The sequence below is a fragment of the Martes martes genome (genome assembly GCF_963455335.1).
Source record: "Martes martes genome assembly, chromosome: 16".
NCBI lineage: Eukaryota > Metazoa > Chordata > Mammalia > Carnivora > Mustelidae > Martes > Martes martes.
This window is the reverse complement of record NC_137904.1, coordinates 9,639,871-9,784,049: the sequence shown is the minus strand read 5'-3', so window position 1 is coordinate 9,784,049 and position 144,179 is coordinate 9,639,871. Positions and strand designations below refer to the sequence as shown.

Here is a 144,179-nt window from a genome sequence, read left to right as displayed (position 1 = left end):
CAAAGCAGTTAACATCAGTGGGGATGCGTCTGGCCACCCACTTGTCTTAGAGGAAGAGTCTCGAGGTGCAGGTCATAAGAGCCACTAGTCCCCGGTAGGATGGCCAAGTTCATCTTGCGTCCTTGGATCCTGCTGTGCTTCCCTCCCCTCTCTCCTTCCTGGTCCTCCCCCTCCCCGTCCCTCACCCCTCCTTCCTGGGCTCACCTGCCCAAATGAGTCCTCAGGCTATCCTTTTTGGGGAACCCAGGCTAAGAATGAGGACCCCAAGCATGGCCGTGGGAAGTGGGTCCCCAGGATGGGCCCCCACGACTGACTGCCAAGGAGAGGTGACAGCTGTGACAGACAGTGACAGAACAGTCATGAAGACCCCACCTGTGGCTGGCAGGAGCAGAGTTCAGGAAAAGACTTGAGGAAGCTGCAGCCGTGGTGCTGGAATGGTCTGGAGGCAGTGATAATGGCCATGATTATAACCTTGGATGGATGCTGTTACCTGCTTTGGAGACCCTCAAGAAGCATGGCAGGCCCAGGTCAGCCACTCGTCAAGGAAGCTGTGCCATCGTGGAAGCCGTGAGCCTCCAGGGCGGTGCGTGAGGAGGCCTGGTTTCCCACAGTCCGGACCAGGACTTGACGGCAGAGTGACAGGAGCTGCAGAAGAGACAGAATGTCAACCTCAGGGGGGTCTCCCGGGGGTTGGGGCGGGGGAAGGCAGGGTTCTGGTGGGAACAGAGCGCACCTCTGAATCCTGGGAGGGAGATGTCTGGGGCAAGCCTGGGAATCTTGGAAATCTCCCGTATCTCTCTGAACCCTCCCATGGCAGCAGCCCCTCTGTCTTTTTGGAAGGGAGCAGCCAGCCTCCCACAGTCCGGAGGCCCTGCACAGACTCTACCCGAGGCAGGTGTCTCACAAGACGGACACGTCCTCCTCGACACTCAGTCCTGCCACCTTTTATTTGGTCCCTGCTCACAACCGGGGCCAGGTGCCAGCGCGGTATAAGGGGACGCGGACCCCGCTCCAGGAGGAAAGATCCCCCATGCTGATGGGATCGGGGACTGAGCAGCGTGACCAGCAGGGACTTGGGGAACAGAGGTGGGGTTGGGTCAGCTGGAGAGGAGAGGTTGAGTGACACAGAGATACACATCTGTGACTGGGGATCCCTGTTACGAGAAAGTCCTTTGGAGCCCGTTCTCCTACCCTGCCGGGATGTCCCTAGTTATAGCCTACAGGAAATAAAGCCCAGATGCCGGAACCACTTTGGCTAAGGACTGAGGAAGGTCTTTGAAGGTCAGGGTCATGGGTTTATGAATATGGATATATTCGGTGAGACCAGAGCTCCCATCCCCTGACTATGGTCCTCAGGAGGAACCAAGGGACACCACCTTCACTAATGCAAAAGGGTGATTTTCAAAGATTTTATTTGTTTATTTATTTGACAGAGAGATAGAGAGAGAGCGAGCGAGCATAGGCAGGCAGATTCGCAGGCAGAGGGAGAGGGAGAAGCAGACTCCCTGCTGAGCAGGCAACCAGACGTGGATCCCAGAATCCTGGGATCATGACCTGAGCCGAAGGCAGAGACGCTTAACCAACTGAGCCCCCCAGGTGCCCGGGCACTGCATTGATGAGAAGCTCGTGACAGCTGTCCTCTCTAAGCCGGGGCTGATGTGGTGAGTTGCTGCTGTGAACTTGGGCTTCCTGGTATCGACGGGGATCATGGGGTAGCGACCAGGAGGCAGCCCTTCCCTGTCAGGCAAGGAGGATGTCATTCTACAGTCAGTTACAAGGCTGGAATGGCGATGGCAGGGTATGTGATGGAGGCCTCTTGAGCGGGGTTCTCCAAGGACAAGGTTGAGGGAAGCCGCACAGGTGTTACTTGACTTGTATAATTAAAAAATAAATGAATAATTAAAACAAGAAGAAAGAGGAGCGCCTGGGGGGCTCAGTTGGTTAAGTCTCTGCCTTCGGCTCAGGTCATGATCCGGGGAGACTTGGGTGGAGCCCCAAGTCGGGTTCCCTGCTCAGCGGGGAGCCTGCTTCTCCCTCTCCCCTGTCCCACCCATCCCCCACTTGTGCTCTAGCTCTCTTTTACTCTTTCTCAAATAAATAAAATCTTTAAAGATTTCTTAATAAGAAAGGATAATGGTTGTGAGGGATGGGGGGTGGCAACTTTAAAGCAGTGAGTTTTTTTTTTTTCAATTATCAAAAACATTAAAGCAGTGAGTTCCTATGTGAAAAGGATTTCATTGGTAGATGCTCATGCTAACTGAAATCTAGATAAAATAATTTAATAGAACCCCAAACAGATGTGATTTAAATGAGAGGACAGGAAATTCCTTGAGCTAATTTATGCCAGGGGACGGCACAGAAGGAAAAGTTATTTCTAATTCCAAAGCAATTTACGTAAATTTCTCTTTGGTGGTTCCATGCGATAAGAGAACATAGAATGTTTAGAGTAAATCTTTGAACTTTGTGAGTGCAAGTTGAAAAGACTCGCTTGGAAATTATCTTAATAATATATTTGTATTATTTTAGAGTTCGTGGCAAGCTTCTATTAACCCGTATTGGCCCATGTGTACTTGTCTCATGATTCCTCCCTTTCTCTCTCTGACAATGATTTCTGTCCAGCCCATACACTCTCTTCTGTCCCGTGGTACTGAGCTCAGGTTTGCATACAGGGTGGGCAGAGTGCCTGAGTAACTTTCACTGAACAAATGATACTGTCTTTTCGTAGACAGCTGCGCTCTCGCACAAAAATTTTTATTTTTTTCCCCTTCAAGTATCACATATACACAGAAAGGTGGTAAGACCTGAGGTGTACAGCTTGATCGGTTTTCACATGGCGAACACACCCATGTACCTGACACCTCGATCAAGAAACAGAACTTGGCGAGCATCTGAAAAGCCTCTCACGTCTCCGTCCAGTCGTTCTTGTCCCCATCCTCCTGACCTCTGGAACCATCCTAGATCAGTTTTGTCTGCTTCTGAACTTTAAATAAATGGAATCCTACAGCAGGCACTTTTTTCTAGCTTTTTTGGCTACATTTTGTTTGTGAGAAGTACCCCTTATTGGGACAAGTGGTTATAAGTTTCATTGATGTAAAGTAACCTATTACGTGAATATCTAGTCATTCTACTGGGATGGACATTTAGGAAGTTTTAAGGTTTGGGGCTAGGGAATGCTACTGTGAACCTTCTTACAGATGGCTTTGGGTGCCCATTTGTAGGCCTGGGAATGTGGTCCCCGGGCCCCCCAGTTTGCACGTGCTCAGTATTTGTAGATACGGCCAAACAACTTCCCAGTTTGGTTATTCCAACTTAACATGTCAGCCATGTATGAGAGTTCCAACTACTCCATATCATCGCCAGCACTCGACATGGCCTGTGTTTCTCATGCTAGCCGTTTTGGGGGTATGTATTTTGCGTCGCCTTCCACAACCTTTTACAAGACAAATTGGGTAAGAAGAGAAAGGTGTTATGATAGTCGGTGATTTCCGAACATGGTTGCCACAATCTCTTTTGTCCCAGAGTTGTTATCGTGACTTTGACCCTCCTCCCATCAAGAGATGAGATCTGTGCTCCCTCCTGTAAGTCTGGGTGGGCTCGGGGTTCTGGCTTACATGACACTGTGTAGCCTCTCAGACTGTTGTAAATGTGAGACAGCCCTCATCTATGTTGTCACATGGTCTTGGATAGGGTGACAAGACCATTAAAATGGAAAAAGAGGGTCTCTTCAGCACATGGTATTAGGAAAATTGGATATTCACATGCAAAGAATGAAGTTGAACCCTCTTCTTACAGCATCTACAAAAAAAACCTCCAAAAGGAGTAAAGACCTACACATAAGACCTACGACTATGGAAGGAATTTGGAAGAAAACATATAGGAAAACTTCCTGACCTTGGATTTGGCATAACTTCTTGAATAGGACACCAGATGCACAGGCAGCAAACACAAAAACAGACAAATAGGACTATGCCAAACTTAAATTTTTGTGCATTGATTTTTGCACTATGTGCAAAGGACACAATCGACAGAATGAAACATCCATAAAAAACGAAAAATAGTTGCATATCTTATGTCAGATTTGGGTTTAATATCTAGAATACATAAAGAGCTTGTATAAATCAACAACAAATAAGTCGATTAACTAATAGACAAAGGGCTCAAATACACATTTCTCCAAAGATAATATGCAAACGGCCAATAAGCATATGAAATAATGTTCTGCATCGCCAGTCATCAGAGGAATGCAAAATAAAACACCCACTAGGACGAGTATTGCTTTTTTAAAAACTTGAGGGCATTTGGGTGGCTCAGTTGGTTAAGCGTCTGCCTTTGGGTCAGGTGATTATCTCGGGGTCCTGGCATCAAGGCCCATGTTGGGCTCCCTGCTCAGTGGGGAGCCTGCTTCTTGCTCTGCCTCTGTCCACCCCCCGTCCCCGCCACTTGTGGTCTCTCTTTCTCAAATGAATAAATAAAGTCTTTAGTGGCGCCTAGGTGACTCAGTGGGTTAAGCCTCTGCCTTTGGCTCAGGTCATGATCTCTGGGTCCTGGGATCAAGCCCCGCATTGGGCTCTCTGCTCAGTGGGGAGCCTGCTTTTCCCCCTCTCTTTCTCTGCCTGCTGCTCTGCCTACTTGTGATCTCTCTCTCTCTGTCAAATAGATAAATAAAATCTTTTAAAAAAGAATAAATAAAGTCTTTTAAAAAAATTGAAAGTAAGAGTTGGCAAGGATGTAGAGAAATTGGAACCCCTGTGTGCTGTGGGTGGGATTGTAAAATTGGGCAGCTGCTATGGAAAACAGTACCATACGAGGCTACTTGAAAAAAAAATTAGAAATTGAACTACCATATGACCCAGCAATTATACTTATGGGTATATATCCAAAATAATTGAAAACAGAGTCTTGAAGAAATATTTGCCCACCTCTGTTTATCATTATTATTATTATTATCATTATTATTATAGCTGCATTATTCAAAATAGTCAAGAGGCAGAAGCAGCCCAAAGGTCCATTTACGGATGAGTACTTAAACAAAACTATACAAACAATGGAATATTATTCAGGCTTAAAGAGGAAAGAAATCACATGGAGGAACTTCAAATGAATATTACCAAGTGAAAGAAACCAATCTGAAAACATGCTACCTACTGTATGATTCCAGCTATGGGACATTCACTATGGAGATAGTACTAAGACCAGTGGTTGCCGGGGGTGGGAGGGGAGAGGGAGAGGGATGTGTAGGTGGAGTGTGGAAGATCTTCAGGACAGTGAAAATACTCCGTATGATCCCGTGATGATAGCTACATGTCACTATACATTTGTCCAAACACAAAAAATATACAACACCAAGAGTGAGTTGTAATATCAACTCTGTATTTGGGGAGATCATGGTGTGTCAGTGCAGGGGATCTGCTGTAATGAATGTAGCACTCTCCTGGAGATGTTAATTGTTGGGGGGCACTGTGCATGTGTGAGAGAGTAGGGGGTATTTGGGAAATCTCTGTACCTTCCACTTAACATTGCTGCGAACCTAAAATCACTCCCCACCAAATCTTAATTTAAAAGAAAGAAATAAACTCTATCACGTGCTACAACACGTATGAACTTGAAGGCAATACTATATGGTTCCGCTTATATGCAGTAGTATCCAGAGAATCAAATTCGTAGAAACAGAAAATAGAATGGCGGTCACTGGGGGATGCAGGGAGGGGGGAAAGGGAAGCTGTTATTCAATGGGCAGAGAGTTTCAGATTTGTGAGATACAGAATTTCTGGAGATCTGTTCCGCATGGATGTGATGATCCTGAACACCAGTGAATGGTACACTTAAAAATGGTTACAATAGGCAATTTTATGTTATGTGGGTTCCCCACCCCCACGATTTAAAAAAGTGATACAGCTTCTGCCTCATTCTCTTGGGACCCTAACTCTCAAAATCCTGCTGTCTCAGTTGTGAAGAAGCCCAGACTAGTGCTGGCCTCCAGATGTGGGCTCCAGCTGAGGTCCCAGCCACTGACCAGTGTCAACCACCAGACTGTGAGTCAAGCCAACAGGAAGTCAGTCCTGACATCGGGGCTCCCCAGCTGAGGCCCCAACACGATGGAGCAGAAATGAGCCAATCCTCTGTACATACCCTAATTCAGCACCTGACCCACAGAATCCATGAGCACAACAAAAGGATTATTCCGTGCCATGAAACTTGGTGGTGGTTTGTTTCCGGCAACTGTAGCTGAAACAGGTGTCTTAGAAATCCCTTTTTCCTAGGAGGTTCTTCCCTAATTCTTTGCAGGGTTTTCTGAAAGGGAATTTGAAGGGGAGCACTTGTAGGTTATGGAAGACCTTAAAGCCTCATTCCCTTCTGGTTCTTTATAGTCACTTCCTGAGGACAAGTTCTGGGTCAAGTTCCTCAGCTTTGTTCCTCCCAGTCCAGACAGCCCTCCGAGGTTTTTCCCGCTGGCGACATTGATTTTATCCCAAGGTATTTCGAGTTCTCTAGGTCAGGAGGCGCTCACCAGCACAATAACCTGTTTGTGCTATGGTGACCCTGAGTGCGTCTGGTGGATCTTAGCATTCCCTTTCAGCCCTTCCAAGGATGGAGGAGGCTCTCTGGGTTTCCTTGTTTGGACGGAGCAGGAACAGGAGAGAGAGAGGCCAGGGGTAGCTGCTAAAGGAGGTAACACAGGTGATAGCCAGATCTCAAGCATCTCAGGGACTGGGAGGAAAGGAGGCCAAATACCAGCTCATTCATTCAGCAAATGTTCAAATGTTCACCACGGTCTGCAGCCCTGCCAGGCTTAGCCTCGAAGACAGACACATGCACCGATAAGAACCAAGTACTCAGACGTCTATGCCGTCCACTTAATCACTGATCTTTCCCTTTCCCCTTTTAAAATTGGTTGTTGCCAGTAGTCTTTCCAAATGTTTCCTTTAAAGTCTGATTTTCAATGAATCTGTAGTTGATTCGTTTGAATTTTCTAGATCGTCAACCCTATTACTAACAATTGATGATGGTTTGACCTCTTGTTTTCTAATATTTTTATTTTTTTAACTTTTTTTTTTAAAGATTTTATTTATTTGACAGAGAGAGATCACAAGTAGGCAGAGTCAGGTGGAGAAAGAGGAGGAAGCAGGCTCCCTGCTGAGCAGAGAGCCTGATGCGGGGCTCTATCCCGGGACCCTGAGATCATGACCTGAGCTGAAGGCAGAGGCTTTAACCCACGGAGCCACCCAGGCACCCCTCTAATCTTTTTAATGCTTACTTCCTTTTCTTGTTGTGGGGTTGGCTGGGACCCCCTGCACAATGATGGGTGATTCCTTAGCTGTTGCCCTGTTCTTGACCCATTGGGAACATAGCAAGTGTTTTGCTGTTAAATATGATATTTGCTGTAGATCTTGGGTAACAACTCAAAGTGCTGTTAAATATGGTATTTGCTGTAGGTTTTGGGTAACAACTCTAACAATTCTAGTGATTACCCTGTTCCTGATTTTCCTAATAAACTTCATTCATTGTTAAGTTTGACTTCAGTCCAATAGACAGACTTTAAGACTAAAATGACCAACACTCTATCCATTGGTGAGAGGGTAAAGAAAGAATGGTTTGCCCAGGCAACACATTCTCCCTGAGACTGGGGAATGCCTACAGAATGTGAGCAGTGGCTAGACGGCCCATCAGGGAATCACGCCTATCCCCTTGCATAAAATCCTATCACAACACTCGGGGAACATCATTCCCTTCGTCAGTAAATTGAGAGAGCTAGGTTAAATTTCTGGCCCTAAGATCCTATGGTTGGGAGTCTCTGAGGCTTCAAAAGGGATAGTAAGCTGGAAGGCAATAAATATTTAAACCCCAAAGTAATCATTCAGTGTGGGATTAAAGGTAGTCTTTATTTTCCAAAGCTCTTCAGTGTTGTCGTATGGTCTTTTTCATGAAGAAGGGTGTGTGCGGGGATGTGTTTGCAGGACAAAAGGTACAATACAGCATCCTGGGTTTTGGCTGCAGAAGGAAGAATTGAGACAACTGGATTTAACAGTCTGAGTCTGAGGATTACTGAGGGGTGAGCATCCATGGCTGACCTCCCGTGGCTCAGCTCAGGTTGTTTTTCCATCGTGTTTCTGGGGCGTAAGCAAGCTGCTCTTTGACAGAACAGAAGCCGTGTGCACGGAGCCGTTGCAGAACTGGACCAAACTGAATGAAAAAGTCTGCTCCTGTCTGATTTACCAAAGTCTTCCATCCCGACCCAGCAGCGGGCAGATGGCAGCCTCCCTCCCTCCCTGCCCTGACCTCTTGAAGCCATGCTACGTGAGCCCAAGTGCAGGGCAGCAGAAACTCATTCTGAAAACTCAGTCAAGACATATTTCCTTCAGTTCTTCAGCTGCCTCTATTGCAAGGTCTTGGCCAAGTGGTCACAGTTCCTGAAGCTGGACAAACTGTGTTCAAATTCTAGCTGCACCACTTGCTAGCCATGTGCCCTTGGAATGTATGTAACCTCCATTTCCTCATGAGTAAATCTGGAATAATAATAAATATGTTTAGGCTTGTGAAGATTAGCTGGATTAAGCCATGGAAAGGGCTTAGCCCTGTGTCTGGTGCACAGCGAGTGCTCAGTAAGTGTTAGCAATGGTGATGGTCATGAAGAGGATGATGAGGATAGTGATGGCGTTTGGGGATGAGGATGTTGGTGATGATCGTGGAGACGATGATAATGACGATGGTGATGATGGTGTTGATTATCATGATGGTGATAATGGTGTTAGTGGTGATGGTGATGATGATGGTGGTGGTGGTATTAGTGATAAGCGGTGATGATGTGATGATGGGGTTGGTGATGATGGAGTTAGTGATGATGGTGATGGTGAAGTTGGTGGTGATGATGGTGGTGATAATGATCATGATGGTGATGATGGTGGTGATGATGGAGTTAGTGATGATGGTGATGGTAGCAGTGATGGTGGTGATAATGATCATGATGGTGGTGATGGTGTTAGTGGTAGTAGTGATCATGATGGTGGTAATGGTATTAGTGATAAGTGATGGTGATGATGTGATGATAGAGTTAGTGATGGTGATGGTAGTGGTGATGGTGACGTTGATGGTGATGATGGTGGTGATAATGATCATGATGGTGATGATGGAGTTAGTGGTGATGGTGATGGTAGCAATGATGGTGGTGATAATGATCATGATGGTGGTGATGGTGTTAGTGATAATAGTGATGGTGATGGTGGTGATGGTATTAGTGATAAGTGATGATGATGATGTGATGATGGAGTTAGTGATGATGGAGTTAGTGATGGTGATGGTAGTGGTGATGGTGACATTGATGGTGATGATGGTGGTGATAATGATATGATGGTGATGATGATGGTGATGATGGAGTTAGTGGTGATGGTGATGGTAGTGATGATGGTGATGATGGCCATGATGATGGTGGTGATGGTGATAATGGTGTTAGTGATCATGGTGGTGATGATGCTGTTTTTGATGATGGTGGTGATGGTGTTAGTGATGATGAGGGTGGTGGTGATTGATAATGATGATGGTAATAGTGGTTGTTCTGTGTTGGTCTCAGCCTATCAATGGTGGTGCTATCAGTTAGGACGGTCTGGGGTATTCACCTGGGCCTATATTACTTGTGGTGAGATATTTTCCTGACCATAGCCAACATTGTGGGTGGTTCTTATGATTGTAGCCCCTGTGGCTCTTATGATTGCAAGACACACCTCAGCAATAATCATCCGGGAACTTGGAAACACAAGGTTTATTACTCACAAGTTCTGGAAGGTACGCCCCACACCCAGGTCCACACAGCAAGGTCAGAGAGAGAGAGAGAGAGGACTGAGAGCAGACCTTGAGCTCTGCTTTTCTGGGGGGTCAAGGGTGGGGAACCTAGGGGTTTTCAGATTACTGTTTATTGACAGATTTAAAATAAGAGAGCAGGGATTAAGCTGCCAGAAGGGAAAAACAGAATGACTCAAGTGGTCGGTGATCTAGGTCACCCAGGGCTTTCTAAAAGAGGAACTTCCTGGGTAGGATAGCCTGGCTCTTTATCTCATTGTGTAGCTGGTGACCACGTCACGCAGCTGGCAATGTGTGGCTCTGATGTGGATGTGTGTGAAAGAGATGCCTCAGCCATCAAAAGTTTAGTGTCAGGCACTTACATCATAATCCAAACAGGATCTTCTCAGGCACTCATGCCACAGTGATGGTGATGATTACTAGTAACACCTGCCAGCCTGTTGGCTGGAGGGAAGGGGTTGACTAATCACTCTCTAAGGCCCATTCCTGGTGGTCTTCTACGGAACATTCTATTTTCCATAGAACCAACCCAGAGGTATTAGCAGCCAGACCCCATGTCAGCAGGGCACTGGGGTCCCCTCTTCAGCCTGAGTTTAGCTTTTGTGGCTCACTTAGACCACAGAACAAGTAACCCAGGCCTGATTTCTACAATGATGGATGGTCCTGCAGAGGATGAACTGCGTTGCTTTGTATAATCTGGCATATTCACGTACACTCCTGGGCTAGGGATTTAGGACACAGTGACCCACGAACCCTTCTGTCTCTCTAGAAGAAAGAGTAGATATTCCCTGTACCTTCGTGGAGGAAACTCCGCCTCCCTACGTGCACCTGCTGAATCAGCCGGTTGAGTCCCAGAAGGCCTGAACCCTGTCTGTCGTGGAGTGAGTGGATTTTACAAGTTTGCCATCACATGGCAGAACTTCTCATTCTTCGCTTCTCACCCACAAAACCTGGAATCACTCGCATAGTAACACCAGTACTAGTCTCTAACTTTATCCCCGTGATTGTCATGGTGATGCTGCAAATCTGGGGATGGTTTTATTACCTGTGCGGCAACGACCTGCTGTAGCCCCACGATGGCTAACGTTTGTGCAGCACCGCCCTCGGCCAGCCCAGTTGTGGGAGCGGGATGGGAATAGCACTGCTCTGTCTTCACTTTTTATTTCTGGCCGTGTTGATGACTGCATGTCCCTGAAGGCGGAAGAGAGGCACAGCAGGGCTGAGCCACCCACACTCATGGCCATGTACATCACGGTGGCGCTGGGGAGGGAAGGCCCCCGGAAGCTGTTCTTCTAGCTTCAGATGCCCTGGCCTGGGTCCCACCAGCACAGCCTTGCGGAAAGGGGTATGGGCTCAGCCGATGGAGCAGCCAAGGGCTGAGATCGGGAGAGCATCTCTGGGGTGAAAATCTGAGGCAAACCCGTAGGTCTCTGACCCCCAATTCTCAGGAGGCTCCTTCCTTACACTCTGACTTCCTCACTTCATTAAGGGGTGATTTCTTTCTTTCTTTTTTTTTTTTTAAAGATTTTTATTTATTCATGGACAGAGAGAGATCACAAGTAGGCAGAGAGGCAGGCGTGGGGGGTGGGAAGCAGGCTCCCCGCTGAGCAGAGAGCCCGATGCGGGACTCGATCCCAGGACCCAGAGATCATGACCTGAGCCGAAGGCAGAGGCTTAACCCACTGAGCCACCCAGGCCCCCAAGGGGTGATTGCTACTTGACGTCTTTTAGAAAGCTCTTTTCCTCTCTTGTCTATTCCTCACACAGGAACCTCAGAGACGGATGTGCTCAGGGATTAAGCCAAGTTGATTCCATGAGAAGAGGCATAGTGTCTGCTTTTGGATGGAGTTTAAAAGAAAAAAAAGGAAAGAACTACCCCCAAAGCATCCTGATTCGTGTTTAGCCCCTCCTCAGACTGAGTACAATCCTGTCCTGCTGGGTGTAAGCAGCCTTTCCAGGCAGAATGATTATAAAACTAAATGCACTTGACACCTTCTCTGTGCAAGAAGTCTTCCTCATCCTCCAAGTGCATTTTTTCCCCTAATAATGGAGCTTTGAAAAAAAAAATAGGTCTCAACCCTAAATACATTTTAATGAGCTCCTCATTGAGCACGACCTCGCAGATCTTCCCCATGTGTTGTTCAGAGCTTTCTTTGAATGTGTGGGTCCAGGCGTCCCTTGAAGGCGGAATGCTCAAGGTTTTATTAGCCAGACTGTCATCCCTGGAGCCAGTCTCCTGGAGGGCTGCAATGAGGATTCTATTGATGACAATGAGATGAGAAAACACAAAGAAAAAAGTATCAAGAGGGCTTTAAAACTCCTAACAGGAAGGCACAGGCCAAGGGCCACCTCCCGAGCGAGTGCCCTGAGCGCTCCCATCCCAGCCAGACCTTGCCGAGCACTTGGCCAAGCACTTGGCCTTGCAGCTGCCGGTTGGGGATGGAGGCTGGAGGCCAGGGGCAAGGAGCTCGGGAGCCAGGCTGTGACTGACAGCTGTTGCTAGGCATGCAGGCACCCTGAGAGGTCTGGGAGTGGACTTGTTGGACCTGGAATGATGGAGCAGGGCTGTAGGCACCCGGAGGTGACTGAGGAGGCTGCTGGACAGGGACAGTCCACCCCATGCCTCGCCCCGGAGGAGAAGGACTGCTGTCTCCACCCCCCTACCCCTTAGAGACAGTAATTTGACGCTGGCAAGTTAGTCTTCCTCACACTAACCTGTAAGGTCCCTAAGCACCAAACACTCACACAACTCTCCTCCGGGTACTAGGATGCTCCGGGTCCTTCCGTAACACCTGCCCCAGGTGCAGAGACACTAACCAGCTTGTTAACCAATGAATTTCTCCCCCCTCGCTCCAGAACCAAACTCCCCAGCAGTCACTCAACTGGCGTACATTTGTCTCTGCCGCTGTTCTAGACGCAAAGGACGCCCTGGGAACAGGACAGACAGGTCCCATCCTCTTCCGGAGCTGACTCTCCTTGTGGGGAAGAGAAACAATAAGCGAACAAATGCATGGGACGCTTTCAGCGAGGCGTGGGAGCCAAGAGGAGTGGTGAGGTCAGCACTGGGACCCATTCATTGGATCCTCTTCCCCAAGGAGGTGGTGTTGGAGTTTCCACCTGAATGTTGAGAAGGCGACAGGATCCAGGGAGCTGTGGGGCCGTGGAGGGGAGTGGAGGGGAAGCTCTGTGGGTTCTCGGGGTGCCCCCCAAGGGCGCAGCTGCAAGGTGCACAGTATGGAATGCACGGGGACTCGGTGTGCCGGCGGGTTGCTTTTCCTTTCACAAAGGGCTCCCACAAACACCTAGTCTCCACTGGCTTCTCACAATAGCTCTGGGAGGCAAGTAGGTCGGGCAAACGAGATTCAAGAATTAAGGTTCGCATTATCAATAAATTAAATGAGCCCTCCTCGCTTTCCCTATCTTTGCAAGGAAAAAAAAATGAGGCCAGTTCTTTGTAAAGATTTGCTTCACTCTGAAATATTCCATGAAATTAGGGGTTTTGGTAATTAGGACAGTTACAACCAAACAACACAACAGGGGCTATTGTCTGCTGCAAAACTCAGCACCAGGTTGTTCGCATCTGAATAAGGCGCATTTGCTTTGGAGCAGAGGTCAAGATGTATGTTAAATTGGATTTTTGAGGCTGCGTTAGTGTGCGCCACTTAGCAGGGGAAAGCAGCCTCCGCACACAGCCCTCCCGCTCTGCATCCGGTCTGACCCACTTAGCCAAATTCAGGGTATCGCAAAACTGAACACAGGACCAGAGGGCAGGCACCCAGTGTGCGGAAAGCGGGGTCGCCAGAGTTCCTGGGACCCACGCCGACAAAGAAAAAGCCTGGAGGAGAAAGAGGAGAGGCTGAAGCATGCTGGAGACCCAGGTGGGGACACATGTCCCACCAACTGGGGCTTGGAACTGGCTTGGTTCTCAGGGTTTCAGGGTTGGACACGGAATGGTGATGTGAATTTTCTTTCTTTACCCATCCAGCTGCTCACCCAGGCTGTGGCTGTCCGAAGAGCTCTCCAGACCCTATCAAACAGCGCCGATGACCTGGAAAGCCCGCTGACCTTGAAAGCCCAAAGATGGGCCCGGGTCAGGAAGTGGCATTTGCTTCAAGCAGACAGGGGATGGCAGGGGGAATTAAAGTCTGAGAGAGAAACCCTGATGCCAGCCAGCTAAGCATGGTCTGAAATGGCAGCAGCCACATTCTGAGGACACCGTGTGCCAGATCTCTAATGGGTTTATTTCCATATGGCTTCTAATTTAATCTATTTACAATTTACATGTGATGACAAATATTGATCTCCTCCACTATATGCCACACATTGTTCTAGGCGCTAGGGGGTGCGGAGCAGCGGGGAGCAGGAAGACTTTCAAGAAGTCTTGGTCTTTGTGGGACTTCTAAAAAGGGGAGACAAAAACAACACAGAAACAAAAATGTAATATAACTTCAGGTGGTGAAACTATCAGCTCTAGCTTCGATTCCCAGTTGCCCTTTGGGGTAGACACTACTTAGTTGGCCCCAGTGTCTACGTTTTTCCATAGCAGTAGAGCCCCACGTTTCACCTGCCTGTGTGGTCACTCAGGACAGTGATTTTATTCTCCAGCCCCTCTTTCTGCTAGGTGAAGCAATTGATTAAGTTGGGGCCAGTAGGATGTCAGCGGAAGTCCTGTATAAAATTTTAGGAAGTATCCTTAAAGGCACAGGACATGACCTTCCTCCCTTCCCTCCTTTATGCTGCCTGGAATGTGGATACAATGGCTGGAGCTCCAGCAGCTATTTTGGACCATGAAGGAAAATTAAACTATTTTGCTTAGCCTTGGTACTTTAGGGGTTTTATTTCTGTTATTCGCAGCTGGATCGAATCTTAATGAACATAGTCCCCCTTGCTAAGTGTAACTTGGGACAGTTGGTTCAAACCTTCTGAGTCTCCCTATTTCATATGGTTGCATGTCAGTGGCCTTCAAATTAGAGCGTGCCTCAGAATTACCTGGAGGTTGTTAAAACAGTGCTGTGCCTTACTTGCAAAGCTTGTGATTCAGGAGGAACTCAAAAATTTGCATTTCTAGCATATGTTCAGATGCTGCTGCTGCTGGGCAGGCACCACACTTTGTAATTGCAACCCCCTATGTGCACCCCCACCCCGTGCTGTGCACCCCCCCCCCCAGGAAGGGACACAAGGGAGGTCTAGATCTTAGGGTCTTAGCATCTTGTCAGACATGCCACAGGTGGCTTCTCACCTCTGTACCTGCTCTTGAGTCTCTGGGTCTCTGACCCCCAATTCCTGGAGGGGTGAACCTGATTTAAATGCTGTTTACAGAGGGCTGCCCTGGAGGGCCTGTGCCCTGTCCCTAGGAGAGAGCTCTGAGAGGGCCTGGCCTCTGGCACACTCCCCCGCTCCAGTGAGTCACAGGGTGGCTCATCCCTTGGGCCACTGGGCAGCAAGCACTACCTTCTGGGCCCTCTCTTCTGCCACCATATGTTGTCCTGCTATTTGCAGTGGTGAGTAGGTGGGGACAGCTCCCTGGCCCAGAGCTGCCAGATGGTGAACAGGACTGGGACAGGTTCCAGACATGTGCACCTGGCACGGAAATGTCATTCCCATACTTAGGAGCCATGCGAGAGGTAGAGGGTGAGTCTCGAGGCTGGGATGCCTTTTCTCCCCAGGCCACTATAGCCCTGCTCTGCTCAGCGGAGGTGCCAGCCCTCTCGTCTGAGGGCAAGCCCCATCCTCCCCCACACATCTGTCCAGGAGAAGACTGATCCTCTCCTTGGGAAGCCGGGGCGCCAGCTGACATCACAACCGTGTCTGGGACAGCGGGGCTCAGCAGCTGTCTGCCCACTCCCTCCATGCTCTGCCAGCTTCATCAAAGGAGTGGGTATTAACTATTAAATTGCTGCTCGGCAGGAAACCATACCGGGAGGACTGGAGATGCACACACATCCCGGTACTTGTGGATTGGAGGTCAGGCTCTGGTCCAAATCCCGACTCTGCTGCTTGTTAGTCACATGACCTCGCCGAGCCTCAGCGTCCTCTTCTGTAAAAGGGGATAATAAATAATAGCGCCTGCACACTGCATCAGCCAAGGCGCTTGCCGTAAGCAACATAAGCCAGCTCTGCTAATACAGGCAGGAATGGTAATCCCTAAGAGGATAGTGATGTCTGCCTCGGTGCCAAAGGACAGGCACGGGAATATAGCAGCATTGTTTGTCCGTCACAGTCCCAAACTAGAGACAGCAAGGGCCCGCGCCCAGTAGGATGGGCAAACCCGTTGCAGTCCGCTCATGCCACAGAGCGAGGAGGAGGAAGAAACCCCAGCGACGTACAACAGCAGGAAGGAGTCTCACCAACACGAAGGCGAGTGGAAGAAGTCAGACATGAAGAAAGCATAACCTGTGCGTTTCTGGAAATCCCACGGTGACTGCGTTTGGAGGAGGGTACTGGGGAGACTCCAGGGCGCTGGCCATGTTCTGTTTCTTAATTTGGGTTCTGGTTCTCAGGGGGGTTCACTTTGTGTGAATTCACCGAGTTGAGTACTTAGCGTGTGTGAACTTCTGGAGCCAGGCTGGCCAGGTTCAAATCCTGGCTGCTAGTCCTTCGTTCGGGGACCCTGGATAAGTCCCTGGACCTCTCTGAGCCCACATCCTCAGCCTGCACCGTCATCCCTGTCAACTCTGGACAGCGCCCCAGGAGACTGGGCCGTTCGCTGCCGAATGGAGCCACCAGGGGGGTCTCACTCCTTGGCATCGTGGCCCCCAGCTCGAAGCCAGCGTCACATGTCTGCTTGGCCAGTCCTGGACACAGGCCCATGCCCAGGCTGCACGGGGAGGCTGGGAGCGGGGCCTGGCACAGGGGACTTCTGCAGAGCCCCGGAAGCTGAGCTCTAGCCAACAAGGTGGGTGATTCCCCCAGGTGCCCCCTGAGATTCTGATTAACGGATCTGGGGGGAGGCTGAAACACAACATTGTTATTTTTAAGCTCCCCCAATGATTTCAGTGTGAGTCAGAGTTGAGAATGACTGTCCTGAATCTTTATCTTTGAATCCCGAAAACATTTTTTTTTTTTTTAAGAGAGGAGAGAGAGAGAGCTTGAGAGTGGGGGTGGGTAGGAGGAGCAGAGGGAGAGGGAGAGGGAATCTTGAACAGATTCCCTACTGAGCACAGAGCTGGCCATGGGGCTCGATCTCACAAACCCTGAGATCATGACCTGAGCCCAAATCAAGAGTCAGATGCTTAACTGACTGAACCACGCAGGCGACCCTGAATTCTAAAAAGTTTGTTTTTTTTAAATTTCAATTATTGATTTGAAAGAGGGAGAGAGAGAGAGAGAGAGCACGAGTGGAGGGAAGAGCAGAGGGGAAGGGAGAGGAACAAGCAGACTCTGCACTGAGTGCAGAGCCCCACACAGAGCTCGATCATGACCTGAGCCAAAATCAAGTTGGATGCTTGGGCTTAACCAACTGAGCCACCCAGGAGCCCCCAAAAAACTTTTTAAAAAATTTTATTTATTTATCAGACATTTATTTATTTATTAGAGAGAGAGCACAAGTAGGCGGAGCAGCAGGCAGAGAGAGAGGGAGAAGCAGGCTCTCCACTGAACAAGGAGCCTGATGCGGGGCTTGATCCCAGGACTCTGGGATCACAACCTGAGCTGAAGGCAGCAGCTTAACCGACTGAGCGACCCAGACGCCACCCGCAAAAAAACTTTTTAAAGGGAAACGATGAAATTATCTAATAGCCCCAGAGCCTTCAGATTTTCTGTCCATTCAAATCATGTACTAGTATACCTTGCTTTAAATTCATTTCACAGGGGCACCTGGGTGGCTCAGTGGGTTAAAGCCTCTGCCTTCAGCTCAGGTCACGGTCCCAGGATCCTGGGATCGAGCCCCGCGTGGGGCTCTCTGCTCAGCGGGGAGCCTGCTTCCCCCTCTCTCTCTCTGCCTGCCTCTCTGCTTACTTGTGATCTCTGTCAAATAAATAAATAAAATCTTTAAAAAAAATAAAATAAATTCGCTTCACATGTGGTCATGGATGCTTAGCAAACTCAGCCCTGGGAGATCATTTGCCGAAGGGCTTGTTAGATGAAGTCTGTTTTCTAAGTGGTATTTAGGTAGTTAAACTATGACCCCATTTTGCTGTGTCATAACTGCTTCAGATCATTTCCAAACGGGGCGGAGTGAGCAACAAATAGAACCACTGTGTTTGGGAGCACGAAGGTGCCGTTCCGTGATTCTGATGGTCGGGTGTTCAGCCAACCTCGCAAGACCAGGTGCCCTGCGTCTCGACTATGTTTGGGTTTCATGGAGCGTTAAAAAGAAATAAGGAAATGAGGAGGAAAGTCAGCTAATTCTGGGAACAAAGCTAAGATTGCTGTAACTGGGGACTGGCCAGGTCATTGCTACGAAAAATGAGCCATTTTGGGCCATTTTTCCCTTTCCACCCTCAGAAAATGCCACCCGCATTAGTTTCCCAAGGCTGCCATAATCAATGACATAAACCCGTTGGCTCACAACGACACAAAATTATTCTCTCGCCTTTCTGGAGGCCAGAAGTCTGAAATCAAGGTGTCGGCAGGGCTGTACTCACTCTGGAAGCTCCAGGAAAGGGTCCTTCCTTGCCTCTTCCAGCTGTCGGTGGCTCGGGACATGCCTGGCATGTGGCTGAACCGCTCTAGTCTCTGTCTTTATCTTTGTGGCTTCTGTGTGCCTCCCCTCTTCTCTCATAAGGATACCGCCATTGAACTTGGGGCCCACTTGGATAATCCGTGATGCCCCAAGATCCCTCATTACACCTGCAAAGACCCTGTTTCCAAATACGGTCCCCTTCATAGGTCTAGGTTGTGATGTATCTTGGCGGGGTTGGGTGGGGGGTGCTATACCACTTTTGCTCAAAGTTCACTTCTACATAGAACCTAGATTGGTTCAGGGTTCTGACTCCGAGAGTGAATTCCAGATCTGGATTCCAGATCTGGGCAAAATATCTGCTTCTGAATGGCCATGCTTAGAGACGGCCTCCACTGACCAGGGCCAGTGCTCTGCTTCTGGAAGGTTAAAATAAAAGGAAGGAGGAAAGTGTTATTTAAAGGCATTGAAGGGGCACCTGGGTGGCTCAGTGGGTTAAAGCCTCTGCCTTCGGCTCAGGTCATGATCTCGGGGTCCTGGGATCGAGCCCCGCATCAGGCTTTCTGGTCAGCGGGGAACCTGCTTCTCCTCCTCTCTCTGCCTGCCTCTCTGCCTACTTGTGATCTCTGTCTGTCAAATAAATAAATAAAATCTTAAAAAAAAAAAGGCATTGAAAATGCAGATTGCGATTGAGTGGGCCTGGGGTGGTGCTCGATGGTACGTGTTTTGAACGAGCTTCCACGTGATACCCACGGCCCAGGCCCAGACAGAGCCCAGCCACCGTTCTGCTGCTCCCAAAAGGCCTTCGGAATCCTGGAGGGGGTCTCCTGCCTTGGTTAGGAATTCCAGTGGAGCCAGTGACCTTTCAGAAAAAATCTGCACTTTCTCGTCCATCCCTCCTCCAACCCCTCTCTCTTCTCCCCTGTGAGTAAGGGTGCTCAGACAAGCCCGTGGCCCCGCCCTCTGCCCCTCACCCACACAGGGGGGACACCCAGGGGACAGCACATCTGGCCTCTCTCCCTCCGGGCAGCTAGGGGTGTAGCCTGGGGACAAGCACAGGGACAGCGAGAGCAGCAGGAAGACTGGGAAGAGATCATTGTGTATTTTAAGAAGCTCCCAGAAAGTCATGTCATTTCGGAGAGCCCTCCTCAGTGTGGTCAATGTGAGCTCTCCTTCCCGGTGGGTGGAGATCTCTCATGCCACCGGGAGAGGGAGACTGACTGACTTGTCTCACAAGAGCCACGCACCTCACTTAATATGACCCCGACAGTGTCCAGCTGTCCATTAACCTTAACCTGATGTGAAATGCAAAAGTGGAATCTGCCAACAATGACAAACTCCTTTAGTAGGCAGTCCTACTCCACAGAGGGTATGTCCATTCATGACACCTACGTGTGTGTGGTTCAGGGCCCCTGTTTTGACTTTCCTCACCATTCTGTTTACACTGCGTGAAGGGCCAGCCGGAAGTGCCTTGCCTGATATGTTTGGTTGATGTCGACATTGACCTTTCCAGGAATGTGTGCAAACCAGGCTTACCACGTCCCTTTCTCTGCTCCCCCACCACCCTGCATCTCCCAATAAGGAAGTGGCTATTTTAGGCTAAGGGAAAATGAGATGACAGGATTTCCCCCCAAGGCAGCTGTGCCAGCTTCAGGGTGCCGAAGCTCTGTACCAGGCGAGCAGGACAGAACACAGCATCTCCCCCAGACAGTGCCCCTGTATCCAGTCCATCCACTGGTGACTTATGGGCAAAGGCAAGGAAGGGAGGGAGGAGGAAACACGGTGATTGGTGGTCAGTGTTCTTTGACATTAGGCACACTGGCCCAGTGGGTGACAGTCACAGAGAGGAAACCAATTCCATAAAAGGAATTGCTTCTGGAAGTGATAAGCTCCCTGTCACAGAAAGTATGCAAGAAGAGACAAGACACTCTGAGGAAACCAGAGCCAAAGGAGTGTCTTGAGCCCAGAACCAGGGGGTTGCGAGAGGCTGTGCGAGTTGGTGTTCCTTTGACTTGTAGAATCCTGCTTTGTATGCTGGTGAAACACTAAATTGTATGGCACTTCTCTCAGTTACTGGGGTTCAGCGATGGGGGAGAGGGAAATGGAGTCTTTTGGAAAGTTTACCAGCAGAGCCCATGATGGCTGGTAACGTCTGGATCATTGGGGGGAGGAAATGGGCACACAAGGGACTGGACAGGATCAGAAATGAGCCCCATACAAAGTTCCTGGGCGTTGGCACCCAAGCAATTGAGGGTTTGTAGAATAGTGGGGGAAGCTCATTTGGAAAAGCAGGGCAGGTGATCAGGCTTGGAGAGTCACACTGAGGGACCAGGCATGGGGTCTGGGGTTACTTAGGTCGTCAGGGTGGAGTGGGGCATTTGAGGAACCGGCTCAGGATCTACCTTTTGATTCACCCCCCTTGATTCTACTATCTTGATTCAAATGGCCCACCATCAGGCTTCCACGAATTCTAGCTTGCCTGCTAGGACAGGCGATGCTTTGGCCAGAAGCCCACTGGGAGGACTCTGTTGGGGTTCCAAATCCAGGGACTCTTGTGGAATCGGGCAATTGCTCTGTGATCGTCAGGGTACATGCCATGATTGCTCTTACAACGCAGAAGGCGACCGACAAATCTGTGAAGGCATCCTTTCCGTTCGGATCTCGACTCCTTCCCTATCTAGTTACAGGAGGGGGAAGTACAAATGTAAATCTGATTTTTTAAATCCACAAACTCACAGCGTTGAGACAGAGAAGCCCTGTAATATCAGCACAGTTCCAGTCCTGACATTTCAATTTTGTAGCAATTACTAATAGGGTCATTGAGAAGTGCTTTGAAAATGACACAAGGAGGGGTGCCTGGGTGGCTTAGTGGGTTAAAGCCTCTGCCTTCAGCTCAGGTCATGATCTCAGGGTCCTGGGATTGAGTCCCGCATCGGGCTCTCTGCTCTGCGGGGAGCCTGCTTCCTCCTCTCTCTCTGCCTGCCTCTCTGCCTACTTGTGAGCTCTGTCTGTCAAATAAATAAATAAAATCTTAAAAAAACAAAACAAGACAAAAAAGAAAACGACACAAGGAAACTGTCTCAATGACTCTGTCCCTGTGAAGTGAGGCTATATTGACATGGCTGTATCAGTTACCCTCTGCTGTGTAACAAATCACCCCAAAACTTAGTCGTTCAAAACAACAATGAATAGTTATCACCTCATACAGTTTCTGTGGGTCAGGAATTCAGGAGGGGCTGAGCTGGGTGGTCCTGGCTTGGGGTCTCTCGTGAGGCTGCAACCAGGGTGTCAGCCAAGACTACATCATCTGAAGGCTCGAGTGGGGCTGGAGGAGCTACTTCCAAGGTGTCTCACCCACATGTCTGGCTAGTTGGTGCTGGCTGTTGATGGCAGTCCTCAGTTTCTTGCCATGTGGAGTGCTCCATACAGCTGTCTTCTACAGAGAATGATCCAAGGGAAGCATGGCCACAGCTGCAATGTCTTTTATGATCTAGCCTTTGACTCATTTCTGCAATATCTTGTTGGTTCCCAGGTCAGTTCTAGTAGATAGGGAGGGGACTACACCAGGATGTAAAAGCAGTCAGGGGATAAGGCTCAGTGGGCACTGTCTTGGAAAACCTACCACCATGCTCTATGTTTGGCCCCACTTAGGAATACCTAGTCCTCACTCACCTGGTTTGATTTAAGAAAAGTTAGAAACTTCTCAACTTCGGAATGCAAGGAAGTGGGCTGACTCTTCAGAAACATGCCAGACCCACCATTTTAAACACAACTGGGTGAAAGGCCAATTTTAAAGTCTACATCAGCGGCTCACCCCGAGTGCATGGAGTCTATTCACACTTCGTACCCATAGAGCAGGTCACCAATATAGACAGTTGTGTCTGCCGCACATCCTTACCTGTCCCATGTGCATCCTGTGGGGCTGCTGGCCACACCACCATCCTCCAGCTGCAAGAGGGAGTATGGGACTTGGTCTGCCTAACTGTGGTGCCCCATTTCTCTGCCCAGGGTTATTGGTCCAACAGCAGAGCAAATCACCAAGCAAGGCCACCAGAATTGCCACCCCCCCCCCAAAAAAAAATTCAGTACGCAGATGCTGGGAGAGAGAGAAGCTCTCTTAATCTGAGTCATGAGCTAATGGCTTACCAGAGAAGGAAGTAGAAAAGGAGGGAGAGGACTTTTTATTTTTTTTTTTAATTTATTAGACACAGAGAGAGAGATCACAAGTAGGCAGAGAGGCAGGCAGAGAGAGGTGGGGGAAGCAGGCTCCCTGCTGAGCAGAGAGCCCGATATGGGGCTCAATCCCGGGACCCTGAGATCATGACCCGAGCTTAACCCTCTGAGCCACCCAGGTGCCCCAGGGGACTTTTTTAAAGCACCTGGATCCAGCTATGACTGAAACTGGTGAGACCCTTCTTTGTCCTCTCCAATTACGTGACCCAACAGATTTGCTGAAGTCATGTGACATGGAATTCCATCATCACAACTAAAAAATAGTGGGTTTTGAAGAGATGAAAAGCAAATGCAGTTCTTTTTTTAAATGAAACAATGACCCACTCCCTGCTGTCTCTAGTCCACAGAAACAGCCAGCCATCCTCTCCCACCTAAGGAAAGAAGTGAGCAAAGATTAGAAGGAGCATAAACACATGCAAGCGAAACATACCTGCCACCTGGTTTGTTCCAAACACTCCAGCATCAAACTGACCAGGCCCAGAACAGTTCACTCAGCATCCTAGCTGTTCTCAAGCTCTTTGAGGGCAAAGACCATGCTTTCCGGGTTCACAGCCAGCTCCTGCATGGGCATTTATAAACAAACACTTGAAAATGTTTTCTTAAATGCACTAAAACACATAAAGCGTGTTCTTTTAATAATAGTCAATGTTGAATGAGTTCTAACTGGGCTCCAGGCATCGGGCCAAGTGCTTTACCTGCAATATCTCATTTAATCACTACGTCAGAGGGAGGGAAGTTTCTATTATTATCCTCATTTTACAGTCGCCAAGACTGAGGTCCCAGGTGTTGGTAACTTTCCCAATGTCACAGGCTGTGGGAGGTGGGACCTTGATCTTAACACTAATGTGTTTTACTCCAGTTTCTTCCCCTTAACACATCAATACACACACTCACAGGCTCACTCTTCTCTTGCTGCCATGGTGGTCTGGCACTGGCCAAGGACTTGAAACCAAAACACAATGTTCTCTCTGTGTTATTAGCCATTATCACCCCTAACGAGCCCAAGCAATGTTTTCCCGAGAAAGCCCAGGGTGGAATTTTCGGAGAGCTCAAGTGCCCAGTGCCCGGCCTGGTATTTCAGAGGCCACTTGTGCATGTCTAATTGTACTTTCTGTGTCAAAAGGGCGGGCTGTGCTCATCAGAAGCTCGTTAGGACCCCAGCCAAAGGCTGTTTGTGATTTCAGGGTCGGTGAGGAAAGTGCAGGGTGACGATTTTGTCTCCAAATGGGCCTCTTGCCGAGAAGCAAATCAGTGTTCAAGTCAGCATCCATGTCCTTCCCGCTTTTCATGTTTATTTTCTCCAAGCTTCTGTTTATTTTGCTCCTGCAGACAGAGAGAATGAGAATACGTCGCTCTCAGTGGGTGTGGGGAGCAGATTTTTCTGGTTCCTTGTAGAAGTAGAGGAAGCCGGGCTAGTCCCTTTCTCAGGGGATTGGGGCGCAGGATTGAGCTGAGCCAAAGCAAAGAATCCCCTCACTTCACAGGGACCGACAAGTGGCAGCCCTTGGTCATGCACCTGCCATGGGAGACTTATGCGCAACCATCAAATTCCCACCCAGGGCTGCCTATGGCTTTACAAGAAATACTAGCACTTTGCTTGCAATTAGGGCATCTGGCCAGCAGGAGGCCGGAGGCACTTGGGACAAGACCAACAAAAACGGCAAGGCTTCTTCCTCAAGAGTGATTGAATGTTGGCAAGATATGTCTTCTTTTCCTGTCATGTTTTATGTACATTGGACACTCTGCACAAAGCTGCATCAAACCAGCGTGGTGTTTAGAAATACCTGGCTAACTTTAAAAAGAGAGAAGACCGACTACTTAACCTAACCCCTGGTTATCCGGACTTCAGATCACCGATCTCTAATAACCAGGGCTCCTGGAGCCTTGTGCCTCCCTGGCTGCTGGGGAGTCATCACAAAGAGCCTCAGGACCCCTCAGAAACCCGAGATGTGCCCTCTGCAGTAGCAAGAAAAAATAACATCACCTCCAACTGGGTTTCAGTGTTTATTGTATTTTATGTTTAATTTTTTAATTTTGGCACCCTATAATGTGGCATGTGAGTGGATGCTTCCCTCCCCCAGGTGTGTCTTCACCAAAGTGCCCGCACCTCCTGGTTCTTGTGAATAGAGGAGGGCAGCATGGGGGACAGAGCCTAAGGGGTTAAGAGAACTGCAGCCGGAGAGGAAATGAGCCACAGCCAAGTGTGGGACCCATACATCTCTTCCTTTCATGGTTCTACAGACCGTGTCATTTGTAGCTCCGACACAGTCACAGAGCCCGGGCCGCCTCATTTCCCAGCTCAAAGGGGAGAAATTCTATTTGATGTGGCAAAGACTTGGTAACCAGCTTGGCTTTGGAGGCTCAGGCCATAACTTGACCACCAGCTCACAGCATGCTCGTGGGGACCGGGGATGGGCTCATCCTCAAGCTGGATCAGCCCGTAAGAAGTGACTCATTCACACGCAGATTGGAGACTCTATTCCTCCCAGAAGCAATAAAGAGCCTGGCCTCTCCCCTCCGCAGGCAGAATTCTTACGATACTCTCAGCCCTTTGCAGGCAAAATTTCCTTTTCTCCAAGTGTGTCAGACAGGGTGACTCATTCTTCATGACCTAGGTTAACCCAAACACACGCAAGAGCTGAGTGATAAAATCCTAAGGTTCTTGAGGAGAGCGGGAGGGGACAGCTTCAGAAAATGGATGTCATGAGCCAGGGAGGGTATCGTACCAGAATGTTGTCTGCTATCAACAGACAGTGACTTCGAGGGTGTCCATCCATCCCCCAGCTGTGGATGATGGCTGAGCCCTTACTGCACACAGGTGCCGTGCACAGGATATGAACGGGCTTGACAATGAATTCTTCTCCAGCAAGCCCGCGGTCTAGTAAGAGAGACAAAACCAAACAAAAGGAGGAAAATGATCTTGTCTGAAGAGTGGTGCCTACTAAGTGTGGCAGAGTCTATGGTTACCTTCCCAGCATTCTTCCCTTCCTACTGATAGAACCCTGATCTCACGCAGGGTTGGCGCAGAGATTGCTAGATTTCAGAGAAGGTGGTCTCTGTCTGGAGGTGGACACGTGGCCCGGTTCTGCATGATGGAAATGTGCCCGAGGGCTTTTGGGAAAGACTTACTGTGGTCATCATAGCCTCCTGGCTTTGAAGGTGGCATGATGGCTAACACCACAGCAGCTCTCTTGCAACCAAGAGATAACTTGAAGACTGATAGACAACACAATGGGGAATGATGGATGAGAAAGAAGGAAAGATTTGCCTGGATCTCTAATGACTCCTTGGAGTAGCTGCCAACCTCCCAGGTTCTCAAGGTGTGGAGAAAACAACCTCCAGGGATTTTATAAGGCCGTTGTTGGAAGGGTTTCTTGGTCTTGGCAGCTGCCGGCATTCCCGACTGGTATATATGGATACCCCGGGAGTATGGGAAGAAAGAGAAATCAATTCCCGGTTGAATGGATTAGGGAAGAAACGTTGAAAGGCATGTAAATTGAGCCTTCACAATATGATTTTTATGCGGGAGGCAGGAGAAAGGGCATGCCAGAGGAAAAAGCCAACTAATAATGACGTCATTTATTTAGTAGCTACTACGCTCCAGGTGGTGTTCTAAGGCTGCTGTACACGTATCATCTCATGCCATCCTCCCAGCAAGCTGGTGAGAGAGAGAGATTATTACCGTGTGCACTATGCAGAGAGGTAACAGCTCCGGACAAATTCAGTAACTTTCCTCTTAAGTGAAGGAGGGGAGATTCAAACTCCCAACTGGTCTGAGTCTGGACCCTTTGCTCTTCATACGCCCATACTTCTCTCTCTTCTGAGAACATTGCTCAAATAAGGTCATATCTAATCCAGAGTTGAAAGATGAGCAGGAATTGGAGAGGCAAAAGTCTGTGGGAAAGGAGGCGGGGTGGGAGCCGTTATTTGGGACGGAGGGGGCATGGGGCAGCATGTGGGGCAAGAGAAAGCGGGAGGGGACAGGAGAAAGCTCTGGAACTGATGTATGCGTGTGCTTCCTCACCACAGTGCTCTTTGCAAGAGCAAGAGATTGGCTGTAATTCACCTGTCCTTCAACAGCAGACAGTGAAGTAGGCTGGGTCCCACGATGGGATGTCATGGGGCTGTGTTGATGATGTCACAGTGCACTGGTTAGAAAGCCTCTCCAGAATGGGATAAGTGAAAAGACAAAGCACAGGGCAGCACGTTACTGTTGCTACTTTTTGTGTAAAAAAGCAGATGGGGAGTGAGTGTCTGTTTCTGCTTACTGTAGATGCATTAAAGTTCTGGAAGGAGAGATTGGAAACTGAAACTGTGATTGCCTACGTGCATGGGGCCAGGCAAGGGAGGGCAAGCCATTGCAGGGTGGCCCCGTGTTCTTGAACTATGGGAATGTCATCCATCATAAAAACATTAAAAAAAAAAGGGGGGGGAAGAGAGAGAAAGCACAGGCAGTCAGGGGACCTGCCCTGAAGTCGGTCAGTGAAACTGGGAAGAAGGAAGTTGGGGGGGCAGTGAACACAAGCCAGGATGATGTGGGATGTGCCTCAGAGACCCCAATGCCGAGATGGAGAGTATGGGGGGTGTGGCCAGGATGCCCTTTGCCCCCACCGCTTTTTATTAAGGAAAATTTTACATGCACCAAAATAAAAAGAGTAGTTTAATGAACTTTCGCTTTTACTGAGTTTCAAAAGTTACCTGCAAGTGGTTAGTACCTCAAGCCATCATCACATCTAAAACGATCCCTTAATATTGCCACGCCTCCAACCAGCATTTAAATTTCTGTGATCGCCTCGCAAATGAATGTTTTCCAGCTGATTTTTTCCATTCAGGCCGATTCAGGATCCGAACAGATTCACGCGTTGTGCTCGCTTAGCCCAACAGAAGCCCCTTGTGGTTGTCGATTGTCTCTCCTCTCTGCCCGTCTTACTGTGCTGGAGAAGCCACGTGGTTTGACCTGCTTCTGGCCAAGCAGATGGCCACGGTGCCATTTCCCACGTCCTCCTGTCTGTCCCTGTGCTCTCTCTACACTGGGAGCTCCAGAGTCTGACTAAATCCAGATCTGCCTTTTTTTTTTTTTTCCCTCCCACATTTCACTTTTGCAAGATTACTTCCAAGATGCTCCTGGGCACAGCCCTGGGTCCTAGCTGGGGTGTGGGTCTCTTCACAGTTGCAGACACCCGTCAGCACTTCCCCAGGATGCCAACAGCAGGGTTCTTGGCAGAGGAGAGTCACGGGCAGATCTGGACTTTGAAGGTCCCCCATGGCTGTCTCTGGAGAACTCACACTTGACCTCGTCTTTAAGATTTGGGGGAAGAGGCTTCTGGATCTGGCCTGAGCTAGTGGCTGTGGGCGGAGAGAAGAGGAAGGCTTCTCGAGGACATTAAAGACAGAGGCCACATCATGGGCCAGTGATGGGCTGAGCGGCCAAGGGAGGGCTGCGGGTGGAGGGGCAGATCAGGAGGCATCCACACCAGCTTCTGACTGAAGCTAAAGGAGAGAATGGCATCTCTCAGGGGAACACAGAACTGAAAAGAGAGGGGCCATGTTTTTGAGGCCCGAGCCACGACATGCAGAGGAGTCCACCCACTAAAAGCTGATCGCACTCTGGGCATGGACTGACCTTCAGGAAGGGGCAGAGCAGGGGCAGAGCAGGGGCAGAGCTGATGGGGCATGTGCAGGGGGCTGAAAAAGAAAACAAAAGCATCTGATGTGCTTGCCAAACTGCACATCTGATTAGAACCCTCCCACGGGATTGGTACAACCCCTCAGAAAACTGGCAGGATGGACTTTGGGGGAGCGTGTGTCTAGGACACAGAGCTCACTGATGGGCAGGCTCCTATACATCCCGCAGAGCCCTCCTGGCCTTACCCACAGGGGAGGAAGGTCCAGACTTCTGTCTCAGCTGACTCTACTTTCAGGGACTGTGAGGGTAAAGACAAACCCCTCCTGATCCCTTCACCTCCTCTGTCCCCCATCCCCCCGCCACGTCAGCCCTTGAGCCAAGACACCTGCTTCCGTGTTCGCTGTGGAAATGTTTGTCATTCTTTGGCCCCACGTCAGGCTAAACCATGTGGAAAGAGCTGGGGCCTGGGAATTTCTAGAAGATTGTGATCTCTAGAGGGTCAGGGAAAGCGAGAAGCCTGGCCCATGCCTCTCGGTCCTTCAGCTCTCGGGGTGAACGTCACCTTCTCAGAGGACTCACTAGAACAGGCTATTTGGCTCCACTGTGATGAGCAGGATGCTGGGGGCTGGGCTCAGGTCCCGCTCTGCCACTCTGTCGTTGGCAAGCCTGGGGCAAGCCACGTCACCTCTCTGAGCCTGTTTCCCCGTCTGATAAATATGCCTTCCCGTGTGGCTGTTGGGAGGAATCCCAGGACTTCAAACACGTCACCCAAATATCCTTGGCGCTGTCTTTAACACAGATCCAGAATCTGGGCACATCTCACATTCCCCACCCTGGTGTAAGCCACCACCATCTCTTCCCGGACCATCACTGGTCTCCCTGCTTCCTCTTTTGCCCCCACAGGCCACACTGCACATGGCAGCCAGGGGGATCAGATCGTGCCCCAGAGCCCTGACCTCTGGGGTCCTCTGGAGCAAAGCCAAAGTCCCTGAAGTCTCCAAAAGACCTACCTGGACCAGTTTCCTGCCACCTCTCTACCTCCTCCCACTGTCTCTCTCCTTCGCTCCACCTTAGCCACACTGGCCTCCTCACTATTTTTTGAACAAGCCTGGCACACTCGTGCCTCAGGGCCTTTGCACTTACGGTTCCTTCTGCTCACAACATCGTTCCTCTAGCTATTTGGTGGCTCTGCTCTCTCCGTCTCTTAGCTTAAACGTCACCTTCTCTGTGAACTTCTCAAGGTAACCACCATCATCCCGGTGCTCACTGTCCCCTTCCCCAGCTTTGCCTTCCTCCCTAGCTCTCACCGCCATCAGCCACAGCAGCTACTATATTTACTTAGCCGCTTTTTGTTCTCACTAGAACGTGGCAAGGATTTGGACTTTTGTTCACTGGCATATGCCCAGCATGTGGAACAGGGCTTGGCATACAGTAGGTGCCCAAGGAGGGCCTGGTGGGAATCCATTCTAATCGCTCAAGCCTCTTGCCACACCAGTTATTAAGTGTTTCTGGATGGGAGACCTCCAGCAGGACCCAGACAGCCTTGGGTCTGTGGAACAGAGCAGAGACGAGCCAGCACGGTAATGGGACATTTGGGGTTGGAGGCAGAGAGGAGTCCCTTGCTGCCAAAATATCTCCTTACTCAGTTGTCACGAGGCTTCCAATTCCACCAAAGGGCCCTTTCTTTGGGATTTAACTCTTTCTCTGTGCTTCCTCCAAATGGAAATATTCCAATGCCAGCATTCCAGTCTCTGAAGGCAATAAGGCTGCTCCGATCAGACACAATCGTTCCGAATAGCAAACCACCCTGAACCCTGAGGCTTCAAAACAGCCATTTACCATTGTTTAAGAGTTTTGGGGTTGGCTGATGGTGCTGCTGGGGGAGCTGGGCTCACACACATTGCATCGCCCCTGACTCCTCCATGAGAGTCGTCCCCCATCCCCTAGCCCGGAGATGTCCTCCTGGCTGCATCCGGGGTCCCAGGGCCAGGGGACGCTGCGAGGCCTCTAGAGGACAAGCTGGGAATTAATACCCTGTGTCTACAAGACAAATTGAGTCAGAAGGTGGGTGGGATGGGAGAGATTGCAAAGTCACGGTCCAAGGATGTGGATACAGGGAGGGTGGAGAATTACGGGCAATTTTTGGTGTCAATCTTTTGCACTGTTTCCAATCTACCATTTAAATTGAGGATTAGGCAGAGGAAACCAATAATAAGTAAATAAAAACGTAGATAAATCCCACGACTAAGAACCGGTTTCTGGGGTCCATTTCGTCTCTTGGAGCTCTGAGCAGTTGGGAAGGGAGATGGCTCTTCAAAGGAAGCTTTAAAGCCACGTCTTTTAGAAATGAGAATGTCCACGGCAGTGCTGGCACTGACCTTGATGGCCTGTCACAGGGCCCAGCGCCCCTGCCCTCCCCGCTCCCCACTCCTCTGGGCGTGCACCTGGGTTTCTGGTCCGCGCATCTGGCACCTGGCATCGCAGAGAGCAGCCGTGGGGACACGACTACCACCTTGCATGATGGCCTGATTCCTTCACCCAGCTCAGATCTGTCTGCGGAGCAGAGCCCAGTAAACTCCGTGGGTCCCCTGCCTACCGAAAAATGCAGTTCTCTGCCCAAGGCTCATTATTCGAGCCTTCCCTGGAGATGTCATTAGTAGCGTGAATAGCTCCTGCGGAGCCGAAGCAAAGGTGAGAAGGCGACGCGGTCATGACGGTCATGACCGCAGTGACTAATTACTGGCTTTTGTCCTTGTTGCTTTGTGTCCAAATTGCATCCACAGTTTAGAGCTCATTTGCTTTATAGTCAAAGAAAATGCAAGCACGGAACACGGTAGGAGGTATTCTGCGACTCCATTTGCCTGCTTGCCCCGCGTATCTGCCCCGCAGCCAGATGTGGGGGGCCTCTGTGTGGGACCCAGAGCTTTTGTCTGAGGCTCTGAGGCGGCAGAACCACGCAGTGACCCCCTCTGTGTGGTTGGCATGCCCCAGGTTTGCAAGCATGTGTGTGATCTCCCTCTTCCCTGTCCCCACGTGACTCCACACTGTCCTTACTTAAGCTAATGCTGTTTTCAAACCTGAAAAGCTGTCTTGGACAAGACTTCCCATGAGGATTCCCCACGAAGGTGCGGCCACGGGCCATGGGTCTAATCCACAAGTATGTTCTGTGTGTTCTGTCGGGTGCTTTTTTTTTTTTTTTTTCCTTAAATGACTCACCATTGAGGAATTAGGATGTTATTTAAAAACGGTGGCAGACATTAATAATGGTTACACACTCAGGATCTGTTTACCCTGCTTCTTCGGTTATGAATCCTGATTTCAGGGCAATGATGTGCCCAGATCAAAGACTACATTTCCCAGCTTTCCTTGAGGCAAAGTAAGATCATGTAACTCTGTTGGTTTTTTTTTCCCTCATGACTCAGTTCTAACCAATAAGATGGGAGGGGTGGGCCCCTTTGGCACTTCCCTCCTTTCTTCCTGCTGTCTGGAAGAAGGATGAGTGGCTGGGGCTCCAGCAGCCATCTTGAGCTATAAGTTGACCTTGGATACCACATGCTGGAATGGTGCAGGAGGGAGAGAGAAAGGGCCTGAGTCTCCTTGGTGGCTCTCAGAAGCCAGGAAAATAGCCCTAAACCACCTGCCTCCTGACTTCTTTTCATGAGTAGAAACAGAAAGCCAAGCAAAATAAAACCTTTCTTGTGTAAGCCACTGTACTTGTGGGTCTTCTGTTCTAGATAGACAACCTAATCCTGGGACAGTGCTTCTCTTGAAAAATTGAAATACCTGGTAATCTGGGTATATACTCTGTCTTTATAATGGCATCATTGAGATGGAATTTACACACCAAACAATTCACCCATTTATAGTGTACAATTCACTGGTCCGTGGGATATTCACAGAATTGCATGCCCATCACCACCATTTACTTTCCATCACCCCACAAAACATTTTCATCACCCCAACACAAAATCTATATGCCCTAGCAGTCATGCCTCATTCCCCCACCCCAGTCCCACACCAGCCACTGTGGATCTATCTGGACATTTCATATAAATGGAATCCTACAATATGTGGTCTGTAGGACTTCTTTCACTGAGCATAGTGTGTTCAAGGCTTGTTGGTGTTGTAGCATGCACCAAAACTTCATTTCTTTTAACGGTTGGATGATATTCAGGCTCATGGGTCTGAGACAGCGTAGGCGGAAGCAGGAGGGACTTAACCTCCTATCAAGCCACTGGTTGGAGGCAGGGGTTAAAGGTTTCCAGAAGCTTAGACACAAACACCTCTTTCTGGGAAAGCAAACACGTAAGAGAGAACAGTCGTAGGGGAGTAATGGTTGTCTGAGAAAAATCAGAATAATTGAAAGCACACGTGCACAAGCATTTCTGTTTTTCCACAGCCCTAAAAGTGTTAATCAGGAAGAAGGGCATCCTATGATTGTCTTGTGTCCACTAAAAATTAATAACCACATGGTCATGACCATGGGACTACAGGACACTTCCCCCACTCCCAGCTCCTCGCTCCTTAGAAAAGTGCCTTTAGAAGACTTGCACGCTACCCCTCTAGAGAGCGACGCTCCTCTTTCTTGCTGATCCTCTTGTCTACAAGTTATCTCTCTAATAAACTCTGCTTGCTTTCTCTCAAGTTCAGAGCTCTTTCTGATGGCATTGAGACTCAAGAACCCGGTTTGGGGGGTCCAGTAGTAGGAATACCACACTTTGTTGATCCATTCAAGCGACAGACTCTCCTGACAGCTGCTCACCGTCCCCTTCCCCAGTTTGAGTCAGGGCAGGAGCTGAGTCAGGGCTCTCCCCCCCGGATAGGTTGCAGCTTCCAAGTCCTCCCAGCTGTCTCCCCTCACCGAGGCTGTGGGTTGGCGTTTATCATTGCTCTCCCACATCCGTTTTCTTATGGAATAGTATTTCTCGGTTCCAGGTCTCTAATAAAAGCAGAAGAAAAGGTCAACAGAGACAGTCATGTACTTCTTCTCTTCCGTCCAGCCAGCTGCACCCATAAGTTCCCACCTGGACCCTCTGGGCATATGGAATTGTGGTTCCTGCTCTGGTTAAGCTCATCCTTTAAAAAACGACGTTAGGGGTGCCTGGGTGACGCAGTTGGTTAGGCGTCCAACTCTTGGTTTTGGCTTAGGTCATGATCTCAGGGTTGTGAGATCGAGCCCAGCATCAGGATCGGCTCTCAGGATGGAGTCTACTTGGGTTTCTCTCTCCACTCCAACTGCTCCTCCCCCCCTTTGTTTCTCTCTCTCTCAAATAAAAAAAATAAATCTGAAAAAAAAAAAAAAAAAAAAAAGAAAAAGACATGGGTCCCTCCCTGAGTACTCCCTAGCTGGTTGATGTTCCTTTTAAAGAGGAGGCGGGAGGGAAGGCAATCAGGGAAGGAGATGGCGGCAGGTTGAGGGGGCCCAGTGCCCATGGGAGAAGAGGACACATTCCAAGCTCTTCCCAGGAAGGAGGCAATGGGGCCACTGTCTTGGGGCTTCCCTTCCGTCTCTATTGGCTGGGAGTGAGAAGGACCCAGACCCCCACTCTGCATGGAGCATGTGCCCCGAACTCCACTCGATTCCTACAGGCAACCCCCACGTTTGGAACAGAGAATCCCTTTCATGGAGGGAGGCATAGTGGGCTAGGACTCTGGTCTAGTTCTTCCTGCCTGTGTTCCCAATCCCACGGGTTCCCCAAGACCTGTCCCTGATGAGGGCTCACTGGGGCTCTCGATTAAGGGCAACATGATCTGTGGTGTGCATGGCTATTTACCTGTGTCTTTATAGTCCGAGACTGTATCCTACAGCTGGGGCTTTTTCGGGAGTAGCATTGTTTAAAAATAGCTTCTTCTCCTGCCCTATACCGATAGCCATGATAGGTAGTAATCTGATTTTTAACCACCTTAATGGATGACGCAAAAAAAGTGGCAGCCTTATGCAGTCCCCAAAATGTGTTTGCTTTGTTTCTTCACTTTTGTGACCCCAGACTTGGAATCACCCCCTACCACAGAGTGCTTCAAGCCTGTCTCATTTTGATCCTCAGAAGAAAACCGTACCATACGGAGGGAGAGTGTCTACCACTCCACAGGATCATTGGAGATAACCATTTCATCAATGTCTTCGAGGTCTGGGGACTTGTAGATCAGTGACGGAGTGACAAATCAGGAGACTTCATCTTTGTCTTCTGTTACTGCCAACGCAGCTGAGCACTGCCCTGTCCTCCACTGTCCCATGATGGGGGACGCAGTCACGGCCAAGGGAGGCGAGTGCTGATGCAGGAGCCCTGGAGGTAGCACCCCATGTCGTGGGTCACGCTGGCCCGTTCGGGAGACGTGCTGAGAACTCGGTCTTGCTTTGTGGCTCGTTGGGGAATAAAAGCGAAACCCTTGGTTCTGTCTTAGGCTTGCAAATCAGGATGCATTATTCCAGGGCACTGGGTTCCATTGAGACCTCTGGAGCATGGTCCCCAGGGACTGCTGTGCCTCAAGGTGCAAGTGGCTCTCATTGGCAGAGGGATAGCCTTCTCTGCCTTGTCCTAACTCCTGGTGTTTCGCGGGTTGATAAACACCAGCACTGAGTCAGAGTTAAATGATCGCCCATTCCTATAGCCCTTGGTGGGCCAGGGTTGGAGTAGAGAGAAGCAGGCACGAGCTCTGAGCTAGTCCTCCTATTGGGGTCGTTCTGGGACAAACCGATGCGATGTGTGTTTCCATCCTTCCTTACAAGCAGCCCAGATTCCTCTTTGGCCTTTCTCCTGGAAATGCTGAAAACCTCCAGCTGAGGATTTTCCTGGCTGGTCACTGTCAGGGTGGCACGGGGCCATGGATTCCAACTGAGAGCTTAATCCATAATTGTTCCCTTTCTTCTTGCCCGTGGCCTGACACAAACCCCAAGTGGGAGACAGGAGAAAAGAATCCATTTCGAGCCTGTTCAGTGAGATGCCTGTTCCCGGTCCACAAGGCGGGGTGGAAAGCAGAGAGTGAAGATGGTTAGGACTAGGTCCCCCAGCGATCTTGAAGTGCCGATGCTGGGAAATAGGCTCCCTGGGAGGGCCAGAGTGTGAAGGGTGGCCGAGGAGGCAGCATTGTCCCTTACAGGGGAATGAGGGAAAGCTTCCTGGAGGAGGTGGCATCCTGGTGGAGTCTGGAAGGGTGCGAGGAAGATTTCCACAGGTGCCACTCCAGACAGAAGCAAGAGCTTAAACCAGAGCAAGTGGCGAACTTCTGCTCGAGAAACGGCAGTGGGAGAGAAATCGGGAAAAATAACTGCTTGGAAAATATGAGTAGTGAAGAAACACACTAATCGGGGAGATGCAAATGAAGACCAGAGGAAGCTATCTTCTTACTCCCACTAAACTGGCAAACACAGAAATCTACCACGGTTTGGCAAAGATTCAGGACAACAGGAATGCTCACTCACAGTCAGTGGGTGTAAATTGTTAGGGGAGAACAACGTAGCTTTGTGCTGTCGGGGGTGGGGGGGGGGTGTTGCCATTCTCGGTAACCCAGTGATTCCTCTTCTGGGTGTTCATGCGCTTTGGGCAGCGCCCTTGAGAATGTTCTCGGCAGCTCCGATCGCCACAGTTAAGACTAGAAACGCTACGCGTGTTCACTGGCGAGAGGGATGGTCACACCTGGAATCCGAGACAGCAAGGAAATGACCTGGACTTCTCTCCCCAAACAGATCCTGGGTGTGCCTGGGCCCAACCCTAAGTCAATCCTTTTGTTGAAGGGGGCGGGCTAATTGCTTAAGGCAGGCAGGACTTCCTTCTGAGGCTGCATCCAAACGGAATGGCTGGGCTGAGGTTGGGGGGCAGGTAATGGGTCCCCGCAGGAAGGCAAGAGGGCGGGTATTGTAGAGGCCACTATTGGTGCCCTCCCAGCACCCTCCACACACTGTTAGGGTCCCTCTGTGTCCCCCACCCCGAGTCGCAGCTGCTGTGTGCTCTAGATCTCCCACTGGGGCTCCTGGAGCACTTTCCGTCCCAGGAGAGAGCCGTCCCTGCTCCTCTCCCCAGGGCAGCCTGTGGCCAGTGACCAACGGGGGGGGGGGGGGGGGAGAGGAAGCCCAGTTCCCTTGCTTTGGGGCAGAACAAACTGGGGGGGGGTGTGATTTGCACTTGCGAGCTGCCACAGGGTCAGGCCGAGGCAGGGACTCCCCCAAAATCTCACCTTTGGTTTCCTCCCTTCCTTCACTCCCTGGCCAGGTTTCTCCCAGGAGGAGCCTTTGATTCTTTGCCTCAGCCTCTGTGTCTGGGGCGTCCAGGTGCTGTTTTATCAGAAGAGAAGTGATCAGAGACTGAGCTACCAACGCGACAGATGGCAGGAGGAATAGCGGTGCGAACACGAGTCTGTAAACATGGAGGCTCCGCCAGCCTCGCTGGGCTTCCGCTGCCGTCATTTAAAACCGAAAGACACAGCCAGGCAGCTTACAGAAGAAACTTCTGCCAGTGGCCAGGAAACATGGACATCCAGCATCGCAATCAGAGAAACTGAAACCTTTCTCATCCCTCCGAAGGCAGGGGTCAGAGGGAACGTTCTCCCCAGGTTAGGCAGGGTGTGTGGAGGGGGGCCCTATCCTGCTTTGCTGATGGAAATATAAATTGGTGTCATTCTGGGGGAGGGTAGTTGCGTAGTATCTATAAAAATGCTGAGGGGGGAAGGGGGGGCACCTGGGAGGCATAGTCAGTGAAGCATCCGATTCCTAATCTCAGGTCCGGTCTTGATCTGGTGGTTGCGAGTTCAAGCCCCGCATCCAGCTCCACCTGAGTGTGGTCCTTACTCAAAAAAAAAAAAAAAAAAAAAAAAAAAAAAAGCTAAATGGGAAAACCCTTTGACCTAGCGGTTCCACTCCTATGGATTTATGACGCCAGCAATATCTGCACAAGAATGCAAAGACATGTGTACAAGTATGTAAATTCAGCCCTGTTTGTGATACCAACCACTTGTGAACAACCTAAATGTCCTTCCATTGGGGGTTTCGTTGAAAATGGCAGAATAGGGGCGCCTGGGTGGCTCAGTCCGTTGAGCGGCCAACTCTTGATTTCGGCTCAGATCATGATCTCAGGGTCGTGAGATCGAGCCCCATGTCGGACTCTGCACTGGGCACGGAGCCTCCTTAAGATTCTCTCTCTCGTGCGCCTGGGTGGCTCAGTGGGTTAAAGCCTCTGCCTTCGGCTCAGGTCATGATCCCAGGGTCCTGGGATCGAGCCCCACATTGGGCTCTCTGCTCAGCAGGGAGCCTGCTTCCTCCTCTCTCTCTGCCTGCCTCTCTGCCTACTCGTGATCTCTCTCTGTCAAATAAATAAATAAAATCTTAAAAAAAAAAAATTCTCTCTCTCCCTTTCCCTCCGTCCCTCCCGCCACCTTGCTTTCTCACACTCTCTTTCTCTCAAAAATATAATAGTTAAAAATAAATTAAAAAATAAAAATGGCAGAACATTCCTGAGGTGGGACACGGGACTGCCATCAGGAAGATTGTGGCCAGGCTCTGGGTCCTGGTGGATGAAACTCACCCACGACATACAAGCAAGTGAAAAAAGCCAATTGCACAGGAGGATAGAAAGTGCAATTCCATGTTTGTAAAAAGCACTTCTAAACATAAATATTATAAGTTAGCAAATGCACAGAACATGATCTGGAGGAATATATATGAACCGGTTTTAACTCTAGTTCCTCTTGGGAATAAGGCTGGTAATCTTTAGATAGTTCTTGGATTCTTTCGTAGCATCTCTTTGAATCTTTTTAGGCACATGGGTAGCTTTTGCCACTTTTTCGAATTTAGAAATTTAAGATAGGCGTGCGTGCCTGCTGAGAGCTTGCCTATGGATGACTGCTCTATGGTCCTCACAAAAGCCTTACCGAAGGAGGAGTCGCTCCTGCCCCATTTTACGGAAGAAGAAACTGAAAGCCAGAGAGTTCCAGAAGTCCCAAGTTACAGAGCCAAGACCCAACCCCAGTGGCCTGACCCCAGGCCTCGGACTCTTAACCATGATGCTCCCTTGCCTCACCAAAGAAAAATGAGAGGTGATCCCACTTTGGTTGCTCAGACCAGAACCGCTTTCTTCAAATAAAACCCCGATTGGAAGCCCGGTTTGTCAAACAGATGAGAGGGAACTGCTCTGGTAAAGAAGCGAGCCTGAGAAGCCATTCTGCTCTCTCTGGCCCCTTCCTTCACCACACATCCCCTCCCCAGGAGCTGGGGGGGTTCCTAGGACCCCAGTTTGAAAATCGTTAAGCTAGGTGACTGGGAAGCCCCTTCTCTTTTTCCGACATGCTGCGGGGATTCTAGTAATACTGTTTCCACTGAAAAGGATTGAAAGGGAAGATAGAAATATGTTACCAGGTCATTCGAAATCAGGTGAAGAGTCATCGTGCTTTAAATAAAAAAGTGTCAAGTTGCCTGTGATTTAGCTACAACAAATCGATGAAAACGTTGCCCTCCGCAGAAAGCTTTTATGTGGGCGACACTCTTAGCTTGGCGCATGCTGTTTTGATTAAAAAACAAAACAAAACAAAACAAACCAGACCCTCACCATCACCAGCCTGAAATAGCACCTCCCACCACCCACCCCTCCCCTCATGCCACACACACTTAATTTTTTGTCTTTTCTCAGAACGAGCGATAATTTTTGTCTGTTATGTTCACAGCTATGTGCCAGCACAGAGCAGATGTACAGTAAATGTGTCTTGAGTGAATGAATGAATGAACGAACAAATGAACACAAGTTTGATTTTCATGCACGCAGGCACCGACTGACAGTCTTTAGCCACACTGTCTCTGAGACTTGAGCAACAAATCAATAGTAGCATTGGGTTTTAACTCATTGAATAGAATAAATATCCCTGAGTCCATACTAATATACATGGATGATGGCATAAAGAAACAGGGGAGAAGGGACAATTTTTCCTTTCAGAAGAGTTCCACTTAATAAATATGGAAGGAATGAAGGAAATAGCAGGTCACCATGGGAACATCGCAGTATTAATGGCCGAGGAGGAGATCCACTCATGGATGCAAAAACTGGTGGGAGAATGTTTAAGGAGGAACAAGATTTGCACAGTTGTAAAGGATATTCCCTTCAAATATTTACTAATTACAAAGTTAAAGAATAATAACTACAATGGGAGAGACCTGGCAGGAACCACTTTAACCGAATGGTCAAGATTAACGTCCTTAGCGATCGGACACCCTGATAAGGCATCAAGAAGGATACATCATCACGTCTGTGACGCTTTTCCCAATAATGCATAGCCTCAATCTAATCATGAGAAAACACTAGACAACATGAGCGCCATTTTACAAAATACCTGACCAGTACTCTCCAAGAATGTCAAGGGCATGAAAGACAAGAAAAGACTGAGGAAATTTTACAGATTGGAGGAGATCGAGAAGACTCGACAACTAAAGGCAGTGTAAGATCTGGAAGAGAAAAAGAACATGGTATATAGGGTTCAGCAAACACAGTCCAAGCGCCAAATGTGGCCCTCTGCCTGCTCATGTAAATAAAGTTTTATTAGCACACATCCAATCTCATCCAACTCCGTAGGGTCTATGACTGTGTCTATGCTACAACAGTAGTGTTGAGTGATTGCAGCAAAGACCGCATGGCTCACAAGGCTGAAAAAACTATCTGAAAAAACACAGAAAGTGTTTGCTTGCTCTTGCATTAGAGGAAAAGCTGATGACATCCAAGTAACATCTATGGTTAATAGTATTTTAACAATGTTGATTTCTTAGTTTTGAGAATTGTATGTTAGGCAAAACTGGGTCAAGGATATAGGGAAACCCTATCTCTGAAACTCTTCTATAAATCTAAAATTATTTCAAGGGCTGCCTGGGCGGCTTAGTTGGTTAAGTGTCGGCCTTTGGCTCAGCTCCTGATATCAGAGTCCTGGCATCAGGCCCCACATGGGGCTCCCTGCTCAGCAGGAAGCCTGCTTCTCCCTCTCCACCCTGCTTGCGCTCTCTCTCGCTATCTCTTTCTCTCTCTCAAATAAATAAATAAAAATATTTTTAAAAATAAAGTAAAATTATTTCAAAAATTTAAAAATTGTTATGAAAAATAAATAGCCCAGATGCTTGGGCAGGATAGATGATATGTGGGCAAAGGAGGCCAGGCTCAAAGCCGGCCCTGGGGAGCCACTGTGGGTGTTGGAAGAGGGCCTTAACCTCATTTGCTTGGGTTGCAAGACACAGAAACCCTTCCCAGATTACTCGGGGCATAGGAATTCCAAGCCTGGAACCAGGACCTTGAAACCAGGACAGCCACTGTGTGAGTGTGTGTAAGTGTGTGTGTGTGTGCACGTGGGCGTGGGTGCACACGCATACCTCTGAGTATCTTTCTTTGTATCTCTGTATCCCGAGTTCTCTCTTGTTCTCTGTATGTCTCTTTCACTCTTACCTCTGCTGGTTGTCTGGGTCTCTCCTTGTCTCTTCCTGCTCCTTCCCACTTCTCTGGTCTCTTTGTGTCTCTCAATGTCCCTCTCCTGGCCTTCCTTTGTGTCCCAGTTTCTCTGTGTGTCTCAGTTTTTGCTTTCCAGTGTATCTCCCTATGCCCCTCTCTCTCCCTGTCCTCTGTCTGCCTGTACGTCTTCTCGTGTGTCTGTGTTTCATTGTTGAAACAATGAATTGTTGTTGTTCCATTCCTCCCCGGTCTGTTTTCCGGTGTCTGTTATGTCACTCTTTTCTCATGAGGCTCCTCATCTCTCTGCCTCCGTCTAGACACCCCCAGCATCCCTCTCTCCACAGACTGTGCATGACACCCAGTGGGGCGGAGCCACAGATATGAGGCCCCAGTGGCACTGCCGGGCCCAACTCAACATTTCCCAGAGACGCGATCTGGCTGCCTATTCCAGACCGGAGTTCATCCCTGGCCCAGTCGGTGGTGATGGGGGGCAGGGTCATGGGGGCACAGCCTGGCCACCAGGGCTGCACCTGGAATGGGGATTATTAAAGCAGAGAGTACCCCAGGTCTGGCCCAGCCAACACTGCGGTGTGGAAATGATCAAGCCAGCAACAGGTAATGGATCCATCAGAGGGAGGGGAGAAGCCAACAGATGTTTAATGATCACATAGTCTCTGCAACAGATGACACACTTAGTGGCTTATGACAACAAACATTTGTTCTCTTACATTGTGAAGGTCAGAGCCCAGCACAAATAGGTAAGTTTATGTTCCTTCCAGAGGCTCTAAGTGGAATCCATGCCCTGACTTTTTCCAGCTCATAGACCCTGCCTGCATTCCTTGGCTCGGGGACCCTCTCTCCATCTCCAGAGCCAGCAGTGGCACACTTTCTAATCTCTCTCTCAGAGCTCTGCTCCCATCCTCACCCCTCCTCTCTCTCTCTCTCTCTGACCCTCTGTCTTATAAGGACCTTTGTGATGATGTTGGGCCCACCTGGATAATCCAAGGTACTCTTCTCATCCCCAGCCCTTAACTTAATTGCACCTGCAAAATCCCCATGTAAGGCTACATATTTCCAGGTCCCAGGGATTAGAACGTGGACATCTTTCAGGAAGAGAGGCTGTGGTTCAGCCCCCCATACTGATTGCCCACTAAGGTCAGACATTTTGCCTATAGGATGCCTACCTTGCCTCTGGCCTCATGTGCCCATTCCAGGGGGGAAGATGAAGAAGGAGGAAGGAGAAGCAGCTTTGTTGATAAGGAAACCTTTCCCACAAATCATTAGAAGGTTTCCACTTGGGTCTGAGTGGTCAGAATCTGTCCATGGGCATTGAATTTGGTCAATACTTTTTCTGTATCAATTGAGATGAACATTTGATTCCCCTACCCCCCACTTTATTCTACTATTGTATATCACATTGATTGATTTTTCACATGTTGAACTGTCTGCATTCTGGGAATAAATCCCACTTGGTTATGGTGTATAATCTTTTTTTTAAAGATTTCCTTATTTATTTGAGAGATGGGGAGGACAGATGGAGAGAGAGAGAACCCTAAGCAGACTCCCCACTGAGCACAGAGCCCAACTTGGGGCTCCTTCTCATGACCCTGAGATCATGACCTGAGCCAAAATCAAGAGCCAGATGCTTAACCAACTGAGCCACCCAGGCACCCTTATAATCCTCTTAATACAGCAGTGAGCACGTTTGCTAGAGGATTTTGTTGAGGGTTTTTGCACCCAAGTTCACAGGAGATGTTGATCTGGAGGTTTCTTTTCTTGTGGTGTCTTTGCCTGGCTTTGGTGTCAGAATAAGACTGGCCTCTTAGAATAAGTATGGAAATTTTCTCTCCTTTTCAATTTTTTGGAAGAGTTTGAGAAGGATTGGTGTTCTTTGAGTGTTGGGTAGAATTCACCAGTAAAGCCGTCTGACCCAGGCTTCTTGTTGTTGTCAGAAGAGTTTTGATTACTGATTCGATCTCCTTGCTAAAGATGTATCGTACCACAATTTGAACCCAGCTTTATATACTTCCACAGTCTTTGGTTTTATGACTCTGCTTACTCCGCGTGTGTGTGTGAATGTGAGTGTGGGTGTATGTGTGCACGCAACTCACATGTGCAGCCCCACATAACAAGGTGTGAGGAGCTATTTTCTGCTTTAGAAAAAAGCCCCACTAGGAATGTGTGTGACTTAAGGGTACAGGCTATCTTATTCACAGATTTACCCCCAGTAATTAGCGTTCAGGAACTATTTGCCCGGAAAGAAAGCCATTTTCCCCAACACCTTATGTGAAATGACATGTAGTCCTCCAACATTTATGGGACTTCCTTTACCACATTTTAGGTTAGGTTTCACCGAAAGCAGAGTGTGCAACAGGGCCCTGGATACAAGGAGTTTATCCAAAAGAAAGGGATCCCAAGAAGGAAATGGGGAAGTGGGAGAAGCCCATTTGTTCATGCTACTGCGTACTCATGAACACAGTGTGTTCATGAGTACGCAGTAGCATGAACAAATGGGGAGCATTCCTGCTAAGAACACTCAGGGAACTGTGTCTCTGCACAGTGAGAGGCTGGGACACTGATTCACCAACTCCTGATTCCTGATGGCGGCCCCCAGGGGCATTACCTGTCCTGATTTTCAGAATTGTGCCTGCTGGGGCATGGGGTGAAGGAGAGGTGGCTAAGATAAAGAAAAGAGACTCAAGCACTTGCCTTAAGGTTCTAGCTCGCTACTGCCGCCAACAAAGCATCCCCCAAATAGTGCCTAAAATGGCAAGGGTCGTTTTGCTATAATCTCTGGTAACTCTAGAGGTTGTCTGGGCTCAGCAGGGCGGTTCTCACTCAAGATGTCTCCGGCGGTGACAGTCAGGTGGAGGCCAGGGCTAGGAATGTCTTGAAGGCTTCCTTACTAACACACATCTGGTGGCAGGTGCTGGCTCTTAGCTGAGGCGTCTGCAGAGGCTGTCGGCCAGAACACCTTGTGTGACCTCTCCAGGTAGCTCAGGTTCCAGCAGCGAGCATTCCAGGAGAGCCCGGCAGAGCTGCCTTGAGACCTGGCCCCAGAAGTCACATTGCATCCTTTCTGCTCAGCTCCCAGAGCCTGCAGATTCAAGGGAGGAATCTGTGGCGTAAGGGGTGAGGACATCTTGTGAGGAGAGCATGTCAAGTGGGAAATCCTGTGCGGCCATTTTGGAGCCACCATCTTGGAAGACTCCATTACCACAGGCAGAGGGCTGACCACCTCATCTACGGCCCCTCACATGGGGTCTCACGTGTTTGTGTTCCTGAGCAGCTCTGCTGTCCACGGATGCAGTGTATCTTTGTGTCACTAATAGTTGCCAAACGTGTGGATGAACACGGGTGTGGCTAGGTCATCCCTTTAACTGGCATGGTGGGGACAGCAGTGGCAACTGGAGGGGGAGGGGTGCTTGTTCTGGACATTTCTCCAGAATATGACAGGTACGTGAAAATGAGGAGCTAGAAGATCTGGATTCAAGGTGACATGAGGGAAGGACCCAGCGAGCAGGAGACCTAGTTCTCACTCCAGTTCTGACTGTGGATGTGGCCTTGGCCATTCTGCACCTCCCAGCCAGGCTTGAGGCCCGAAGTCCCTTCCAACCTCTAATACACTTGATACTGCATTAGCGACTGAGAGCTACTTGGCCCCAGAAATTCTGATGAGCTCACAGTGGGGTTGGGTTAGTTTGGGGGTGGGGGGCTTGGTGGCCACAGAGCCTGCAGCTCTAATTACGGATGAGGAAACAGAGGGTCACTGAGACCCTTGCCTGTGATAGCCCCTACAGGAGGGAGAAAGATGTTCAGGCATTCCTCCATGTGTCAGACCCCAAGCTTAGAGAGTCCGTATACCAACTGTTCAGTCCTCACTGAACTCTGTGAGTCAGATCATGTGTCCATTTTACAGATGGAGAAATTGAGTCTCAGCCCGTTGAAGTGCTAGTGCCCAAAGTCGGGCAGGAAGTAAGGGGTGGAGCTGATGTTCACTGACCTTCAGGCTAATTTCACGACTGTGTGTCGGGGTTGGCTAACTCCCTCGAGCTTTCCTCTGTACGCAAGTCCCTCCCAATTCCCAGAGGAGCAGGCCATCCCCCGCCAAGTCGGTTCTTTCCCCATGTGCCCACAGGGAGCTGGGGTGGGCGTGGGAGGCAGGGAGGGCATTTCTGCCCCGGAAGACCGGTAAGCGAGTCCCCCTCACACCTTGGGGATTTTCCACCGGAACCTGGGACCCGGCTATTTTGGGAAAGCGCTCTACATCGGAGCAGTGGGGAGTGAGCGCAGCTCTGTTTGTTTTGCTTTTTGTCTCCTTTTTCCCAAGATGTGTTTGGCAACAGCATATGAGCCCCGTAATCCTCAGCACAGCGTGTCCCTAAGGACACCAAAGGTCGCCAGACAGACGTGGGGTGGGGTTAGCTCTGGGCTGGCCGGGCGTAGGGCCTCTGATGACGCTGTCTGGAGTTACATCATGGGGACAGGCAGGTGCCTGCAGACAGCACCGGGCCCGGGAGGAACTCAGGAAATCCACCTCTTCCAGGGTCGGTGACACCCCGGGGAGCCCCAGATGCCCCAGAGAGGAGGCCATGGCTCTGCATACCCCAGCTCTGCCTCCAGCAGGCTTCTCTGCTTTCCCGGCTCTTACGAACATCTGTGTATGTTGTGTTCGAAGACAGAGTTCAGGGATGTGTGTCGTGGGGTGGAGGGGTGAAACCCATCCAGTCTTCATTGAATCGCTCCCCTGGACAGGATAGGAAGCAGCCCAGAGAGGGGACAGGCTTGCCCAAGGTCACGGGGAAGTAGGCTCTGCCCGCCACGCCCATTCGCCCACCCACCAGGAGCAGACCCACGTCGGGGACCGTCCACCAAGCTCATCCTCTTCCCGACTTGTCAGAACTGACTCTGGTTTATAGCAATTTGTACTTTGTGGACCGTCTCTCATCGAGAAGCCAAGCTAGGTCACGGGGAGGGTCAACAGAAACATCTCGAGTCTGCAGGAGCCCACTAGTGCTTCTTGGGGCAACCCTGCAGGAGACCGGTCTTCCTCTTCCCTCGCATTGCGCGGTCTCCTGGTTCCTAATTCGCTCCTCCCTGCGTGTTCCGGAGAAATGTCCAGAACAGAGGAAGCACTCTCACTTCTGCTGCCTCTGCTGTCCTCGCCATGCGGGTAAGAGGGGTCATGCAGCCGCACCTGTAGGCCTTCCAGTGCTGGGTCTTAATCTCCCATCTTGGAGTCGGGGACTTGGACACGAGCCATTAAAATGCTTCCGGTTTCCTGGATGCTGCCAGCTGAGTCCAGGACTCCTTTCCCCATCCACAGTGTCGTGGATCCTCAAAACAAGCAGGGGGCGGGAGGGAGGTGGGGGAGGGGGATAGAAACAGTCTTTCACCGAACGCTCATTTGGTCCCTGACCCTCAACTCTGCACCAGCCACCTCCTTTTTACCCTCATAACGACCCCTGAGGGGGGCTACACACCCTGTTTTCTGGCTGGAGATCCAATGCCCACAGTCGCCATGCTGCCTCAGACTTGCGGGACAGAGTTTGGGCAATGCCCACACCAACTCCTCCGCCTCATGGTCCTGACTCTGGATTTCCTCAGGGGCAGCTGGAAGGACGACCAGAGGGTTTGGGGATTAGGAGATGGAGATGGGGCTCCAAGCCCAGCTATGACACTGCCTACCTTCCAGATCTTGCGCCAGTTCTACAGCCTCTCAGACCCTCAGTCTCTTCATCTAGAAAATGGGAATGACAGTGCCCTTTTTTCGGGGGTCGGGCAGATTAAGCCACAAATATACAACATGTTATGTGGACTGACTTCAGCCCTGGCCCGTGTTGTGGGATGGGTTAGAGTCACTGGTCACTGGTGACTGTCTGGTGAGGGGCTGGCTAGGCACAGCCCGGTAGACCCTGGAGACAAGGCCCAGAGGCAGCCACTCTCCTTCAGGAGCCAGTCCTTACCCACCATGGCACTCACGGGGCCAGCAGGGAGGGTCCTGGTGGGAAACAGGGAGCTCACACTTGCAACGGGTGATCGTGGAGAGTCCGATAGGGCTGTGCCAGTAAGCACCACCAGAGGAAACCAGGGTGCCCTAGGGCCAGGGAAAGTGGGGGCTGCCACCGGCACCCCGGAAGAGCAGCAGTCTTCAGCAGAGAACGCAGCCCCCACCGGTCCTCGGCCTGGAAGGGAGAGGGTGGATAAGCATCCCAAACTCTGCGCATCCCACACTCATCCTTCCCCTGCTCAGACCCCATGGGCCTCCAGAGTGCAGGGGCGTCTGGAGAGGCCAGCTTCCTGGGGCACATGGACGGGCGCAGGAGGGGTGAGGTGGGGACAGGGCCAATGTGCCCCCACCCACCCCTGACCCTGGGGTCCTTTCATTTCACGGCCCCGGGAAGCAGGTGGCTTCGCCAGGCTGCCAATGTGCAGCTTGTTTTTCTTCTCTCTCTGCCCGCCTCTTTCCCCTAAACCCCTATTTCGAATCTGCAGTGTTAATTGAAAAGCAGCAGCTGCCAAATTGCCCTCAGAGTGCAGAGAGAGGAAGGAAATTTGCCTGCTGCTGCGGTGGGGGGTGGGGGGGGCGAGGGAGCGGGAGCGGGAGCGTGCAGAGAGGCGAGGCGCTCAGCAGCCACTTAGCGCAGAGTGGGCGGGAGACTGGGGCTCTGGGGCGGCCACCAGCTGGGCCAGCTGCAAACATCCTCCAGGCCCCCCTTGCCCAGGCTTCTGATGTTTCCCCATGAATACACCTGAGGTTGAATGTGGACACAAGGAAGTTGATTTTTCCCGGGCATATTTTTAAAACCTCTGTTTGGATGGCCCGTTGCTATTCTGGGCACCGGAGCCCCTTTTCCGGCTGCTTCTGATAAACAATCAGAGACCGGCGGACCAGCTAGACACCTGCCGTCCGAGGCCCGTCTCTCGAGACCCGGGTTCTTCACGTTTTTTTTGTTTCACCCTGTGCTGGGTGGGAAAGCCTTGGCTCTCTTTGGCCGCTGGGGAAGCGGAGGTTCGGGAACCTTGGGAGACCGGTCCATACGGCCAGAAGGTAAAACAGCTGAGCCTGAATCCCCAGCCTGGCTGGTACCATGGCTCGTCATGCGTCCAGTCCCCCTCGCTTGCTGGTTCAATCTGCAGCAGCCCGAGTCTCCTCAGTCCTTCCTCCTGCCCAGAGCCCCTCCAGGAGCCTGCGTGCAGGGAGTAAACACTGGAAAATGTTCCTACTTAGGATTTCATAGCCCAAACCTGAAACCAGAGCCCCAGGGCTTTCTGCTTCCTGCTTCCCTTCAGGGGTAGTGCTCCTGGGGTACTAGCTGGTAAATCATTCGAACACCACCCCTGCCCCAGTCAGTGACTAGCTCTGCAGAGTGCCGGGGTCCTGGTCATTTGCTTTCTTGATCGGTTTTTAAAAATGAGATAAAATTCACACACCATGAAATCAGCCATTGGAAAGTGCATGACTCAGCGACATTTTAGGCATTTGCCGCCGTGATGGGCGACCAGCAGCCCCGTCTGGGTTGTCGGTGGTTCCCTGTTAGGAACATCTCACGGCCACAGAATCACACGATATTTGGTCTTTTATGACTTTGTTCTTGTCTCTCACTTAGCAGAACGTCTTCAAGATTCGTCCTTCTCGTGATCCGTCTTCCCAGATCAGGGTGCAGACCCAAGGCTCCTGAGCTGTGCTGTCCCCACAGGAGTGAGTGCCTGGCCCTCAGCCCCAGGTGCGGGGGTAGGGGGGGGTCAGTCTGTAGCTTTGCCAGGCACGTGTGACCACTGGGACGAACCGGGCTGCATGTCTCCAGGCTGCTCCAAGATGCACCTGGGTCCCTCCAACTCCCACATCTACACCAGAGCTGATCTTGGTCTACGTGTCTTCAGGAGCCCGGCACCCCCAGGGAGGCCACATCCATCCGTGTGGGTTGTGCCCTGCCCAATGGCAGCCTTCCAAGGTGGCAATGGCTGTGGAAATCTAGCTCACACTCCCTTCCAAGCCCCGCCCCCTTGGGACAGCATCTCACCTCACCTTCAGGGGATGAATTTTCTACTTCACATACAGGCATCTCATGGGCTAACGGCAGCCTCTGGCACTGGCGGGCTGTGGCCCTCTCTCACCCCCCTGGTACATAGGCAGCTCTGCCTTTCCTCCACATTCGCTTGTGACCTTCCTTTTTCTCTGTGGATCTTTACCAGGCTCCAAAAGTTATGAACGCTGCCCATGGCCATGGGTCACCCCCCCGCCTGCTGGTGCACCTGCCAGTCCCCCAACCCCCACCACACAGCTTCTGGCCTTGTCCACCCTGTCCCTACCCTCAGGAGTTCTAGCCTCAAGCTTTCCTGGAGGATGAGTACCTTCCAGTGGCTTCTGAGAACCCCCTTCTGCCCTCCAGACCCAGGATTTGGAGCTCAGATGTCCGATCAGGCTCCTACCCACTCCCACCCCTGCTCCGACCAGGGCACTGTTTACCTGGGGCGGGCCCCTGCGGCCTCTCGATCACGCTCGGTACACACATGGGTGCCCTGTCACGAAGCAGAGGTTCCTGTGTAAACCCTCTCCATCTGGACCTCACACACACACACACACACACACACACACACACACACACTCACATGCTCACAGTGCATAGATTACACATGCACACATGGGCCTGGTCTCTCCTTCCCTTCACACTCGCTTGGGGGTGTCTCTTGTTAAATCTGATGGTGAGACAGAGCCCACGAGCATAAGCATACCTCTCGGCCGAGCTGGGAGGCCCCGCGATCCAGGTGCGTTGGCCTTGTGAACTTGGCGGTCCTGGAAATTGTGAGCCTCTTAAAGCCCACTCGAGGATGACAGGTTGGGGCCAGGAGTTTAGCAACTCTGGGTCCTAGGGAAGGAGGGGAAGCCCAAGGGTGGGTCAGGAGCCTGGGGAAGCAAGAAAAATCTGGGCGTGAGAGGTGTCGGAAGCTCCTCTGGCCTGATTTCCTCAGAAAGGCACGCCCACCTCTGCGTGCTATGGTGTTCAGGGTCTCCCATGAGCTGATTCTGGCTGGGCTTCCGGGGGCTGCAGACCCTTGGAGGGATGCCCTGACCATGCACAGGGGATGAGAACAGGGCAAGGCCACATCACAGGCCTCCTGATGGCAGTCCCATGCTGGCTGCCTCTCTTCCTATGGGAGGTAAGGCACAAGCTCTGTGCATGTCTCATGGAAAAGTATGGCAGAGTAGGGAACAGCCGATGCAAAAGCCCTGAGGCAGGACCGTGAGCTCTTGGGCCGGAGCAATGTGCCGGCAGAACAGGTGTGCGAACAGGCCAGAAGGAAAACGGTGGCCGGGGCTCCTCAGCCTGTCTGGCCGGTGTGAGGACTCCGGCAATCCCGAGGGAGGTAGGAGCTCTGGGAGGGCTTTGTGCAGGGGAGGAAGGACTCCGCTTTTAACTGGACCCTTTCCTGTTCTGGCGTGGGGGCAGGCTGCAAGGATAGGGCAGGGGTGCGAGCAGAGAGACCACATAGGGGTGCCAGGAGAGGGACCTCAGCAGCTTTAAGATCCAGAGCCCACAGGTTCAGGACCCAGAGTCAGGCTCCTGGGAGAGTGTGGGCAGGGTGCCGAGGGGGAGCTGGGAGGACAGGGTAGAACAGTGGTGAGGGACACGGGTCCAGCCTCAGGCCACCTGGATTCAAGTGCCCCAGAGTCCCCTAGCCAGCTGTGGGACCTGTAGGCAAGCTTGTGTGTCTTTCTGCATCTCCGTCTTCCCATGCCCCCCAAAAGTAAGCAGTGGTAGACAAGACATGGTATCAGCCCCCCGGAAGCTGGTGGGTAGACATCTGGGGGTCTGAGTCTGGTATTGTCCCCGGCGTTATAGAGCTATAACTGACAAATAAAATTGTAAGATATTGAAAATGTACATCAAGATGATTTCATATGCATAGGTTTGATTCTAATTTCAGGTGAGGGGGGTCAGGGACAGACTTCGGGGGACAAGGAGGTGCTCACTCTCAAGGTTGTGCAGGTCCAGGATGGGTAGAGGATCTGGTTTTCTCTGCTCCTCCTCACAAGCCTTTGAGCTCTTAATTCCTCTAGATTGTCCTTCAAGCTCTCAGGCATTTTCATTGTTCTTCATGAAGAGTCCCCCCACCCCCTGCAGCTGTGGGGAATATAATAAGAATAGCTTTGTTTGTCCCCAAACATTATGTTTCCAACTGGAGCCCTGCCTACTTGTTTTTCTTAAAAGCAGCATTATCTGGCTGACTTGAATTTATCTTGTGGTCCACTCTGACACTCAGATTTTTTTCTGCTTCTAATTGCAGCCTGGGTTTACAATTTCTAATGTGCTTTTTGGAAAACGAGTCTTACATTCCCATTTCGATGGGCTGCTCACCCCCGCAGCAGGTGAGCTGTGCCTGGCAGCCTCCCCAGAACCATGTGGAGGGACAGGGGAGACACAGACTGGAAGGGAAGTCGATACGTGGTGCTTATGCCAGAACCTGGGCAGAGGAACAACACCGGCTCAGGCAGCGGTTGAGCGGAACTCGCCCCCTACCGGAAGCCCACCTCACGCTGTGTTGATGACGATGAGAGTGGGGGTAAGAGAGGTTTCCATCTCTGAAGCGTACTGGATGCCCTCCCCGCGTCCCCCCCAGAAGTCCAGGGTGACCTTGGGGCAGGATGGGGAATTCAGTTATCCTCCTCGAACATTCGATCTTTCTAGAAAACTGGAACTAGTAAGTGGAACGCCAACCCCCAGCCTCTCCGAACAGCTTCATTCCAACACGGGCCTGTCAAGTGTCCAAGCAGTTCGGAGAACAGCGGAACACTAAATGCCAACCTGTGGCTCACAATGATCATTATTATTGTTATTTCCCCTAAAAGGGGGATAATCGCTGTGACCTACTTAGGGGAGCTGTTGGAACTAATGGCTTTGGAGGGCTGCAGAAATAACAAATGTCGAGTGGGAGGCAGTAGACTCTGGGCAGAGCGATGGCCTGTGTGCGTGGAAGCATCTCGTCTCCCTCCCTGTGTCTTGGTCAGAGGCCTGGGGAGCGTTTCTGGGCACAGTGGCCCCCGTGCGTCAGGCCCCTTCTGGGAACTGCTCTGCGCTGGGCCCGGGGGTGAGCCACTCACTGTGGCTGAAGCCGAACGGGACATTTTCCGGTAGGAGAGGTCTTGCGGTTCTGAACACGAGGGCACAGATGAGGTCAGGTCTCCCTCTGGAAGGCGCCAGAACCAGGGCCTCAAATGGCAGAGAAAGCCCCAGTGCCCTCTGCGGGTTACAATAATCATTTATTTTTATCGTTACATACAACAAACACACAGCTTGGAGTGGGAAAAACACAACGAACACCCACCCACTCACCGACGGGTTTTATCTTCTTCCTATTTGCTTCAATTTTTCTTTTTTAAGATTTTACTTATTTATTTGAGAGAGCGAGCTAGAGAGAGCGCGCATAGGCGGGGAGGAGAGGGAAAAGCAGGCTCCCCGCTCGATCCCAGGACCCCAGGACCATGACCTGAGCCGAAGGCAGACGCTTAACCAACTGAGCCGCCCAGGTGCCCCTTTGCTTCAGTTTTTTTTTTTTTTTTTAAGATTTTATTTATTTGACAGAGATCACAAGCAGGCAGAGAAGTAGGCAGAGAGAGAGAGAGAGGAGGAAGCAGGATCCCTGCGGAGCAGAGAGCCCGATGCGGGGCTCGATCCCAGGACTCTGAGATCATGACTTGAGCCAAAGGCAGAGGCTTTAACCCACTAAGCCACCCAGGCGCCCCGCTTCAGTTTTTTACAAAGAAATTAAATTCAGCGGCGGCCCTTCTGTGCTCCTCCCAGCCCCAGCCCTCATCCCTCTGAACCTGGACGTGACCACTGCTGGGTTTTTAGCATTTGTTATTCTCCCGAGTGCCTTCGTGCTTCTACGTTGAGTACATACATGTCTGCAAATGTTCCGTCTGTGTGTTACATACACCTTATAAAGAGCTTTGCACTTGATTTATTCTCCTGTAGCTTTTTTCCTTTCCACATTCGGTGTGGGGGATCGCTCCAAGCTGGTTGAAGTGGTCGTAATTCTTCATGTTCATGACTGTATTGGACTCGGTGGAGTGACTGTGCCGCTATGTTGCCAGGCCTCTGTTGAGGGACATCAGATCATCCCCACGTTCTCACTGACCAACCTATCTTGGCTGGAGCTTCCTCTGAAGGTGGAGGGGAGGGGAGGGCTTGGGTGCAGGCGGCTAACTTGGGGGGTGCCCTTGGGAAGCCCACGTGAGGGTGTGAGGACCTGGGAAGAGTGAAATACTCAGTTTCACGATGATCTCCTGCTGTGTCACAAATTACCTCAATGTTGGTGGCTTAGAACAATTGCCAGCAGCTTAGAGAGCCCAGATAATAGACCCTCAAAAATAAGGAGTCATTCCAGATTGACTGGTTCAAGGTTACGTTCATGGTCTAGGCAGAAACTACATTTAAGTTAGATCTTAAGTCACGTTTCTCCAATGTGGGTTTGAGCACGATGGCTCCGTTTTGAGTCTGTTGCTTCTTTGTTAATAATATGTGTATAGTTATTCCGTTATTCCCATATCTACCGACGCCTATTGGAAACCACGGGTTTACATGGAAGCCTTCATTTCCAAGTGTAGGGGAGGAAAAATTTAATGCTTTTCCCCCCCTCTACCTTTCCAGGTTTTCCAGCTGGGGCCCTGTAAATTAGACTGGCAAAAGACAGATTAACAAGAAAAAAACAAAAAGACCAAAAAAACCCCAGGAGTTTATTTATTTAAAAATTTTTTAAAAGATTTTATTTATTTGATAGAGAAAGAGACAGCCAGAGAGGGAACACAAGCCTCGGGAGAGGGAGAAGGAGAAGCAGGCTTCCCGCTGAGGAGGGAGCCTGATGGGGGCCTTGATCCCAGGACTGTGGGATCATGACCTGAGCTGAAGGCAGATGCTTGATAACTGAGCCACCCAGGTGCCCCCAAAACTGGAGTTTATCAGCAGGTGCGTCCAGCCATCAGGCAGAGCATCTAGAGATGAGTAACAAAGAGGGTGGAACAGGGCTAGTGAGGCATGTTAACAAAAGGACAATAAATTTTCAGAGAAGTGACAAGACAAAGGAAAAGGACTTTGAACTTCAAGGGCAGGGAATCGTGGGAGGGTAAATATATGGGGGAACAGGGAGAAGATAAGGCCTAGTTAGTACGTGATTCCTCTGGTGCCTTCTCTGGACTGAGAAGGGTCTGGAGTTGCCTCTGGTGATGAGCTTCTCGTAGAGAGGGGAGACGGGCACCTTAACAAACTCATGTGCTACTTTCAAGCAAGGAGGGGGATGGCAGAGCGCTTTTTGGTTTCTGCCTCTTCTCCGTTGTCTTCAGCTCTAAATAATCCTTCTCCCGAACTGACATATTTGGGGTGCCATGTTGTGCGACCCCTCACAAGCCAGCATCTCGGGGCTCGTGGGGGTTTCTCCCTTTGCATATTCCTAACTCTGTCCTCCAACAACGAGGCACCCGGCTCCCAAAACCCTCCCACGATACGAATCATCGAGTCCCCGAGTGGAACCAGGTCCCAGCTCAGCCTCTGCCCCCCTCACTCTGCTGTCGCTTAGACACCCATGCGGGCCACCCCTCCACCTGCTGCCACATCCTTGGGCTAGAAACTGCTCCCTCGTCCCGGACACCACGAGGCCTTTGGCCAAGATCCCCGAGGAGCCGGCAATGTTCCTTTCCTCCAGCTACCATGAGCTCTGGGAACAAACGATCCCAGATCCCCCAAAAGATCCCCAAAGCTAGCTTTGGGGCAGTGAGTTTAGTGTTTGAGGCAGACAGAGGGCTGGAATACATTCTCCCCACCTTCCTGAGCAAAAAAGAGTGTTCACTGGGGAGAAGTGTGTTTAGGCAACTGGTTCTGTGCTTCCCACACACAGAATGTGCTAGACACCCTGCTAGTCAGATTCTAAACTCTACCCTCAGAGAACCTTTTGGGTTCCCTATTAAAATGCAAATGGGCCTAAAGAGAGGCGGTTTTTGAACCCAGTGGAGGCAGTGGAGGAGAGTGGCAGTGCAACTCAGCCCCCCACTATGAGCTCCCCTGAAAAGGGTTGATAGTTAACTCCTGAATTGAGTCCTGCTCAGAGCTGGGGCGGAGATGCGGGGGTGTGGAGGGAGGTGGGAGGCAGTCTGGAGCCCCCTGAGGCTTCTGCTTCTGGGGTCAAGAGGTGCCCCCTTGCCAGCTCAGCCACCACCACTGTGGGCCCCGCATCACATGGCCTTATCCACCTGTCAAATGGGGACGGTAGACCCCTTTAAGCCCCTGTGTGGTTCTGCTTCTATTGCCTGGGACCCAAACCTCAGGGTGAAAGCCCTTTTTCTGAACCAGCCAGGCCACTGGGCAGGGCTTTTGGGACACTGTCCCCCAGGCCTATGGGAGGTCAACGTGTGCCATGCGTGGGAGGTAGCGTGTGGCCCGACACCGCACCCTTGTGAGAGAATTCCCCTTAGCGGGGAATCTCTCAAGCACAGATCCGACATCTAAGGTCTGTGTGGAGCAAATAAGCAAAGGGAGGGAGGGGATTGAGGGAGAAAGAGGGATGGCTGTAAACCACCCCGCTGTCAGGGATAAGGTGGGTGGGGAGGCAGAGTCATTAGCAAGCCTTTGATTTATTTTCCCAACAGTAGCGTCAGGATATCATTCGCATACCATACAATTCACCCACCTAACGCGTACAATTTGATAATTTGTAGGATATCCACAGAATTGTGCAACCCTCACCAGTTTTATGACATTTTCATCACCCCAAAAAGAAATCCCGCTCACAGTAGCTCTTCCCACCCCCCTCTCCCAGGAACGGCTAATGGACTTTCTGTCTTTGTGGATTTGCCTGTTCTGCACGTTTCGTATGAATGGAGTCATGCACTACGTGGATTTCTACGGCTGACTTCTTTCACTGGGCACCGCGATCTCGAGTTTCATTCTGGGTGGCACGTGGCAGGAGTTCCTTCCTTTCTGAGGGTATCCCATTGTATGGATAAGAAGGGCCTCTGCTGTCCCCATCTTGAGCAAGGGACCCCATAGGCTCATTTCTCACTGGGCCCCAAAGATGACACAGGGACTGAGTCTGTTTTGCCCAACATTGTCTCCCTGACACGCGGGACACTTGCATGCGGTAAACACGCCCGTTGCTTGAGTGAATGACTGAACTCGCAGGCCACCCGCCTGAGGCATCCCTGGCCTTCTTCCCCCAGTTCCTGCTCCATGCAGCCTGGTCTGCGTGCCTTCAGCTGCATTCCCAGTGGAAGGGAGGTTGGGTGGGCGTGGACCTGTGTGGGGAGGTCCAGTAGTGCCCCTTGTCTGCTTCCAATCAGCCCGGCCCGGCTGTGTGTGGGGTTGGGGTACCTCCGTCCTCACCCCATCTCTGGTGGGGACCCCCGACGGACCAGAGGAAGTTGTGCCCTGGGGCTCAGAGGTGGAAGGGGGGATGAGGCTTGGTTTCCCAGGTTGGCTCTGCCAAGATGCCCGGTGTGGGAAGGGACTTGGCAAGGCACAGAGATGATTGTGAAAGTTCAGCGACGCTGTTTCACTGTGTCCCATTCAATAAGGTGCCCCGGGGCATTGCAAAACCGTTCTCCGTTCCATCATCTGTGTCCCCGGCTACAACCCAAGAGTGCCCAATGGCAGCTCCCCAAGAGCTGGCAGTTCCTCAAGAAGTTAGACACCGAGTTACCGCATGATCAGCAATTCCACTCCTAGGGAGAAATCCGAAGAATTCAGACCAGGTGTTCAGAGAGAAGCGCGTCCACAGATCTTCCTAGCGGCGCTGATTGTCAGAGCCAGAAGGTAGGAACAAGCCAGCTGTGCTTGGTAGATGCACGGACGGGCAGAATGAGGTCCATCCATCCACGCGACGGATGGTCACCCACCCCTGAGAAGGGACGAAGCACACACCCAGACACTGCAGTTTATACGGACTTTCTGGAAAGGCTTCAATGAGAGGACGCTGGATCTTGAAAGATGAATGGAATTAAACAGGTGGGGAGAGTGGGGCCGCTGGGTGGCTCAGTGGGTTAAGTGTCCCACTCTTAGTTTTGGCTCAGGTCATGATCTCAGGGATGTGAGATTGAGCCCCTCATCTGGCTCTGCGCTTGGCTTGGAGCCTGCTTAGGATTCTCTCTTTCCCTCTGCCCCTCCCCGACACTGGCCGTCCCTCCCTCCCCCCCTGCACGCATGCGCGCGCGCTCTCTCTCTTTTTCTCTCTCTCTCTCAAGAAAGGAAGAAAGAAGCTGAGCATTTTACATCTCTTCTCTTGGGGACGTAGGGCTCCCCGACATCCCTCCGGCTGCTGCTATCCTTGTACTAGTTTACAGAGGAAACCGAGGGCAGCTTCTTTGACACGGGGATGGTGATCAAGGGAAATTTCTGCAATCCGGTTATCCACACTCTTTTTTTTTTTTTTAATTTGATTGTATGAAAGACAGAAGATCAGTAATTCTACTCATATTTCCCCAAGAGAAATGCAAACATATGTCCACACGAAGGCTCGTGCACAAATGTTCACGGCAGTTTCATTCAGACTCGCCCCAAACTGAGAACATCTCAGAGGAACGACAGATGAGTGGATAAGCAAATGGAGGCTATGGCGCTGTGGCGTACTATTTAGCAATAAAAAGAATGCCCCCTGAATCCACGCGGCGACAGGCCTGGATCTCAAAATAAACCCGCTCAGCCGAAGCAGCCAGCCCCCTCCACCACCGCAGTAACAAAACACACACACGCTGCACAACTCCACGCACATGAAGTCCTGGAACAGGAAACAGCAAGCAGTGGTGGGAGAGATCGGAGCAGGGGCTGCTTTCTAAGCGGGGGGCAAAAGGGGAGGAAGGAGGGCAAACCTTCCCGGCAATGCTAATGCCCTATGTCTTGAAGGAGCTCGAGCTACACGGGTCTGTGCATTTGTCAACTCACTGGTGGCTATCTTTTCAGGGTAGATTTTAGCTTTGTCCATTTCACTGCCTGTAAACACCACCTTTATAAGAGGACTGTTGGGGTGCCTGGGTGGCTGGGTCGGCTGAGCCATTGAGGGTCTGCCTTCAGCTCAGGCTGGGGTCCCAGGGTCCTGGGATCGGGGTCCTGGGATCGAGCCCTGCGTCTTCTCAACAAAGGCTTCTTTGCCCGCTGCCTCTCCCCCTGCTCGTGCTCTCTCTTGCACTCTCTATAATAAATAAATAAAATCTTTAAAAAAATACAAAAGAATCGTTAGCAAATACGGACCTCCAGTTAATGACTGGTGTATAAAGTGTCGGGGGGTGGAGTGTCCTGACGCCTGCAACTTCCTGTGAAATATATCAAAAAATAAGACGGGTGGCTGGAGGGATGGAAAGACGCACGGGTGTGTAATAAAACGAGGGCAGTAGAGCATCGACGATGATCGCTAGTAGGGATATGGCTGTTCTCTGAAATTCTTCCAGCTTTTTATATGTTTGAAATATAATACGGTGTTGGGAGAAGGAAGGGCGGGTGACCGGTGTCTGGGTTTCTCCTTGGGGTCCCCAACCCTTTCCTCATACCCACATGTAGGACCCCCTCCGTGTTCCGGGGAATCATGGGCCCAATGGCCCCAGGTGGGACTGATTTCACCTCCCTGATCGGGGCAGAGGCCCTGAGGAAGGGACCCCACAGGCTTTTCTGGTGGGAGGAAAACACCGCTGGCCTTTCCGTCCCTGTCCCCTTCTCCCGCTTCCTCTCCACCTGTCTCTTCCCTGTCGTTCCAAATGTGACCCTCTTGGGTCTGGCCTCGGCTTTGCTGGAATCACCATGCCTACACACAGGGCTGACACCTGCTCTGAGCAGCGTACAGCTGGTGTCACCTGCGACAGTGAGTGGCAGCCCCCAGTGAGCATGGTCCCCCACCTCCACATTACGACCCCCGGGCTCCCAGTGTGGGGGAGAGGTTCCCACTCCAGCCTGGCTTCCCTGCCTGTCATGGACCTTCCCTCCCCTTCTCCTCCCCATCAGCCAGGGCGGTGTTGTAGCTGCGAGCCCAGACATCGGGCTTCCTCCATCCCTGGGTGTCACGAAGGACGGGACCCAAGTCAGCTGACTTTGGAAAAAGCCTTCCTTCAACCTCCCACCACCCTACCCGAAGCCCAGGATTTCTGCCCCCACCTTCAGGACAATCAGAGATTGTGGGGCCTGACAGCGCTGGCTGAGGTCCCCTCTTCTAGCCAAACATCCACATTCTGCAGATGGGAAACTGAGGCCCACGATGGGGCCTCATCGCTCTGTCCTCTTCCGATACATGGAGATAACAGAAGAGTCTGCCTCATAGTGTTGCTGGGAGGATACAACAGGGCCTGGCCGTGGGAAATGCTCACAGGCACTTGTTTGAGCCTGTGTTGCTGTTGCACCCATTTTGCAGATGCGACTCAGAGAGGCTGAGGCACGCACTTGCCCAAGGGCACATACGAAGCAATACAACCAGGGTGAACCCTGTGCTGAAGGGACCTGAAGGGCAGAGGAGGTGGTGGGTAAGGTACGGGGCATGCAGTAGCCCAAGCAGCTGCTGGGGCCTGCCCCGGCCTGGCCCCAAAATGCGGAGAAGGGGCGGGACAGGCGGGCAGCTAGGAGCCTGTGCCCTCCAGCTTAGGCTCTTGTCAGCGGCTGACATTTATAACTGTGCCTAATGTTCCTGCTCAACCCGAGGGAGCCTTTCCCTCCCTAATCTGCCTAGCATTACCCAGCCTTGAAATGATGGCAATTACCCCTAGGGCTGGGTAAATGGCTGTGGGAGGAGGTGAAAAGCTTCATTACTCTGAATCAGGCAGCCCGCCTCACCCCGCCCCACCAGGCACCCCTGCTGCCTGCCTCTGTGTCTCTCTCTCTCTGTCTCTCTCTCCCTGGATCCTACATTACAGGCTTCAGTAAGGGGCATTAGAGGCCCTTCTGGCCCCTGATCTAGAAACTCCAGCCCGGCCAACACTGCAGAGTGCCTCATCCACACCAAGAACACTTTCCCCATCCTTATCCTCTCCTCCATCCACACTTTGTAGCAGACTCATCATTTGTCTTCTGGGGAGACTGAGGCTCAGACTTAAACAAGTTGCCCAAGGTTCCCTGGGAAGGACTCAAACCAAGACACAGATCCAGGAGCCCTGGCTCTGAGCCCCCCACTGCTTCTCCAGAAACAAACACCACCCCCCACCCCCGCTGCCTTGAGCAGTGGTATCACCTGGGCCTCTGAGACAGCCGGCAAGGAGGCAGAGAGTGCCCTCCCCGCCAAATGGTCAGTGACATTGCCCAGGCTGCGTGGCTATCAACCTCAGTGTCTTCATCTGTAAAATGGAACTGCTTGTGTATCCGTGTCCACAGTGGCACAAACCATGATCCCCACCCCCCGCAATGCAAACAACCCAAGTGTCCACCAACAGTCCAACAGATCTGCAAAATGGGGTCTATCCAACAATGGAAAGGCATTCTCACCCAGAGAAAGGCATGAAGTGCTGACATACGATGTCACATGGACCAACCTTGAAAACACGATGCTGATTGAAAGGAGCTGGTCACAAAAGGTTACATGTTGGGTGGATCCTCTTAAAGGAAATGTCCGAGATGTTGGCGAGGATGTGGAGAAAGGGGAACCCTCTTACACTGTTGGTGGGAATGCAAATTGTGAGTGCAGCCACTCTGGAAAACAGTATGAAGAGTCCTCAAAAAGTTGAAAATAGAGCCAACCAACGACCCAGCAATTGCACTACTGGGTATTTACCCCCAAGATACAAATGCAGTGATCTGAAGGGGCACATGTACCCGAATGTTTATAGCAGCTATGTCCACAATAGCCAAACTATGGAAAGAGCCTAGCTGTCCATCAACACATGTATGGATGAAGAAGACGGAGGGAATAGATAGATAAATTGGTAGATAGATAGATATAATCTATATCTTTATCTCTATCTATATCTGAATCTATCTATCTATACCTATATATCTATCTATCATGAAATAATACTCAGCCATCAAAAAAAAAAAAATCTCACCATTGGGGCGCCTGGGTGGCTCAGTGGGTTAAAGCCTCTGCTTTCGGCTCAGGTCATGATCCCAGGGTCCTGGGATCGATCCTCGCATCGGGCTCTCTGCTCAGCAGGGAGTCTGCTTCCCCCTCTCTCTCTGCCTACTTCTCTGCCTACTTGTGATCTCTGTCTGTCAAATAAATAAATAAAATCTTTATTAAAAAAATAAATCTCACCATTTACCATGACATGGAAGGAAACAGAGGAAACTAGAAGGAACTAGTGAAATAAGTCAATCGGAGAAAGACAATTATATGATCTCACTGATACGTGGAATTTAAGAAACAAAACAGAGGATCATAGGGGAAGGAGGGAAAAATAAAACAAAATGAATTCAGAAAGGGAGACAACCCATAAGAGACTCTTTTTTTTTTAAATTTTATTTATTTATTTGACAGAGAGAGATCACAAGTAGGCAGAGAGGCAGGCGGAGAGAGAGGCCGAGAGAGAGGCGGAAGCAGGCTCCCTGCTGAGCAGAGAGCCGGATGCGGGGATCAATCCCAGGACCCTGAGATCATGACCTGAGCCGTAGGCAGAGGCTTTAACCCAATGAGCCACCCAGGAGCCCCGCATAAGAGACTCTTAATCACAGGAAACAAACTGAGGGTTGCTGGAGGGGAGGAGGGTGGGAGGGATGGGGTGGCCGGGTGATGGGCATTAAGGAGGTCATGTGATGTAATGAGCACTGGGGGTTATGTAAGAGTGGCGAATCACCCGCCTCTACCTCTGAAACTAATAATACTCCCTATGTTAAGTAATTTAATTTAAATAGAAGGATTTCAAAAAAGTTAAATGAAATGTTCAGGAGGGGCACATCTATAGAGAAGGTTGGTTGCCTACAGGAGGACGAGTGATGGCTAAGACGAGTCGTGTCTCCTTTGGGAAGGATGAGAATGTTCTAAAATTGACTGTGGTGATGGGGGTGCGACTCTGAATATATGAAAAGCCTTTGTATATTTCCAGGGCATGAATTCTATGGAATGTGAATTATGTCTCAATAAAGCTGTTCAGAAATAATAATTAACGTCTACCTCTTGGTGCTTCTGGGAAGACGAAATAAGACACAAACACGGGGCATAGCAAGTACGTGGCCCACAGCGAGCTCTTAGTCAGCGTATCTACAACCTTGCTGCTTGACGTGGTCTGCAGACCAGTGGCAGCCCTGGGGACTGTGTCCAAAACGCAGATCTTTGGCCCTCCCCCGGCTGCATCAGAATTCACCTTTTAATTTGAGTCCTGTGCACGGGGCAGTTTGAAGAGCCCTGAACTACAAGGATAATTCTATCATTATTCTAGGGCAGGGATTCTCAGATTTGAGAGCACATCAGAATCCCCTGGAGGGCTTGTTAAAGCATATATTGCTGGGCCCTGCCCAAGAGTTTGATTCCAGAGCTCTAGGGTTGGGCCCGAGAATATGAATTTCTAACGCATTGCCAAGGGATGCTGAGGCTGCTGGTCCAGAAAATCCACCTGGAAACCACGGCTCTGGGGGTTAGGGAGGTGTACCTGTACGTCTCCCAGCTGCATACAGGAGGCTAACCATGCAAGAGAACAGGTCTAGGACAGGCCTTAGGGACCAGTGGTCTCAAGCCTGCATATGGAGGCACCAGGGGAAGGCTTACAGTGCCCACACTAAGGCGCCGCTGCAGACAGACAGATTTTCCAGATTTTCCAGATTTTCCTGGACATCAGCATTTGGAAAACTTGCCTCATGATTCCTGAGAGGTGCCTTGCTCAGGTGCTGCCTGGAGGGGAGGCCTTATTACCAGTTCTCTCTCCTCACGGGGGAGGAGGAGCAAGGGGAAAGGGACGCATGACACAGGGGTGTGACCAGGGTCTCACACTCATGCTCCATCCAGGACCTGGACCCTGGGCCTCCTGCGATGAGGCATGAGCAGGCCTGACTCCCTGTGCACCGGCAGAGATGCTGCTCAGCGCGTAGTGCAGCCCTTCTGGTTCCAAATATGAAAGAGACCGGGGGCCAGGCAGAGGCCCTGGCACAGAGGGAAACAGAACAGGCTGAACTGAAAGCTGATGGCCTCCACGGGCCTACCTGCAGAGTTTTTCAACAGCCCGGCTGCTTCTCCAACCCACTTATTAGAAACTCCCACTAAGAACTGTTCTCTTGCCTGGATCGGTGGGATTTTTTTCCCCTCTTTATGGAACAATTTATATTAAGTTGCCTCTAAATAGAGTTCTTTAAGGCAGGATTTGGTTGAAGTCACCCTGTGTTTAATGGGCTGGGGTTGGATGGGGACCCTCTGGCGCTAATTGCCTATTAGTCCAGTTGGAGGCCAAGGCCATTATTTCTGCAGCCGCCCACGACTGGTTTCTCCTGGGCCTGACCACTCACTTGTTGTTGTCTGCCCCCGTCTATCAGGAAGATCAGTGGCTCTGGTGCTCAGGCTTACCGGAAACTTTCCTGGAAGCCCTGTCCTGGCTGGTTTCTGCAGGCCTCTCTTAAGCTAGAGGACTTCCCTGGGGAGCTACTGGCTTCCTGGAAGGCAGAGAGGAACTAATGAAAAGGGAAATAGGTACTCAGGGGGCTGGGAGGCAGGACATAGGCAGGAGCATGGTGTCTCCTGTGTGAATGAATAAAAACTAGGTTTAGAGGTAGAAAACCAAGGAACCACTAGTTCATGTAGCCCCTTTGAGCAAATTAGGAAAAACATCTCTCTCTGTTAGACCAACATGATGGGAGAGCACAGGCTGATCTGAGCCTTGTTTCCTGAGCCAGGCAACTTTTGCAGTCCACACCCTGAACAACTACAGAAGGGAACCCATGGGTACTCCTACCTCTTCTCTTCCTGGCAGCAGGACAGTACTGCACACTGGCAAGTGGGACCATTAACTCATCAAATCCTCATCAAATGTGCTGAGCTCTGTGCTAAGCTCTGGGGATACAGCTAAGAAAGGTTTTTTGCACATCAGATCCAGTCTGTTGACAGAAACAGACTAAAAAATCATCCCTTGTGAAATAAGGTGATCGTGCATGCTTGGGAAAAGTAATGAGTTAAAATGAGGCCAATCAGGCGCTGTGCTAAGGGTATTATCATGAGTATGCTCATTTAATCCTCTCAACAGCTCTGGGCTGTAGAAACAGAATTCACCCATGGCTCCAAGGAGACATATTAACAAGGTGACTATGGTGCCTTAGAGTTAAGGCAAAATCAAGAGGCCCCCAAAGGGCAGCCACAGTGAGAGGCTGTTCCCACCCCTAGAACTGCCCCTCTGTAAGACGCATGGCCCAAGCCAAGGAAGGGGAAGGGGCCAAAAAGCGAGTCCCTGACTGCTCTCTCCCTCTGATCGCTGATGGCACCTGCCACTGAAGCCAGAGGACACAGCAACGCAGCCTGAAACACGAGCGTCCAGAACCATAGACAGAACAGAGGAGCGTAGACGCTGAAGCTGGAGCCGTATACATCATGAACCTTATTTTGCAGATGAAGAAACAGAGAAACTAAGGCCCAGATAGATTCAGTAACTTGCCTGGGGTCACATTGCTTATAAGTGGCAAAGACTGAATAGGTAAGCACCATGCTGAGCTTCCAGAAGAACAGGGGTTTGTAAAGGTCCAAGAAGGAGAGGGTCTCCCTAAGAAGAAAGACAAAAATGACTTCCCCAGGAGCTGAGAACGAAAGGTAAAGTAGGGGTGGGGGGAAGAAAAGGGTGGAATAAAACTGCAGGCAGAAGTGCATGAGCAAGAACCCTAGGGCGGGAGAAATGATCATTGTTTGGATAAGAAGAGGGGCGGGGCCAGCAGGGGGTTGGGAGAGCTCAGGGAGGCTGCACAGGAAAGGCTTCCCCAGCAAAATTCATCAACTAGGGGGACAGACACTGGAGAGCCTCAGTGAGGGGCGACCTGAACTGGTCTGCATTCCAGGAAGATCACTCCAGTGTGAGGGCAGGAGCTTAAGGAATAGTCTACAGGTGAGGTGGCGGTGGCATGGGCTTGAAGGCTGGCCGCAGAAATGGTGAACTGGACAGACTCAAGCAATGCAGGAGGTGGAATTATCAGTAAGACCCAGGCCCTGGGATGGAGGGGGAGGGAGGAGACCAGGGTGGCTGTTGGAGTCAAGGCATGGGCAAGTGGAGAGAACCTGTTGCCTTCTACTGAAAAGGGGGGATGGCGGGGAGCAAGCTTGGGGAGTGGTGCATATCAGGCAAGGTTCTTAGTTGCAAACAATAAAATCCATGCCAAGCAATTTATTCAAGATTATACAGGGATAGATTTATTTAAGTGTAAAGCCAGTTCGCAGGCTCTTCAGGAGAACCAGAAGCTCTGTCCAGATTGCGGACCCTGAAGAACACAGCACCAGTGCCCAGGGCCAGATACTGGGCTGCATTGGACATTACAGCTGGTACAACTAGACCCTGGGCATCCTGGTGGCCACCATCACTAAAGTGGCTCCTGGATCTACTGCAGCACCTCACACAGGGTTGTGTGCCTGGCCAAACCCAGATCACATGTAGATGTCTATTTGCAAGGAACTCTGAGAAACACATTTCTCACTTACCACATGGGATATTCCCCCAACCTAGGAAGGATGTCAAAGGTGCTGGTCAGCCAAAAAGTATGACCAGTGTTGACCAGACACAGGCAGATGCGAGTTCTGTTTGGGTCATGTGAGACACATAGTGGAGGTATCAGTAGTTCTGTCTACAAATACTGGTTGGAGCTCATAGGGAGGTCTGGGCCATGTCATTTAAACCACTTTCCCCTCAGAGATGTTAAGCAAACTTGAAGTGTTATTTACAAATTGTGTGATAAGTTTTAACCCTTGTTCAGGTTATGGTTAAAAAATATTGTTGATACTCAGGATCTATGGATTTAAGAAATCGTGTTTTCAGTTGTGGCCTAATTGATATATTGATTTGTTTACTTTAAAAAATGTCGAGATTCACTAATATCTGCATTTAAGTTGGGCTGAACAAACTTGAATCTTGAATTTGAATTTGAATTTGGGAGTCACAGAATTTTTCATCTGGAAAGAACTTCAGAGGGTTGAACCCATAGACACAGGTTTGCCTACATCAGGTATGGATCAATGCAGAAGGGGGCACAGCTCAGTCCTCAGTCAGGCCCTGCCTCAGACCTGGCTCCACCTTCGAGGTTCAGTGTAAAATGGGGATAAAAGTCGTGTGTCTGACGGCTGCGGAGGAGTAAATGGGAAAATATGGACAGTTGTTGGCTCAGGGCCTATCTGCACATACCAGGGAAAAATCAGTGACCAGCCCTCTGCTTCACATAAAAATCCTTCGGGTATTTGAAGGGAAGTATCCAAAAAAAACAAAAACAAAAACTATATCATTTATAACAGCACCAAAAACAAACAAACAAAAAATCCTGTATGACTAAATCTAATGAAATAATAAATCTCTACACTAAAAATTATGAAACATTATTGAGAGAATGTTTTTAAATAAATAGGGAAATACACTATATTGTTGGAATGGAAGAGTCACTGTTGTAAAGATGTCAGATCTACTCAAATTGATCTGTAAACTCAACACAAACCAATCAAAACCTAAACAGGTCTTCTTTTTTTTCTTTTAGAAACTGAAAAGCAATTATAAATTTTTATAAAAATACAAGGAGCCAAGAACAATCAAGGCAATATTAAAAAAGAAGAACAGAATGGGAGCACTTAGATAAACTGATATCAATCAAGACTTGCTGTAGAGACTGAGTCCAAGATGGTGGAGGAATAGGAGACCTTAGTTTCATCTGGTCCCAGGAATTCAGCTAGAACGCTATCAAATTATTCTGAACACCAGCGAGCTCAACCAGAGAACTAAGAAAAGAATAGATACAACTCGACAAAGAGAAAAATGACTACTTTCTGCAAGAATGACAAGACAGAAAAACTCACCTCAAGAAAGAGAACAAGAGGCAATACTGACTGCCAGGGACCTAATCAGTATGGATGTAAGTAAGATGTTGGAACTAGAGTTCAGAATAACAATTATGAAGATACTAGCTGGGCTTGAAGAAAACATAGAAGACATTAAAGAATCCCTTTCTGGAGAAATAGAAGAACTAAAATCCAATCAAATCAAAACCAAAAAGGCTATTAATGAGATGCCATTAAAAATGGAGTCTCCAACTGGTAGGATAAATGAGTCAGAAGAGAGAATTAGTGATATAGAAGACAAAATGTGGTGAATAAAGAAGCTGAGAAAAAGAGAGATAAACAACTACCGGATCATGAGGGGAGAATTCTAAATAGAGGTGCTACCATAAGGTGAAACAATATTAGAATAATTGGGATCCCAGAAGAAGAGAAAAGAGAGGGGGCAGAAGGTATATTGGAGCAAATTATAGTAGAGAACTTCCCTAATCTGGGGAAGGAAACAGGAATTCAAGTCCAGGAGGCACAGAGACTGCCCCCCTCAAAATCAATAAAAATAGGTTAACACCCTGACGTATAATGTGAAACTTGCAAACCTCGGAGACAAAGAGAAAATCCTGAAAGCAGCTTGGGACAAGAGGTCTGTAGCCTAGTAGAAACATTAGACTGGCAGCAGATCTATGCAGAGAGACTGAGCAGGCCAGAATGGACTGGCATGATATATTCAGGGCTATATTAGAAAAATATGCAGTCAAGAATACTTTATCCAGCTAAGCTATCATTCAAAATAGAAGGAGCAATAAAAATCTTCCAGGATAAATTGAAACTAAAAGAATCTGTGGCCACTAAACCAGGTCTGCAAGAAATATTAAAAGGGATCCATTAAGTGAAGAGAGAGCCCAAAAGTAACATAAGCCAGAAAGGAACAGAGACAATATACACAAACAGTGACTTTACAGATAATACAATGACACTAACTTCATATCTTTGAACAGTTACTCTGAATGTAAATGGGCTACATGTCCCAATCAAAAGACACAGGGTATCAGATTGGATAATAAAGCAAGACCCATCAATGTGCTGTCTGCAAGAGACTCATTTTAGACCCAAAGACACCTCCAGATTGAAAGTGAAGGGGTGGAAAATCATTTATCATGCTAATGGACATCAAAAGAAAGCTGGGTCAGTGATCCTTATATTAAACAAGTTAGATTTAAACCAAAATTTGCATTAAGAGATGAGAAAGGACACTATATCATAATTAAAAGGTTTATCCAACAAGAAGATCTTACAATTGTAAATATTTATGTCCTTAACATGGGAGCAACCAATTATATAAACCAATTAATAACAAAATTAAAGAAACACATTGATAATACTACAATAATCGTAGGGGATTTTAACACCCCATTCACTGCAATGGACAGATCATCTAAGCAGAAGATCAACAAGCAAACAAGGGCTTTGAATGACACACTGGACCAGATGCAATTCACAGATATATTCAGAACATTCCATCCTAAAACAATAGAATACACATTTTTCTCTAGTGTACATGGCATGTTCTCCAGAAAAGATTACATACTTGGTTGCAAATCAGGTCTCAACTGATACCAAAAAATTGGGATCATTCCCTGCATATTTTCAGGCTACAATGCTTTGAAACTAGAACTCAACCACAAGAAAAAAGTTGGAAAGAACTCAAATACATGGAGGCTAAAAGCATCCTACTAAAGAATGAATGGGTCAACAAGGAAATTAAAGAAGAATTTTTTCAAAATTATGGAAACAAATGAAAATGAAAGCACAATTGTTCAAAACTTTTGGGATGCAGCAAAGGCAGTCCTAAGAGGGAAGTGTATAGCAACACAAGTCTTTCTCAAGAAACAAGAAAGGTCTCAAATACACAACCTAACGTTACACCTAAAGGAGCTGGAGTAGAACAGCAAAGAAAGCCTAAACCTAGCAGGAGAAGACAATTAATAAAGATTAGAGCAGAAATCAATGAACTAGAAACCAAAAGAACAGTAGAACATATCAACAAAACTAGAAGCTGGTTCTTTGAAAGAATTAATAAGACTGATAAACCCCCTGGCCAGATTTATCAAAAAGAAAGGAGAAAGGACCCAAATAAATAAAATCATGAATGAAAGATGAGAGATCACAACCAACATTGAAGAAATACAAACAATTATAAGAACATATTATGAGCAAAAATATGCCAACAAATTAGACAATCTGAAAGAAATGGATGCATTCCTAGAGACATATAAACTATCAAAACGGAATCAGAAAGAAATAGAAAACCTGAACAGATCCATAACCAGCAAGGAAAGTGAAGCAGTCATCAAAAATCTCCAACAAACAAGAACCAGGGCCAGATGGCTTCCCAGGGACATTTTACCAAACATTTTTTTAAAAGATTTTATTTATTTATTTGACAGAGAGAGACAGTGAGAGAGGGAATACAAGCAGGAGGAGTGTGAGAGGGAGAAGCAGGCTTCCCTTGGAGCAGGGAGCCTGATGCAGGGCTCGATCCCAGGACCCCAGGATCATGACCTGAGCCGAAGGCAGATGCTTAACGACTGAGCCACCCAGGCATCCCTCTACCAAACATTTAAAGAAAAATTAACACCTATTCTTCTGAAACTGTTTCAAAAAATAAAAATGGAAGGAAAACTTCCAAACTCTTTCTATGAGGCCAGCATTACCTTGATCCCAAAACCAGACAAAAACCCTACCAAAAAGGAGAATTACAGACCAATATCCCTGATGAACATGGATGCAAAAATTCTCACCAAGATACTAGAAAACAGGATCCAACAGTACATTAAAAAGATTATTCTCCACAACCAAATGGTATTTATTCCTGGGCTGCAAGTGTGGCTCAACATTCAAAAAAATCAATCTATGTGATATACTACATAAATAAAAGAAAGAACAAGAACCCTATGATCCTCTCAATAGATGCAGAAAAAACATTTGACAAAGTACAGGATCCTTTCTTGATTAAAACTCTTCACAGTGTAGGGATAGAGGGTACATACCTCAATATCATAAAATCCATATATGAAAAGCCCACAGCAAATATCATTCACAATGGGGAAAAACTGAGACTTTATACCCTAAGGTCAGGAATACAGCAGGAATGTCCACAATCACCACTGTTGTTCAATATAATACTAGAAGTCCTAACCTCAGTAATCAGACAACAAAAAGAGATAAAATGCGCCTGAATTGGTAAAGAAGTAAAGATGAAGTTGCAAGAAGTCACAGATGACGTGATACTCTATGTGGAAAACCCAAAAGACTCCACCCCAAAATTGCTAGAACTCGTATAGGTATTCAGGAAAGTGGCAGGATATAAAATCAATGCACAGAAATCAGTTGCATTTTTATATATGAACAATGAAAAAGGAAAAAGAGAAATTAAGGAGTTGATCCCATTTACAATTGCGTCAAAACCCATAAGATACCTATGAATAAACCTTACCAAAGAGGCAATAGATCTATACCTAGAAAACTATAGAACACTCATGAAAGAAATTGAAGAAGACACAAAGAAATGGAAAAACATCCCACGTGCTTGGTTTAGAATAACAAATATTGTGAAAATGTCTATGCTACCTAGAACAATCTACATATTCAATGCAATCCCTATCAAAATACCATCAACTTTTTTCACAGAGCTGGAACAAACAATCCTAAAATTTGTATGGAACCAGAAAAGACCTCAAATAGCCAAAGGAATGTTGAAAAAGAAAACCAAAGCTTGTGGCATCATAATTCTGGACTTTAAGCTCTATCACAAAGCTGTAATCATCAAGACAGTATAGTACTAGCATAAAAACAGATGCATATAATGGAACAGAATAAAGAACACAGAAATGGACCCTCAACTCTATGGTCAACTAATCTTTGACAAAACAGGAAAACACCTGGGAAGCTCAGTCAATTAAACGTCCAATTCTTGATCTCAGGGTCACGAGTTCAAGGCCTGCATTGAGCTCCACACTGGGCATGGAGCCTACTTTAAAAAAAAAAAAAAAGGCAGGAAAGACTATCCAATGGAAAAAAGACAGTCCCTTCAACAAATGGTGTTGGAAAAATTGGACAGCCACATGAAGAAGATTGAAACCAGGCTATTTCCCTACACCATACAGAAAAATGGACTCAAAATGAATGAAAGACCTAAATGGGAGACAGGAATACTTCCAAATCCTAGAGGAGAACACAGGCAACAATCTCTATGAGCTTGGTCGCAGCAACTTCTTGCCAGACATGTCCCCAACGGCAAGGAAAACAGAGGCAAAAATGAACACTGGGACTTCATCAAGATAGAAAGTTTTTGCACAACAAAGGAAACAGTCGACAAAACCAAAAGACATGAGATGCTTGGGTGGCTCAGTCAGTTAAGCATCTGCCTTTGGCTTAAGTCATGGTCCCAGGGTCCTGGGATTGAGTCCTTCGGTGGGCTCCTTACTCAGCGGGAAGCCTGCTTCTCCCTCTGCCTCTGCCTGCCACTCTCCTGCTTGTTCTCTCTCTCTCTGACAAATAAATAAAACTTTATTTTAAAAAAAGACAATGGACAGAAAGGGAAAAGATATTTGTAAATGACAAATCAGATAAAGGGATGATATCCAAAATCTATTAAGAACTTGTCAAACTCAAAACCCAAAGCACAAATAATCCAATCAAGAAATGGGCAGAAGACATGAACAGACATTTCTCCAAAGAAGACATACAAATGACACATGAAAAAAATGTTCAACATCACTTGGTATCAGGGAAATGCAAATCAAAACCACAATGAGATAGCATCTCACACAGGTCAGAATGGCTAAAATTAACAAGTCAGGAAATGACAGATATTGGCGAGGATGCAGAGAAAGGGGAATCCTCTTACACTGTTGGTGGGAATGCAAGCTGGTGCAGTCACTCTGGATAACAGTATGGCGGTTCCTCAAGAAGTTGAAAATAGAGATACCCTATGACCCAGCAATTGCACTACTAGGTATCTACCCAAAGTTACAAATGTAGTGATCTGAAGGGGCACCAGCACCCCAATGTTTATAGCAACAATGTCCACAATAGCCAAACGATGGAAAGAGCCCAGAGGCCCATCAACAGATGAATGGATAAAGAGGATGTGGTATGTATACACATTGGAACACTACTCAGCTATAAAAAAGAAATCTTGCCACTTGCAGGGACGTGACTGGAACTAGAGGTTATTATCCTAAGTGAAATAAGTCAATCAGGGAAAGACAAATGTCATATGATCTCACTCATATGTGGAATTTAAGAAACAAAACAGAGAATCATAGGGGAAGAGAGGAAAAAATAAAACAAGACAAAATCATAAAGGGAGACAAACCATTAGAGACTCTTAATCATAGGAAGCAAACGGGATGGGGTAACTGGGTAATGGACATTAAGGAGGGCACGTGATGTAATGAGCACTGGGTATTATATAAGACTGATGAATCACTGACCTCTACCTCTGAAACTAATAATATAGTATATGTTAATTAATTGAATTTAAATTAAAAATTTAAAAAAAGACTTGCTGTAAATTTTTATGCAGTGAGATGGTGTGGGCTTGACACAAGGATGGCCAAATATACTGAAAGAATAGAATTGAGTCCAAAAACAAAAACAAACAACAACAACAAAAGAGAACTGAGCCAGAAACAAGCACACATACAGGTTCCCTAAGTTGTGATCAAGTGCGATGGGAAAAGGTGGTCTTTTCAGTAAATGGTGCTAAGTCAATCGGATATCCTTATCGAAGAAATGTTATCTTGACTCTGACCTCATACCAGATTCAAAAGACAGGCTCCAGATGGACTACAGATACAGACAGAAAGTAAAACATTAAACCTTTAAAAAGAAACCATGGGAAACATATGCCCATGCAGGAATTTTTACATAAATGTTCAAATCAGCACTATTTATAGTAGACAAAATGTGAAAGCAACCCAAGTGTCCATCGAAGGTTGAATGGGTAAACCAAATGTGGCATACGTATGCAATGGAATATTATTTGGCAACAAAAATGAATGAAATTCTGACTCACATTACCACATGGATGGACACTGAAGACATTATACGAAGTGGAAGAAGCCAGATACAAAAGCCCACATATTGTATGATTCCATTTACATGAAACATGCAAAATAGGAAAATCCACTGAGACAGAAAGTAGAACGGCCACTTAGGCCTGAGAGTGAGGGAGGGATGAGGATAATGGTGTGATCGTTTAAGGATTTAGGATTTCTTTTTCAGGTAATGCAAATCTTAAATGGACTGTGATGATGGTTGCACTACTCTGTGATTATCTTAAAAGTCACTGAATTATACACTTTAGATGGATGGATTGTATGGTACGTGAACTACTTCTCAATAAAGCCAACTTTTTTAGGGGTGCCTGGGTGGCTCAGTTGCTTAAGCATCTGCCTTTGCCTCAGGTCATGGTCTCAGTGTGCTGGGATCAAGCCCCACATCGGGCTTCTTGCTCAACAGGAGGTCTGCTTCTCCCTTTCACCCTCCTTCTGTGCTCTCCCCACCCTCTCTCTCTCAAATAAATAAATAAAATCTTAAAAAAAGAAAAATAAATTTTTTTTAGTGGAGAGTATTTTCATCATCTTGGAGAAGGTAGTGGTTTCTTAGGACACCAGAAGTGCTAACCATACAGAGAAAAGTGATAAACTGAACTAAGCTAAATTAAGAATGTTTGTTGATCAAAGGCACTATTCTGAGAATAAAATGGCGACCCATAGCCTGGAAGAATTTACTGCAACTCATATCCAGAATATATAACATCTCCCATTTTTAGGCTAATTTTTTAAAGGATTGTATTTATTTATTTGAGAGAGAGTGAGAGTGAGAGAGAGCATGAGAGGGAAGAAAGTCAGAGGGAGAAGCAGACTCCCCATCGAGCTTGGAGCCTGATGTGGGATTTGATGCTGGGACTCCAGGATCATGACTTGAGTTGAAAGCAGTCGTCCAACCAACTGAGCCACCCAGGCACCCCTAGGCAAATTTTTAAGTCCCTTTGCCTATTCTGTGTATGTCTTGATTTTGAATCCCTTCGCCAACCTGGTTGTGTAGACACTGCTGATGGCTATGCTAAAACCCACCAGCAGCCCCTCTTTCTTTGCAACTTCCTACAATAGAGCCTGGGAAGCCCCCGGTTCACTTCCCCAGTCTTCCTTCCAGTTAGTGTGATCATCTTATCTCATTTTCCCAGGACTTGTCCAGTCTTGGCACCAAAAGTCCCTGGATCTCCATCAGTCCCAGGCAAACCGAGATGGTCTGACAACCTCCTTACAAGTTCAAGTACCCATATGACCCAGTTCTGGACCAAGACCTAAATGAAATCCCTTCAGAAGCATCTGGAAAGGCTCCTGCACCCAATAAGAAGGATGATGTGGGAAGGGAGTCTGCAGGTTTGATCTGTTGCCCATCCCCCTGCTTGAACATAGGTATTATTTCTGGGGCTATGGCACTCATCAAGCAATGAAAGAATAAAGGTAAGCACACCAAGAGTGGAGACGCAAGAATACAGATGGGGCCCTGCTCCTTGGGGGAACATTGCTGGACAGTTCAATTGTGCCAGCCACTGGGAGACCCTAGGCTTCTATCTATTTTATTCACTGTTGGTTGCATTTTCTGTGACTTGCAGCCAAAAGCATTTCTAACATCTATACCGAATTTTTTTTCATTTGTTGTGATATCTCTTAAAATTCAGCACTCAGAATTGATCTCAACATCCATTTCCCTCCCCTTCCTCTCCAATAATCCCCGGTTGCAATTGGGATGCATATGGTTCTGGTTCCACACCTGGATCCTAGGGTAAAACTAATTATAGGACTCAGTCTATGCTAATTAGAACATTCCATCCCCAGCCAGTGTCAAGTTGGTCCACCTGGAATCACTTCTTCCTGGGAACAGTCCTTCTGAAACGGAGCATGGGGCACGTATCCCTGGGAACTGCCAGCACCCATCATAGGACCAGGTGGAGCTCCTCCTCCTCCCTAGGACAGGTCTCCACCGCAGAAGGGAGGGCAGAGAGACAGGGAGCAGGACCTCAGAGACCTCACTGAGCTTGGAGCAGGCTCTACCTGAAACAACACTGTTCAGGATTTTCTTTTCAGATACTCGATTGAGCCAATGAATTCCCTTTCTTGTTACTTGAAAGTAACATGACCGACACAGCAGCCCCACCAACCTCTCTGATATGGGTAAAATACCTAGAATGCCTAGCTATGGTCACGTTAGAGTTTTAACAGTTATGTGGTCCTTACTGAATTACCTCCTAGAACTTCACCCCACTTTGGGCTCCCATTTCCTCCCTGTGAAGTAAGAAGACTGGATTAATCCTTCCCCTCCAGGGGAGGGTCACCAGGGCCCCAAGCCCCATGAGTGAGCAGGGAAGCCTGCTTTCCCCTGGATTGTCCCTCTCCTGGGTCCTGCTACCAGTCATAGCACATTACCCCAGGACAGCCCTCACTCCCCTCCGGGCTTTGTCTCTGCAGTGCCACTGCCTGTAAACCCCTCTCCACCCTGCCCTCCTGGGAGGTCCAGCTCAAAAGAAGATTTCAGTCCCTCTGTGTGCAAGTATTTACTCCCCACTCTGGCTTCCCATGGCATTTTGTTCAGCCTCTCCTAAGACCACATTCATCAGTACATTATATTATGAACGTGTCACAGGTGTAAGTTTTTCCACAACACCATGGGCTCATATGTCACCTCGTTATTTTTGTCTTGTGAATTTACATATACATTTGTACTATGGTAAAATACACATAACACATAGTTTACTATTTTAACCATTTTTCACCTGTTCCATTTCTGACCTGGGCAGATTCAGCTCTCCTTGCACAACTTCTGGACTCTGGACTTCTGGACCCAAGTGACCCTCCTGCCCCAGCCTCTCAAATTGCTGGGACTATAGGTATGCAGCACTGGGCCCGGCTTAACTAATTTTAAGTGTATAGTTCAGTAGAGTTAAGCACATTCACATTTTTGTGCAACCATCTTTATCATCCATCACCAGAAGTTTTTTTCTCTTCCCAAACTGAAACTCTAGTCTCCATGAAAACTAACTCTTCATCCCCTTTTCTCTAGCCCCTGGCAACCACTATTTTACTTTTTGTCTCTGTGAATTTGACTACTGCCAGTGTCTCAGGTGAGTGGAATCATACAGTATTTGCTTCTTTTTTTTTCTTTCCACTTGGTATAATGTCTTCAAGGTTCAGTCATGTTGTAGCAGATGTCAGAATTTCTTCCTTTTTTAAGGCTGAATAATATACCGTTGGATTGTAGACCCTATTTTGTTTATTCATTTCTCTATCAATGGACACTTGCATCATTCCCACATTTTGGCTATCATGAATAGTGCCTCTGTGTACAAAAACCTGTCTGAGTGCCTGCATGCAATTCTTGTGGGTTTTTTTCCCTTTGTTCTGTGAATGTGGTATATTATATTGATAGATGTTTATATATTGAACCATCCTTGTATTCCTGGGATAAATCCCATTTGGTCATGGTATATAATCCTTTCAATATGCTGCTGAATTCGGTTAGTATTTTTCTAAGGATTCTTGCATTAATATTCATAAAGAATATTGGTCTGTAGCTTTCTTTTCTTGTAGCTTTTCTTTTCTTTTCTTGTAGTTTCTTTGCCTGGCTTTGGTTTCAGGATAATGCTGGCCTCATAGAATGAGTTAGAAAGTGTTCCCTTCTCTCCAATTTTTTGGAAATATTCAAGGAAGGTTGGTGCTAGTTCTTTAAATGTTTGGTAGAATTCACCAGTGAGGCCATCAGGTTCAGGGCTTCTCTTGGACGGGAGGGTTTTGTTTTTTTAAAAGACTTTATTTATTTATTTGACAGAAGGAGACACAGTGAGAGGGAACACAAGCAGGGAGAGTGGGAGAGGGAGAAGCAGGTTTCCCATTGAGCAGGGAGCCTGAGGCGGGGCTCGATCCCAGGACCCTGTGATCATGATCTGAGCCGAAGGCAGACACTTAATGACTCAGCCATCCAGGCGCCCCGACAGGAGGTTTTTGATTACTGATTCAATCACCTATTAAGATTTTCTATCTCTTTGTGATTCAGTATTAATAGATTGCATGTTTCTAGAAATTTATCCATTTCATCTGGGTTATCCAATTCATTGATGTAAAGTTTTTCATGGTTCACAGTACTCTCTTATAATCAGCTTTATTTCCCTAGAATCAGTCCTAATGTCCTCACTTTCATTCCTGATTTTAATAACTTGAGTCCCCCAACTCGGTCTCTCTCAGTCCACTTACCTAATGTCTTGTCAATTTTTAAAATTTTCTTATGTTTTAAAGAACCCAGTTTGGTTTTACTTATTTTATCCCTTTTTTCTTATTTCTATTTTATTTATCTATTTCTATTTCTATTTCATTTTCTATTTTATTTATCTATCTGTTTTATTTATTTATATCTAATCATATTTCCTTCTTTCTGCTAGCTTTGGGCTTAGTTTATTCCTTTTCTAGTTCCTTAAGTTGTGAAGTTCGGTTGATGATTTGAGATCTTCCTTCTTTTTTAAGGTAGTCATTTACAGCTATAAACTTCCCAATTAGTCCTGCTTTTGCCGCATCCCACAAGTTTTGGTCCGTTGTGGTTTTGTTTACATCCATACCTCTTCAAAGTCGTTTTAAATCCTATTTCAGCAGTCAGTTGCCCATAGATGAGAGGAAGTCAGAACCAATTAATGTTGGGATCTCTTCACTCCCAGACATGCAGAACAAATAAGAACTTGGCTGCTCCAGGACCATGGGCAGGTCCTGACTCTCAGGTGAAGGGTTCCCCAGGCAGCATCACCCCATGCTCAGGCCAGTCTGGTTCAGTCGGGTGCCCGAGAGCTACGGGCAGCAGAGAGGCAGAAGATGAAAGGTGTCATGGGTGCTGGCACCGGGCAGGAGTGAGGCTCGGCAGGTGGGGCCCAGCTGATGTGCAAGGGGCTCCGTGGCGTGGCACACGGTCACAGTCACTCTGGGGGTGCATGCCAGACAGTCCCTTCCCGCCCGGCTCTCCGTGTTGGACCCCGGGGCCTGTCCTGGTGTGCACTTCTCCCACCTGGAGGGCAGGCGATCCAGGCCAGTCCAGAAGTTAGGGGGTCGGGGTTGAGCTCCGGTCTGCGGCATCCACCCCCGGAGCCCTGCCTCCTGGCTGCAAAAGCAGATGCTTCCCCTGCACCCGCATCCTGCTTCTCCACTCCAGCTCCTGGGTGCTACGCCCCCCACCACCCAGCAGCCCTCAGCTAAGGAACAATGAGTGCTGAGGGGCAAAACCCCAGCGCCTCCCTTCAGGGTTGGGACAACTTGATGCATGCTGAGTGGTCTCCCAGAGGTCCCGGAAAGAACTGAACCCCAACTGCACACAGCAGTAACCGCTAGTGCCTACACACTATAACTGAACCACCCTTTCTTCCCCATCTCATTTCCACTCTCCTATCCATGCTCCTTGGAATCACTTTCCAGATACACTTCTTGCATTCAGATCTTTGTCCCAGCATGTGCTTTGGGGAAATCCACCCAGGATAGGCAACTGGTATTTTAGTAAGAGCTAGCATTTAATTGAATGCCCACAATGACTCAGACTCTCAACAATACCGTGAGAAACCTTTATTATTGTTTGTTTTTATCAGTGCATCAGTCAAGATAGTTATTTCATGCTTCTGTAACAAACCACCCCCACATCTCAATGGCTTCATACCACAAAGGCTGGGCTTAGTGGGAAGGGTCTCTCTTCTTATAGAGCTTCACAGAGTAAGAGGTGTTTGGTCTCTTGTGACACCATCATCGTGACATGATTCCACGTCAGAGGCCATGGAGGACCACACGTGGGCTTTTCCTCGAGGACGTGTCAGCTGCCACTTTTGCTTTGGTTTCCCTGGTCAAGTCACATGGCCATACCTCCTCCGGGGAGCGAGGTAGGGGGAAGGGATGGAAGTTTGGGTGAGCACCAGTAAAGCTGATCACAACCATCATCTTGCCATCACTCCCTTGACTGAAGAGGTTCCCGGAGCCCCAGAGAAGCCAGATCAGCAAGGGGTCCACAGCTACCTAATGTCAAAGCCGCCAAGGAATTGGAAACCTCATTGCCTTTTTTGTCCTAAGCTTCAGGTTGCTTTGCACATTCTATTGCCCCTAAGCGAGTTCACGTTCACCCAGATTCAAGGGGAAAGTTGAGGTCACTTTGCAGAGAAGATGTGGGAGAGAGATATTGCTGTGGCCACCACATCCTGCAAAGGAAGAGGTCATCGGGGTGAGCACTTACCCCATCCTGGCGACTCCACCCCCACAAGGGGAACTGAGAGGAACCACTCCTCCTCACCAGGATGACCTCAGAAATCACCCTGCCCAGGTAGATGCCCCCACCCTGAGTGTCAACTCTCACTAATTTTTTGGTACCTGAAGTGCTCCGTTGGTATCTGGACTAGAGTACATGAAATTTGGTGGCATTGAAGGGACCCTCAATCTCATCAACTACATACATTTTTTGTGACACTGGAGTCCCACCACTACTATGTAAGGTAAGCAGGGTAGGCACTGTTATGCCCCCCCCCCCTTTATGACAGATATGGAAACAGACCCAAAAGTTTGCAAGGTCAATACTAGGTCTTGGGGGTGCCGAACCCTGTCCCCCAGCCTCCCAACCCACTACAAGGGTCTTGGCAGGACCTCTCTTCCAGGGTAAAAAGTGAAGCTTTTTTAGGGGAATTAGTCAATGGGATGGAGAAGGACGGGATGTTGAAACAGAGAAAGGAAGCTGCCTCCCCATCACACCTGTCTCCTGCAAGGAAAAATTTCTTGAATCACCCAAATTTAAACAAGAATCAACTTGTCCAAACTTCTTTTTATCACATAGTGGAAACTGAGGTACAGGACAGGAAGGGGCTTGGCTAAGGTCACACAGAGGGTGTGTGGCAAAGTGGGTGTTTGAACCGGGTTCCTGAAGCCCCTGGGCCCTTAGGGTGGGGGTTGGGGGCAGGGATAGCATCCACTTCCGTGCGACAGAACACAGATGTCATCCTGCTTTCCAAACAGAACAGCTGGCAACCTGATTTCTAAATTTTTAAATTTTTGTGTCTTTTTAAATGTTTTCGTCAGCCATCCCCAGGACTGTAAAAATAGAGCTGTACAGACGCAGGCAGGGCCGAGCCAGGAGCCAGCCTGAATATTCAACTGAGGGGTGCGGAGCTTCAGAAACCAGCAAAAGCCCGATGAATTAACCAGTGTCCCCGAGCAAGGCGAGTGCCCTGTTCCCACTTCCTGTTGCTTCCTCCCAGGCCACAGACCAGATGAGAGGAGCCCCTGCCGGAAAGCGAATGGGCTGGGTCTCTGGGTTCAGGGGAGCGCAGGTCAGAAGCCCCGTGGGGCAAGAGGAGGCAGCTACATTGGGATCGTCTCTTCCAGGGACCCTCCAAGTTTTCAAGAAGGTGTTTCCTGTGAAACCTGATTTCTCTTTCTCCCTACCTGGCTCCTTTATTCATTCATTCATTCATTCATTTTTAAAGGTTTTATTTATTTATTTGGGAAAGAGAGAGAGAGAGAGAGTGAGAGAGCATGAGAGGGGAGGTCAGAGGGAGAAGCAGACTCCCCATGGAGCTGGGAGCTCGATGCGGGACTTGATCCCAGGACTCCGGGATCATGACCTGAGCCGAAGGCAGTGGCTTAACCAACTGGAGCCACCCGGGCACCCCCTGTCTGGCTCCTTTAAACGCTCTCTTTGGCGTCTGGAAGCTCCACCCAGGGGGCTGCCCTATCCATTCCAGGAATTCAGGGTTATAGCAGGGACACAGGTCCCTCAACCTCACCTAATCCTGGTTTTTATCTCTCTATGAGATTGGATGGTTCATTTGAACATCTACTTATTTATGGGTCCTGTAGACAATCACCAGGCGCCAACCAGTCCCTGTGCTGGGTACAGATGAGGCTAAGAAGGACAGGCTGACCTGGAAGACACTCACAGTCACCCAGGGGGATAGGGTGTGGGCAGGTCACTGTAATAAGCTGGCTGATAGCTAAAGGTGCCTTAACAAGCTAGGGACCAGGTAGGGATACAGTGGAGGCTCTGCCTACCCCTGCCTCTTCCCCCACCTGTTTCCTGTCCCTGTCTACCCTAGTCGCTATGTGGGCCTTGTTTCAGGGCCCCACCCACCCAGGTCATGTCCCTCCTGCCCCGGCGTCTTCACACATCATCCCTTTCCCATCCCCGCGATCACCTCCTCTGCCGAGATAACTCCTGCTCCTCCTTCTTGTCCCAGTTTATACGTCTGTCCCTCCCTCCCTTTGGCCCTCATTCCCTCTCATGGAACCCACAAAGCAGTGGGTGCTCATCAAGGTCTCCACCATCAGGAACTTGATCTTCAGGATCCTGGATCCAGAAACCATTTTCCAGAGGCTCCAGTGGGGAGGAGTTTCCGGGGGCTGGAACCTGGGAGACCACTGTATCCACAGGAGAGCCGAGGTCCCCCAGCCAATTGGATGGCTCAGGTTCAAGGTCCTGGTGTCCACTCAGTGCTGGCATATTTGCCCTGGGGCTCCGGGGCCTCTAGGGCATCCTCGATGGCCACCCCTACTCGGATTCCATACAGGGGAGAGAGTGGGGTTCCTCATGGCCCACCACCACCTTCTCCTTTGCTTGTGTGGCCTATGCTCAGGAAGGCAGGGTTGGGGTCTGTCTTCCTCCGCACGATCCTGCACTTAGGACAGGGCTCAGCATACCGAAGACCTCTTTTCTGCCTTCCGCCTACAGGGATCAGCTGGAACCTGAACGAGAGCCCAGGCTGAGAAGAGAGCACGAGTCTTGGCTCAAGTCTAATGCAGCCACAGACAAACGCCAAGCCTTCCTACCAAGGAAGAGGAGGGGGAGGCCCACCAAGAGGCCAGTCACTGTCCCTGGAGTCTGGTTCTTCATCTGGAAGAAGGGCTTGTGGAACAGCCACCAGCTGGGTGTTTGTGTTGTGTTCAGGCCCCGGCACATGGGCACGTAGGCACGTGGGCACCCTCTCCCACCTCCGTGCACCGCCTGGGTCCTTGATGGGGCTGTTGGGGTGTATCCTTTCACTCGCAGCCTGCCAATAGGGATACAAACCATCTCACCAAGAGATCGCATGTTGTGTGCCAGTCACACTGGAGCAAAATCATAATCTCAGCGATCTCTCAACTCCCCCCAGGCTCAGCAGACCCTTGAGGGCCACAGTAGCCAGGAAATATGGGATCTGATGGCAGCCGGCCTGAGAGGACCCTCACTCTGACCTCACCACCCCCCACCTACCCAGAGAGAGACACTTCTCTCAAAAGCCACCATCTCTCCAACATCTGTCTGCTTTGGAGCCCAGGTCCTAATTTCTGATCTTTTTTTTCTGAAAGTCAGAGGGATTTCCTGTTGTTCCCAGGATCTCAGTGATCTGACTTAACCCCTGAGGAGACAGACTGTCTCTTTCAAGCCCACACTCCACCCCTTACTAGCTGTGTGGTCTTGGGCAAGTGGCTGAACCTCTTGGAGCCTTGGTTTCCACATTCACAAGTGGGGACAATACTAGTACCTGCATCAGGCTTTGCTGTGACGATAAGTGGGACAATATGCATAGTTAGACCAGCAGCACACAGTAGGTTACCATCCTTACCCTCATGACCTGTGGTCCAGGTGCCAGCCTGAGACAGGGGCTTTTCACCTGCTGGGACCCATGCTGCAGCAACACTGAATGTCGGAGAAAAGAGGCAAGCACAGTTGGAGCAGACTTGAGAAAGACAATGCATTTGGGAGGTCCGAGGGGTCCTGCAGGCTCCAGAGGTGGGTCTGGAACCCGGGAGAGCAGGTGGGGCTGCTGGGGGTGGGGGTGGGGGTGGAGGGAGCTGTCCAGGAAGGGGGTGCTGAACTCAGAGAGGAAGGGCCAGGAGAAATCTGGTCTGTTGTGGACTTCAGTTTGGTGGTTCCTCAACAAGTTAAGCATAGAGTTACCATATGACTCAGGAATTTTGCTCCCAGGTGTACGCCCAAAAGAACTGAGAGCAGGTGTTCAAACAAAAACTTGTACATCAGTGTTCATAACAGCACTAGTCACCATCGCCAGAAGATGGAAACAACCCAGGTGTCCTTCAACAGAAGAATGGTAAACATTAAAATGTAATCTATCCACACAATGGAATATTAATAGGTCATAAAACAGAATGAAGTCCTGGTGCGTGGCATAGCATGGATGAACCTTGGAAATATGCTAAGTGAAAGAAGACAGACGTGGAAGGCCATTGTTGGATTCTATTCACATGAAATCTCCGGGATATGCAAATGCACATACAGAAAACATGTTGGTGGTTTCCAGGGACTGAGGGAGGGAAGCATGAAAAGTGACAGCAAATAGGTTTGGAGTGATGAGAAAGTTCTGGAACTAGATGATGGTGCAGGCTGCACAGCATGGCAAATGTACTTAATGCTACAGAATTGTGCATTTTTTAATGGTTAAAATGGTAAATTTTATGTTATATGTACTTTACCACAATTTTAAAAAATCAACCCATTTGGCCACAGGGTGACCTATTCTTCTGGTCCCTTTGCTGCCTCACAGGTTCCCTGTAGAACTGGATTCTTCCTTCGGCCCTGGATATCACACCATGGGAGGAGAGGCTGGGCCATCGAGGTCATGGCAGTGAGATGGGAGGGTGCTGACCACTCAGCTGTTGTGACCATCAGCCACCAACTAGCTGTAGGACAATGGGTCACTGGAGCACCTTCTCTGAGCTTCAGAGGCCTAACCTGTGATGGCAGGGTTGGACTAGAGAGAGACTCTCAGAGAATCTGTCTCTCCTTTCTCTGAGAGCTTAAATGGAACCATATGTTCTGTCCTGACCTGTGAGAGCATGAGAACGGGCAGCACAGTCTATCCCAGGACCTCTTGCCCAGGCTTACAGTGGCCCCAAGGGCTGTGAGGCCAACACCCTCCCCCTGCCAGGCTCTCAGAGTTCCTCCTTTCAAATTCTGGAAAGTAGCCCAACATGGGAATCAGGGATTCTTAATATTTCCTGAATCATAGACTTCTTTGAAAGTCGGATAAACCCAACAGACACTCTCCCTAGAAGGGTACACAGAGGAGGGTTAAGGGCACCTGTTTATTGTGATTTATATTCTTCATATGGTTTAGAGATTAAGAGCAGTGTTGGCATAAGTTGGACCGAGTCCAAATCCCAACCCTGCTATGATTCACTATCCCTGTGTACATCCTGGGGTTTCCATCTGCAAAATGGGTGTATTAATAGTACCCACCCAAAGATTAGATAATTCATATATACCACTTGGGAGATGCTTGGAACTCACTAACCATTGGCAAGCCCAGATTCATCTGCTCTGCACCTTCCCTCCACTTGGGAGACAATCCCTCCCAGCTCTCACCTCCTCAGCTAGAAAAGGCTTCCCTTTGTCATCTTGTCCTCACTCTCCCTGCCCCCTTTCCCTGCTTTCCAAATGTCATCTCTCATAATTGTCCTTCTCTTTCCCTTTCCCACTGCCAGGGAAGCAGTGGTTCTCGCATGTGGTCTTACAATCCAACAACTCTGCCATTGGCTCTTTCTCCCTTTTCTAAGGAGAAATTCTAAGGAGAAATATTGTCTAAAAAATAATTTGCTTTATGTCTTCCTGTTCAAGACTTCAATTTCATGCCCAGTCATTCCACGTGTATTTGAAAATAGTGTAAATTCTTTTTTGAACTCTCTATATGAATATATGTATAGTATACATGTTCCTTACTTTTGCCTCTTTGATCTGTCAGTTTCTGAGAAAAATGTATTCAGGTTTCCTGCTCTGATTGTGAAATTTCCCATTTCTGGTAGATTGTCTCTTTTAGCAACATGAATCCAATTTTGTCCCCTTTTAATGTTCTTCTTTGAATTTTGTTTCATCTGATATTGATGTACACTCATCGATAACCCTTTGTTAGGACTCATGTAGTATGTCTATTCTCCTATACGGAAACTTCCTGAGTCATTACCATTTATATGTGTCTCTTGAAGGCAGGATTGTATTTTTTTTAGAGTTAAAAAAAAGTTTTATTAACATATAATGTATTATTAGCCCCAAGGGTACAGCTCTGTGAATCGTCAGGCTTACACACTTCACAGCACTCACCATAGCACATACCCTCCCCAATGTCCATAACCCAACCACCCTCTCCCTACCCAGGATTGTATTTTTTATGTGGAGATTCTTCTTCAAGTTTTAATCCATTCACATTTATTGCAATTATTGAAATGCTTGAACTTATTCCTGATATTGTTTTCTAGTTATGTTTTGGTTTTTTTTTTCCCTCTCTGTTGGTAATATTGTGATCTTGGCTCCAGATTGTGATTAATTCTTACACAATCAACACTTACTTAGATTTAATAACTTTTATTGGTTCTTGGTTAATCATTGTTTCTTGTACTTAATTTCTTGGATTAATTTTTCTTGCTAGAGCACATCAATTAGTATTCTTTTTAAAAGGGAGTTCTTTCTTACATTTAGCTGGGTATAGAATTCTGAATTTGAAATTATTTTCCCTTAGATTTTGAAGATAATTACTTCATTTTCTTCTTTTTTCTAACATTATGTTGCTTAGAAGTAGTCTGGTTTTCATCCAGAAATATTTAGAATTTGTTATCCTCAGCGTTCTAAAATTTCAATACTCTGTCCAATAGTCAATCTCTTTTCATTCATCCTGCCTGGCACTGGTGACCTATTTTAGTCAGAATTCTAGGACACTGTCAAGCCTCAACCCTGGACAATTTCTCCCCCACATTCTTGTCTCCTTTTGGACTAGGAAACAAAATCTCATTCTTTGTATCTCCTTTTATTTTGTACCTTCCGTCTCTTTGCCCTTTAAGTGTTGCATTGTAAGAGTCCTCAGCTTAATCTTCCAACTCACTATTTCGTATCCAGCTATGTCCACTCTGCTATTCAACCTATTTATTGAGGTTTTTTCCCATGACTAGATTTTAGTTTTCTAAATTCTTTAATTGATCTTTTTGAGGATCCAGTATTCTACTACATCTCTCTAAGGACATTGACCACACTTGTTCCAAATTGTTGTTCTGGCTACATAACTCCCCTTCCTTGGGTCTCAATTCTCTTGTTGAGGAGTGTGATGCCATCATTCACGGACTCATCTTTGTATCTGAATTTCACTCTAGCTGGAGGCACCACATCGACTTCCTACAGCCTGCCTTCACTCATTCGGTGGGAACAGAATATACCATTATGCAACCCCTAGTGTTCTGTATTAGGGGGTCTCCATTCTCCCTGGGTGTTACCAGCTTTCTGGGACATGCCTAACTCTTCAGCTACAGCACCCACACTTGCTCCTCCTCACTTCCCCAAAACACAGATAGTGGAGTTCTCTGTTTGGCCCAGTTGTGTGCTTGTGTGCATGTGTGCATGTCTGCATGTGTGTATGCGTGTGTGTGCGAGAGAGAGAGAGAGAGAGAGAGAGAAGCATGTGGGTAGTAGGGACGAGGGTTCAACTTACCTGGTGGCTCCCGCTGAGGTACCCTAAACAGTTAAATAGTTATTCTGCCAGGAATAACAGGGTCCTCTTGAGTCCCCAGATCCCCCCTCCAGGGCCTCTGGCCACCCCTCTCCCAAGGCTCCTTCCTTCCACAACGCCCAGCTATCTTTCACCTTTGAGGTGTTAGGCATGTCTGTTGCACCGGCAGCACCATTCTTGTTTTTCACATCGTTGGGATTTGGGTCTGTGCCGGGAGGCTTCGGTGTGAGTCAGCCGCCACTTGACTCTCCACTTGTGTGTGCCTGTAGGTGTTTTCCTTTCTACTTGGAGCAGCGGCTCTGGATAGCAGGAATGGTATGGCCTTCGGAGTTGGACAGAACCCAGGCTCCACTTTCTCAGCTTCAATTTTCACAAAATTAAAACCAGATTATCCTGGTCTGACTTCGTAGTCATGTGGGAAGATTAATGACGTGATAGAGCGTCTGGAGTACACTCAGTAAATGTGGGGTCCTTTCCCTCCTCCCGACTCTTTCATCCGCTAGACAGGAAACGCCTCCCTAGAGCTTAAGTTTGAAGCTAGTGGTTCAAGCGGTTAGTGCTGAGGGGGTCAGAAGAGGGAAATGTCCCTGCGGGCTAGGGCAGTCTGTGAGAACTTTCTGGGGGGGGGGGGTGGGGGGGGTTGGGGGGTGGTGGTGGTGGCAGAGGCAAGCAGGAGTGAACTGAGTGGAGAGGGAAAGGGGGGAGTTGCAGGCTGTGTGTGGGGGGGAACAGGACAAGGTCAAGAGTGGGAATGTTGGGCAAACAATGGTAAGCCTTGTTTAGGGTCAGAGGCCAGGGGCTCAACTGCCACCAGGGGCCAGGAGATGACTCAAATATGTGGACAGGCCTGGGTCATGGAGGGAGTGGAGACAAATCCTCCAAGGCACACAGGCGTGAGCCCGTTCATCCAGCATCTCCACCCAGCACTGCCCAACCAGGACAGTCGCCAGCTGTCCCCGGCCAGACTCCGGGGCACTTGAGTGGGAGGATATAAAAGCTCCCCTGAAAAAAACACCGTTAGCCAATAACACGTGCTTCAAGACTCCAGCTTGTGCCTCAGGTTTGTGTGGGGCGCCTTGTGAAGGAGAGAAGGCAGCAAGCTAGGGTGGGACCCCGCAGCAATGCCATCTCCGTGGGCAGAGGGGCCCGTAAGGTCTCCCAGCGCCTGCATTCTCCCCGAGCCAGGTCTGCCCGGGACTACAGTCTCCCACCTGCTCTCTCCCTGGAGCCTGAGCTGCCCCCCTGACTCTGCTCTCTTAGGTCAAGGTTAGAGCGGATGCCATTGACCCATCTACAGTAATCAGTAGCTGAGGTCCTCTCCATGCACCGCCCAGGTTCAGCCCACAGGAGTTTCCAGAGCGTACAGGGGGTCAGAAAGAGAGGCTGGTGGTTGGGAATATCAGTACGGGACCAGAATATGGGTAAGTCTGGTCCAGGAGGCCAATGTCTCTCTTGGGACCCCAGGGAGGCACGGAGCTGTCGGAGATGGTCCTCTGGCTCCATCCTGTGGCCATCTGTGTGAACTGCAGCTCCCGCTCTCCAGCCGGTCCGAGCGCAAGAGAGGATCCCAGCCAGGGAGGACGCTGCAGAGTCTGGTAGAACACTGAACGCGTCACAGGCTTGGTCTCCTCAGCCCCGCTTCTCCCCTAGCCTCTAAATTTTAAGTACCCTGATGATGTCTGCCCTTTTTTAGACTCCAGCCTATGCTTCTGAACCAGCTTCGTGGAATCTAATCTAGGATTTTAAAAAATTTATCCAAATTGCCAATAGGGCTGAGGTGTTTGCTGGACAGTGATTTGGCTCCTATTTTTTTTCCTTTTTTTTTTTTTTAAGATTTTATTTATTTATTTGACAGACAGAGATCACAAGTAGGCAGAGATGCAGGCAGAGAGAGAGGAAGGGAAGCAGGGTCCCTGCTGAGCAGAGAGCCCGATGCTGGACTGGATCCCAGGACCCCGGGATCATGACCTGAGCCGAAGGCAGAGGCTTTAACCCACTGAGCCACCCAGGCACCCCCCTATTTCTATGAATTTCTATCCTAAAGAGTCGTTTTGTCCCAGTCCCCACCTCATCCTTGGAGGGCTGCCACTCTGGGGCTTGGGCTGACGCCTTCGTCTCCAAGGCCTGGCCCCCAGGCCTGGGCAGCTTTGGATAAAGACCTGCAAATGTGGGGGGTGCCTGGGTGGCTCAGTCAGTTAAGCGTCTGACTCTTGATTTCAGCTCAGGTCATGATCTCAGGGTCATGAGATCGAGCCCTGCTTTGGGCTCCGCAATGAGCATGGAGCCTGTTTAACATTCTCACTCTCCCTCGCCCTCTGCCCACTGCTCACAGTCCTCTCTCTCTCTCTCACACACACACACACACACAGACACACAGACACACACCCCTGCAACTGCAGCCACCAGCTCAATCCAACCCTTCATTCCCGCAGATGGTGCAGGGCCGGGAGAGACAGCAGCCTGCCTCCCCACCACGAGGTCGGAAGCTGGGGTTGGCCCCAAACCCTCCAGCAAAGGGCAGCAAACAGCACGTGTGAAGACACAGGTAAGATGCTTCCCAGGATCTGCAGGGGTCCAGGTATCTGAGAGATGCGGGCAGAGGCAGGTGGGGAAGGATCTTCCTTGAGCTCTGAGGAGTCTCCCCTGTACCCTCAGGGAGCCAAGGCTGACTTGGGATCTGCACAAGCTCCCGACTCGGAAGCAAGATGACTCTTCTCTTTGGGCCTCCTGAAGTCCCTGAGGGTGGCTACTGTTTGAGGTTTGTGGCCTGGGGGTATCCTGCCCACCAGGCAGGCTGGACAAGGGTCCTCGGCCTGACACCCAGGCCTCCACCTTGTCCACAACAGCCCAGGAGGAAGGGGCAAGAAGAGCTGGTCCAGGAGGGATCAGGGAGTTTAGGGAATCTGGCCCTTCCTTCTTTCCCTGCAATGGGCTGTGTACTCACTCACCGCTACCCGTCCCCGCCTCGCCACCAAACCCCCAACAATTCCGAGAGTGGGCTGTGCTGCCACCTGGTGGTCAAGCCAGGATACGCGCCCCTGGATCCCATCAGAGTGTCCAGAGCCCACCCCTCCACCCCAAGGGGCGCTCCCCGCTACCCAGTTCACTACCTTGTTTCACGAGCAAGTCAGTTTCCTCCAGGGAGCAGCAGCATCGTGGAATAAACGTCCCTATTTCCTGCAACCCTTTCTCATGCAATCATGGAAGCCGACCAACTCTGGAACAGCCTGAGAGAGACGCGGCTTTGCAGAGCTCCCACAGCAAGAGGGTGGCAAACCCACGCTCCAGACTCCCTGTTCCCAGGCCCTCCCGCTGCCAGGCTGCCCTCGGGGCTCTTCGCTGCAGGCTCTGGGAGCTGCCTTCAGAGCCCATCTCCGCCCACTGGGTGGCCCAGGGCTTATCAGTTAACCTCTCTGAGCCCTGCTTCCTGGGCAGGGGGTGGGAGAAACCAAATAAACGTAAACTAAAACTCTATAGATAAGCAGACACATATTTGTTATTAACTATAACTGGTAACTATTTTTTTTAATTACCATCTAGAAGTAACTCCGCCTCTTTCCACCTAAAATGGCCTTCTTTGGTGTTAAGCATCTAACTCTAAGTCCTCATTCCTTGGAGGGGCTGATATCCCCCCTGGCTTTTCAGAGGGTCTTGCTCATTTCCGTCCTGGCCAAGAGGACGTCTGGATCCAGGAGCTGGCTTCTGTGTGGGGCACAGGTGAGGTCTGATGTCTCCTGGTTTCAGGTTGTGAGCCTCACCCTAACTGTTGGCCCTCCCGAGTCCCTCCTTCAGGGGTAATGAGGGTTTGCTCTGGGCCCCAGCCAGATTGGGGGGGGTCCCCCTGCAGTCCTCAGCCCCGGGGCCACTTGGTCCCTCCTTGGTGGCCACCTAATGAGCTCCCAGCCAGGGTCCTCCTCCATCTTCTGTATAGGCATGCGGAGACCTTGAATTCATTTCTTCCTGGGCCAGAGGGAGAGCCAGGATTTGGGGGGCCACCTTGGTCTCACCAGCTCAGTGGCTCCCCTGCTTGTGAAACTAGCCTCCTCAGCCAGCTGGGTTGGCTGCTGGAATTGCTAACATGTCTCTCCCACACCTGACACACACACTTGCTGGAGGGTGGGGGAGGGGGTCCCTTTCCAGGAACCCTGTTCATCCTTGCTCTAGCTGTGGTCACTTTCTCCAGCAGGTCACTTTCTCTCTAGTGGGGACTGACCCAGGCCATCTCCTCCTTCTTGCTCACATCATGCATTTCCTGATATAGACAACCCGTGCCCGACTTCCCTTGGGACAGTGGGACTCCAGGCATTGCCTGAATGCCAGGAGTGTGGGGGAGGACCATGGGCAAATCAGGCCCAACAGGTCATGTACCAAGGGTCACGCATGCTATGTTACATTCGTCCTTCTGCCTGGCTTGCAGGGGTATCAGTGAGCTTCGCCCCCCCCCCAACCCTCTCCCTCCTCTTCTTCCTTTCCCTTCTACATCTTCCTCTTCTCCCCTCCCCAGCACCCCTTTCCTTGGGCTTGGGACGAGGGCCAACTCAGCCAACTCTTCTGACTTCTAGGCAATGCACAGGTCTGGCCTGGTCCTTTCCCACCTGCCATCGGGTCTACTCACCTTCAGATAGAGGCCCATCCCTGGACCACGGACACGGCTTTCACACGGACACCTGAGCCCTTAGAGAATTCTGGATCGGAGTACGGTGTTGTGTAGAGCTCACAAGCCCCAGAGCACAGTTGCCTGGGCTACAATCCTGGCAGCACCAGTGACTCGGCACAGCCTCGGTCAGGACCCCGGACTCTGCTGAGACCACAGCCCCATCAGTTAAGTGGGAGTGACCCCAAGGGTTATGAGGCCACAGAACATGCCCATCAGCTTCTGCAACAGGGTCAGTGCTGAGGAAATGATCATTACTACAGTTATGATAGTGGAATGGGTCCCAGTGGGGACACCGTGACCCAGAAGAGTGAAGGAACTATACTGAGTCTTTTTGCCTAAAATCCCTGGCTGACCCAGAGGTCATCACTCCTTCCAGGGGCTCTGGTCCTAGGACCCAGACCATTTGCAATATTTTCAAAGGGGTAAATCTCCACTTCTGACCAGGGCCACCTCATCTCAGGGCAGGACAAGCTGGCTTTCCTAGCGGGAGGGCAGATTTCCTTCCTTGTAGGCCATGCAATGGTTCGAAATCAAAACATATGCCTCTCAGGCTTTGAAGAAAGTCACCTTCATTTCAGTTGTGTGTCTCCGTTCGGCAGCAAGAACAAAATCACGACGCCACGCAGTCCTGGCATCTGTCCTTGGCTGTTGCAGGTGTCTCCCGCCCCTCCTAGCACCATGAGGGCGGCGGCTGGCCCCTTGGCAGAATGACTACCACGGGGTGGGCAGCCGTCTGTGCTGGTTTCCTGCCCAGGTCCCACCTCCCCTTTCTCTTCTTCAGCTCCCCATTCTGTGGATTCCTCCCTCCTATACTCACTCCTGCTCTTTGGCTACACCCTCCAGCCCCAGGACCTCTGCACGGCCTTCCCTCAGGCCAGAGGGCTCTCACCTCGGCTACCCAGACCCCAGCAGTGCCCCCTGCTGGAAGGGGCCTCTCCAGGACGTCAGGCAGGCCAGGGCCCCACTCTGCTTGACCCCACGCAATCCCCAGGCCTCTCCTGGAGCGCTGGCTCTAATTACAGTGAATTCTGGATGGTCTGGGCGGGGGGGGGCACATTCCCAAGCACTGACTACAGCAACTTTGCCCCGCAATTATTTTTTCTCCTTTAAACGAACGAGGCAGCTGAAGTGGTGAGTGTTACCTCAGGGCAAGGGAGCCTCGAGGAGCAAAGAATGGATTCAGCCATGTATAGCTCTGGAGTTCTTAGACTGGCCTTTAAAGCTCCTGGTACTCTTCAGCTGAAAAGGGAAGGCTCTGGAAGCCTCGGAGCGCCGCGCCCTTGCCATAGCTCCGTGAGGAGCAGACCTAGAATCAGCCCCCCCCCCACCTCCACGGGCTGGGAGTGGACAACAAGGGCTGGCAGATGCAGGGGAGGGAGACCCTGAGAGGGGGCTCTGTGACCCGGCCTCCCACCCCACCCCTCCTCAAGCCCATGGTCCTAGATCTCTCTCTAGGAGCCAGGAGCAGGGGGAGGAAAAGCTGCAGGAGGTGAGCAGGCAAAGGGGTCTCCCTGCCCCCAGCAGGGTACAGTCGGGGCAACTGTCTCCCTGTGACCGAGGTGGCCCGTCCCCCAGACACGGGGCCCTAAAGCTGACTTCGGGGGGGACAGGCGGTGCCAGCAGCGCCAGCACCCGTGGGTCCAGCGACACCAGAACAAGGATGAGGAGGGGGTTCCCTTCACCACCGCCATCACTACACCGAGAAAAGTGCCCCCACATCCAAACACGCCCCCCACTCCATGCTGGGGACACTCCCTGGAGAATCTCAGATGTGGTTGAGAGAAGCCTGATGGGGTTACGGTTCCGTCCTCAGCAGAACGAGGCCCCAGGACAGAAATGAGCAAGTGCCTTTTTTGTTTTGAGGGCGCTGGGCTGGCTGGGTCCGGTCCGCTGTAGTGGCCTTGAGCTAGCCCCACCCCACGAGCAGCAGGTGCTCCGCAGGTCCTCCTCCCAGACAGAAGGTCAAGTCCAGGGAGACGTTGGTTCTTGCCAAGCCAGCAGCTGTGATGTCCTGCCAGTCCCAGGCCATGGAATCCCCGGGGGTGTCTGCCCGACCACCAAGCAGGGGAGAATCTTAGGAGAGGGCATGAAGGCTCAGTGGGCAGGCCTCTGCTGGCGACTGGGGCTGGAGGCCACAAGGCACAGGCACAGGCAGAAAGTACATCATGCAGGTGACACGGTCTCGTGGCTCTTAGACAGTGGCCTGGTCCTCGAGTGGGCAGCAACGGAGGGTCTCCGGGGAGCAGCTGGAAGCCAGCCCTCCAGGGTCTAAGTTCTTCCCAGAGCCTCCGGCTGGCCAAGAACCGCCCCCCACCCCACCCCGCCCTGGACGCTGCCCGGCTTGGTCAGGTGACGCAACCCCAAATACACTCCTGCAGAGCCCCCCCCACCACCACCAGAGGGGTATAGCCGAGGTAGGGTCGAGGTGGGGCCGCGCCACGAAGACTGCCTTTGACCCAGCAGACAGTGCTTCTTCCTCATCAGGATGGCCAAGCTGGCCCGAGAACCACAGAGCCAAGACGGTCAGCCAGCCCGAGCCTCGGAGACTTTCTCTTGATGTCACCAGAGACGCCACCTGCTGGGGCAGCCCAAGTGTGCCCGTGACAGGGGCCTGCCAGGAGGTCCCCAGAGATGGGGCAGTTAGGGGTTCTCTGCAGGGCAGTGATGGGGAGGATAGCAAGGGGGCGGCAGGAGGTGGCGGGACGAAGGCCTGAAAGCCTGGGGAGGTGAGGGTGAGTTTGAGTTGCCACTTCCCAGTGGGCCGGAGAGAAGAGAGGCCGGAAAGAACGGAAAGAACGAAAGGAAGAGCATAACGTCACCCGGCCCCTCCCCACACAGCTCCTGGGATCTCAGGAGGAACTTGGTGGGGGAGGGGAGCAGAGAGCCGGGGCAGGGCAGGAGGGGCTGGAGGCTGGGGGGTGGGGCATGCATGGGAAGGAGGCATGTTGGGGGGGGACAGGTCAGCGTGGTGGGGGGCCTACCCAGGGGACCACCATGGCCGCCAGCTCCTCCTTCAGCCGCTTCCTCCTCGGTCCCCCGCAGCACCCGTGGCGAAGTGGGCAGTGAGGCCGCACCTGCTCAGCCCCCTCAGGGGTGCAGGGGGCGACCCGAGTACTTACAAGATGTGGAGCACAGTGCCCAGGGGCCAGATGCCAGAGGATGTCAGGTCAGGGACTAGAGGGGGCCACATCCTGGGGCGACACGTGAAACGCATTTATTTTGCCAGCTTTCGACCAACGTTCAAGGCTGCTGACTGGTGGGGCCCAGAGCAGGGCCCCCGGGACACGGGTACGAGAAACTTCTGAGCCGGTCCAAGGCAGGGCAGCCTGTGGTGCCAGCACAGAGCCTGGCATGCCCTGGAACTCAGGGAGTGTTTGCTGAATCCATGGTGGGCCCCCGGGGGGAACGGAGACCGGGTGGGAGGGCAGGGGAGAAAGGGGTCGCGGCCCAGAATGTGAGGGCTCGTCCCACCTGCTCCTGCTTGTAGCCCTCTCACCCTGGAAGCACCTCACTGCTGGCTCCCTGGCTGAGGGGCCGCAGATGGGGGGACTTCCCTGAGGGACGGGGGGAGGCCTGCCGGCCCTCGGCTCCTTGAGGTCTGGAGCCCCTAGTCCCAGCCCGGCCGTGGCCTGATTCGGCCTGAGCTGCCTGGCTGGACGTGTCTTGTCCAGGGCCCTTGGGCCAGCCAGCCCTGCCCCGAGATCAGTTTAAGGCCTGGCAGGGCTGGGGAGAGCGGGGAGACATGCAGTGGGCCTGGGCCATGTGAGAGGGAGCCCCCCGCCACCCTGGGGCCAGAGCCCTAGGCGCCCCCCACCCCCACCGGGGCCCTGAGGCGGGAGCCCTGAGGTCCGGGGCCCCCCGGAGAAGCCCAGAGCACAGTCCAGCTCAGCGGGGCCGCTTGCTGTCCAGAATGGCCTTCCAGTCGTCCGCCCACGAGTGCAGCCTGCGGCCGGGGGGCTGCAGCTGCACGTGCCGGTTGTGGCAGGCCGTGAAGAGGATGTGCTCCCAGCTGGGGTTTGGCTCGGCCCCTGCGGGCAGGAAAGCAAGTGCTTCAGTCCCCCAAGTACCAAAAGCGTCCTCTTCCCCATCACCAAAGTGGTGACTGAGCTCGCACCTGTCTTGTGGCAGGTGGCCCGGAGTAGGGGAGCGGGCCCACGGGAAGCACGGGGGGTGGGGGAGGGCTGTACCCAGCGGAGGCACAGCACACGGGGACCTCTCTGCCGGCCACCACGGCGGCCAGCGTCAGAGGCTGAGCCCCGCTGATGCCCGGCCCGTCCCCTCTGGCGGGCTCAGCCTTCCCGCCCCGGCCAGCGCCAGCTCCCGCAGCTTCTTGGCTCTTGGCCATGAGCCCCACGAGCCCCTCTAAGCTCCCATCCCTCATGTCCACCTGCCTACACTGGCAAGCAGGTGCTGCTCCTGCTCCTCTCATTCTGGCCTGACCCCCTGCCCCCATCCCACTCCCCGTGGCTGGTCATAGAAGCGGCTCAGGGCGCTGTGCCCGCCATGGGCTCGGACTCTCCTTGTGAAACCACGTGGTTTGGGAGGTCACAAGTGGGAACACCCATGAATTCTCCCCTCTGGACACTGTGACTAGTGCAGAGATGGTCATGCTTCCGAAAGCCATTAGGGAAGCAATATTCTGGAATCTTCCACTGAGGTGTCCAAAAGAATAGGATTTACCCCCCAAACTGCGGAGAGGAGAGAGCTGGCCTGCATACAAAGAAACCAGAGCAGAGTTGGGAGACAAAGGAACTGAATTTGGACTGATGTTGTTTGAGCTCCGAGGTTCATCATGCCTGAAGCCTTCCTACCTCACCTTGCCAGGTAGGTGTGCTGACAAATTTCCCCTCTCCTTCCTAAGTCAGTTTAAGTTTTATTTGTTTGTTTGTTTGTTGGGAGGGAGTCACCTATAAGCAAAAGGGATAAATACAATTCCAAAACCACCTTCAACTAAAAAAATGATGCTTTGGGGGCACCTGGGTGGCTCAGTGGGTTAAAGCCTCTGCCTTCGGCTCAGGTCATGATCCCAGGGTCCTGGGATCGAGCCCCACATCAGGCTCTCTGCTCCGTGGAGAGCCTGCTTTCTCCTCTCTCTCTGCCTGCCTCTCTGTCTACTTGTGATCTCTGTCTGTCAAATAAATAAATAAAATCTTTAAAAAAATTTTTTTTAAAATGATGCTTTGCATTTCCATTTTATATAGTAGTTTCACTCCAAATTGCTCTTGAGGGGGAAATGGCTTTGAGGTTAAAACCAAACGTTTGGAAGCCAGTCTGGCCCTCATTTTACATAAGGCAAGGCCTAGAGATATAAAGGGACTCATCCCAGGCCACCCAATGAGTTATCCCAGGAGCTAGGACCTGCTTCTCCTGACTCCTAGGAGCACCCCCTCCAAGGCTGGATGCTGAGAATAGCCTTGTCTTCCTGGTAGGGAAGAGGGCCAGCGCTGGGCTGGAGGCTGGAGGCCCACTACGCTGCTGGTGACCAAGTGGGGACCACCCAGGACAGGGGCCGTGAGGCCAGCCCTGTGTGCTGCTTGTCCTGGCGGCTCTCAGCTCCACACTCGCTCCTCACCTGCCGCAGGCCACTTGCCTGTGATGTCTGGCCGGTCGTCTATGAGAAGGTCGGCAGAGACCACGGTCTTGTCTGCAGCCAGCACGATGTGATCCAGAAAGTCAGGGCCAAAGTGCTTCTCCACCCAGGCATACTGGAACACGAACAGGTAGGGGGAGAAGAGAGGGCCATCAGACCTGGACACAGAGGGAGCGGGGGCCCAGCCAGGCTTTCTCCAGGAAGAAGGGCCGCTGTCTAGGATCTGTGATGATCCCACTGGCAGCAGAGCAAACGGGCCCTCTGGAGATGCTGTGACTTGTCCATGTCCCCACAGCTCCAGTCCAAACGGCACCATCCGCCCAGGCCTGGTCTACACAATCCAACACTCATGCCAGGAGTGCCTCCTCCATTCCCCGTGTGTATGCACTCTGTTGGGCTCCAGGGACAGAAGTGAGGGGGGACAGAGCTCAAAGACACACTGAAGCAGTTCATCAGATGACACAAAGGAGACTGCCGCCCAGCAGTGTGGGGCAGCGTGGTGGGAGGCAGGCATGGCCTGGGGCCCATGTTTCTAGCATACCTACTCCGCAAACACTCACCACCCATCACCATATCTAAGCCTCACAAAGCCGACACAGCAGGCAGCGCTCTCTGCATTCCGTCTTTATGCACCAGTGCCTACTGGGCATCCACTTGGACGTGGGAGCCCACGGTGTGTGGGAGAGATGCTCTCACGCAGTCCATGCTCTAAATGCAGGAGACACCGCACAGAAATGGACAACCAAGTTCAGGTGGGACGAGGGCTCCGAAGGAATACAGCCAGGAGCTCTGACAGAGGGAGGTGACAGGAGGCCTCTCTGAGAAGGGATGCCTGCCACTGGCTGGGCATGACACGGCAGAGACTGGGTATTAAAGGTCTAGAAAGTTCCACAAAGAGAGAACAACAAATGCAAACGGTACAGGGCAAGAACACACTTTGGTGTTTATCTGAGTGGCTGGAGTGCAGAGAACAGAGGAGCAGGAGGAAAGAGAGAGGCGGGGCAGACCAGGTCCCGTGGGGCCTCGCAGGCCTTGTGGAGAGAGACCGCTTGTTCTAAGTCTGCCAGGTTATCTATTAGAGCTCCGTTTCACAAACTACCTGTGGCCAAGGACTGGCTGTTTCCTTAATTCCCAATTTCTTGTGGACCCCTCTGTCTGTGAGATATGAAAGCCATGTCTTCTGCCCATTTCTTGATTGGATTTTTTGGTTTTTTGGGTGCTGACTTTGATAAGGTCTTTTCTTCAAAGAAGACACACAAATGGTCAACAAACACATGAGAAAATGTTCCACATCACTCGATCCGGGAAATACAAATCAAAACCACAAAGAGACACCACATCACACCAGTCAGAATGGCTACAATTAACAAGTCCGGAAACAAGAGATGCTGGCGAGGATGTGGAGAAAAGGGAACCCTCCTACACTGTTGGTGAGAACGCAAGCTGGTGCAGCCACTCTGGAAAACAGCATGGAGGTTCCTCAAAAGGTTAAAAATAGAGCTACCCCACGACCCAGAAATTGCACAACTAGGTATTTATCCAAAGGATGCAAACATAGTGATCCAAGGGGGCAGCTGCACCCCAATGTTTTAGCAGTGATGTCCACAAGAGCTAAAATATGGGAAGAGCCCAGATGTCTATTGACAGATGAATGGAAAAAGAAGATATGGGGTGTGTGCGTGTGTGTGTGTGTGTGTGTGCGTGTGTGTGTGTGTGTGTATGTGTGTGTATGGCTGGATACAATGTCAACACACAATAACCACTTGTATTTCTATGCATTTGGATATTGAAATGAAGGAAATAATACCTTTTATAATAGCACCAAAAATATGAAATAGGATGATTACACACTTAGAAATAGTTCAGATGATACATTCCATGTTATATGCACTTTGCCACAATCATCAAACATTTATTTTGGGGGCGTCTGGGTGGCTCAGTGGGTTAAAGCCTCTGCCTTTGGCTCAGTTCATGATCCCAGGGTCTTGGGATCGAGCCCTGTGTCGGGCTCTCTGCTCAGCGGGGAGCCTGCTTCCCTTCCTCTCTTTCTGCCTGCCTCTCTGCCTACTTGTGATTTCTGTCTGTCAAATAAATAAATAAAATCTTAAAAAAAAACAAACATTTAATTTTTTTTGGAGATTTTATTTATTATTGTAGAGAGAAAGAGAGTGTGAGCAGGGGGAGGAGCAGAGGGAGAGGGAGATAATTTCCTGCACACTCTGGGGTGAGCGCGGAGCCCGATGTGGAGCTGGATCCTCTGACCCTGAGATCATGATCTGAGCCAAAACCAAGAGCTGGATGCTTAACCGACTGAGCCACTTAGGTGCCCTGACAATTTTTTAAATGAAGAATAAAGCTGGAGAATTCACACTGTTTTCAAGAGTTGCTATAAAGGGGCACCTGGGTAGCTCAGTCGGCTAAGCGTCTGCCTTTGGCTCAGGTCAGGTCCTGGAGTCCCAGGATCAAGCAGGGGGATCTGGCTCTCTGCTCAGCGGGGAGTCTGTTTCTCATCTCCCTCTGCTCCTCCCCACCCCCCTGCCCCGCTTCGGCTGTTTATCACTCTCTCTCAAATAAACAGGTAAAATCTTTTTAGAAAGTCACTACAAAACTACAGTAACCGAGAAAGAGTGGTTCTCACAAAAGGATAAGCATTTAGATCAAAGGAACAGAATATATTTAAGAAACAGACCCAAAGGTATCAAGGTAATTCAACAGAGAAAGGGAAGGTTGTCCAACAGAAGAACAGTTGGGTACCCATGGGCCAAAAACAAACAAACAAACAAACAAAAACATAAAACCACACACATTAAAACGTCTATTTTAAACTCCTACCATGTATAAAAATTAACTCAAAATGTACCGTAACCTAAATATAAAACCCAAAATTATAAATGCTGCTCTTCAAAGGCCATGGTTAAGAAAATAAAAAGACAAGCCACAAAAAACCATTATCTGACAAAGGACTTGTATCTAGAATAAAGATTTTCCCCCACGCAAACTAAGACAAACAGCCCAGTGAAGAATCAGTCAAAAATGTGAACCCTTTATCAAAAAGGACAAATAAGCCCGTAAGAGATGATCAACATCGCTAGTCGTTAGGGAAACACAAATCAAAACCACAGTGAAATATCATGAGGAACCCACGAAAACAGCTGCAGTAAAGAAGACTGATAATACTAAGTGCACATAAGAATGTGAAGCAGCAGGTGCCTGGGTGGCTCAGTCAGTTAAGCGGCTGCAGTCATGGTCATGATCCCAGGGTCAGGGATTGAGTCCCGCATCGGGTTTCCTTCTCAGCGGAGAGCCTGCTTCTCCCTCTCCCTCTGCCTGCTGCTCTACCTACTTGTGCTATCTGTCAAATAAATAAATAAAATCTTAAAAAAAAATGTGAAGCAGCTAGACCTCCCATGCACTGCTGGTGGGAATGCAAGGTGGGACAGTTGCTTTTAACAACAGCTTAGCAGTTACTTTAAAAGTTAAACACACATCTATCATACAAGCCAGCCAATCCCACTGTCACTATCTGCCCTAGAGACAGAGAAATGAAAGCATACATTGCCCCAAAGATGTGGACCTGAATGTTTATAGGAAATTTATTCATAAAAGCCAAAAGCAGGGAACACCCCCAAATGTCCATCCACTGGCAGATAAACAAATGATGACACAGTCATACAGTAGAATTATATTCAGCAATAAAAAGGAATGTGCTACTGATACATGCAGCAACAACAAATGAATCCCAAAAGTATTATGTCTTTAAATGAAAGCCAGGGACAGACTGTATGAGTCCATGCTATATGACACTGTGTAAAAGGCAAAACTATAGCAATGGAGAACACATCAGTAGCTCACTCATACCAACAATACCCAGAGAGGGAAGGCACAGGGAAAAAGACTGATTGAAAAGGACACAGATGCACAATATTTATTTTATTTTATTTTTTTAGAGCAGTTTCAGGTTCACAACAACTGAGCACAAAGTACAGAGAGTTCCCATATAATTCTTATCCCCAAATATATACAACTTCCCCCTTACTGACATCCAACAACAGGGTGGGGCATTTGTTACACTCAAGGATCCTACACTGACATATTGTTATCACCCAAAGTCCATAATTCATATGAGGGTTCCCTCTCAGTGTTGTATTCTTTGGGTTTGGACAGAGGTAAAAGGACATGCATCCACCATGAATAATTTCGTGAATTGGAAAGTCCTCTGCTCTTCATTTAGTCATCCCTCCCTCCCCACTAATCTCTGGCAACCACTGATCTTTTTACTGCCTCCATAGTTTTGCATTTTCCAGAATGTCATATAACTGGAATCATACAGTATTGTAACTTCTTCAGATGGGCTTCTTTCACTTAGTAATACACATTTAGGTTCCTCCATGTCTTTTAACGGCTTGAGGATTCATTTATTTTTAGTGCTGAAAATAGTTCGCTACCGGGGCGTACCAGTTTATTTACACATGCAGGATATCTTGGTTGCTTCCAAGTCTTGGCTATCATGGATAAAGCTTCTATACACATCTGTATACAGGGTTTTGAGTGGACATACATTTTCAACTTAACTGGATAAATACCAAGGAGTGTGATTAGCAGATCATACAGCTAAGAGCAGGTTTAGTTTTGCAAGGATGTGCCAAACTATCTTCCCAAGTGGCTCCACCATTTTGCATTCCCACCAGCAATGAGGGACAGTTTCTGTTGTTCCACATCCTCTCCAGCATTTGGTGTTGTCAGTGTCCTGGATTTTGGCCATTCTATTAGGTGCACAGTAGCATCTCACTGTTGTTTTAATTTGCAATTACCTAAGACAGAGGATATTGAACACTGTTATATGTGCTTCTTTACCATCTGTAAATCCTCTTTGATAAGGTGACTGGTTAGGTCTTAAGACTACTTTTTCATCAGGCTGTCCATTGCCTGGTAGTTGAGTTTTCAGAATGCTTTGTATATCTTAGATAACAGTTGCCTGTCAGTTTTCTTTTGCCAATATTTTCTCCCAGTCTGTGACCTGTCTTCTCATTCTCTTGACATCATATTTTGCAAAGCAGAAGTTTTTCATTTTAATGAAGCTCAGCTTATCGATTCTTTCATGACTTGTTCCTTTGGTGTTGTATCTAAAAAGTCATCATCATGTCTAAGGTCATCCAGACTTTGCTATAAATTGTCCACTAAGCACTGCTTTTACTGCATCCCACAAACTTTGTAAGTTGTTTTCATTTTCACTTAGTTCTAGATATTTGTCTTATTTTCTATTGAGCTCCTTCTTTGAACCATGTGTTATTTATAAGTGTGTTGTTTAATCCCAGGAATTATTGGATTTTCCAGCAATCTTTCTATTACTGGTGTCTAGTTTGAGAACACGTATGATTTCTATTATTTAAATGTGTAAGGTGTGTTTTGTGGCTCAGAATGTGGTCAGACTTGATGAATGTTCCATGTGAGCTTGAGAAGAAAATGTATTCTGCTGTTGTTAGATAAAGTAGTCTATAAATTCAATCATATCTAGTTGATTGATGGCATTACTGAATCCAACCATATCTTTACTGATTTTCTACCTTCTGGATCTGTCCATTTCTGATAAAGGGATGTTGAAGTCTACAACTGTAGTAGTGAATTCATCGAATTCTCCTTGAAGTTCTATCAGTTTTTGCCTCACATATTTTGACACTGTTGTTAAATGGATACACTTTAAGGATTAGCATGTCTTCTTGGAGAACTAACACCTTTATCATTATATAATGCCTTTATTTATCCATGATAATTTTGTTTGGCCTGAACTCTGTTCTGTCTCAAGTTCATGTAGTTACTCTCACTTTCTTTTGACAGTGTTAGCATGGTATCTCTTTCTCTATCTCTATAATTTCAATCTATGCCTATATATTTAAACTGTGTTTCTTGCAGACAGCATAAATGTGGGTCTTGGTTTTTTTTGATCTACTATCATCTTTTAATTTAGACCATTTAGACCACTGATGTTTAAAATGATTGTTGATATAGTTGGATTAATATCTGCTGTATTTGTTACCATTTTTTACTCTGCCCTTATTCTCTGTTCTATTTCTGTTCTGTCTTCCAGTCTTTTCTACCTTTTATGATTTTTACTGAGTATTTTATATGATGCCACTTTCTACCCTTTCTTTGCATATTGAGAATCATGTACTTTTTCTTTTTTTACTTTTCTGAGTAGTTGGCCCAGAGTTTGCAGCATACATTTACAACTAACCCAAGGCCATTTTCAAAAACACAGTGTGCTGCTTCACAGATAGTGAAAGTACATTATAATAGCAACAGGTTCCTAATTTCTCCCTCTCATCTCATGTATGTATCATTGCTGTAATTCATTTCACTTGCACAGAAGTTATAATCATCAAATACATTGTTGTAATGCTATTCTGAAAAAACTGTTAGATGAACTAAAAATGAAAATTTTTATTTTACCTTCATTTATTCTCTAATGCTCTTTCCTCCTTGATGTAAATTTGAGTTTTTGACATATCATTTCTCTTCTCTCTGAAGAATTTCTTTTAAACTTTGTGCAAGACAGGTCTACGGACAACAATCTATTTTTGAAATTCCAAGAACATCTTTATTTCTCCTTCACTTTTTTTAAAAAAAAGATTTTATTTATTTATTTAACAGATACACAGCAAGAGAAGGAACACAAGCAGGGGTAAGTTTCCTGGATCTGTGCTTTGGTATCTGATACTCATTTGGTGAAAAATTCTGTCATTATCACTTCAAGTATTCTGTTCCTGTCTCTTTTTCTTCTCCTCTAGTATTCCTATTACATGTATGTTATACCTTTTCTAGTTGTCCCATGGTTCTTGGATACTCTGGAGTTTTAGTTTTGGTTTCTAACACTCCTTTCCCCATTTGCTTTTCAGTTACAAAGTTTCTACCGGGATATCCTCCAGCTCACAGATTCTTTCCTTGGCTGTGTCCAGTCTATTTAACAAGAACATCAAAGGCATTCTTCATTTCTGTTACAGTGTCTCGATCTCCAGCATTTCTTTTTTATTCTTTCTTAGACTTTTCACTCTCTCTTCAAGCTGTGTTCTTTGCCTTTTAGTATGCCTTGTAACTTTTTGCTGAAAGCCACACATGATGTACTAGGTAGAAAGAACTGTACTGAACAGGCCTTTAGCAATGTGGTGGTGAGGTGTGGGGGAAGGGGCAGTGTTCTCTAGTCCTGTGAGGAGGCCTCAGTCTGTCCATGAGCCCATGCCCCTGGATTCTGAGGTTCACCCGTGTTTCACAGTGCCTCCCTCTTAAGTGGGATAGGATAGCTAAACAGGGTGGAGGAAAGGTCAGGTAAGTTCTGATGAAACTGCAGGAATTTAGACTTTTGTAAGAGTTTTTCTTGCAGGCAGTCCTTGTTAAGAAGAACAGACTATCCTGGCGTATTTCAAAATAGTTACTTTTTCCTCCCCCTGCCAGAAGCACAAGGGAATTTTTTTTCCTGAGCTTTACTATGAGAACCTGACAAACCTCCTAAAAGCAAAACTCACAACAGTGTGGGTCCTTCTATGACTGGGGCCCGAGAGGAAGCATTTTGGTGTGCTGGACGTTTTCTCTATCTTGACTGTGGTGGTGATTACCATGTAAGGAAATAAATTTGTTGAGTTTCAATTCTATCTTAATAAACAATGCAAAAAAAATATAGCAATGAAGGCAAATTTTAAGGCATTTGAGATCTCTGCTAAATTGCCACCTAGAAAGGTTTTATATTTATTTCCATCAGCCATATCTGAAAATGCAAACATTTACCTAATACTAATTATTATAATTTTTAAACAATTATCCCTAATAGCAAAAAAAAAAAAAATCACTTGAAGTGTAATTTCTTTCTTAATGAAGTTAAGGGCTCTGTGCGTAAGTTCACTGTAGGTTTTTGCTTTCAGGGAACTTTCTATCCACCTCCACAGCCCGTTTGTCTCTAGGGTGTTCACTGTTTCCCATGGGTGTAAGAAGCCTCTCAAGTCATCCCTACGGTAACAGTTAAGTCTGTGTGGGTCATTGTCACTGTCTTGGCTTGGGTCCTCCTTATAGCCCATCTGGGTCACCGCAGCAAGCTCTATGTGGCTTCACTGATGAACCCCCTATACCACTGCAGTGAGTGTTCAAAGACACCCATTATGACAGCTTTGCATAAATATCCTTCAAAAGCCCCTCAGATCCCGTGACCTGAAGTACAAACTCTTGATTACCAAAGGCCCTGCCTTTTAGTCTCATCTCTAGCCTCTCCCTCTCAACACAACTGCCCCCCACCAGCACCATCTCCTTCCCATGCCTCTCTGTCCTTACCCACGCACACCCCGTACCCACACCAAGATCCCTGGAATTCCTCTTTGCCTTTGTGCATGCTGTTCCCACCACTCAGAGCTCGCTCTCCCACTTCTTTGTCTTCTCATCTCCATGACTCAACTCAATTCTTCTTTTCCCCAAGAAGCTGACCCTAGCCTCCTCCTCTTGGGTGACCACAGAACCTGTGATGCAGTGATAACCACCTATCTTCCTAAAGTAGAGATGGGGCATTTTGTAAGCACTGTAGCAGATTGATCAGTAAATGTTTGGTGAATGAATGCCAACCAAAAAAGCATTTATATTTTTATTGCAAAACTAATGGCTTATCAAAGAAAATTTGGAATATCAAGAAACGTTAGAGAAACATCTGTAGTTGGCTGTACTTCCTTCCCTCTTATTATTTATTATCTTTAAAACACAGTTGTAATCAAACTGTGTAGACAACAGGCAACTATATATAGAACTTATTATTCTTGGATCCCAGAATGCAGAAGAACTAATCAATCATAAAATTGTCCAGACTTTCTGGTTTGAGAAACGTGTGTTGAAGTTCATTCTTTCTTTACTGCTGGGCAGGAACATTTGGGGACAGACAGAAACAAGGGGATGACACTTACTGCTATCAAGCATAGTGCTAGGTGGTTTGTGCAAATTTCTTCTTCAGCTTTGTTTTTTTAATTTATGTTTATTGAGATATGATTGACATGTAACATTGTACAAGTTTAAAGTGTATAACGCATTGACTTGATATATTTATATAATGCAATTTGATTTCCAGTCAGTTTTCTTTAATCATGCCCATGGAAGGTATTACTACAACTGTACTGACAAAGAAGCCAAGTCCCAGAGAGGTGAGTCGAGAAGCTCACCGGTAGGTCCACAGATCCAAAAGTGAAAGTGTGATGCTCAGGTTCAGCCAGGGTTCCGCAGGGTCAGATGTCTGAGGGACACCTCTAAGGATAAGTCAAGGCTTGGACAAGCGTCTTTCATTACGTTTACTAGTTGCTGTTTTGGAAGAGAGGCATTGTTCACTATTCACCTGATTACAACTTCAGTTCCTAAAAATACCATGGGGATAAAATAGTTCAGCCCAGAGGAATGTAGAGCTATCCAAGTATAAAATGGTGTTGCCATTCCTAAATCAGAATCTGTCAAAATGACTGAAACTGAATCCAAACTACATGTTTGCAAAAGAATCACCAGAAGGACTTTCAAGGGAGGGGATCTCTCAAGACATAGGTTATGAGCAGCAAGCTCATAAAACCAGCCACTGTGGGAGTGAAGAATTCAGTGTGAAGATGATAAAGGGGCGTGCATGGGTGGTGATGAAGCTGGTGCTGAGAAAGGACAGGGGCAGAACATCCAGGGCAGTGACAGGGCCTGGAGCAGCTCCCTGACACCTCCTCAAAGCCCTCTCAGAGCCATGTGGGTCCACATGGCTCAGAAATGAAGATATGAGAGTAAGACATGTTCCTTGCTCTTCGAATGTTGGGTGGACTTCCCACAAAGTCCCCCTCTGCTCAGATGAGCAGATCCCAGGAAGCCTCAAATGAGGGAAGGGATGCAAATCCTGGGAGAGGGTGGGGACATGCCATTACCCAATGACAGGTGTCATCATTACCAGTCTACTTCATTTAGTGGAAGATGTGAAAAATGGTGCCATTAAACCCAAGATTTTCAGGGAAATTGGCTTGACCCAGGATCCTGCACAGTATCATGCACTTCTGTCCACAAACCCAATTAAGATGATAAAATAACCACATCTAAGCAGAAGAATAGAGTTGGTTTTGGAACTATCAGCCATTTGAATGGCCAGATTTCTTTAGATATAATTCATATACCATAAAATCTACTTATTTAAAGTATACAATTCAAGGGCTTTTCGCATATCCGCTATACCAAAACATGGCTTATCTTGCTAAATGTTCTGTGTGCACTGGACTAGAATGGTATCTACTGTTGTTGTGTGAGGTGTTATATAAATGCCAACTTGGTCAAGTTGGTTGCCAATGCTTGTTCAAGGCTTCTACATTCTGACTGATTTTTTGGGGTGGGGATGTCTACATACTCTATCACCTATTAAAGCAGACATATTAAAGTCTCCATAAGAATTATGAATTTATCTATTCCCCTTTGCAGTTCTATTATATTTTTAAATTTTTATTTAATTAAAATAAAACAAACAGTTCACCCATTTCTCCCACCCCTCACTTCCAACCTCCAACAACTGCCAATCTGTTCTCTGCATTTATAAGTTTGGGTTTTTTCTTTTGTTTTGTTTTTTGTTTGTTTGTTTTTATTAATTTTTTTTGAAGATTTTATTTGTTCATTTGAGAGAGAGACAGAGAGAGCACAGAGGGAGTGGGAGAAGCAGACTCCCCACTGAGCTGAGAGCCCAGTATGGGGCTTGATCCTAGGACCTGGAGGTCATGACCTGAGCTGAAGGCAGATGTTTAACCATCTGAGCCACCCAAGAACCCGTTTGTTTGTTTGTTTTCAGATTCCACATATAGGACATCATACAGTATTTGTCTTTCTCCGTTTGTCATTTCATAATACCCTCGAGGTCCATCCATGTTGTCACAAATGGCAAGATTCCACTCTTTCTTACAGATGAAATCATATTCCTTTGCATATAATAACAAAATTTCTTTATCCATTCATCCATCAAAGGATTCTTAGGTTGTTTCCATATCTTGGCTATTGTAGATAATGCTGCAGAACACATAGAGGTGCATATATCTTTTCAAATCAGTGTTTTTGTTTTCTTTGAATAAATACCCAGAAGTAAAATTGCAGGATCATATGGTAGTTTTATTTTTCATCAGTTGAGGAACCTTCATTCTGTTTTCCACAGTGGCTACATCAACTTATATTCCCACCAACAGTGCACAATAGTTCCTTTTTCTCCTTATCCTCACCAACACTTGTTACTGCTTGCCTTTCTGATAACAGCCAAACTAACAGGCGTGAGGTGGCACCTCATTGTGGTTTTGATTTGCATTCCCCTGATAATTAGTGATGTCGAGCTTCTTTTCATGTACCTGTTGGCCTCTGTATACCTTCTTTGGAAAATGTCTATTCAGATCCTTTGCCCAGGTTTTACTCAGATTGTTTGGTTTTGGGGTTGCGTGGCTTTTGCTATTGAGTTGTATGAGTTATTTATGTATTTTGGATATAAGCCCCTTATCAGATATAGGATATTTTCTCTCATGGAGGAGGTTGCCTTTTCATATTGTTGATGGTTTCCTTTGCTGTGCAGAAGATTTTTAGTTTGATGTAGTCCCATTAGTTTGTTTTTGCTTTTCTTGCTTTTGTTTTGGTGTCAGGTTCAAATCACTGCCAAGAGCTATGTCAAGGGACGCCTGGGTGGCTCAGTTGGCTAAGCGGCTGCCTTTGGCTCAGGTCATAATCCCGGGGTCCTGGGATCGGGCCCACATCGGGCTCCTTGCTCAGCGGGGAGCCTGCTTCTCCCTCTGCCTCTGTCTGTGCTTACTCTCTCTGACAAATAAATAAATAAAATCCTAAAAAAAAAAAAAGAGCTATGTCAAGGAGCTTACCACCTATTCTTCTAGGAGTTTTATGGTTTCAGGTCTTATATTCAAGTCTTTAATCCATTTCGAGTTAATTTTGCGCATGGTATAAGATAGAGGTTTCATTCTTTTGGATGTCGCTGTCCAATTTTCCCATCATCATTTCTTGAAGAGAATGTCCATTCTCTATTGTATATTCCTGGCTCCTTTGTCGTAAACTGACCATATACATGGGTTTATTTCTGGACTCTCTATTAGTTCCATTATCTATGTGTCTGTTTTATTCCAATACTATACTGTTTTGATCACCATAGCTTTGTAATATAGTTTGAAATCAGGGAGTGTGACACCTCCAGCTTTATACATCTTTCTCAAAATGACTTTGGCTATTGGGGTCTTTCGTGGTTCCAAATTTTAGGGTTGCTGGCTCTAGGTCTGTAAAAGTTACTACTGATATTTTCATAGTGATTGCATTGAATCTGTGGATTGTTTTTGAGTAGTATGAATATTTCAACAAATGAATCCATGAGTACAAAATATCTTTATGTTTATTTCTGTCTTCTTTCTTTCATTAATGTCTTACAATTTTTAATATACATGTCTTTCACCTCCTTAGATAAATTTATTCCTCAATATCTTATCTTTTTTGATGTAATTGTGAATGGAATTATTTTCTTAATTTCTCTCACAGTTCATTATTAGTATAAATAAACACAACAGATTTTTGTGTATGGTTTTGTATCCTGTAACTTTACTGAATTTATTAGTCCTAACAGTTTTTTGATGGAGTCATTAGGTTTTTCTATATATAATATTATGTCATCTACAAATAGTGCTAGTTTTACTCCTTCCTTTCCCAATTTGGATACTTTTTATTTTTCTTTCTTGCCTAACTGCTGTGACTAGGACATCCAATATTATATTGACTTAAAGTGGCAAGAGTGGACATCCTTGTTTTGTTCCTGATCTTAGAGGAAAAGCTTTCAGCTGTTCACCATTAAATATAATATTAGTTATGCATTTATCATATGTGACCTTTATTAAGGTGAGGTACGTTCCCTCTATATCTGCTTTGTTGAGAGTTTTTTAATTAAAATGGATGTTCAGGGGCACCTGGGTGGCTCAGATGCTTGAGCGACTGACTCTTGGTTTCGGATCAGGTCATAATCTCAAGATTGTGGGACTGACCTCCACGTTGGATTCTGAACTCAATCGGAGCCTGCTCGAGGTTCTCTCTCCATCTCCTTTTGCCTGTCCCCCTGCTCACACTCTCTCTGTCTCAAAATAAATAAATAAAATCTTTTAAAATAAACAAACAGATAAATAAATAATAAAATGGATGTTGAACTTTGTCAAATGCTTTTTCTGCACCTATTGAAATGATCATATAATTTTATCTGTTTTGTTAATGTAATTTATCACATTAATTGATTTGCAGGTGTTGAACCATCCTTGCATTCCTGGAACAAATCCCACTGATTATGGTGTATGATCCTTTTAAAGTATCGTTGCATTCACTTTGCTAATATTTTGTTCAGGAATTTTGCATCTTTGTTTATCAGGGATATTGGCCTTGAATTTTCTTTTTTATGGCATTCTTTTCTGGTTTGGGTATCATGGTAATGCTTCATAAATGTGTTTGGAAGAGTCCTTCCAGCCCCCTTCTATTTTTTGGAAGAGTTTGAGGAGAAAAGGGATTAATTCTTCTTTGAATGTTTGGCAGGATTCACCAATGAAGTAATCTGGTCATGGATTTTTTTTTAAGATTATTTATTTATTTATTTGACAGACAGAGATCTCAAGTAGGCAAAGAGGCAGGCAGAGAGAGGAGGAGGAAGCAGGCTCCCTGCTGAGCACAGAGCCCGATGCAGGGCTCGATCCCAGGACACTGAGATCATGACCTGAGCCAAAGGCAGAGGCTTAACCCACTGCGCCACCCAGGCGCCCCTGGTCATGGATTTTTATTCGTTGGGAAGTTTTTGATTCCTGACTCCATATCCTAGGTAGTAACTGGTCTGTTCAGATCTTCTATTTCACCATGACTCAGTCCTAGAAGGTTGTGTTTTTAGGATGTATCCATTTCTTCTACAATGTCCAATTTGTTGGCATATAATTATTCTTAATAGCCTCTTATGATCCTTTGTATTTCTGTGGTATCAACCACAGTTGCATTAACTCTCTCATTTCTGGTTTTATTTGAGACCTCTTTTTTTTTAAGTGTATCACTTTTCTATACTATAAAAGGCTGTTTCCTTTTATTTCACTTTATAGTCATTTTTATATATAATTTACATACCATAAAATTCAGCAATTTAGAGTGCACATTTAAGTGTTTTTTTTAAAGTAATCCCCTATGTTGTACAACCATTGCCTATCTAATCCCCAAAAGTTTCCATCATCTTACAAAAAAACCCTATGCCAATTACCATGAACAGCCAATTATTTTATAAATAGTAGTTTGAGCCAAAACATAGCATGAGCCCCAGTTTTAGACACTGGGTAGCACACAAAGTGGGAGGTACCACCAGAGGAAGTTCCTGGAAGGCTGGAGTGTGGCTCTCACTGCTCCTAAAAGAATCTATGGTTTCTGCTGGTGGCAAGAGAAAGTGATGCACCTTTTAGTGTAAGTTTTAAAAGAGGTTCAAGTTGGTGTGAAATGTGTGATGAAATTTAATTCATTATCTACATTTTTTTACTTGAGTTTAAGTGAAGAAGCTTGATGATGTGGTGGAAATGTTTAACATTTATTCTTCCATCCAAACACAGCATCTGGAAGACATCATCAGGAGACCAGACTTCAAATGAAAAGAACATGTCCCACTGTTACATCCAAGCATCTCACTGAATCCCACTTGTGATCACTCACCTTGTGGAATGAGGGAAAGGAACAGTAAAATGTCATGCTCAAGTATGGAGAATTTAACATGGATTTTTAAAAAATCTCTTGGGGGGAAAAACTAGTAATATCGTGCTAAGTTCTGAGTGAGGTAGAATCAAAAAATGGGGTCAGCATAGCACAGAGGTGCAGCGCACAAGCTCTGGAACCAGACTGCCCAACCCTGACTCACCATGTCTTGCTGCCAACCTTGGGTAAGTGACTTCTCTGTGCCTCAGTTTCCTCATCTGTAGAATGGGGATAATAATAGCACCTACTTCAAAGGGCTATTATGAAGGCTAACGGATCACTATGGGTGAAGCCCTTGCATATATTACTAACTCATGAGTTAGCTACTACCGAGCCCGTTTGGCTTTAAAATGTCATAAGCTCCAGCCAGAAAGAAGGTTCTGATAAACTGAATAGCACTTAAGTCTGACTCCTTAAGTATAATAAAGAAGCTGAACTCTTAGCAATTAGGCTTCCCTCCTTTGACTGGGTCTCGAGAGGAATCAACTAAGGAGAAAAACTCCCACTTCGGCTGCCCGAGGCTGATGCTGCTCTGGGGGGCAGGAGCGGAGGGAAGAACTCTGTGAGAGGTCTGGTCTTGTGCCCCCACTGAGACCACCATGAGAGCAAAACATCCATCCTCAGCTTATGTCTTGAGACCCAGCCCCAGTACTCCCCCACCACAGGTACCAGACAAAACAATCGTCAGTCCCCATCTACGCCCAGCCCCAACTAGCCAAGGACACAAGGTCTACTAGGGATGGGAGGGTGCATGGATGGTGGGAGAGGAGGTGGCTGGGGCTATTTTCATGTCTTCACAAGAACCCTCCAACTGTCTTCTCCACTGACTTAGTTCCAATGTATGTGGGTCGGCAGAGGTGAAAACATGGCTGGGAGAGACACTTGCAACCCAACCTGATCCCAACCCCACAGGCTCTAGCGCCACCAGCCAACACACCCAAAGTTCCTCAAACATACTCTGCATTTTGCTGTCTTCATGTCTTTGTTCAGTGCCCCACTTCCTCCACCGACTGATCTGGTGGCCGATCTGGCCCCTGGATGGGGAGGGTGCTCGGCCGGCCACCAGCACAGCGACAACAGTATATGCCCCTCCCTGCAGAGTGTCACAATGTGCCTTCCTTGTGGGAGCCAGGAATTCTATCTCCTGGAATCTGTCCTATGGACATAATCACACGAAGATATAGGTACAAGATGACTTCAGCTCTTAGCAATCAAGTTTGTGAGGACTATTTGGGGACAGAAAAAAGACTAAAACTCCATTAAGGAGAAAATGGGTGCTAAGCTACGTGAGTTTCAAGTTTTGTTAAAATATATGTATTATATTTAATATGCATCAAAGAAAAACTAGAAAGAAACACCTCAAAATGCCAACGGTGTTTCCAGTGCTAAGTGGTAGGTCTGTAGCTGGGGTTTTGTTGTTTTTTTCCCCCGTGTTCGGTCAGGGCATCCACCATCCACTATCACTGCGCCGCTTCCTCTGATCTCAGCAGCTTGATTTTTCCCTGCAAAGATCCCTGTCCTTAATGGAACGTCAGTCAGGATGCCCACCCTCCCCTGGCCAAGGGCTGGGAGTGTGACCTGAGCTCAGCTGGTAAGTCTCCCTCCTGGGAACGTGAATCCAAGGCAGAGACACCCGAAGATGGAGAATGAACCAGGCTGTGGTCTTCTGTGACTGAGTCCCCATGCTCGGGGAGCCCGCCTACCGGCTCTGACTCCCAACCTCCTTGTCAAGGGGCTGCTCCCTCAGATTCTCCTGTGATTCTCTGAGCAACCCAACAGCGTCCTCATAAACTCTACTTTTGTTCAAGTTGGCGGGATGCCATTCCTGTTGCTGCATCTTAGGGGTCCCAAGGGATATCCTCTTCGCACGTGTTCACTGGACTCCCAAACCGTGGCAGTGAGCTTGCGCGGCTCGTGGGAGGGGCTCAGGGCGCAGGCTCGGGGATGCAAGGCTCAGGACCAAGCCCCAGCACCTGTACGAGCACTAGACCCGGGAGACCAGCTGCCTTGCCCCTCGCAGCCTCCTTCCTCCTCCATCAGACCAGAGGGGTACTGTTTCACAGGGAACTGCTGTACTGATCAGAAAAGCATAAAGCTTGGCACATCGAAGGCATTGGATAAATGGCAAACATTCTTACTAAGATATGTTTGATAAGTCTCTGTTGAGCTAATTAATCTATTCATCTGACAGCATGCCAGGCAGCCGGACTTACAGCCAACAAGACAGACATGCTCGTGCCCTCATGGGGGTTGCAGTCCACTGGGGAGACAGACAGGTAGCAGGACAGAGACAGAGATGCGAACCCATTTCACGTGTTTATACAGGAAACAAGGGCTGACGGATGGAACAGCAGGCTGTAAGCTTGAAGATACGGTCAGGAAATGGGGCTGGGGCAGCTGAGTGAGGCCCGAGGGTTGAGGAGGAAGGAGGGCACACAGAGGGCCCCACGGGTTTAGGGGTACAAAGCACGCTCAAGAAACAGGAACATGGAGCATCATGAAAGCAGAATCAGGAACTTCGATGATGCGAGAGGTGGCTGGGAGGGGCTTTGCAGGTTTTGGCGAGGAGTTTGTGTGTGTGTGTATGTATATGTTTTTAAATTCCATTTTAAGTGCAGTGGGGAACTGTTGAAAGGTTTTCTAGTAAGGGGCTGACATGATCTACTTTAGGAAAGACCTTCCCTGGCTCTGGGTGGAAATGAAATGAACAGGCAGTGTAGAAGGCTCTCTTAGTGGTTCTGGGAAGAAACGCAAGGGTGGTGTGATGGAGAGAAAGTAGGCAGACACCAGGTACTCTGAGCAGGACACACAACTTGCTGATGCACTGGGTGTGAGGCGTAGGAAGGGTGTCACCAGGATGGCTCCCTGGCTTTCAGCCTCAGAGGCTAGTGGACAATGCCAGTCTACCGAGAGGGAAGGGATGGTCATGGGACTGGGACGTCAGGAGCCCAGGGACAGACACATCGGGTTCGAGTTGTCCGGAGCTCAGAGGGCAGCCCCGGGCTGAACTGCACATGTGGGATCGTGGGCAGAAAGATGGAACCTGGATCCACAGAAATGCATGGATGACAACCAGCGTATCCCTCTTCCTCCAACAAGCATTGGCCCCACTACAACCACAGCTGAAGCAGGTGCTCCAGCTCGACAGTCACTCACACTCAAGGGTGCACCTGCGGGACTTGTTAAAACACACTGGGCAGCTCAGACGTTCCCAGGAGGGTCTAGAGAACGTCCATTTCTATCAAGTGTCTGGGGGACGTGGATCCCCCTGGTCTGGGGACCTGAGTTCAGATCACTGCTCTAGTAGAAACCTAGGACCAAAGAGGGCCAAGCCTCAGTCCTCACTCCACACTTACTGATGGTAAGTCGTTAACTCCCCTGAGTTTAGCTAACTCCTGTGACAAGACACAGGAAATGGGCGATGACTCAGTGGCCGCCAAGTACCTCTCGTAACACCACTTTTAACTACTGACTAAGGGGGAGTCCCCGTTCCAGTCAACGCACACCAAAGGCATTAAACATTGGCGGACTGTGTGCACTTTGTGGAGTTGGAGAGAAAGAGATCATATGAACACACTTGAGAAAACTCATGCCTAGAGGTCTGTGCTGAGAGAGCTTTGCCCAACCCCCACTCCCGCCCAGAGCAGAGGGGTTGTGGGGCCCCCAGTCCTGCCTTCCTGGACTGGGAAGGCTGCTCCCACTTCCCTTGAACCCACCTCTGGTGCAAATGCCCATCTCCTGGACAACACACCTTTCCTGTAGGCTTGGCAACCAAGGAATTAAAGGAATTGGTTCCCAATTTCAATAAAAGCCTCAGTTTTATGTAATTCTATTTCTTTTCAATGAAGATGAGGGCATGAGTGTGGAGCAAAATGCAACGTAACCATTTCACCTTCGTTAAGACTTTTGCATAAATAAATTCACGCATAATGTCTGGGTTTGGCTTTGGGTGGCTTCCGGCGCCTCCCACCACATGTTTCCTCTCCTTGCCTCGCCCTTCGCAGATGATCCCTCACTATTGTGGGCGTGGTCACCTTCCAGAGAACCTGGCATCCTCACCAGGCTCCCTGCAGAGAACATGCTGGAATGTCAGACTGGTGCTAGCGAAGGTCTTTGGGAGAGGAGAGCCGGGCACAGAAAGGAGGGACAGACGGGAGAAGAGGCAGCAATGAAGCCACCCAGTGCCGTGAGGGTCCGCACCCCTCCCCCCAGGGTGTGCTGAGCGCCAGCACCCCTTATCCGCAACACATGGGGTCAAGGTGAGAGGAAGCTGCACATCTTACCTTTTCGTAGGGACAGTACTTGTATGTCCTCATGGGGCTCGTGCAGATGAAGACATCAGTGCTGTGAGAGAGAGGAAGGAGAGTCAGACTGAGCCCCCACGTCTGCTCAGCTTTCGTCACCCCTGCCCCCCTGCCCCCCTGCCCCCCTGCTCTGCGGGTGTGAAGCCCTCCGGGGTCTGCGCCCATCACTGGAACAGGAAAACCCACCACCCCACACTGCTCTCCCAGCCAGACACATCCCGTCCCCCAGCCCTGAGCAGCCGCGTGTGACCTCTCCTCTGGCCCAGCGAGCAGCTCAGGGATGGGCGTCCATGCATGGCAATTTTGCATGGCCGGAGCCCGAGCTTAGCTGGGCAAAGCACCCGCGCTCTCTGGAATCTGAACGGGGAAATACCAAGAGAAAGGAGCATCAGCCATAAGAGAGGCACGAAAGGGGTGCACAGCAAGTCACTTGTGGGCCTCGTGCATTGCAAAGCAAAGAACCCCGTGAGGGACAGTCTTCCGGTTAAGTGTGCCCGCTAAGCCCTCTGGCAGAGGGGGAGGGAGGAGGAGCCCCCCCTCTCGGCCAGGCTCAGCTCCCTCACAACTGCTGAGGACCACCCCCTCCCACAGTCTGGTGACAGCGGGGGAGCTGACCGCGAGGGCCCCAGGCCCCAGAGCCTCACCAACAGAGCTCTCTGGTCCCCAACACCCGCAGAAAGCCGCCATGGACGGCTCCACGCACTGAGCCTGTGGAAGGCTAGATTACCCCGGGCTCCTTTGCTCTCTGGCAAATTAGTCCCCTGAGAGTCCTGCCTACGTCAGACTGCCAGGTCCCTCGGCAGAGAGCACGGGCCTCCTAGTTACCCGGAGTCTCGTCTCTCTCGGCCTCTGCCAACCTCACTGTCCCCTCCTGCGGCCGGTCCCCTAGGTCCTCAGCCTCTCCTCCCTGTTCTCTTGCCTCCTGCCCGCACTGAAAGCAGGCCCCATGCGAGGAAGCTGCCTCCTCTGTGTACCTTGGAGAGAAAGCTGTGTTTCCCCCACGCCCCACCTGCTGCAGACACACAGGTGTGGAGGGTCTCCCTCGCCCTCCCTTGTCACTTCCAGACATTCTTCCGGTTAGAGTGGGCGGTCAGTTAGGTCTTAATGGGATGCCTGGAGGCCGGCCGAGAGGACGTCACGGTCAGCTAGGAGGGAAGTCAGAGGCCTGTCCAGGCAGCACTCCAAAACAAAACCACGAGAAACCGGATCCAACCAGACAGACTCCAGACGGCTGACAAAGCATCATTCCTTCATCATGCCACATAACCATAGTCTATGAAGTCTTTCTCCAGAGGAGACCAAGAGCCTCCAGCGACATTGTTTGGTCGGGTCACCTCGGCCCCCCAGTCCATCCAGCGAGTCCTTCAAAATCCCTGACTCGGTGAAGCCCGTGCCCCGTGACCACCCGCGTGTGACCATTCCCCCTGCTGTCACCACCCTGCCACCTGCCGTCCTCCCGCCAAGGCTCAGCGTGTCTCCGTCCTCCCTGGGGCCCCTGTGGCCCTGCTGTCACCCCCCCTGCTAGTCTTCCTCTCCCTCCACTGGGAACAGAAAGAAACTGACTGTCCAGCTTCTTCAACCTGCACCCAAGCAACCACATGTTGCTGGAGGAAAAAAAAACAAAAACCAAACCAAACCAAAAAAACCCCTCACATCATCAGTTTGGCCATTTTCACCTTAAATTCATAACCACAACCCCAAGGCAGGGGTGCCATCGCCAGGCAGCCTGTCCCCCAGGGCCCTGGCGTGTGCTCGCCCTACTTGTCTCCAGCACAGCCGCCATGCACCATGCCCGTGACCGCCACCTTCTCGGCTCTGAGACTCCCTGGCTTCTCATGGTGGAATCTAGAACCACGTCCATGTCTGATCTTCCTTCTCCCTTTCCGCGGCACGGAGGAACAGCCGTCCCTCGCAGCTGTCAAGGCAAGCCCTTCATTTGTGCGCTGGATTCCATTCCCCCACCTTCACAAGGAGGAGCTACCCTGCCGCATTCCCTTTTCGGGGACTGCTCTTCCCTACAACTCATTCAAACATGTGCTGCTCTCTTGCATCTTAAAACATACATATACAAATACACACACGACCTTGACCTCATGCCCGTTCCCATGACTTCCCGTCTCTCTGCTCCCAAGACATCCACCAAGCGTCGTGAACCTGTTGACCCCACTTCCTGACCTCCTGTGTGTGCTTCGATCCACTCCAACCTGGGGTCCATCCCCTCCGCTCCCCAGAAAGTGCCTGTTGGCACCAAGGACCCTCATGTCACCGTAGCCAACGCACACCGCCCTCTCCTTCTCTGGCTCACCAGCACTCAAGTCGCCCTGCCCTCCTCTGTGCGAGCTCCTATCCTGGCACGCCTGCCCGTCGTCAGCCACCCCAGCATGATCTCCTGGCCTCCCCGGTGATTCTGAAGAACCACTCAGGGGTTCTCCATCTACACTCCCTGCTCCGTGATGTCATCCAAGGCTTTACACAAGCCCCCCGCCCCAACTTGACCTTCACCATTCAGCCCTGTCCCCCGAGGGCCAGGCTTATGTCCTTAATATCCTGCCGAATATCTCTGCTTGGGCATCTCACCAACACTTGGTGTTTGCAAAATGGCACACGACGTTCTCCCTACTCGCCAAACCTACTCCTTCCCCAGTTGACGGCACTATTACATAGATCCAACTGCTCAAGCAAAAAACCCAAAGATCACTGCTTTTCTTACCCTTCCCCCAACTCCCAGTATCCATCCCCAGATCTATGGGTTCTTCCTCAATGTGTGTTTCATTCCATCAACTTCCCTCCGTGGTCGCCACCCCAGTTATAAGAACTGCCACCTCTCATGGTTCCTCTCCCTCCAATTCTGCCCCCGCCAAGCCTTTCTTCACCCAGCATCCAGACTGATGATTTTTTTTTTTAGATTTTCTTTTTATTTATGAGAGAGAGAGAGAGAGGGAGACTGCGTGAGCGGGGAGAGAGGGAGGCAGAGGGGGGAGAGGGAGAGGCAGAAAGAGAGAGAATCTGAAGCAGACTCAGTGCTGAGCAGAGTCCGAAGCAGGGCTTGATCTCACAACCCTGACACCATGCCCTGAGCCAAAACCAAGAGTCAGACGCTCAACTGACTGAGCCACCCTGGACTGGGCCCCTGGACGTGTTATTTTTAAACAGCTTCACTGAGGTGTGATTGACATGCAGTAAACTACACAGGTAGAATGTGATAAGTTGCATGGGAAACACAGATCTCCACAATCAAGATAATAAATAGCTCCTACATTTTCCGGGCCCCTTCCTGTCTTCTCTCCACCTGCCCCTCCTTGTCCCTAGCCCACCCCCGGGCCCCAGGGAACCACTGATCTGCTTTCCGTCACCACAGATCAGACTGTATTTTCTAGAATCTTATATAAATGGAAACACAGAGTATGTGCTCTTTTTGTCTGGCTTCCTCCATCCAGTAAAGGTATTTCTGGGACTCACTCATGTTATTAAATGCATCCATAGTTGGTTGTTTTTGTTTTCTTTCATTTTTGAGCGGACTGATTTAAAAAAAAAACAAAACAAACAAACAGGGGAGGAGTCAAGATGGCGGAGAAGTAGCAGGCTGAGACGACATCGGGTAGCAGGAGATCAGCTAGATAGCTTATCTAACCATTGTGAACACCTACAAATCCAATGGGAAATCGAAGAGAAGAAGAGCAACAATCCCAGAAACAGAAAATCGATCACTTTCTGAAAGGTAGGACCTGCGGAGAAGTGAATCCAAAGCGACGGGAAGATAGACCCCGGGGGGAGGGGCCGGCACCCGGCAAGCGGCGGAGCGACGGAGCACAAAATCGGGACTTTTAAAAGTCGGCTCCACTGGGAGACATCGCTCCAGAGGCTAAACTGGGGGGAAACCCAGGCGGGGTCAGCATAACCCCAGGTCCCGCGGGGTCACAGAAGGACCGGGGGTGTCTGAGTGCCGCAGAGCTCGCAGGTATTAGAGCGGGGAAGCCGGCTATAGCGACAAAGCCGAGGAGTGAGCTCTAAGCCCAGGGTTACCTTGTGCGGGTCGCAGGCTGGGTGGGCTCGGAGCGCGGCCGGAGGCCACGGAGACAAAAGCGACCCGGCGCTTTTCTCCAGCTCCAACAATTGACTGCTTTCCTCAAGGCGCGACCGCAAGCCAGGGAGGCGGGGCTGTTGGGCGCTTTGCTCTGAGAGCGCACTGAGGAGCGGAACCCCAAGCTCTCGGCTCCTCCGGGCCGGAGATTGGGAGGCCGCCATCTTCATTCCCGTCCTCCGGAACTCTACGGAAAGCGCTCAGGGAACAAAAGGTCCCGAAAGCAAACCCGAGCGGATTCCTTAGCCCGGCCCCTGGCAAGGGCGGTGCAATTCCGCCTGCGGCAAGGACAATTGAGAATCACTACAACAGGCCCCTCCCCCAGAAGATCAACAAGAAACCGATCCAAAACCAACTTCAGTCACCAAGAACAGCGGAATTCCACAGCAGGAGAAAGCAAATCCTACCTGGACAAAATGACAAGGCGGAAAAACTCACCTCAAAAAAAAGAACAAGAGGCCGTACCGAAGGCTGGAGACCTAATCAATACAGACATAGGTAGCATGACAGATCTAGAGTTCAGAATGACAATTCTCAAGGTTCTAGCTGGACTCGAAAAAGGCATGGAAGATATTAGAGAAACCCTCTCCGGAGAGATAAAAGCCCTTTCTGGAGAAATAAAAGAACTAAAATCTAACCAAGTTGAAATAAAAAAAGCTATTCATGAGGTGCAATCAAAAATGGAAGCTCTCACTGCCAGGATAAATGAGGCAGAAGAAAGAATTAGTGACATAGAAGACCAAATGACAGAGAATAAAGAAGCTGAGCAAAAGAGAGACAAACAACTACTGGAACACGAGGAGAGGATTCGAGAGATAAGTGACACCATAAGATGACACAACATTAGAATAATTGGGATTCCAGAAGAAGAAGAAAGAGAGAGGGGAGCAGAAGGTATATTGGAGACAATTATTGGAGAGAATTTCCCTAATATGGCAAAGGGAACAAACATCAAAATCCAGGAGATGCTAAGAACGCCCCTCAAAATCAATAAAAATAGGTCCACACCTCGTCACCTGATAGTAAAATTAACAAGTCTTAGCGACAAAGAGAAAATCCTGAAAGCAGCCCGGGAAAAGAAGTCTGTAACATACAAGGGTAAAAACATTAGATTGGCAGCGGACCTATCCACAGAGACCTGGCAGGCCAGAAAGAACTGGCATGATATATTCAGAGCACTAAACGAGAAAAACATGCAGCCAAGAATACTATATCCGGCTAGGCTATCATTGAAAATAGAAGGAGAGATAAAGAGCTTCCAGGACAAACAAAAGCTGAAAGAATTTGCAAACACCAAACCAGCTCTACAGGAAATATTGAAAGGGGTCCTCTAAGCAAAGAGAGACCCTAAAAGTAGTAGATCAGAAAGAAACAGAAACAATATACAGTAACAATCACCTTACAGGCAATACAATGGCACTAAATTCATATCTCTCAATAGTTACCCTGAATGTTAATGGGCTAAATGCCCCAATCAAAAGACACAGGGTATCAGAATGGATAAAAAAACAAAACCCATCAATATGCTGCCTACAAGAAACTCATTTTAGACCCGAAGACACCTCCAGATTTAAAGTGAGGGGGTGGAAAACAATGTACCATGCTAATGGACATCAGAAGAAAGCTGGGGTGGCAATCCTTATATCAGATCAATTAGATTTTAAGCCAAAGACTATAATAAGAGATGAGGAAGGACACTATATCATACTCAAAGGGTCTGTCCAACAAGAAGATCTAACAATCTTAAATATCTATGCCCCTAACATGGGAGCAGCCAACTATATAAACCAATTAATAACAAAATCAAAGAAATACATCGACAGTAATACAATAATAGCAGGGGACTTTAACACTCCCCTCACTGAAATGGACAGATCATCTAAGCAAAAGATCAACAAGGAAATAAAGGCCTTAAATGACACACTGGACCAGATGGACATCACAGATATATTCAGAACATTCCATCCCAAAGCAACAGAATATACATTCTTCTCTAGTGCACATGGAACATTCTCCAGAATAGACCACATCCTGGGTCATAAATCAGGTCTCAATCAGTACCAAAAGATCGAGATCATTCCCTGCATATTTTCAGACCACAATGCTCTGAAGCTCGAACTCAATCACAAGAGGAAATTTGGAAAGAACGCAAATACATGGAGACTAAACAGCATCCTTCTAAAAAATGAATGGGTCAACCAGGAAATTAAAGAAGAATTGAAAAAATTCATGGAAACAAATGATAATGAAAACACAACAGTTCAAAATCTGTGGGACACAACAAAGGCAGTCCTGAGAGGAAAATATATAGCAGTGCAAGCCTTTCTCAAGAAACAAGAAAGGTCTCAAATACACAACCTAACCCTACACCTAAAGGAGCTGGAGAGAGAACAACAAAGAAAGCCTAAACCCAGCAGGAGAAGAGAAATCATAAAGATCAGAGCAGAAATCAATGAAATAGAAACTAAAAAAACAATAGAACAAATCAACAAAACTAGGAGCTGGTTCTTTGAAAGAATTAATAAGATTGATAAGCCCCTGGCCAGACTTATCAAAAAGAAAAGAGAAAGGACACAAGTAAATAAAATCATGAATGAAAGAGGAGAGATCACAACCAACACCAAAGAAATACAATTATAAGAACATACTATGAGCAACTCTACGGCAACAAATTTGACAACCTGGAAGAAATGGATACATTTCTAGAGATGTATAAACTACCACAACTGAACCAGGAAGAAATAGATAACCTGAACAGACCCATAACCAGTAAGGAGATTGAAACAGTCATCAAAAATCTCCAAACAAACAAAAGTCCAGGACCAGACGGCTTCCCAGGGGAATTCTACCAAACATTTAAAGAAGAATTAATTCCTATTCTCCTGAAACTGTTCCAAAAAATAGAAATGGAAGGAAAACTTCCAAACTCATTCTATGAGGCCAGCATCACCTTGATCCCAAAACCAGACAAGGATCCCACCAAAAAAGAGAATTACAGACCAATATCCTTGATGAACACAGATGCGAAAATTCTCACCAAAATACTGGCCAATAGGATCCAACAGTACATTAAAAGGATTATTCACCACGACCAAGTGGGATTTATTCCAGGGCTGCAAGGTTGGTTCAACATCTGCAAATCCATCAATGTGATACAATACATTAATAAAAGAAAGAGTAAGAACCATATGATACTCTCAATAGATGCTGAAAAAGCGTTTGACAAAGTGCAGCATCCCTTCCTGATTAAAACTCTTCAAAGTGTAGGGATAGAAGGCACATACCTCAATATTATCAAAGCCATCTATGAAAAACCCACCGCAAATATCATTCTCAATGGAGAAAAACTGAAAGCTTTTCCGCTAAGGTCAGGAACACGGCAGGGATGTCCGTTATCACCACTGCTGTTCAATATAGTACTAGAAGTCCTAGCCTCAGCAATCAGACAACAAAAAGAAATTAAAGGCATCCAAATCGGCAAAGAAGAAGTCAAACTATCACTCTTTGCAGATGATATGATACTATATGTGGAAAACCCAAAAGGCTCCACTCCAAAACTGCTAGAACTTATACAGGAATTCAGTAAAGTGTCAGGATATAAAGTCAATGCACAGAAATCAGTCGCATTTCTTTACACTAACAACAAGACAGAAGAAAGAGAAATTGAGGAGTCAGTCCCATTTACAATCGTACCCAAAACCATAAGATACCTAGGAATAAATCTAACCAAAGAGGCAAAGAATCTATACTCAGAAAACTATAAAGTACTCATGAAAGAAATTGAGGAAGACACAAAGAAATGGAAAAATATTCCATGCTCATGGATTGGAAGAACAAATATTGTGAAAATGTCTATTCTACCTAAAGCAATCTACACATTTAATGCAATCCCTATCAAAATCCCATCCATTTTTTTTAAAGAAATAGAACAAATAATCCTAAAATTTATATGGAACCAGAAAAGACCTCGAATAGCCAAAGGAATATTGAAAAAGAAAGCCAAAGTCGGTGGCATCACAATTCCAGACTTCAAGCTCTATTACAAAGCTGTCATCATCAAGACAGTATGGTACTGGCACAAAAACAGACATATAGACCAATGGAACAGAATAGAGAGCCCAGAAATAGACCCTCAACTCTATGGTCAACTAATCTTCGACAAAGCAGGAAAGAATATCCAATGGAAAAAAGACAGCCTCTTCAACAAATGGTGCTGGGAAAATTGGACAGCCACATGCAGAAAAATGAAATTGGACTTTTTCCTTACACCACACACGAAAATAGACTCAAAGTGGATGAAGGACCTCAATGTGCGAAAGGAATCTATCAAAATCCTTGAGGACAATGCAGGCAGCAACCTCTTTGACCTCAACCGCAGCAACTTCTTCCTAGGAACATCGCCAAAGGCAACAGAAGCAAGGGCAAAAATGAACTATTGGGATTTCATCAAGATCAAAAGCTTTTGCACAGCAAAGGAAACAGTTAACAAAACCAAAAGACAACTGACAGAATGGGAGAAGATATTTGCAAACGACATATCAGATAAAGGGCTCGTATCCAAAATCTATAAAGAGCTTATCAAACTCAATACCCAAAGAACAAATAATCCAGTCAAGAAATGGGCAGAGGACATGAACAGACATTTCTGCAAGGAAGACATCCAGATGGCCAACAGACACATGAAAAAATGCTCCACATCACTCGGCATCAGGGAAATACAAATCAAAACCACAATGAGATACCACCTCACACCAGTCAGAATGGCTAAAATTAACAAGTCAAGAAATGACAGATGCTGGCGAGGATGCGGAGAGAGGGGAACCCTCCTACACTGTTGGTGGGAATGCAAGCTGGTGCAACCACTCTGGAAAACAGTGTGGAGGTTCCTCAAAAAACTGAAAATAGAGCTACCCTACGACCCAGCAATTGCACTCCTGGGTATATATCCTAAAGATACAAACGTGGTGCTCCGAAGGGGCACGTGCACCCGAATGTTTATAGCAGCAATGTCCACAATAGCCAAACTGTGGAAAGCGCCTAGATGTCCATCAACAGATGAATGGATAATGAAGATGTGGTATATATACACAATGGAATACTATGCAGCCATCAAAAGACATGAAATCTTGCCATTTGCGACGACGTGGATGGAACTAGAGGGTATCATGCTTAGCGAAATAAGTCAATCGGAAAATATAACTATCATATGATCTCTTTGATATGAGGAAGTGGAGATGCAAGGTGGGGGGGCTTGGGGAGAGGTAGGAAAAGAAAAAATGAAAAGATGGGATTGGGAGGGAGACAAACCATAAAAGACTCAATCTCAAGAAACAGACTGAGGGTTGCGGGGCGGAAGGGGGACGGGAGAGGGTGGTGGGGAAATGGACATTGGGGAGGGTATGGGCTATGATGAGTGCTGTGAAATGTGTAAACCAGACGATTCACAGACCTGTACCCCTGGGGATAAAAATACATTATATGTTTATTAAAATAAAAAAATTAAAAACAAACAAACAAAAAAACAAAAAAACAGCTTCATAGGCGCACCTGGGTGGCTCAATCAGTTAAGCGGCTGCCTTCAGCTCGGGTCTCGGTCCCAGGATCCTGGGATTGAGTCCCGAGTCAGGCTCCTTGCTCAGCGGGGAGCCTGCTTCTCCCTTGCCTGCAGCTCCCCTTGCTTGTGCACGCTCTCTGTCTCTGTCTCTTGTTTTTTCTCTGTGTCAAATAAATAAATAAAATCTTTTTTTTTTTTTAGATTTTATTTATTTGACAGACAGAGATCACAAGTAGGCAGAGAGGCAGACAGAGAGAGAGGAGGAAGCAGGCTCTCCGCGGAGCAAGAGCCCGACGCGGGGCTCGATCCCAGGACCCTGGGACCATGACCTGGGCCGAAGGCAGAGGCTTTAACCCACGGAGCCACCCAGGCACCCCAATAAATAAAATCTTAAAAAAATAAATAAAAAGTGAAAAACAGGGGTACCTGGGTGGCTCCGTGGGTTAAAGCCTCCGCCTTTGGCTCGGGTCGTGATCGCAGGGTCCTGGGATTGAGCCCTGCGTCGGACTCTCTGCTCAGCAGGGAGCCTGCTTCCCCCTCTCTCTCTGCCTGCCTCTCTGCCTACTTGTAATCTCTCTCTATCAAATAAATAAATTAAAATCTTTTTTTAAAAAGTTGAGGGGCGCCTGGGTGGCTCAGTGGGTTAAAGCCTCTGCCTTCGGCTCAGGTGGTGATCCCAGGGTCCTGGGATCGAGCCCCGCATCAGCCCGGGAGCCTGCTTCCTCCTCTCTCTGCCTGCCTCTCCTGCCTACCTGTGATCTCTGCCTGTCAAATAAATACATAAAATCTTTAAATAAATAAATAAATAAGTTGGAGGGGGGGAAAGAAAGTGAAAAACAGCTTCATGGAGATTTAATTCCTAAACCGTAACAGCCACCCATTTTCAGTTTGTAATCCAATGGTTCTTACTACATTTGCAGACTTTGACAACAATCACCAGAACATTTTCACGGCACCAAAAGGAAGCTTGTGTCCATTAGCAGTTACTCTGCGTTCTGCGCTTGGCCTTAGGAGAACACCAACCTACTTCCTATCTCTGTCCCGGATATTTCACATACATGGGATCTGATAGTGCACGGTCTTTGCTCCCGGCCTCCTTCATTCAGGAAAAGGTTTCCAAGGGTGACCCACACTGTAGAATGTACCTGGGCTTCACGCCTTTTAATTGCTGAGTAACATCCCAGTGCATGTGGATGGATGGACCTCATTTGTTCACACATGTATCAGCTGATGGGCATGTGGGTTGTTTTCACCTTTTGGCTATTACGAACAATGCTGCTAGCAGCATTCATGCACAAGTTTTTGTGTGGACGTATGTTTTCATTTCTCTCAAGCATACGCCCAGCAGTGTGACTGCGGGCTCATATGATAACTCCATATTTACCATTTGGAGGAAATGTTTTCCCAAGTGTTTGCCACAGCAGCCGCACCATTTTTCCAATCCCACCAGTGATGATAAGGAGTCCAAATGTTCTCCATCCTCGGTAACACGATTGTCTTTTTTTTTTTTTAAGATTTTATTTATTTGACAGGGAGAGAGAGACAGTGAGAGAGGGAACACAGGCAGGGGGAGTGGGAGAGGGAGAAGCAGGCTTCCCGTGGAGCTGGGAGCCTGATGTGGGGCTTGATCCCAGGACCCCGGGATCATGACCTGAGCCAAAGGCAGACTGTTAATGACTGAGCCACCCAAGTGCCTACCCCTCCCTTAAAGATTTTATTTATTTATTACAGAGAGAGAAAGAGAAAGTATGGGGGGGAGGGTCGTGAGCAGGGAGCCTGATGTGGGACTGGATCCCAGGACCCCAGGATCATGACCTGAGCCAAGAACAGATGCCTAATTGACTGAGCCACCCAGGTGCCCCCCTCCCTTTTTTCATTATTGTCATTCTAGTGGGTGTGAAGTGGTATCTCATTGTGGTTTTGATTTGCATTTCACAACAGACTAATGATGTTCAGGCCAATTTTCATGCATTCATTGGCCATTTGGTTATCTTTTTTGGAGAAATACCTGTCCAGACTTATCACCCCAAGCCCATATTGTTTTTAAAACCTAAGTTAAGGGGCGCCTGGGTGGCTCAGTCTTTAAGTGTCTGCCTTCGGCTCGGGTCATGATCCCAGGCTCCTGGGATTGAGACCCACATCGGGCTCCCTGCTCAGTGGGAAGCCTGCTTCTCCCTCTCCCACATTCCCTGCTTGTGTTCCCTCTCTTGCTGTGTCTCTCTATGTCAAACGAATAAATAAAATCTTTAAATAAATAAATAAAAGCCTAAGTTAAATCCCATCATTGTCTCTTCAGTCCACCAGGGCACTGTCCCTCCCATCCCTGTCAAGCTCACTGAATTCTAGCCATACTGGTCTCCAAAATGTTACTCAAATAAGCAAAATCCTTGCCCATCTGAGGACCTCTCCACCCTGGCTTCTTACTAACTAGTTCGTCTTAACATTAATTTCTGAAGTCCCCTGTCACCTTCTCAGAGACACCTTTCCACCCCACCCAAAGTAGCCCTTTCCCCCATCTAGTTTCAAACACATCGCCTATTTCTTTCACCAAGCTTGCTGCAAACTAAAATTATCTTTCTTTTTACTCGCCATCCCCCCTACTGTAACGAAAACTCCTCAAGACCTGAGACCTTAGGTTGGGTGTCTTATTTACAAATAGATCCCCAGGACTAGCACAGTGCCAGGCACATAGTAAGTGACACAAAACAGATCTGTCTAGTGGGTGAATGAATACATCGCCTCCTACGCCAGGCTTCTCAACTGTAGGCGAGTGGACAACACTGACTCCATTTTGTTCCTGTCCACACGATGACCTCCCTTGGGGGTACGTGTTCCAGGTTAACATGTGCTCTGACCGGAACTCGGGAAGGCTTTTTCTGATCTCCCTAAAGTTGTTTAGATAACTAGAAGAGGTAACATAGTTTCTTCCCCACCCTCTTTCAGCACACAGATGGCACCACGAGATCTGTTAAGTGTTTGACCTCACGATCCCCTCTGTACATCCCCTTGCTCTATAAAATCTATGGCTTAAGATCAGGACTTTGCAGAGAACAGCTGTGCAGCCCAGGATCCTCACCCGCCTGATCCCCCGTCAATGTTACCCTGAATGAAACTAGTAAACTGTATGGAGTCCCCAGTGTCAAAGTACTTGCTCAGGGCACCCAGGGGACTCAGTCGGTTAAGCGTCCGCCTCTCGCTTCCCGCTCCGTCATGATCTCAGGGTCATGACCTCAGGGTCGTGAGATCAATGTCCTCATCAGGCTCTGAACAGCCCGGAGTCTGCTTGGGGAGTCTCTCCCTTGGTCCCTTCCCCCACTCGTGTGCACGTGCTGGCTCACTCTCAAATAAATAAATAAATAAATATTTAAAATAAAAGACTATGCTTATGGGAATGAGCCTGAGTAACGTATACAATTGTGGACTATATGGCCCACCTGAAACTAAGAGAACATGTGTGTTAATTATACCTCGACAAAAATTATTTGTAAATGCATAGGCCTTTGATTCGGCCAGCCCACTGTTGCACAGAAACACTTGCACACGTACGTCCACGCTCCCTGCAGCCCTGATGTACAGGAAGGAATGAGAACCGACTTTAATGGCTCCCGCGGAAATCATTACCTTACATGGTACACGGTATACAATAAGATGTGGGGCGCCTGGGTGGCTCAGTGGGTTAAAGCCTCTGCCTTCGGCTCAGGTCATGATCCCAGATTCCTGGGATCGAGCCCTGCATCAGGCTCTCTGCTCAGCAGGGAGCCTGCTTCCTCCCTCTCTCTCTGCCTGCCTCTCTGCCTGCTTGTGATCTCTGCCTGTCAAATACATAAATAAAATCTTAAAAAAAAAAAAAAGATGCTACATAGTAGTTACAAAGAATAAAATAATTCCATAGTGTTGTTATGGAAGGATAGCGAACACATATTGTTAAGTAAAAGAAAGAAAGCAGTGTCATCCTATAGATGAGAGCAATCCTATTTTATAAGCAACAACTATGATGCTGTGATGTGAATGTCTCTTGTGCAGATGCCTGAGCGTGTCCCACGTGCCAGGCAGCACTCTAGGGACCAAGATGATCCCTTAGGGAGCTGACATTTGACAGAGGAAGGGACAAACACACACACACACACACACACACACAACTTTGGCTTAGTGGGGGGGGGCTGTTGGTGGCGGGGGGGCGCAGCAGAATGACTAGCTGGGGACAGCAGCGCCTTTAGCTACGGCGGGCAGGATGGCCTCTCTGAGACGGGGACACACAAGGTGTTCAGAGCGGAAGGATTAAAAACAATGTGGCCACATGCCAAGTACTCGCGGAGAAACATCCCAAGAGGGTGTGTCAGGAACAAAGGCTGTGAGATCAGGAATGAGCCTGGCGCATCCACAGGCAGAAACTCAGCCAGCGTGGCTGGATACAGGTGCAAACAGGTGCAAAGAGGCCAGGTCACAGACCACCTCACCAGCCTGGCTGAGTTCGGGTTTTATTGGAGTGTAAAAAAGAAGCCGAGAGAGAGTTTTAAGAGGGGACACACATCAGCAGAATTCCCTTTGGAAATACCGCTCTGGCTGCCGGGTAGAATGGATATGTTTACAAACCGACATACAAATACCTACGTACATGCATTTGAGAAGGTCTGGAAGCACGCACCCCGCATTGTTCACCAGGACAGGAAGAGCAGGATGGGAGGAGATGTGCATGGGGAGAGAGGGACAAAATGGGCAACTCACATTTTTTTCACGTATGTTCCCACTGTTGGAGTGTTTCGTACGAATACACTCGTATATACTAAATAAAGGGTAGTCGCCCCCTGAAGATGTTCCACGGAAGCTCTTGGATGTGAGGTGACACCCAGGGAGGCACCCAGCCTTGTGCTCAGTGCTCCCAGAGCCGGTCCACAGCCTGCCAGGGAGGCGGTTCTAGAACAGCGGGCAGATAAGGTGTTTGCTCACTGTTCCCCTCCTACGGGAAACCCCTTTGCCTTCTCCACCTGGCAGATCTCTTTTCATTGTTCAGCACAAAGGCTCCAGGGTCCCTGCCTGCCCCACACTGGGAAGCTGCCCTGCCTGTCTCCATCCGCATACATCTACCACATCGCTTTCAGATCTATGTTCTAGTCCTTGGTTTCCTAGTGAACTCTTCGAAGGCCAGAACTGTCTCTTATCTACTTCTGTATCTGCGGCATCTGGTAGAGGGTCCCGCCCATAGCAGCTGCCTTACAAATATGCCTCCAGTAACATTTTATTTTTATTTTTTTATTTTTTTAAAGATTTTATTTATTTATTGACAGAGAGAGAGATCACAAGTCGGCAGAGAGGCAGGCAGAGAAAGAGGGGAAGCAGGCTCACCGCTGAGCAGAGAGCCCAATGCAGGGCTCAATCCCAGAACCCTGAGATCACGACCCGAGCCGAAGGCAGAGCCCAACCCACTGAGCCACCCAGGCGCCCCGCCTCCAGTAACATTTTAAATCTTGGCTTTTGGCTCCGTCAGCATCAGACACAAAGCTATCCACTTAGTTACAGACTAGACCTCTGCTTCTGTCCACACTTTGGGCGTGAACTGACCTTGGGAAGCCACCCCGTTAAGAGCCAAAATGGAGGTAACAGACCACTGGTATGGTCTAGACTTGCATTTTCACAAAAGGGTTCACAGGGAAGCTGTGGGAAAGGAGTTCTGGACTAGAATACATTTGAAGAAAAGCTTCATCCTCCGCTGGTGAAGAATCACAATGCATACTAGCAAACCTAAAGCCCTTCCAAGTCCTGTGGTAAAGAAACCTTCTAATCCAATGTCCCCCACACTGTTATAGTCAAAGAACGCTTTTTTGTTGCAGACCTATTAAATCTTAACAGAATACTAACAATTGCGGCTAATGTTTACTGAGCACCTACTATGTGCCAGGTGCTATAGTGAGGCTTTTTTCGTTCCCCTCATTTCACAATTGAAGAAACTGAGGCCCAGAAAACTTAACAATGTGCCCAACATCTGAGGATTAGGTTCTAGAAAAGCCCGGGCTTGAGCCTGGACAGTCTCACTCCAGTTAGGACATAACCTCAACCGCTATGCCATCTAGCACCCCAGGATACAGTTGGCTGAATGTGGTCCAGGAAATGCTAATCCAGACACAAATAGGGTTTTGAAAAGCTTCAGTGCAAATACACTGCTTTGCCTCTCTGGGCTCTTCCTGCAGCTGCAAAAAGTTATACAAAAATACTCCACTATAAATCGAGTTCAAATCCTAAACCAGAATGAAACAGACTACTCCGCATGGCCTGACTCAAGTCTAAAAATAAATTACCGAACGAGTCCACAATTCAATTCAAACTCTAAGCATTTTGTGTCCCTCTGATGCCTATTTATCAGGTCAGAACTCTGAACGCTGATGATTTTTGGAGGCATTTATATGACACAATAGAGACCGAGCCATACCTTATGTTTCATTGGTGTTTCAGGTCGGTAAATTCAAGCAAAACTGTGACCAATAAAAGTATATACAGGCCTAGAAATAAATTCTAACATTGATGGTCAGTCCATGTTTGCCAAGGAAATCAAAACAATTCAGTGGGTGTGCTGGGGGTGGGGAAGAGTCTTCTCAAGAAATGGTACTGAAAAGTGTATCTCTACATGCAAAAGAATGAGATAGGATGCCTTCCTCACACCATATTAAAAAATTAACTCAAAACGGATCAAAGACCTGAATGTAAGAGCTAAAACCATAAAACTTGTACAAGAAGACATAGGAGCAAGTCTTTGTGACTTTGGATTAGGCAAACAATCCTTAGATATGAAACCAAAAATACAAATGACCCAAAGAAAAAACAAACAAACAGGGGCACCTGGGTGGCTCAGTCGGTTCAGGGTCTGCCTTTGGCTCAGGTCATGATCCCAAGGTCCTGGTGTCAGGCTCCCTGCTCAGTGGGGAGTCTGTTTCTCCCTCTCCCTCTGCCTCTGCCCCTGCTCATGCTCTCTCTCTCAAATAAATAAATAAATAAATAAATAAAATCTTGAAAGAAAGAAAGAAAAAAGAGAATGCCTGCATGGCTCAGTTGGTTAAGCATCTGCCTTCTGCTCAGGTCATGACCCCAGGGTCCTGGGATTGAGTCCCACATCGGGCTCCCTGCTCAGCAGGGAGTCTGCTTCTCCCTCTGACACTCCCCCCCCCATGTTCTTTCTCTCTATGTAATAAATAAATAAAAGCTTTAAAAAAGAAAAAAGAAGGAAAAAACACATAAATTTAACATCCACATAAGAACTTTGGGTTTCAAAGGACACCACAAAGAGATTAAAACAACAATCCACAGAATGAGAGAATATATTTGCAAGTCATATATCTGATAAGGGACTTATCAGCTAAAATATGTAAAGAACTCTTCGTGTGCCTGGGTGGCTCAGTCGGTTTGGTGTCTGCCTTCAGTTCAGGTCATGACCCGGGGGTCCTGGGATCAAGTCCTTCATCAGGCTCCCTGCTCCCCAAAGAGTCTGCTTCTCCCTCTGCCCCTCCCCCCACTCATTCTCTCTTTCTCTCAAATAAACAAACCTTCTTAAAAAATAAAATATATAAAGAACTCTTAAAAATTAGCAATAAAAAGATAAATAACCCAATTGAAAAAAATAGCAAAAAAAGATAATTCTCCAAAAAACAAAAACAAATGGCCAAAAACACAGAAGAAAATGCTCAAATCCTTAGCCATCAGAGAAATGCAGATCAAAACCATAATGAGATACCCCTTCGCACCCACTAGGATGGCTAGAATAAAAAAGACCACAAGTGTTGGCAAGGGTGTGAAGTTGGAACCCTCACACATTGCTAATGAGAATGTCAGATGGTACTGTCACTTTGGAAAACAGCTTGGCAGTCCCTAAAATGTTAAACAGGAATTTACCACATGACCCGGTGATTCTTCTTCTAGGTTTATACAACCTATATATGAAAATGGACAATCATAAAAAAAACTCATACATGAGTGCTCACAGCAGTATTATTCTTAATACCTAAGAAGCAGAAACAAACGAAGCGTCTACCAACTGATGAACAGATAGACAAAAATGTGTCATGTCCATACAGCAGAGTATTACTCAGCCATGAAAGGGAATGAAGTACAGATTTGTGCTATAAAGGAGATGATCCAGAAAACACAATGTTGCATAAAAGAAGCCAATCACAAAAGACCACATGGAGTACTATGTGAAATGTACATGAAATATACACAAAATGTTCAGCACAGGCAAATCTACAGAGCTCTAAAGTAGACAGCAGCTGCCTACTCCAGCAGGGGAAGGAGAGGGAAGGGGTAGTGACTGCTTGTGGGTACAGGGTTTCTTTTGGGGCTGTTGAAAGTGTTTGGAAATGGACTACAACTCTGGGCACAGACTTAAAAACCACTGAATTGAACACTTTAAATGGGTGGAGGGTATGTGAATTATATCTCAATATGGCTGTTGTTTTTTACGTCCTTGGGGAAGCACATCATCTGTAACTGCTAATGGGTTTTAGTGAACAGTTATGGAACCGCGGCTTCAGCTCCCAGAAGCAGCAACTTCACTAGAACGAAACAGAAATACCTCACACACTGCTTCTCCGGCTGCGTCCTCACCATGTGTTGTTAGGTCTTCTGTTAGACCTCTCTGTACTCCTTCCTCTGTTCCTTTTCAACACTTATCACAATCCGTGCTTACCTTTACTTGTGAGAGTCTTTGTTTAATGTCTACTCTGTGAGCTCCATGAGGGCAGGACCACTTCGGTCATCTCTGTATCACTTATGTCCTGTAGCATCTAACAGTTGGTTCTCAGTTATTTGCTGAATAAATGCATGTCCGGCACCGAGTCAACCAGGTCTAGTTAGACTCAGTATTTTCTCCTGTTACCAGATCAAAATGCCTCACTAGCTTACTAGCTGAGTCTGTTTCACTCAGGGTGTTACCAGGTTGCGTGCCAAAGGAACAAACATGGACCTGTGCAGGGGTGAAGAGAGAGGAGCGAGGGATGCGGGGGGTGGGGGGGGCAAGAAGCAGAAGAGTAGGGTAGGCGCTCACAAGAGGAAGGCACAAATGCACAGGCAGGAAGACAAACTTACTTTTCTAGGTTGGCCATCTGCTTCACAGCTTCCACAGCCCCTGGGAGAGGCTCCAGGTCAAGAAAAAAATTTTCTGATTCCCATATGCTAATGGCCTTCTCCTAAGAAGATGAGAGAGAAGTGGGTGACCTCAGGGGATTCAGCACATTGCCTCACTACAGAGAGGATGGCACAGCTGGGAAGAGCTGTTGACAAGAAGAGTGTGAGCCTTCCACATTCCCCCCCTGCAAACACACACACCCCCAAAGTCGTATCCTGGGGGGAGCACATGTGTGTTCCAGCCCCTCTCCAGGGGGACTGACTTCTGCAAAGATCCAGCAGAGACCAGCTAAGGGATCAGGAGCTATGGATTCCAAAGCCTGCTCTCCTTGAGGCATGGCTAGAGCTGTCTGAGACCAAAGGCAAATCATCGTGAATCATGTGCTTGTTGGATTCTAACGGCCAGAGGTATCTCAGGGGCTCTGAGGGTGGACCAGGTCTTGCCGTGGTACCAGAGTCCTTAAGTTCAAGAGCTGGAGAAACTCAGAGATTCTTAAGAGCCCCGTTGTGCCATGTGGGGTAAGGGGGGCCCGGGGTCGCCAGATGAGCAGAACTCCAGGTTCCTCCCCCACGTCAACTGGAAGAGCTCTTGTATCTGTCTTCCGCATTGGTACATCATTAAGTACTTTGTTTAAAAAGCATTCCACTGCTTTTAAAGTCTGAAAGCCAAAAACCCAGACCCTCATTGTTCATATGAGAAAATCAAGGCTCTGAATGGGGAAGGGATTTAGTCAATGCCACACAGCAAAACATTGCTGAGAGCTGAACACCATCTCCCAGCTACGAAGCTACAAGGTTCTGCCTTATGTCACTGGGCTAAAATCGTGTTTGCAGAATGCTACACTTTTCCAGGCCCAGGACAAGGGGAGGGGAGACAGACCCCCAGACTCCGGGGAACGGGACCTAAATCCCATGTGGGCAGCTGGGGGTGTCTCTGCCAGGCCAGAAACCGCACACTCTGGAACAAGCACCACCACCATGTCCCCCTTAGAGGCGGAGTGCCCTGAGATCACACTGGCATTATGCCTGCGAACTATGTGGGCTGAAGCAAATGAGCCGTGATTGCTAATAGGCGGTCTATCTTGTTTGGCCATCACCTCCCACAAGGGGCAAGAATCACTATCCCAGTTTACTGATAAGGAAACAGGCTTACGGAGGATTGTTTTCAAGGCCACTTATGGGTGATACTGTCAGAACTTAACTCAGGGCTTCTGACTCACACGGAGGCAGTGGGGCTGAGGGGAAAGCGTACGTGACGGAGGATTAAGTCAAGTACCGCATGGCCCCGGCTGCATGACCTTGGCCTCACCGCCTTTCTTCAATAGTCAGTGTCCCAGCATCCCCTCCCTCCCTCCATCACTAACTCGGCTCTGAAACCCTGCTCAAGGCACTTCCTCCCTCTGGGCTGAGTTCCTTAACTGTCTTAACACTCTGGGATTCTAAGTCGGTTAAAATGAGCTTTGCCTTCCATCTCTGCCCTCATTACCTCTCTGAGCCCTGAGAAGATCAAAGGGGATACCAATAAAGCAGAAATGCCTTCATAATTAAGGTGGGTTGGTGCATCAGTTGTTTTTAACTGTAGGTGCTGGGCCAGCTCAGCCAAGGGGACACCCAGGGATGTCTGCTGGGAGCTTTGCTGGGGACCCAGGGCTGTGTTCATCTATGAAAATCTTGCAATGTTCCCAGGAGCAGAACTGCCTCCTTCATGTCCCAGGAGCCCCTTTCCTTTGCCTCGCCCTTAGAAAATGGTAAATTGATCTCCTTAGATGTGGAGTCTGCATGTCTGTACAAAGGACTACAAAGGCTTCTGTCCTTTTCAGAGTTGGGGTGGGCTTTATGTCCTCACCTCGGTACACTCCTGGGAGGAAGTGAGGTGCCCAGACTGCCAGTACTGTGTACTGTCTATACACGAACACCCACATGGAGCAGGGGAGTCTGTTACTGAGGCTACAGAAAACCACGAGGGTATTCTCTCCAGCTTGAAGTTGGTAATTGGGTGTTAGAGCTGGGAGAAGCGAACACACAGAGCTCTGGGAAAGTCACCTTCCTCAAGTACCTGGTGGCGAGGAAGAGCCGTGGTGCTTGATTTTCTTTTTTGCACCTGCCTCCCAACAAGCCAATTATGGTTAAGTTACCTTTTTTTTAAGTCAAAAGAAATGCCACTTGTTAGAGCAGGACAGAGAAGAGGACTTTGGGGGTGGGGAAAGCGAAATGTGCTCAGGAAGGCAGACAGACTTGGGTTGGAATCCTAGCTACGGGACTTGGGACTAGTTTCCTCATCTGCATAATGAAGATAACAATGTCTGCCTCACAATGCAGTCAACCTGTGGTACAAATTAGGCTCAAATATCATCATCATCAAATTTCTGGTGGTGACCCTGGGTAGGCAAGCAAGGGATGCCGTAAAACACCCCGCCTTTTTTAAGTTTGTGCAAGGCAAAATCCCGTTCCTTTCCCGAAATAGTTTCAACTAAAAAACTAAGCCATCTGTCTAGAAACAAGCCTGGATATTTCCCCTCCATCCTGTCCTGGACTCAGAGAGCAAAACGTAGCAGGAGTCAGGGGGATGTGGTGGGCTCAGGTTCAGCAGGGCCACCCAAGCAAGGGGGTAAACCAAGGAGTTGAACCCTCCCCATCTTGACCACTGACTCACTGTGTGATGTCCAGAAAGTCACTCAACGTCCCTGGGCCTCAAATACCCCTGGGAGCTATGCATTCATGGAAAAGGACAAAAAAGAACGGCAAAGACACTCATCAAATTCGTGAAGATGAAGAAACGGGCATGTGACTGCGGCCGGGGTCAAAGAGGACTTTACTTGTAACGTTTATTTCATTTAAAGAATTTCAGGACTTGCGGCCAAAAATTAAAAAGTCAGCTAAAGACAGAGTTCGTATTTTACACTTCGCATTCTCCTGACTTTCGAGAAGCCCTCGATGACAGCCAACAGTTCCCGCGCGCGGGGCTGCGCGGGGCACGGCGCCCTGGGTCCTCCCCGGGCCCCTCCCCAGGCCCCCCTGTCTTATGAGAGGGCCACCCCCGAGGCTCGGGGAGGTGACCCACCCAAGGTCACGCGGGCTCCCGGCCCAGGGCCGGGAAGGAGGGCCGCAGTCCCGCCGGGCTCGGCTGGGCTCGGGGCCCCGGAGCGAGAACGCGGCCCCGCGGCGGGCGACGAGCGGGGCCGGGGCGGGGGATGCTCACGCTCAGGCCGGGCTGCAGGCGGCCGTACTGCTCGGACAACCAGAAGCCGCGCCGGTCCTCCAGCGCGATGAAGGGCTGGTCGGGGAAGCGCGCGCGGAACTTCCTGAGGAAGCCGCCCTCGAAGTCGGCCAGCACGCCGTCCATGTCCACCAGCACCCGCAGGGCGCGGCCGCCCGCCCGGCCCGCCGGTCCGCCCGACCCCCAGCGCCGCCCCGCCGGGAACGCCGCGCCGCGGGGCCGCCGCGCACACCAGCCACCGAGCCGGATCATGGCCCCTGGCGGTCGCTCGCCGCGGGCGCCGGGGCCTGGGCCGCGCCACCCCGCCGCGCGGGGCCCGGAGACATGACAGCGGTGGGGGAGGGGGGCAAGAAACCCCCGCCGGCTGGGGCGCGCGGGGAGCGCGAGGAGCGCGGGGGGCGCGGGGCGCGGGGCGCTCGGGGTGCGAGCGCGCAGGCTCTGGCCCCAGATCGAGGCTGCGGCACGCGCCCGGGCGGAGGCGGGGCTCGGGGGCGTGGCTTTGGGGACTGTCCACAGTCCCAGACTCTCCACTAGCATCTTCTGCCTGGACTGTGGGCCTGGGCTCCCTCCTCCCACTGCAGCAGCGAGGCTGCGGGAGCCGTGCCCGCTGATGGAGCAAGGCTGTGTCGCTGAGCACTTACCGTATGGGGGGCTGCGGACAAAACGGACAAGGTTCCTGCCGTCCTGGAATGTACCTCCTAGAAGAAGAGACAGGCGAGAAGCAACCAAGCGTACAAAACAGGCAAAGAAGATGACAATAGTATGAAGGAACGAAAACAAGGACGAGGTTCACTCGGAGAGCCTCCCTGCTTAATAGTGAACATCTGGGGAGAGCTTGATACTAGTAGGACAAATAAATACCTTGCAAACATCATGAAGCCTCAATAAAACTGGTGATTTTCAAATAAATCTATAAACATATATTGTTTGGTACCCTGGTATTGATTGCTTTGAGTGTCTTCTTTTTTTTTTTTTTTAACAGAAAAGAAAAAAAAAAAAAAAAAAAGCAGGATGACATGACGTTGGAGAGGTGGGGAGACTGGCAGGGCGCTCAGGGAAGGCCTCTTGCAGGAGGGGACGCTGGAGCAAAGACAGAAATGGTGAGAAAAGAGGATGCAAGAACCAAAGAGACCCAGGGGTCCAGACAGCTTGAGCAGCAAGTTCCAAGGCCTCAGAGAGTGGAGAGGCCAATGAAACCACAATTTTCATTCTTATATTTCTTTGGCGCAGACTTGCTGAACATCTCCTGTGTGCTGGGTGGTGGATATCAAGCGGTGAACAAAGTCCCCACCCTCACGGACAGACATTTTTGGATCTGTCTGAAATTATGGTGAAGGAAGGGTAGGGAGGTGCCCTCTCAGGCCAGAGAGATAATGAAGGCCACAAGAAGCAGCACAAAACAGTTTGAGAAATATTTGGGGGTGCCTGGGTGGCTCAGTGAGTTAAAGCCTCTGCCTTCGGCTCAGGTCATGATCCCAGGGTCCTGGGATAGAGCCCTGCATCATCGGGCTCTCTGCACAGCAGGGAGCCTGCTCCCCCCCCACCCCCTGCCACCCCCCTCTCTCTGCCCACCTCTCTGCCTACTTGTGATCTCTGTCCGTCAAATAAATAAATAAAATCTTAAAAAAAAAAAAAAGAAAAGAAAAGTATTTGGGCTGTGGTGTCCCACGGACCCATGCTCCAGCTGAAGCACACAGTAGGTCCTCAGCACTCTCGCACAATGGTTACTCTCATGGAACCAACTGGATTCAAAGAAAGAGACCAAGTGTGATTCATCCCTGCATCTTGAATGAATGAATGAATGAATGTGATTCCTGAAGGAGCCTTTTCTGGTTATTCTCTGACCACTTAGCTAAGATTCCCCACTGTGTTTCTCTACCTTGATTTTATTCTTTAATTATGTCACCTTGTTTTTCTTCATAATTTTATTACAAAAGTTTTCACACAGATGATTTGAAAGACTTGTATGAGGAAGATACGTGTACCCACCACCTGGATTCTGCGGTGAACAGTTTGCTATATTTGCTTTACCATACATCAGTGCGTCTCCCGATCCCTCCATCAGTCCATCTTATTCCTGGAGGCATTTCAAAATAAGCTGTAAACATCAGTATGCTTTACCCCTAAGCACATCAGCCTCTATAGCTTAAAGCGAGTTCAATGTATTTATTTTCTTTAAGATTTTTAAAAAAGATTTTATTTATTTATTTGACAGACAGAGATCACAAGTAGGCAGAGAGGCAGGCAGAGAGAGAGGAGGAAGCAGGCTCCCCACCGAGCAGAGAGCCTGATGTGGGGCTCGATCCCAGGACCCTGGGACCATGACCTGATCCGAAGGCAGAGGCTTTAACCCACTGAGCCACCCAGGCGCCTGAGCTCAATGTATTTAAACGTAAATTTTACAAGTGAAATGCACAAATTTTAACTTCACCATTCTGTGACTTTTGACAACCATCCCAGAGAGATGCATCCTTAAGATGTGGAACAACACTATCCAGATACAGTAGCCACTGGCCGTATGTGGCTGTTGAATAATTAAAAGGTGCCTACTGCAGCTATGGGACCAAGTTTTCCATTTTAGTTAACTTTAAATAATTTAAATAATCCACATGTCTGGTCAGCATGTCAAACAGTGAAGCTGTAGAACATCTCCATCGTCCCAGAAAGTTCCATCCTGCTTCTTCTCCTTCAACCCCATCTCCCACTGTTCTAATTTCTTTCACTGTGGATGAATTTTGCCTGTTCTAGAACTATGAGTGGCATCCTATGCTGTGTACTTTTTTGTGACTGACTTCTCCCACTCAGCATGTTTTTGAGTCACTCGTGTTGTTGTGTGTGTCAGAAGTTTCTTTTATTGCTGAGTTCTATTTAAATGCATCAATATATGTCAGCTTGCCCATTCTCCCATTGATGGGCATCGAGCCGTTCCAAGTTTTGGACTATCATGGATAAAGCAGCTATGAGTCATACAAGTCTTTGTGTGGATTTTTTTCTCTCTTGAGTAAATACCTAAAAGTGAGATCACTGAGTCCTAGAAAAAGGTATGTGTTTAGTTTTATAAGAAACTACTAGAGGGGCATCTGGCTGGCTCAGTCAGTGAAGGATACAACTCTTGATCTCAAGGTTGCAAGCTCGAGCCCCACGTTGGGTATTGAGATTACTTAAAAATAAAATCTTAAAACAAACCTGCCAGATATTTTTCAAACCGATTGCACCATTTTACACACCCACAAGCAATGTAAGAGAGTTCTGTTTGTCCCATATACTCGCCAACATTTGATGCTGTCAGTCTTTTTAGTCATTCTGGTGGTGTGTTGGTGGTAACCCATTCCACTCTATTTTGCATACATGGCCATGTTTTTTATTTCTAAAGTGGTTTGCTTTAGGGGTGCCTGGGTGGCTCAGATTGTTAAGGGATTGCCTTCAGCTCAGGTCATGATCTCCAGATCCTGGGATCAAGCCCCACATTGGGCTTCTGGCTCAGCAGGGACTCTGCTTCTCCCTCTCTCCCTGCTCCTGCTCCTTCCCTCCCTCCCCCCACCCCTGTCTCAAATGAATAAATAAAATCTTTTAAAAAATAAAATGATTTGCTTTATTGTTTACTTGTGGGTTTTTATTTTTTGTCTCTCCTTTAGAACGTATGTCGCATGGGGATAATGTGTGTTGCATGGTGTGTTTGGTTATATGTCCCTAGTGCTTAGAACAGGGCCTGGCATACAGTATGCGTTCAATAAATTCGTTCATGCGTGTATTCAACAAATAGTTTTTGTGTGCCTTGAACACAGCAGATATTGCTGATCTCATTTGATAGGTGACAATACCGGGACTAAGGGACAAGAGGTACAGCCATGTTCAAATAGCTGATAATAAATGGTAATCAGAACTAACATATGAATGCCTACCTACTCTTGCGTCAGGCACCATCTAGGCTCTTTGTGTGAATTGTCTCGCTTAATCCCACAAAGTTGTCATGAAAAATACTAATATTAACCCATTTTAAAGGATAAAAGGACCGAAGCACTGAGAGATTAATAATTGCCCCTTGGTGTGGTCATTTGAAACAAATGATTTCAATATTCCTTCCTTCAAGAGGTGGAGCTGAACTCCTGTGCCCTTGGGTATAGGCTGGATTTACTTCTGATCAATACTATGGTGGAAATGATGGCTTGTGACTTCCAAGAATAGGTCATATAAGACATTGTGGCCTCTCTCTCTCTCTCATTTCTCTCCCTGCCATGCTTGTGGACACTCAAGCAGGCCCATGGAGAGGTCTTCATGTTAAGGAACTCGGACCACCTGCCAACATCCAGAGAGGAACGGAAGTTCCCCTGATGGTCATGTGAGCGAGCCATCTTAGAAACAGACCCTTCCGCCCCAGTCAAGCTTTCAGATGATGCAGCTTCAACTGGTATCTTGACTATACTCTCATGAGAGACCCTGAACCACCGCCTTCATCTGCTCTCAGATTTGTAACTCAGAAATTGTGAGATAGCAAATGTTCATTGTTTCAAGCCTCTAAGTTTGGGGGTAATTTTTACACAATCGATAGCTTGCAAATACACTAGGTCACCAGCAAGCATGAGAACTGGGATTCAGTTCAGTCCAGTCAGACTCCAATTGACACAGTGGACATAATGACGTCTACCCTTAAATGAGTGTCTCTCATGCACCAGGTTCCATGCAACGGTCTCTCTGCATTAGTGACTTTGATTGGAGCCTGGTGCCTGATGTTTGCACTGCAGTGCAGTGACTGGGGACTGCAGGCTCTGGACTGCAACCACCTGGGTTTTAATCATGATTCTGGCACTTAGTGGTTACGACACTTTGACATGTCTTTAAACAGATTTCCTCATTTGCAAAATGGGAATAATAGTAGCACCTGTCTCCTAGGGTTCTTGCGGAATCACATGACTTTTTATGCTTGCAGCATTCACAGCTGAGTCCTGGACAAAGTAGACACTCGGTGTCTATCAGTTGTGTTACCTTGAGAGTTGTCGATCTTGTGTTACCTGATACTTGATTTCTTTTTTTTTTTTTTTTTTTTTTTTTAAAGATTTTATTTATTTATTTGACAGAGAGAGATCACAAGTAGGCAGAGAGGCAGGCAGAGAGAGAGGAGGAAGCAGGCTCCCTGCTGAGCAGAGAGCCCGATGCGGGGCTCGATCCCAGGACCCTGAGATCATGACCCGAGCCGAAGGCAGTGGCTTAACCCACTGAGCCACCCAGGCGCCCCTGATACTTGATTTCTATCAAACATGATGACCTACACACAGTGTGCAAGCACTTTATTTTGTTGTATCTTCACGATGACCCTATGAGGTAGGCATCATCATTTCACAGGGCAGACATAACCTCAGAGAGATGATGTAACTTTCCCCAGGTCACACAGCTAGGAACTAACACATTTGGCCTGTGATTCAAGCCCATATGACTTCAAACCAATCCTTCCCATCATGTGATCTTCCAATCTCTGCATTAATCTAGATTTTCTGCTAACTGGTTAGGGTGGAACAGAGAACTGCCAAGGGTGCCTCAGTGGTGCGGTCAGTTAAGCATCTGACTCTCGATTTCAGCTCAGGTCATGATCTCAGGGTCATGGGATTGAGCCCAACATGGGGTTCCATGCTCAGGGGGGAGTCTGCTCGAGATTCTCTTTCTCTCTCTCTCTCTCTCTCCCTTGGCCCCTTTCCCCTTCTCTCTTTCTAAAATAAACAAATAAACCTTTCAAGAAAAAAAAAGAACTCATATTTATTGAGGGCTTGCTGTGTGCCAAAGGCTTTCCATATGTTCTCTCATTCACTCACAGGCCAAAGCTGTGATTCACTACATACTTCCCCAGGTTCCTTCCTATGCTTGGCACACAAAAGGCATGCAAAAAGTTCTTGTTGAATTAAAAATAGCCCAGAGTGTACAAGAGCTGATTTTTTATGATTAAAAGGATTATTTCACCCTATTGGTTGAGGACAAAACATTGTCTTTGGATAAAATAGATAAGGATCTCCTGACAGACACCCCCACCCTTGAGCCTGTTCTTCTTCCACTGTCCAGGCTACTGTTTACTGGGGATCCCACCCTGCCAACATGGTATCCACAAGAAGAAAGCTTAACATCTCCTTGGTGGTAGCAGGGCAGAAGCTTGGATCTGCCCACTGTTCTTGCTCTCTCCACAGGGTATAGCTGCTTGTACTTGCCCTGATCCCTAAGTTGGTCTACACTGAGGTGCATGTGACCTCCCCTTAGCCTTTTGTGGTGGTCTGCTTGCCCCAGCTCTTGAAGATTGTTGTCCTGGCCTTTTGATTCTTCACAAAGTCTGCACACTGCAGCCTCCATGTTCTGACCACTATGCTTACAGCACTGGGCATGTGTGAGTCACAGCATAACCTGTGCAAGACACTATCTTAGGTCCACTTAATGCTAGAGACACCTCCCCCGGATATTGCAGGCCTGCTAGTGAGGGGCTACATTGACCCAGCCCTCAGTTTACATGATCTGTCTCAGAGAAGGCTTAACCTCTTCCCTGTTGATGCCAGAGGAGCTCTGGGAACACTGTGGTTTCTAACTGACCTGCCCCTTGAGACTTCTGACTCAGGGTGAGAAGAAGCCAGGGCCAACATCTGACTGCTTCCCTATCTAATTTTCCTCTCAAGCTCCTGGTTCCGGAAGATTTTCCCATAGCTCCCGAGGTATCTAGAAACTCCCTTTGTATGGAGTTCTCTCCAAAGCATAGGACACACGCTTTTCATTTGATATAGAGAGAGAACTTTTAGAATTTAGAAATCTTAACCTGGGGTAAAGAG

At 48.5% G+C, this 144,179-nt stretch overlaps 1 protein-coding gene across 1 annotated transcript; it reads right to left on the bottom strand.

Moving 5' to 3' along the window:
• Nucleotides 1-94,662: 94,662 nt before the first annotated feature.
• NT5M (5',3'-nucleotidase, mitochondrial) lies at nucleotides 94,663-137,634 on the bottom strand (the record flags this gene model as incomplete). The annotated part of the gene is made up of 5 exons (XM_080826779.1): nucleotides 94,663-94,805; nucleotides 96,368-96,482; nucleotides 115,402-115,462; nucleotides 134,127-134,227; nucleotides 137,365-137,634. 5 exons carry the CDS (start codon nucleotides 137,632-137,634, stop codon nucleotides 94,663-94,665), a joined length of 690 nt encoding a protein of 229 aa, XP_080682905.1.
• Between the last annotated feature and the right edge of the window lie 6,545 nt (nucleotides 137,635-144,179).